Consider the following 131,558-nt stretch of genomic DNA (forward strand, 5'->3'; position numbering starts at 1 on the left):
TTCCAAAAAAAAAATTTAAAGCCTTGGTGAGAATGACAATGTTTTACATATTTGCAAATCTTTCTAAAATCTGGCTTAATAGAAGACAGCTGTTCTGCATTCATTGTTTTGCAGTATCACAAGTCACACAGCCTCTGGAAAATTTAACTGTGTGCAACTCGTGAGAAAAATGAGTGAAAAGTCAAACAATATCTTAGTATTACAAAAATAACTTCATCTTGCTGACCACTCTGCAACAACCACTGTTCTACTACATATTGGAGTAGAACATCCTCTTTTAAAAAGGAAAACAAACTTGAAATCAAGGAGATCGTGAATTAAATCTGAACCTTGCGCCAAACTAGAGTAAGAACTCATTGGCTAACAGTGAATTTAATGAACTGTGACTCTAAAAACTACACCTCAAGGGCGAACAGAAGCTGGTAACACTCTTCTGCCCTTGTCCCCATCTGATAAATTCTTAGTCGTTCTTCAAACCTGCCTTTCTCTAATAGCGATGCCTTCTCTATACAGCTCTTCACCATAAATACAACGATAGCAGTCACATTATTAACAACGGTAACTAATTTGTATTGATCACCAGGAGCCAGGCAATGCCAAAATACACGTGTTATCTCTTAATTCTCACAAAAACAATCTGATGAAGGTTCTGGCTTCAGGGGGTAGAAGGCTGAAAAACGAAAGGCCTCCTGTCTCTAGCTCTGTGCCATGCACGCCTGCCCTGCGGTAGAACTTGTTGCACCCAAAAGGTCACCGTCCACGTGCTCCAGCCCAGCGCAGGGCAGGCCCTTGGGGTCAGAGGTCAGGCTGGTTCACCTTCTGTCCCCCGCATCCCGCGCCGCGGGGCTATCAGTGCGGGAGCCACTAGAAGAGGTGGAGCCTTTTGGCTTCCTATCCTTTCGCGCCCAGGGCCCACACTCCCCAAACGGGCTCCGGGACCTCCCTGTGCCGTCGAGGCGGGACAGTTCTGCTGGGAGGAGAAAGGGGCGCCGCGGGAACCCGTCTCCTGTCTTCTCTTGCCGCGGTGGCCCCGCGGAGGCCGGAACCTTTCTTCTCGTGCCGCCGTTGGCGGGCGGAGGCGTGCACAGCCGGAACGGTCCTCCCGCGGCCGGCTTCGCGCAGTGGTCGCTGGCTGCTGACGTGGGCCGGCCGGGTTCGGGGCTGCAGGTGCGGGTCGTCATGGCGGTAGACATCACCCTGCTGTTCCGGGCCAGCGTCAAGACCGTGAAGACTCGGAACAAAGCGCTGGGAGTGGCGGTGGGCGGCGGGGTTGATGGCAGCCGCGACGAGCTGTTCCGCCGGAGCCCCCGGCCCAAGGGCGACTTCTCCAGCCGGGCGCGCGAAGTGGTGAGTGGTTGCTATGGAAACGGCGGGCTGGCGGTCGGGGCTGACCCGCGACGCAGACCCCAGACCCTAGACCCTAGACCCTAAAGCCTAGACCCCAAATCTCAAATCCCAAACCCGACCCTGTCCCGTGAGCAGTGTGTGAAAGAAGCTCCTGGAGAAAAGTGGTCTGAAAGGGGAGACGGGAGAGCTGGTCCCAGAGAGCCGACAGCTGTTTCGGGAAGAGAACAGCCTCACTTCGAGGAATGGGGACTTATAGTGAGAGCCATTGTAGGAAGCGGATTTCTCTTGGGGGTGGGGGAGGGCGCAGCTGGAGAGACGCTCGGAAACCTCAGTTCGCAAAGTTCGGGGACTGTCCTGTAAGATCATGAGTTCGCTGTCACTGCTGCCGGGAACGACAGGGAAGGGTCTCCGCAGTCCGTGGCTTTCCTGTCGCGGCACTGACCCCAGTGTATTACCTCTAATGTTTAACTGTCTCGTGCCTCTGTCCCTCCCTTCCCCACCCCCCTCATTGGGGTCAAAGATCGTGTTCAGCCGACCTCTCCCTTCCGCGGGCCCCCTGCAGTAGATTAGGGTGCATGCTAGGGATCAGTTCGTCTTGAGACGGGTTTAGGGTAATCTTTCACAAACACTCTATGTTACAGTTATGTAAGCTGCTTTCTGTTCCCGAGCACAGCAGGCTTTCCCTCAGGAGAGCGGGGACCTTCTGCTTGAGGGCGGGAACAGGGCTGGTTTGGCCTCAGAGTCGCAGGTGCTCGACTCAGCGTTGCTTAGTATGTGGTGGTTGAATGAAAAAAAGAAGAAGAAGAAGAAAAAGAACAAAAGGTTGTCTGTCTTCCCCACTAAACTCTCCACGGGGAGAGGTGATGTTTGCCTTGTTCATTTTTGTGTCCTTGGCACCAAGGGTGGATGTTGTTGCTGTGTAGCTTGATGCATAGACAGTTCTGTCTGTTCTCTTTAAGAAATAAAAATGCAAATTCACAAAAGAAGGTTCAGAGCTTTGGGAGGTGCAGGTGAGGGGCTCTGAGGCTTAAACTTCATTAATTTCCTGGTAAATCCACTTTGGCGCACAGTCCAACGCAGCTGGTACGTTGCAGACACCCAGATATTTTTTAATGAATACATGTATGCATGAGTTAATGAGCGCAGTTGGTGGGGAATATTCAAGCATCGGGAGACGGAGATTGACCAGGTGAATTCATTCAACTTGTCAATCACCATTCATCTGTGAAGCCCCTACCTTCTGACCAGCACTGTGCTAGAATAACACAATTCAAAAGGACTGGTGGCGGGAACAAACATTAACAAAGCAAGTGCCATAAAGCCTTGTAGATGTTGTATAGGGGACACAGGAAATGCATTCAGTTGTTCCCAAGTGCCAAGCACAGCTTTATAGCGGCGATGATTCCCGACACCAATCTTGAAAGAGGGATGGTTGGTTCCAGTGCAGACAGGGCAGAGAGGGGCAGCTCAGGCTAAGAGAAGGGTGTGCACAAAGGTGTGGAGATCGGTCACTCAAATGCTCGATTTAGATACTCAATGCATGTCTGCCCGTTAAATTACAAACAGATTAGATAGTAATGACAGTTCCAATTTTGGGGGAAGAAACTCATATCTGAACAACTCGAGATGATGAAGATGATACCGCTTTGCAGTGCGAGCTTGCTTAGGCAACTTCCTTGGACTGTGGGACCCGTGGGGACGTTGGGGGTGGAGAGAGAAAGAGGATTTGGATTTAGAAAACGCGTTCGAATCTGGGTTCTGCCACTTGGAAGTGGGGGATTGGGGCAAGTCCTGCTACCTGAGTCTCATTTTGCCTTTCTCTAAAACGGGCAGGATAGTACCCTACTTAACTGACGAGCAAGTTACTAGGATCTTAGGAAACTGTATCATAAAGAACCGTAGTGGCTATTATCGTTCCCCTTCGTCCCTGCCCCCCCCCCCCGATGTAGGCTCTTTAGACTGTTTTCATCACTGGTGACAAGGTGTCTTCTCTAAACCACTTCCTTTCTTACTTTGATTCCTTGCTCACAAAGGGGAACCAAGTGAGTGCGGGAGGAGTCATGCAGGTGCTGATGGCTTCAGTCATGGAGACTGCAGCTGTCCTCTGTCACGGTGAACTCCTCCTCACCGATGGCAGGTGTGTGGCCAGCGCGCAGCCCTTCCCCTCTCTCCGTCCCTGTGACCACGGAAGCCAGTGCTAACTTCCCTGCAGCTCCATGTAGCTTGGAGTCCTTTGCAGCATTGTGCCCAGACAGCCGTTAGCGATTGCTGGGCCTGACATTCAAGTTGAAATCTGCGTGACATCTTACCTGACATGTTCTGCAACCAGAACCCGTCTTCCTAAAGCTGACCCATGGGCTTCGTTCTCTGTGTACTTGAAAGGACCTTAAGTTCCTGTTGTAGAGGCGTCTCATGTTATAGGTGGGAAAACCAATACCCAGATATGTGGAACAACTTGCCCAGAGTCCTAATATCTGAGGTCATGGGACAGACCCAGAAGCAGAAGCCAGGTGTTTCAGTGCTATTTCTCATGCGCTCCCTGCCCATCCTCCTACCTTTAATTTCCACTATAGTTTGAAACCAAAATTCAGTTTGCTGGCTTTAGAATCGCAGTGAGTCATCTTCTTCTTAAGTTAATACTGAATTCATAACTGGAGACTCAGTGCTATTTGGAGCAGAGAGACCTGAATTGGAATGCCTCTTACTTAAACTGTATGAACTTGGGCAAGATATTTAACTTCAAATAGAATAATAACAACCTTATAAAGTTGTTATGCAGAGTAAAAACAACCTTGTGAAGTTGTCCGGCAGCGGAAATGAGAAAAGGTGCGCAGGTGCCCGCATGAGCGTGAATTCTTTGGTCGCAGGTGACAGTAACCTCATGCTGTGAATTACCCTGAGCAGAACAGGGATGCCTTGGCTCACGCAGCTGGGAAGCACAGGATGGGGCTTCTTTCTCTAGCTCTTATCCGTACAACCCCAGGCAAGGACTCTTGTTGGTTCGGCTTGGACCCCGGGCCTTCATGTGTGGCGTCAGCGGGGTAAGGTTTCTCGAATGGCCCAGGTTACATGTCCGCTCCAACACGTGGGTTGGCTGCTGTGAGAGCTGGCCTGCCAGAACCTCGGAAAAGGAGCCACTTCTAGGTGTACGGAGTCGGAGATGCCGGGCAGGCAAAACCCCCAAAACAGCCCTCCCAGTGCCTGGTGTGCCTTCCCTGTACCTGCCTGCTTGTCTGCAGCTCTGTGGGGAATGAAAACCTGGACCACGGGAGTTTGTAAATGACGGGTTTGGGGTGTGGGGATGTGTCTGGAGGTGCCTCGTAGTGGCAGCTGTTCATTTTCTCACTGACGTCAGAGGTCACCGAGGCCCGGAAAAGCACCCCACGGGACGTCAGGCCATCCCGGACAGCAGGGAGCTCAAGGCCGGCCACAAAGCGGGTGGCCACGGCACCGTCCTGGGCCCCAGCCTCCACGCTGGCAAAGCGGAGAGCGTAGGCTGGATAGCTGCCGTGACTTCTTGTTTAAGCAAGAGGTTCCGATTACACGTGAGATAACAGTGACCCGGAGTTGTTGGGAATTTTATCTCCAGAGTAGACATGCAGACGAGGTTCTCTTTATGATACGTAGCTTTTGTGACAGCTAAATGTCATTTATTTTTATTTTTTTAGGAGTTGGTTATCTTGAGTTCCTGGCTGAAATTCAGAGTTCTTGCTGGGACCTGAAGCCAGATGACCCGGTCCCTGCTTCCTCCTTCACCTCACCTCCTCCCATTCTCCTCTTCCTCTCGGCCTGCGGCTCGCCTCTTTGCCTGGCTTGCGCCAGCCGGCACTTGCCTGCCTCAGGGCCTTTGCATGTATCCTTCCCTCCGCCTAAACACTTTTCTCCCAGGCTCCATGTGGTCTGAGGCCTCTGCTCAGATGCTCCCTTAGCATGAGACCTTCCTCAGCTGCCCCATATAAAGCAGCGTCCTTTTTCTGTCCAGTGCTCTGCTTTATTCTTTTCATCATCTAACATATCAGGTATGCATTTATTTCTCATTTATCTACTAGAATATATGCTTCATGAAAACAAAGACTTTGTGCCGCTTCACACTGAATCTAGGTTCTAGGGACACAGGTATGCAATAAATATTTCTTTAATTAAGGACCATTAATCCACTGTATCATTTGCTTTCAGTTTTGGAGCTAGTGGATCTCTGCCCAGGGCTCCTTGCAGTTCTAGGATGTGTGATCCTGACATCGTTCCTTAATGTCACACAACATACATTTATACTTACTGCAGTACCTGGAGTGAACTTTAGATAAACAGTAGCTTTTATTTTATTAAATAAAACAAATGCATTTTATTGTTAACATTTGGCATCGATGCACAGTTGTGGGGAGCAAAGACAAGACTGGGTGGCCGGAGCCTTTTTCTGGAAGAGGCCTGCGCGAGGGCCAGAATGGCCAGAGACAAGGCCGTGCCGGGCTGGGTCAGAGCAGAGGTCAGCCAACTTCGGCCCACGCACCACATCTGCCCGCAGCCTACTTTTAAGTGAACTTTTATCGGAGTGCAGCTATATTCATTTGTTTGTGTACGGGCTGTGGATGCTTTTGTGCCACGGTGGCCAGGCTGTGGCCTGCAAAGGCCTGCAGAACCTGGCACATGCGCTGCCTGGCCCTGAAGAGAAGTTTCGCAGCCCTTAGGTGATCGCATTGTCAGCAGTGCTCGGAGGAGCGTGCGCTGTGCGCTCAGGGCTTTGTGGGCAGAGGCAGGAAAGGATCACGTTTGTGTTGTAAAGTCACGGGCAGCATTGAGGGTGAGTTTGGAGCGTGACCAGACTGGCGCAGGAGCGCTGACCAGGAGGCTGTCACTGTCCTCCAGGGGACAGCTGATGCGCCAGCGACAGTGGGATCGGGCAGGGGCGGACGCATGAAGTAGATGTTTGGGAGGTAGGCTCATCTGTGTGATTCATTTATGGGGTTAGGAGGAGTAAGAGGTAAAATGATGCCCAGAGTCCTGGTCGCAAAGCTAAATGGTAACAAGTGGCACAGTGACTCTGATATCTCAGAGTCAGGGTAGAATGCCAGTTACTCCTGACTCCTCCTTTTTCAGTTCTCATCAGTAGAGAATAGATCCAAGGGGACCCCGTGGCGTCGGGGTTTCACCAAGACAGCCCGAGGTGGGCGCCGCCCCAGCGGCGGCGCTTCCGGCAGCCTGGATCGGAGGGCCCGCGGAGCCCGGTGCGCTTCTCCCGCCGCGCCGCACTCAGGCCGTGGAGGCGGCTGAGTCCACGAGCAAGAGCCAGCCCAGGCGGCCCTTGACCAGCACCGGTCTCAGTTGCTTGGGTCCGCTTGTGCACTTACACACAGATTTTTTAAAATAAACTTGCAGCCAGCCTTCCACATCCCCGGTTTTGTACCCCCAGGTTTCAGTTAGAAAACGGTATTTTCGATTGGAGGTTAGGGGCCCTTGGATTGGGAGGGCTGACCTTAGGCACCGTTCCGCACCATTTCGTACAGGGCCCTTGAGCACCTGCAGATGCGGGTGTCTGTGCGGGGTCCTGGAACCGATCTCTTGGAGATACCGAAGGACGACTGCAGTGAGGTTTTGGGAGAGTCAGGAGTTCCACACAGATTTGTGAGCGCGTGGGGCTGGCGCCCTGGCCCCTGTGCTGCCGAAGGGTCAGCCAGCGGCACGGAGGCTGGAGGCCCGCCCCCTGCACCCAGCTACGGGCCGGGCCTCCCCCCACACGGTGAGAGCTGCAAGGCCAGTCAGCCTCGGCCGCTCGCCGGGGCCCTCGTGTGCGCAGGCCCCTCGCAGGGTCCACCGTCTGGGCGTGCTGTCTTTGTGCTCCACGAACTCGTCGCGGCGGCAACGGTTCTCTCTCATGCTGTGGGACCACGGTTCCCGGGGAGAGCCGGTCCGCTTTCTCCCTCATGCCAGGAAAAGCCGGGACTGGGTCGGAGTTCCCTTTCCTCAGGTTCTGCCTGGCAGGTTGTCAGGAGTTCATGGTGTCACGCGCTGGGACAGGGCTGCTGAAACGGGTCTGTTTGCGGGGCGAGGTTTTAGGTGGATTCTTCCTGTCCGGGGTCTGGTGCTGCCTCGAAAGCTCGAGAACCAGGTTTGTCAGCATAGCAAGGGCAGAACCATCTTTGAGGATAGATGCCAGCCATGCTCACATCAGCTTGTGTAAAAGTCAGAATATCAGTTTATTTATTTGAGCACTATAATACTCGATACAAATTTTGGAAAATCAATTTAATTTTGAGCTTCTGCTGTAAGTCAGAAACTCTGTTAAAGACTTTACATACGTGATATCTTTGAATTTTTCTCTTCTTGTGGGGATAGAAATATTAAGTGATTTTGCAATATTGATTGTATTATGAATAGTATTCTAGAATTCATATACACTTGATGTTTGAGGTTTCTTTTTATGTGAAAATCTGTGTGGGCTCCCTCTGGTGGGTGAAGTATCAGCGAAGTCCACAATGGTTAATTATGGCTTGTATTACGAAAAACTTAATGTGTTTAAAACATATTAGGTTTCAAGGCCCCTTCGGAACCTGAGAGTGAATGAACCAGAAGAATGAAAGTATGATGTGTTGAATGAACTCATGTAACTCAGATAGGAAAAGCTTGCAGCACAGTTGTAATTTTAAACTCAATAGCACTTTTTTCTTTTCAGCTTTCAGGATCTCGAAGTCTGTAAATACTAGAGTTTGCCAGCGCCCATTTGTCACAGTATAGCATTATGCCTATTTGTCAGAACTTTGTTACGAAGCTATGAACTATATTCAGCCACCGAGAGAGTCTTCATTTCACTGTATTGTACAAATTCTTGTTTACTTTTATTTTTTTTTAATGTTACTTATTCATTTATTTTTTCAGAGAGAGGGGAAGGGAGAAAGAGAGGGAGAGAAACATCCACTGGCTGCCTCTCCTAGGCACCCCAGCTGGGGGCTGAACCTGCAACTCAGGCATGTGCCCTGATCAGGAATCGAACCTGTGACCCTTTGCTTTGCAGGATGATGCCCACCCAACAGAGCCACACCAGTCAGGGCAATTTTGTTCACTTTTAGACAGACAATAAGAAACTCGTGGTAAAATGAATATTTGCCTTTTAATCTAAGTGGAAGTGATAGCATATCTTGACTCAGAGCAGTTGAGAAAATAATTAAAAAGCATAAATTTGAATTATAAATATTTTTGTACTTTGCCATTAATTAACCTGTGTGACTTTGGAGAACTTACCTAACCTCCTTTTAGTTTTTGGTTCATTTTTCCCCCTTCATTTTTCTTGTTTGCTTATTAATGAGGGGCTTTGGCTTGATGACCTTGAAGGGCCATTCATCGGGGCGCCATAGTGCAGTCTTCTCCTTTGTGAAAGTCCCAGAATATACTTCTCAGTGCTGTTTGCAATGGTGACTACCCAGCCGACGCCCTGTGTTGTCCGCCCTTCCCTGCCCTGAGTTCCTGTGTACTCAGTGTTTTACCTAGATGAAAAAATGCGTTTGGCTTTCAGAGTTGTCACTTGGCATGTTTCCACAAATGTATTTATAATGGACTTTTATCAGCCGGCCTGTAAACTGAAAAGTCACTGGTTTGATTCCCGGTCAGGGCACATGCCTGGGTTGTGGGTCAGGTCCTTGGTTGGAGGCATGCGAGAGGCAGCCAACTGATGTTTCTCTCTCACATCGATCTTTCTCTCCCCACCTTTCTCCCTCCTTTCCCCTCTCTCTGAAAATAAATGAATAAAATCTTCTTTTTAAAAATCATGTAATTTTCCTGAACTCCTATTCAAAGATATGTAGGCTGTTTTCAGTTTATCACTAATTTAAATAAACAGTACATTTTGACCAAATTTGTCTCAAATTTATAACTTTTTAAAAGGCGAAAAGATCTGTAAATTCACCGGACTCATTTTCTTTTTAACCTTTTCTCAAATATAAAAAACTGGGTGTCCTAATATCAATACAAGGAAAAAATCTCCAACTGAAGAAAATATCTCCACCTTTTTGTGAAATGCGTTAGAACTTGTTGGTGCTGCCGGGGTGTGGAAAGGAGGCGATCACCAGGCCGGGCTGGTCAGGAAAGCTCCTGTGTGCGGGCAGGGTGCTGCGGAGCAGGCAGAGTCGCAGGAGGTGAGCTCGCGCGGTGCGCGGCAGGGGCACAGGGAGACGCTGCTGGGCGCAGGGCTGCCTGGGCCGCGGGGTGAGCGCGCTCGGGTGGCGCTCTGTGGCCCGGAGAGCGCGGGGCCTCCAGGGCTTTCGTGCAAAGGAAAGGTGCACAAGTCAGGGGCCTTCCTGTGTCTGGTGAGTGAGCACCTGCAATCTAATGGAAGCACGTGCAGTAGTCATGAAGCATCTCTAGAAAAGACCTTAGTAAGAAATGTAAATATCCCTCTTAAAGAAACCTCACAATTTTATAGAGACTCAGAAGATGCTTAGGGGAACATATTGTGTACCTAGAAAGGAAGAAGAAGTGTTGTAAAGCCATCTGTTATTCCTAAACTAATTTGTAGATTTAGTGCTGTTGTAGTCAAAATTTCAGCAGAGCTTTTTTGAGAGGCGCCTCCGCAAGTAGTTCTGAAATTCATCTAGAAAAAAGATGTGTGAAAATAGCGAATCAGTTGATGAAGAAGAGTGAAAGAATGTGTGTGTTTGGGTGAGGGTACTCTCGTTACCAGATAGTAAAACATTTCAGAGCCAAAAATAGTATATGGATGTACGGATCAGTCGGGGAAGCCTGTCAGGTCCGTGGGGGGCGGGGTGTGATGTGTGTCTTGATAAGGGAGGCATTGTCACTAGAAAAATAAAGTTTATTTAGTGATGATGGGGGGGAGGGCGTTTTTTTTTTTCTTTTCAGGTCCTTATCTCTTACCATACACACAATAAAATACATTTTTAGATGAACTAAAGATTTCATTGTAAAAGCAAAACTGAAGAAAACAAACGTGACTATTGACCTATCTTCTAGAAGCAGGAGGTCTTTCTGGTTTAAAAATTAGCAGCTGTAGTTTAGTAGTGATAATGGTGATGGCTTTGATGATGGTAGTGATTGGCAGCTATCAGAAGTCCTTTACATAGAGGCATGATAGCATTATTTCAAGTACAGAGCAATTACTAGGTAAATACGGCATACTGAAGAGTATGTCGTAACATGAAAAGAATTGCTTATGTTACCACGTTAGGTTATAAAAACTACTACCCAAACCAGGTACAATTAAAACTACGTATACAAAATAAAAAATACTTTAAGTATGGAAATAACGATTAGAAGGAAATACCCTAAAAACTGTTAACCAGAGGTGATTTATTTTTCTGTTTCTACCCTGAATTTCTTTAATGAATACGTATTACTTTTGAAATGAAAAGCAGAACAGAACAAAATAACACTCCTGAAAGATGAGTTTTTATTGAGATGCTGTAATAGGAAATGGAGAATTAATATCTTTTGATTAGGAAAATGTCATGAGTAAGCAGTGTCTAATTATATATTAAATGCACAGCAGAGGGGGTCTCTATTTAAAGGAAGTCTGCGGTGAGACCGTTTGTGAAGGAGTAATTTTCCCGTAACTCGGCTGGATTTTCAGTGACTTCCTCAACCTGTGTAAGAAAATCATCCACAAATGCTGCATTGATGTCTTAGCTTTCTGGTTGTCATTCTAAAAAATAATAAACGATAATAATAGTTACCACTTGTTGAGCACCTACTCTGCTCGGCCCTGGCCAAAAGCTTTCTAATTGAGCTGACCATCCTTGCAAGTAAAAGAAGTTAGGTTCCTTTACAGAGGAAGAAACCGAGGGTCCCAAGGCCGCGTGGCCTGCCCGGAGTGATGGAGCGGAACGGGTGTGCCGCCCCGGGGCCTGTCTGCCGCGGCCGCAGGCCCTGGGAGTGCGTGCGTGTGCCCAGGGTCAGCGCTGCCCCAGGCCCTGGAGGCGCCCTCCGCCTGCAGTTCCGCAGGTCAGTCCTCCGGCCGCTTTCCCCTGGCACGTTGTCAGAGCACCTGCTCTCCCTGGGAGTGTATTTGGTCTGTAAGTCACACACATTTGAAAGTGCCTGACTAGCTGTTGGGGCAATACAGCCGCCTCCAGACAAAACTTAAAAAAAAAAGAATTAACAATTACCTTCTAATAATACAGGCTTATTTATGTTTCTGTATTTGAATAGTTAATGTATTTTAATGTATTTCTTACAAGTAGTGTTGAGATATGCTTTTGAGGAAAAGAGAAAAGATTTGTGGTTTCAGCAAAATCATGAGAAGGAAGAAGACTCAACTTGTACATTAGAGACATTCAAAAAAGTGGAATTCCTTGTTCTGTCTTTGGGACAGTGTTTTGTTATCTTTATTTGTTCATTCAACAGTCTTCCTACGGAGAACTTCAGTGCTGAGATGACTTTTCAGAATTGCCCAGTGAGGCAGGGGCCAGGCCTTAACGCCACTGCATTGGGCGGTCTTGGGCTGTGGGCTCCCCCACAGGGTGGGGCCGTTGGCTCGGAAGGGGTGGGGCAAGGCATCCGCTGTGAGCCAGCAGAAGGCAACCCTCCGGGAAGCTGAGGGAAAGGAGGGCCTCCCTGAGGGCACAGGCTGCCACGCGGCCTTTTAGGGTGGCTGTGGGGTTGAGGGAGACACTCTGTGATATGAGTGAGCCTTGCAGCTGGCCTTCATTCCAGTCCAGAGGGGGGCATTCATTCATTCCTGCGTTCATTCAATAGATAGATACTGAGCCTGGCTGTAGACTGTGTACTGTTTTTGCCCCTGGGGATAGAGCGGAGATAAGACAGAGAAAGCCTCTGCTTTCACGAAGTTTATATTCTAATGGGAAACTTACAGTAAACAAATAAACAGATACACAAAAATATTTATGCCTGATAGTGATAAGTAAACTCATGTAATTAGAGCAACCTTCAAAGGAAGAACTTGAAGAATTCAGAGGACAGAGATTGCTTCTGGGTGAGGTTGAGAGGAGACTTCACGGGCGAGGCGGCATTTCGGTGTTCCCACATGTGGGAACAGAGAGAGGAGAAACAGGACAGGCGGCAGCAGGGGTCCCAAGGGTGGGAGAGCATGGGACGGGACCCGCTGAGGAAGGCTCAGCGTAGCAGGGGAGTGAGCAGTGGCAGTGCCTAGTGGGGCGTAGTGTCCCTTGGCCCTTACTGATCTGCCCTCCACCCTTTCTTTTCTGCTCTTGCCCCAGTCAGCTGATCTCCCTGGAACGTGTGGCTGGGCTTCCTTGCTCTCTGACTTACGATTGGGTTCAGCCTGTGGCAAGCTCCAGCAGGTTGAAGGGCTGGAAGAGAGGTGTTGGTTTGGGACCTGGGTCCACGACGTGGGTGGGTGTCTGCCCATCAGCCCTCCAGCTTTTCCCCCGTGTACGTCAAGCCCCCGCGGGCTCGGATGGGTTGAACCCGGTAGGCCGGTGCCGACCAGCAGGGGACAGGACTGCGTTGCAGCCCCGGACCCGGAAGACAGGGCCACGGGAGTGCCTGTCTGTGGCAGATCTGTGGTCGTCGCACCTTTGCCTTTTTATTTAAGATGGTTTTATAGAAGAGCTATCTCTCTCTCTCTCTCTCACTTGCTCGCTCAACACCGCAACAGGAGAAAAGTCAAGACTTTGAGGCTCAAACAGGTTTTCTCTTTGTGATGTGGCAGTTCATACTTTTCTTCCCAATGTGACCTAAAAGGTTAGAGGTGGTAAATGGCTCTTGTGGCATTTTTGACTATAAATCTGAACTGGAATGGAATCTGTAACCCATTATCAGATTCTGAATCAAGCTGCCTTGTCTTTCCCTTGTTTTTGTTTCAGGGGAAATGTGTGTTTTTATTCTGTCAGTGGACAGTTTACATACCTAATATACCTAATATTAAGAGGGAATTATATAATGAATACTTGATGTGAAGGGACTAGTTAAATACTTCAACTCCAAGGGATTCCATTAAAGTAATAAGGAAATTACATTTAATTTTAAATGGTAGAAAGATTTTTTTAATGTTATTGCTATTAGGCATGTATCATACACACTCAACCCATTTTTTTGCAAATGAAGTCCCAAAGCACAACTCTTCTTTATACAGGTGGAAGGGAAGTGTTCTGGCAAAAATATGTAGTTTGATGTCTTCTTCTTAGCTGCGGAGAGAAGCATACTTCTCCAAAGAATAGAATGTGATGGTTGATTGGAAACTTTTGGAGTTACAGGCTTTTATTTCTACCTCTTGAAATAAGAAAATATATATAAATGGGTCCCCAGATGAAGGCGTGGTGGGGTACTTTATGGACCTAATTGACTCCAGACATAGAGGCCATGATTTGTAAGCAAGCAGTGACAAGAGGAAGTTAAATCAAAATTAAATTAAGGGAAAGAAATATAAAAAAAAGATATCAAGGAGAGGTGATGAATTTTCTGAAAACCCCTAAATACCTGTCTGTGGGCAAGTGAGAAATCTGTGAAGGTATCTATCTCAGCTACGTCAAAAGACGAAATCTGGAAACATTTCTGTCCTAAAAAAGGCTTTCTCTCTTTTTTGAAAGTCTTTTTTATATTTATTTCTTGGTACTGTTCAGTCAGTACAGGCATATTTGCTTCTATACTTTTCCATGACTCAACTGTCAGTAAAAATCAGTGTTTCCCGTGATACCCATGAGGTGATATTTTGGGAGGCTTGGTTTTTCTGTTTATATTTTGACATTCTGTTGTAGTTCCAGCTTATGTAAACAAAATGCTAGGAATCAGAGCCTACCAGACACTCATCCACACCAACCACCGTTTTTGCTGTCGTCTGTCTCCCTTTTCCGGACTCAGGAGGACAGGGACTGTCCCACACGGGCCTCAGCTCAGAGCACAGAAGTAACACGTATTTGTGAAATGCATTAAGTGAGTCAGCGCCCTCCGTTCCCCCCTTCTCAGCCATCCCGCTGTGACCTTGAGGGTTCAGACCCTCACCATCTTGAGCCCAACAACGCTGGATGCAGCCCCGGCTCCAGCCCAAACCAGGCCACTGGACAGAAAACGCGGCTGTCATTTTGCTCCAAAGCAAATGTGTTCAAAACTGCTTCTTCCCCACATGGCGACGTCTCGGTTGTTTGGCTGGCGTTCAGAGGCCTCTAACCAGCCCTGCCCACTTTGCCGGTTGTACGCCCCACACTTCCTGCTCATCCAGGCAGCTCTACTGGGCTTCCCTCTTCCAAGCCACCCCTGCTCCTTGGGGAGCTGGGGAGCTTGGGGGGCTGGCCGCCTTGTCCAGCTCCTGCTCTGCCTCTTGCTTGGATGCCTCGCTCTCCTTCCTTAGCCACATTCACCCCACCTTTAAAGGTGCAGTCGGTCCTGTACCGATCTCCTGAATTCAGGGCCTTTGCTGCCCGTGTTACTTGTTAAGCAGGGCTCTATGTGTGGCTGTGGCAGCCGTGGCATTGTGTTTCGTGTTATTTAATGATCTTCATTGTTGCCTAACTTTCAGAGTCCCCAGCTGCGCTGTTTACTTTCCAGGACAGAGGGTGGGAAAGGGGAGAGCGGGGCTCTGACGCCCTGCGGCTGCAGTTTTCCCCCGGGGTCCTCGCAGCGAGTGCGGCGGTTCAGGCGGGACCGTGGCTGCGTCGTAGCCGCTCTGCAGGGCCCGTGCCTAGTGCCTTGCGGGCCCACAGCGGGGACGCTGTACGGGACGCGTGACGGCGTGAATAAAAGACATTCTCAAATGTTTGTTTAGTAGTTTCACGGAAAGAATCAACATAGGTGATTTTATGTTTTCTTAAAGCCATAAAAACCCAGGTTTTCATTGGGCTTTATTTCATTATTAACAGTCTTCCCTAAAGCACTTCTTCCTTTTGCCTGCTTTCAGCTTCATACCAAAATGGAAATCAATTTCCTCTAATTCTTCTCCCTGTGAAATTGGAGAACAGCTTTTTAGTCACCTCCTTATAAATAACCCTTCAACAAGTTAAATTGCCTCTAGGACTTTCTTTCTCCAGATTAAATTATCCCAAAGCCCTTTTTTTTTTTCTCTCATAAAGACCTTTTCAAAAAGAAGCATTCGTTATTTTTTATTTCTTTTTCTAGCTCTTTATAAAACTTTACTTTTTTCGTGAATGTCCCACAGGATACCCCCGTGAGGTCCTGGTTAATGCTGTCTGGAGCGGAGGGCATCTTGGATCTCATTCTCGTACTTGTGTTTGCAGTATCCTGTTGACTCTTTTTTCATTGCCTATTAGATATAACGTAGGGTTCCTGCTCACCCTCCTTGTTTTATTCCCCCTTGTTTTGTGCATTCCTTTAGGTATGTAGCTTGATATTCTTCCCACAGATACGACTTGCTGTTTGCAGAGTCTCATGGTTACAAGTTGCAGGGAACTCAGTGTAAATTAACTTACATGACCAAGGGAATGCACTGTTTTACACGACCTAACCGTCCCGTGGTGCGACCTAACCGCTGACGCTCCCGGCCCGTGGACAAAGCGCCCTGACAGGGGCCCCCACAGTGCGGTCTCCCCCGGCGGCACCTCCACACTGTCGCTCCGTGGCGGCCGGGGAGCGCGCACTGTGGGCCTGCTTGCCTGCGCTGCCCTGCCCCGCCCGGAGGAGCGGAGGTGCTGTCGACCCTCCCTCCCCGCACCCACCAGAGTTGGAACCCAAACCCGGGGCTCAGTCACCCCCACGGGTTCACACAGAGTCCTGTGCGGGTCCTGACACCCACCCGTCTCTAGAGGGGACGGGCACGCTGTGCAGCTTGGGCCGCTGAGGGCCACGCTGTGACCGAGAGTAGGGAAGAGGGGCTCCCAGTGGAGGTTTGGGGAGCTGGTCCCTGAAGGAGGGCAGTGGGTGTGGGGGCCGGCGACAGATGTGCACCGCCTTCACAACTGTGTCCTTCACTCCGCCCCGGCGTGGTATGAATGCTTCGAACCGAGGGGTGTCTGCGGGTGAATTCTTCATTCTCGAAGTCGCCGCTTGTTGAGCATCTAAGACACGCCAGGCCTGCCACCAGGTGTCGGTGTGCGAGCGCCAGAGACAGTCCCCCAACAGGAGAAGCTCATGGCTCAGCCTAGAGGCAGACGGCAAGGTGGAGGTGGTGGCAGCAAGGGCTGTTTTCAGGGCGCGTGGGTGCCTGGCCACCGTGAGAAGCTCAGAGGAGGGGCGCACGGGGGGCGGGGTGGGGCCTCGGAAGAGGGGGTTTGAGTTGAGCCCTGGAGGGTGGAAGGCACTCCCTCACCTAGGCATGAAGGGTGTGCCGACAAAGGCCGCGGGAGCAGTGGGGCGCTCCTCGGGGCTCCCGGGGTCACGTGGGGGTTCAGCAGGGCCGGCAGAGGGGTTCGTGGAGTGGAGTCTACTACCTACCAGTGTGTGACTTATGGGCAAGTTTCTTAACCTCATTTCCCGGTCTTTGTAACGGGACTAACGTGGTTCCTACTTTTGGAGGTTTCAGTGGGTAAAGTACTCGATGGACAACCGCAGAAACCAGCAAACCAGCAAACGCACCCGGGGGCCCTGCCGCTGGGCCCTGCCTCTGTCGCCGGCTCGTTAACCTGAGGCCCAGAGTTAGCTCGTTTGGGCTTCATTCGATGACTTCTGAAAAGCCTGGTGGTTCCAGTGCCAACAGTGCCAGTCCGGACTCCTTGAAGGTTTTCCAGATTATTTATTGGATTATTTTTTCCTAACGACTATGACTTTTACCTCTGACATTGGTATACTTTTCTTTGTTTCTTCTGCACTTAATATATTTTTTAATTGTTCACTGTATGCCTCCTAGCATACAGCTTTCCCTTCTTACATCGTTGTTCTTTTCTTTTCAATTTCCTTCCCCGGAATCGCCACTGAAGTCCCGGAAGGCTGTGCTGGTCACCGCCCCCTCCCCACCCCACACACACACTTTGGCCCGTTTCTGGCCGGTTACTGTTAATCAGGCTACTTTTCTCATCCATCTGTAGGAACTGGCAGCATCTTCAGCTCCTCCCCGTTCTGGTCAGGAATATGAACTCGCTGGCCTTTCTCCTTCCTCTTCCATGTTCCCAAGTAAATGTCTTGAACCACTGATTAGATCTATTTGCCCACAATAACACAAGCAGGCATGAAGGTTGAATCTGTTTTAAAGGAGAATTGTAGCATCTGGTGCTCCATTACAGTTTTTTAAAGTCTAGATTAAAGTGTAACAGCAGCATGCAGGGCGTGAGTATGTTGCTGAATCTCTAACAGTGTTGAACCAGACATCGTGTGTGTTCATTTTTAAATAACTGGGTGGGTCACTTTTTTATTTATTATGAACACAAACACTGATGCTAACAACTGACATGTGAAAGGAAAACAGGCAATAGTGATGAAAACCATTTAATGATTAGTGAGGAAACAAATATTGTTTAATGAAAATAAAAACCATGTCTAAAGGGCCTAATGCTGACTTTTGGAAATATAACCATGTTGCGGTCTGTTGTGTACCCTCTGTCCTGTACAGTAGATATTGTTTAAAATTGCTTGGGAACTGGAGCTTGCAATTGTGAGCCTGGAATGTCCTGCAGATAATTAAGTTGTGGTCAGGCTTTGGAAAAATAAAAAGTTCTCGAACTATGATTTTATAAACATGCTACAATAACATTTCTTTATATTTAACAGTTTCTTATAGAAAGCTGATACTCTCATGAGGCATTGATTAAAGGTAAAACATCAAGAAAGAAAAAATATTAAATTAAAACTTCACTTAGGATGTTGACAGTTGGCTTGTAATATTAAACAGATGTGTATGTTCCTGGGGATATTCTTCTTTCTGAACCGAATTGCTAAGTTGTATTTTTTTTATGACAACTACAAATTTTTGATCAGTTAATAATTTTAAATGCCCTTTCTACAATCGTCTGTATTCTAACTTCATCTGTAGTTTGAACCCTTTCAATGGTATAATGATTGGCGAGACCTTTGCTGCCTCTCCTAACGTCTTTCACTTTCTTTTTTTCTGCTTTTCCCCCTCTCTGAAGGCCCTTCTGATTTCATGATGCATTCTTGGGGATTGATTCCTTGAAGTAATTTTAGGATCCTTGGGTAGAATTCTACCCTTTTAGATTTACGTCTCTCGTTCACCTCCACGCAGGTTTTGCTTTGGCATCTGAATGCTCGAGGCGACCAGCCCTGCAGTCCCTGTGTGTGTGGGGTCAGTCGCCCAGGCCTCCCGATGCGTCTGCGTCGCTGGCCACGCGGACGGGCCTGCACCCCTGTGCTCTGGGGCCACAGGAGGTCCGCCATGCGGCCTTAAGGGAGCCGGCCCGGGGCAAAAAGAGATGCAGTCACGCCTTCTCTTTGCTCCTGAGGATTTTGCCGTAAGAGGCAAATAACACAGAGCGCAGTCGAGGCGGTGGGTGGGGTGGAGGGGCGGTGAGTCGTGTGGGTGGGTCGACTGATACTCTCAGGAGGGGCCCGGCTGGGTTTTGCAGGCCGAGGTGACGATCATTTTGCATCTACAGAGACTCTTCAAATCTATTGGCAAGACTAGATAAATTGTTCATTATTGTGTTTGGGCTAAAGGAAATTCTTTTTAATTCTGAAGATCATTTTAATTGTAAATTGACATATGGACATCCTAAGTTTTCTGGAAGATATATTTTTACTAGGATGGAGTTTTTGATTAACCTGGAGGAACAGTTGAGTTGGTTTGGATAGATTTATTTATCTTGGAACTATGTATTGTTTGCACAGTCTCTTTTTGTGGGGGGATCAGTATTATTTTTCTCTGCAGATTCCACTTGGGAAGCTCTGATTTGGGGCCTAAGTACATGGGAGGCATTTCCAATAAACACAAACAAAGACCCCATAAACTGAACAAATAAAATGATATATTTTATCATTTAAAACTTTAATCTTGTAAATAATAAATTCATTTTTAATAGCACACTATATCTAATTGTGTAAATAGTTTTAAAATGTCCTGTTTCTTAAAGTTTGCTTTAGGAGCAAACATATTTTTTGATATAAAAGTGCATTTTTTTAAGAGGATTTTATGAGTATACATTTCAGGTGTTCAACTGTGTTCTCTAGCTCACTGTTTTAGAATTATTCTTATTTTATACTGTGTGTGTGAAAGAAAAGGGAGCAAATTTCTATGTATGATGTGTTAGTGGATTAATTGAATCACTGCCATATTCTCCTAGAAATTTGAGATGCTAATTAATGATACCCTTTTGGAAAGGCTTAAGAATTTTATATGCAAAAATACTATATAAGTTTAGCATAATTTGTTACTCTAGAAAGAGCCATTCATTTTAGCGTAAGAATCTGAAAAGCAGTAAAAATATCTCTGTTAATGTCAGTTAACTTGTCTGGGGGCTTTGTATTATTTCATTCCAGTTCTCTTCCAATGTTTTGCAATAAGGGAGCACTATAAATATTTTAAATAGTTCTCTCTAACCAGAATTAATAATAGCAGATTTAAGCAGAAAATGCAGTTTCATTTTATCATTATAACTGCATTCAAGATAACCCTCTGTAAATGATATTCTCTTATAGATATTTTGGCGTGGCTCACCGATCCTAATTTCAGTATTATGCCTGACTTAGCAATAAGCCGCAGCGATCCGCGGCACTGAACTGTATTAGGCAGGCTTTGTTTTCTCTGTTACTGTGGTATTGCAGTTTCTCCTGCCCCCGAGTGAGCGGGCCATGGTTTTCATATTGTTTTGAGTTTTAATGTTTAATAACTCTATCACAGGGAAGCGAACATTGGGAAGTTTTCCAGCATAGTGATGATTAAAGAATTATACCATTTGAACTACTTTCATCTTTTAAAAAATTTATTTGATCATCCTTTTTTTCTATGCATGTTGGGATTCTCTCAGCTGTTCACAGATAACAAATTTGTTTGTACTGGGGAGAAGGGAGGCCTTTGCTAGTGTTTGCCGCCTGTTAGTTCTATAAACTATTAAGTCACTGATTTGGGAATGGAAGACAGTCATTGGTCCCTAGTGGTCTGAAATGGGAAGTGCATCTCTCAAAAATGTCATTAGAACTTTTTCTAAAGGTAACATTTGATTAGAAGCAAAAAGTTTAACAAATTCAGGTAGGCTGATTGGTTTATTTAAAGTGTCCTTTGAGCAACAGTTGAAGTTACTTACTTTCTTAGACTTTTATTGAAAATAGATGAACTACATATAAAAACTTAGGTATAAGATTAGCACCTGGATTTCAAATCACTTAGTAAGTGGAGGAAAATTCTGTAAATGCTTGTGTGAGTACTTGGGAAAATCTATGAGAAGTTTCTTTTTTTTCTCATCTCTTTGTTAGCTTTATCATGCTTAATTTTCATGAAAATAATGTGTTTGTTACTGTGGTCACACCGTGATTTAGCTTTGGCTTATGTATGATATTTTATTGTCCCTGTCCTAGAAAATTATAGCAGTTTTTATGAGGAGTGGTTTGTGGGTTCACACAACCCACTCGGAGTGCCATTTACTATAATTCTCTTCTAAAAGGACCATAAAACATTAAGTAAATTGTTTAAAAAGGGAAAGGCCTTTTCTGAGAAAGGCTAAGAACTCTCCCCAGGCTTTCTTTTGTTTCTTATATTCATTTTCATGATTTTAGGCTCACAACTTATTTAAAGCATTAATGTTCAAAGATGAAGTGCACGTGTCTGTGAGTAAGACGGCTGTTAGCTGGAGCTAGGCTGCAGCCGGTGTTGATTCGGAATGATACAGATCAAATTCATTGTAGTGTAATCTTTTAAAGCGTGTTTTCTGTGACTTTGGAAACGAAATGAAGGGAGAAAGGAAGAGAGGGTGGAGGAAGGAGGGTCGGAATTAACTTACAGCATGTAAATCTTTTTTAAAAAACCTGTATGCTCTCTTAAGTTGTTGTGTCTATAATCAATATTAAGGTGAAATTTTTAGTAATAAGTCTTGAGAAACTCCTATTTAAATTCACCAATAGATTTACCTAAAGAAACCTCCCTCCTGGGCTATTTTACCATTTTGGTTGGCTTGTTGCACACAGTTTATATACACCCTTACGGGAAAAACATAAAACAGCACAGTAACAAGGCCTGAGTTCCGTCTTGGTTTACTGTACACGGTTTACTTCCTCTGACACTGTCTTGGTTTTGTGTGTGAGCTCTGAGGAGAGCAAGGACAAAATTGTTAATAACATTCTATAGCATTCACATGGCTATTCACTCTGAGCTTCTAGCTACTTAATACAGATCTACCTTATGTTTAATAAACTGTTACAAGAAAGTCCTCATATGTGTGAAATGTGAAATAGAAGCAGCTGTTCACTTTGCATAAAGATATAATAAATACATCATAGAGTTAATGTTAAGAATCACTTCCTTAGTAGATCATTATATTTGCAACATTTTACAGGAACACATAAATGAAATGATTGCTGTGTTCGTGTAAATGGTGATATAAACATTTGTTTACACAAAATTTTCTGTTCAAATTAGCATGTTTTTAAAAACATGGGTATCTGTTATTTAGAAGCTCCTTGGCTTTGCGACAAGAGGACGGTGGCAGCAGACCGCAGTTGTGCTGGAGCACCAGTGAAGCCGCCCGGGTTCTCGGCCATGGCTGTTTTTGTCTGAGCAGAAGCGCTTCCTGCTTGCATGCGTGATTGTATGAAGGATATCCACTTAGGTTTTCTGTGATTCTAAGTTCCCCTTTTCCGCGTGTGTTAAACCATACGCACCTAACCAACTTCCTAAAACATGTAAAAAACTTTTTTAATTATTCCTTATTCTACACTTTCTTTTTTATTTTTCTGGGATTGGGATGGTTGCTGTCCCTTCAGAGTCACAGAGTAGCCAGCCAGAGTGACTTTGGGGAATAGCAGCTGACGCTGTAACTGCAAAGGAGATGGGAAAAAAATCGCAGAGCCCAGTGCCACGCGGTGGTGTTCCGGGTGGCAGGCCACGCTGAGGGCCCGGGAGCCTGCGCGACGGCCCGGCCTCCCCCAGCTCTCCGCCAGGGGCCCTTCCACCAAGGCTTTCGCCTTGGAATCCACTTCCTGTGGTTAAGTGCACTAGGCAGGGAAGGCTTTTTCTGGCATTTAACCCAAGCTTGTTGAGTATGTCGCAAATTTTTATAATTAAAAATTTTGTGTCTAGCTCTATTGAATAAATTGTTTTAATAGAAGATGTTTGGAAATAGGATAGCTCTACACTGAAGGGACCAAATACCAAATTCTCCAAGTTAGATATCATCTTCCTCTATGAATTTATAATACGTTGCTATATAATGACATCATTATTATTGTAAGTGATACAGATTGCTTTGTTTAGGGATTTTCTTCTTTTAGATTAGTAAATACTTTTTTCGTGTTAGCACAGACAATACACTTCATAGTTATTTATAGTTATTAAATAAAAATGCATAGGATTTGAGTCATGCATGTTTTGTAACTTAGTTGCAAGAAATCTAAACTTACTTTGCTTACAACTTTTGTCCAAAATGTTGATGTTTTCCTATTTCTATTTTTCACTTGAGTTAGTTAAAAAATATTTTTCATGGACTTTGGAGGACATGAAATCACTTGTTATTAAATACCTAAGTTTAAATCTTCATCAGTATGACCAATTCCTGTCAGAAAAGGGGCACAGTTTTTCAGTTTTTTCCCCCAAAACTGCAACTTCAGAAAATATGTAAGAGATGTAGCAATTAACCTACATGCACATTTATAATACTAGAAAATGGGCAGCTAGTTACATTCAAAGACAGGATCTGATAGGCCCAAATTGCTTAAAACATCACAGTTATTGAAGATATACCCCAGGGAATCTGAGAAACCATTTAACAGATGAAAGTACATTTTGAAAAGTCTGACCTTACAGGCAATCATAAAATGAATCAAAACAGTGCTTTTTTCCCCCTGAAATGTACAGAGCCCATCTGTGTCTAATCCAGTAATTATAGACTGTGTTCAATTACCTTTTCAAACTTGGAGCAGACTGGAGACTAGGCAGTGAACAAACATAGGGTTTTGTCTAGACCTCAATTGACCACAGTCTAAAACTTGAATTTATATCTAATTTTGTTTTTTGTTTAGTTTGATAGTTCTTAAAGGATTCATTCTTGCTACTTGGTGTTTTTCCTTCTTAGATTTGAGATACTGCCCTTTCTCATCACAAAAGCTTTAGTATCAGCGATAGTTTATGCTGTAATCAGATGTTTGTTTTCTGAATACCTACTTTTGTCTGCAAATCAATAATTTGCACTGGAGAAACGACTGCATGGGGTGGGGGAGGGGATTATACTCGCGAGGAGTAGTTTTTAAAAGTTGCCTTTAAAATGTTCCTGTTGCTGCTGACTGTAACTCTTTTTTATGTGCTAGGAAAAAATAATTTATTTTCCTCTTAAGCTCAGAAATTTTCAGTTGCTTTGTGCACTTAATAAGATGTTTTTTAAAATACATGTAGACTGCTAAAACAAATCTTACTACATGTCTTACGGGTTTTTTTTTTTTCCTCTTTATACATTTTTATTGCATTTGCTCATCAGGCTGGTATCCATTAGATATAGTGGATAATATTCGTAATCCACTTCAAACCATTTCTTTTAAAGTTATTTTATGATTTGATGAGTCTTTGTGAGAATTACCATGAACGGCTGTGGCCAGTTCAAATATTTACATTTTATCTAGGAATCTTGGCAATTGAAGTTTTTCTTGAAACACAAAACAAACAAAAGATGACCGCAGTTTTTTAGAATGCTTATGCAATGGTCAGAGCTCTCCCCACCCCTCCCCCATTTTTTAGTATTCAAGTCATTCACATTCCAATTAGCATTGGAAACAAATGTTTTGAGGTATTTATTGGACGTAATCATTAAATATTAGACCATGAATTTTTCTAGAAATTTTACAACCACTGCCAGCGTGCTGCATTATTTTTTTAAATTTGTATTCGTTTAGATCTCACCTTCCTAGGGAGGTTTTAAGGGTTCTGTTATGGGGGGGACTAGTCGATTTATTCAGTGGCGTGAATGTAACTTTTTGGGAAGTTTTATGGGGAAAACGAGACTGAGAGAGGACTACCGACGCCGCACGCCTCACGTCGCCATGAGACACTTGTTCAGGAGCCCTGGGACAAGGCGAGGGCTTTGCCTGCCGCCTGCCCGCTTGCTTCCTAGGCTCTCCTCGGGGACGGCGGGCGGTCAGCCTTCCTGAGCGGGAGCTTGAGAGGCCCTTCGTGTCCTGCCTCCGCCTTCACTCCCTGATCTGATCCTCTTCACAGACCACACTCACTCCTGGTTTCTGCCTTCGTTACAAACTGGGCGGGCCACCGCCTCCCTCGTGGCACTGAGCAGGGCTTGGATTTCCGTGTTTGTTCATTACCCTGTTGATGCCACTCCACAGCACTGTAAGCGCCTTCGGATCAAAGGCTGGCTGCGTGTTGCGTGCTCCCGTTGTGTTGCAGATCAGACACAGTGCCTGGCTTGTGGCCCACGCTGACCTGAATGATGGATGCGCCACCTGCCTTACTCGCATCCCATTCTTCTGGCTCCGTCACCGCCGGGTCCACCCTCTTCCTCTCAGGTCCTCCAAGTCCCTCTTAACCCATGGCTAGTCTTCCTCTCCTCTTCCTTTTCTGCCACGTCATCAGATAGACTGCACTTCTGTCCGTGACTCTAGCCACGCTGGCGCCCTGCCCCGAATACGCTCCACCATTTTCCTTTGAGCCAGCCAATTGCTCTTAAAAAAACGGCCCATTCTCGGGAAACCGTACTGTTCCAAGCTGCACCTTCTTTTTTATATGCTTTTACTTGCCTGGTGTTTGCGCTTCATGGAACATAGCCTTGGAGAAGTGGTGTCTTTTATAGTTGAGGACGTTGTCTCCTGACCTCTCAATACTGACCGGCATGCTCTTTTAGGCTGTATTGCTGTAGGACTCACGTGAGGCTAAGCGTGTGAATAGTATCTCTTAGTTCTTTAAAGCATTCCAGTTTTTGCCACTTTCAGTGGGTTCTCACAACCCCCTTAGGAAGGCCGCCCTGTTAGAGAGAGGAGAGACTTGAGTTTCAGAAAACCCAAGTTGAATTCACTGAGTCATAAACCCGAGAGCATCTGGGAAAGAATCCAGATTAGAATTCACTGTAAACCCTATGTTCTTCTTGGTCCATCAAGAGTCTTTGCAAGTCTTTAAGTTCTATTTTTATATGCATTCGCGACACCTGGCAGACTGTGTCAGTTTGTTCGTTGGTCGATGTGGTTGTCCGTTCCGTCCCTTAGTGAGTGCTCCTGCCACTGCTGACTCTCTTAAGGGCGCCAGCCGTGCCCTGTTCGCTCATCAGCCTTCAGTGCGTGGTCCTAGCAGAAATGCAAAAAACATTTGTCAGGTGAGTATAACGAAGCAAGTGAAGAAGTAAAAGAGAGGCAATCAAAGTGGAAATTCTTCATTGGTGTAGATTATACACCCTTATTCAGAGCACTCTGCTAGACCTGAAGGAGCTGCGGGCATAGTCAGGGTGGCGAGCGCTGAGTGAGTCGGCGTGAGAAAGTGCGGTGCCGGAGGCGAGCCGGAGCGCCGCGTGCGGGAGAAGAGCGTTCCCACGGCCGGGCATGCCCGCATTCCCTGCCGTTCCCCGGGGGGCTCTGTAGCGGCTCCACCGGCCGGCTTCACAGGAGAGGGGCGCCTCTGAGCTGCACGCCTCAGCCTGGAGCCCCAGACAGCCCCCGGGGTGTGTGCCCTCCGAGCCCAGAGCCCAGCGCCGGGATTCCACGGGTCCCAGGGAAGGCAGAACGGAGATGCCATAATTGGTCGCGTATGGTGAGGCGGAGGCACGGCCAGGAGGCTTGCCCAGGTTAATCGGTCACCGTGTACGGGACAGTTTCAGTGAAGAGCGGGGAGAGAAGCCAAGTTGTAAGGTTTAGGGCTTAATAAATGGCGTGTTGACAAATGAGGACCAAGTGGATCATCCATTTCGTGTTCTTAGTATTGAAAAGCAGGAGAGAAGGGTCCTTGGTAGAAATTACACATGAGTAACATTTAAATTAAGCTCTTTCTTTCTGCCATATCCAAATAGTTGAACAGAACTTAATTTTTCTCACTCTAAATTTTTAAAAATGAGGTCAATGATAGAGTGAATTTTATTCATGAAGCAGTTTTCCATGGAAGCTGCACTATTGCTGTGCTTAACCAATGGATTGCTTAACTTAGGATAATGTCTATGCGACCGTCTTCTCCATCTGCAGTGAGAAGACAGAGAAACGTTCCTCCGATTTGTGCATTTGCACGCCTCCCTGATTCACAGGGAAACCTTGCAGAAATAACCGCTCAGCCAGCAGTTACCGAGCACTCCCCTGGAAGCGCTGCTTGTGCCGTGACGTCACGCCTTCCTGAGGCTGGATTCTCCCTCTGCGGACGGTGGACCCTCACTGCTCTCCCTCCAGTCCTCGCTCTGACGTATTCGCCTGGTGTCCTCCTGGGCCCTCAGGTTGAAATGGAAAGAAATCATGTCATTTATAAAAGCAGTGATTGAACATCAGTCTTTTCTAAGGAAAGACAGAAATGTGCGTTTGCCTCATGCGGCCGCCTAGCACGCTGTCGCTGCACGGCAGGGAGACGTGCCCAACCTCTGGCCCTGCGGTGAAGACGCCAATGCCGGGCCACTGTCACCCTTCGGAGGACTGGGAGTCTTGTTGGTTGTTCCTTTTTGTCAGGTGTCTGTTTAAAATGTGGGAATGTGATTTTTACTGACATTGAGATGTTAGAGATTGTTCAGGGTGCCACATGTACGTCATCCACTGATGGACTTTGAAAACATTGCTCGCTCTTTGTGTTGCTCATAGGGGAATGAAGCCACTCAACCCAAGTATAACCCAGTGAAACCCAAGAGCAGAGCAGAGGGGCTGTGACCGCTCTCGCCCCCGTTCCAGGGAGCTGCCTGAGCTGCCGCCACAGCATGGAGCCCTCACACTCCCCTCTGTTGCTTCAAACCTTTTTCTCTGTCCTTCCGCTATGATTGGCTCCTGCCCAGTAAAGGGGTGCTCTTCCTGGAATAAGGTTGTAATCAGGTGTTGGAGCCTACTTCTCTGGGAATCACAGTGAATGGCAAACCCCTGTGAGCCCCGCCTTGCCCAAGTCCAAGCCAAGGCGGGAGGCCTGGGCCAGAGCCCCCCCTTCTGCAGGCCCCCCCGCCTCGGTGCAGGTGCCTTTTTAATTAGCGCAGAACGTCCTTGCTGCGATTTGCCAACGAGAGAACCAGGGCGAGATTTCCCATCTCCTGTCTCCTTTTAGTCTTTGGGAAGGTCTTAAGAATTTTTAACTTAAGACTGCTTCCTTCTCTAAATTGTGAATTGAATGCATTCGTGTCCCGTTTGATGTGTGTATTATCATATTCCTGGATTTTATTCTCAGTTGGAAAGTTTCAAGGCAAACATTTGGTTTTCTGTTAGCCCACAAATTGGGCAATGGTTGTTCAATTATGGTCTTCCGTTGACTTAGGCAGGGTCGCATTTTAAAAGTATATTTTGTTAGTAGCCCACAAAGCATACCAACTGTCAGTTCTTTGTCATGTCTGCCTGTGGGCAGTAATATTACAGTGATAGTAATATTCCCAAATTTCATCTGTGGATTGCTTAAATGTTTCATCCAGAAATTCACTTGAAAAGACGTCAGTGACAAAACGGCCCAGCCTAGATACTACATCCTGTGCGTGCCCAGTCACCCAGACCTTAGGAGCGGCGCCCCAGGGACTCACGAGCTCCTCCCCAGGGACTCACGAGCTCCCCAGGAAACCGACTCACCAGCGCGCCTCCAGCGCAGCCACGCCGAGCCAAGCTGGGTCCTCTTCCGGCAGCTGTTGATGGGCTGTTTCTTGTCCAGCATTACATGGTTGTGGTGGACACCTACTATTTTTTTGTTCCCAAACTGTGCCGCGTCAACAGCAGCACCTGCCTGCTTTGAGGAATGTATCCTGCCTCGGCCTGGAACTTGTCATTTCGGCAGGAGCTGCTCTGTCCCCGCAGCACCCTCCCCCTCCAGGCCAAAGAACAGGGGCAGGTACCAGGCTCGAATCAGGCTGATCTGACTCCTTCCCTGGGACCTTTTTGTTTTTTTTTCTTTAACAAATTGGAATTAGAAAAAAGTCATTTTTTTGGTCTAGAGGCCTGGATTTTAACAAAACCCAGGAGCCATTGGTGGCCACGTTCCCGTTGCTGAGCTGCAATGAGAAAATTAAAGCTAAAATGCAGATGAGAAGGGGATTGGAAATCAAGGGAGTTGTGCAGCAGTTTTTAACATCTGCTTCCGGTGCTCGAGCGGCCGGCCGCATCCTTGCCCTTCCTGTGCTTCAGCCATGAAACCGGTGGTTCCTCACGGGGGCTGCGTTTGCCTCCGGGGAGCATCTGGCAGTGTCTGCGGACATTTTTGGTTGTCACAGCTAGAGGACCGCTACTGGTAGATGGAGGGTGGAGGCCAGGGTTCTGCTAAACACTTTGCCATGTGTAGGACAGCTCCCCTCCAAGATACTAATAATTCCCCTACAACAAGGAATTTCCTGGCTCAAAATGTCAATAGGGCTTAGGTTGATAAACCCAGAATTTTAACCTGTCTTTTAAATATGTTAGAGAACCTTAGTATCCATTTGGTACCCCCTTCTCTCCCCTACCCCTTTGTGAAAGCTAACTAGAGTTACCTTCTATTCAAGAGAACGTCAACTAACCGAGGGGCGTACATAGGCTAGCTGTGAGTGTTTGGTGGTCGGTACACATTTCAGTCCCATATTTAAGAATTTCCAGCACACAGCTGACCTGCTCATGGATTGGCCACTGCCCAGGTTGGGAGGGGCTGTGGATCTCCTACCACATGGGTTCAATTGGGCACGTATGGGCTTTCTTGGGTCCCTGACAGCATATATTCTGAGCTTTAAAACTTTTGAAGCAAGGCCCATGCATAAGTTGCCACTAGGATTGCCTCAAAAATATGCTGTCCTCAAGATTTCTTTTGAGATCTATATTAAACTCATAGGTCAGGGATAAAGTATCCATTTTTTTAAAAAAGGATTTTATTTATTTACTTTTAGAGAGAAGGGAAGGGAGGGAGAAAGGGAGAAAAACAGCAACATGCGCGAGAGAGATCCATCGGTTGCCTCTCACGTGCCCCCAACTGGGGATCCGGCCCACAACCCGGGCACCAACCTTGACCAGGAATCGAACTGGTGACCCCTCAGCTCGGAGGCCAGCGCTCAGTCCACTGAGCCACACCGGCCAAGGCTGAAATATCCATTTTTGGGAATAAGTATGATAAAAATCAAATGTTAACTGTGTGGCACAAAACACACTACTGTCTCACAAGGGCCTTGCGCAAGCCTGGCTGGGCCAGGAGCGGCTCGCCTCGGCCCGGTGAGCTGGGCAAGCGGCGCTCCCCTCTGAGAGGATCCGAAAGCGGTCCCGAGCCCAGCGTCCACCGCCACCACGGGCTCTCATCTCAGCGAGCTCGCTGTGGGAAGGAGGTGAGCGATGGCTTCGCGGTGAAGATCTGAGACACGGCCCAGTTCAGCCGCTCTCACCTACTTAAGAATCAGGTTTAATGTTACCTACATTTCACCCTACCTCATTTTTTTTCTTAACTTTCTTTGACTTTTTTTTTTTTCTCTAAAAGCCATGACTGGGGATTATGTCTCAGCTTCTTTCCCTGGTCTCCCCCATTGCTCTAGTTAAGCTACTAGAGAGCATTTGTGAGGACGAGTCAGGCGCGCGCTCTCTGTGCCCCCCCTTCTCTCTCTCTCTCTCCCTCTCCCCCCCCCCCCCCATGTTCCCTTCCTTGGCACACATTTGACAAACTGGCTCATTAAATACTTGTTCAAAGAATGATAAATGGTGATCTCATGCAGCCCCACAGCCCTACCTATTTTCTGAATTCCGGTATCTCCCAAATTATTATTTCCAGATCAGCCTTCTCTTTCAAACCCTGCATTTGACTACCGACCTGACGTCTCCGCCTGGAGCCCAACAGACACCCGGTCTCCTTGCTTTTCATCACATGCGCCAGGTATACTCTTGTCTTTGGGCCCTTGTACCTGGTCCTTCTCCCAGGTACCTCTGGCTGCCTCTTCCCTCTGCTCCTTCAACATGGGCTCACACGTCATCTCAGTGAGGGCGCCCTGACCCCGCTGCCTGAAACGATGGTTCACCCCTTCCTTCCCACTCGTGCCTACAGTGCCCGCCCTTGCTCTAGTCCTCCTTTTTTCCCCCAGCACTTAGCACCATCTAACATACTTTATTAACAGACTTATTATTTATTATAATGTCACTTTTTAACGTGTATTATATTTATTGTTTCCTATCTCTCTAGAATCTGGCTAGATTATAAGCAAAGCCATGGTCATTCAGATCGGGGTCTTTTGAGTTCACGTTCATTCTTTTGTTACCAACCAGCGCCTCGTTGACTTCAGAATGATCCTGACATGTTGGGATTTGCTCCCCCAGGGGCCCAGGAGTTCTGGGCTCAATCTTCGCCTCAAAGCAATAAACTCCCTATATATGATCTACATAATTAAACTGATGTTGCTTTGTGTTTCTGACTGCAACACCAAAAAACGCCTGGATTTTTGCCAAGTGTGGAAGTTCTGTCTGGGCCGCTCTCACGGATAAGATAGGCTGCCCGGCATAAACGAGAAAGAAGGGGTTCGGGAACGGCAGGCCGCTTTTCCCCGGAACCCTTTAGATGGGGCAACATGGAGACGCCCGTGTGACAGACTTAAGACACCTGCACAGACAAACCCAAAAAACAAAACAAAAGACCTCCACAACAGTGGTGTGGGACATGAGCCCCACGTTGAAAGTCCTAAAGCAGGTGCTCCTCACAAGGGCATTTCGGTGTCCTCTGCTCCGGGGGAGTGCCAGCTGCGACGCGGTTGTCCAGTGATGATAAAATTTAAAAGAACCCTTTATTTGGGCGCAGCGCCGCTGCCCGCGTACTTGCCAGCCCGCGCCGACACTGCCCGGTGGCCCAGGGCGGCTGGCTGGCTGGCACGCGTGGGCCGCGGCACGGGCGCCGGGAGCCGGAGCGCACCTTCCCTTGATGCGGCGGCTCTTTCTTAATTTTAATTTTATTTTAAAGTTAACACACAGCAGAATTGACCTTCCCCCTGTGCAGTTCTGTGAATTTTAGCATTTTGCTGGTATAACCCTTTTACAGTCTGGTCACCGGCGTGGCATGGCGCCCACAGTCCCCTGACGTCAGCCCTCCGTAGACACGCGGGCTGGCCCCGCCCCGCCCCGCCCCGCCGCACACAGCCTGGCCTGCCTTCCATAGCTTCAGGGGCCCCGTGCTCCCGAGAGTCTCGTGAGTGGACTCACAGAGTATGAAGCCCTCTGAAACCGACTTCCGTCTCTCCGCATCAGGCCTTTGAGACACACTCACGACGTGTGTGCAGCGGCTCTGTCCTCCTTCCCCGCCGAGCCCTGTTCCCTGTTACGGATGTGCTGTGGACCTTCACTGCCTGTTGAAGGGCGTGTGGGTTGTTTCCAGTTTGGAGGCAGTTACCAACAGAGCTGCTATAAATATTTGTACAGGTTTTTTTGTGTGAGCTTAAATTTTCATTTCTTTGGGGTGTATGTTTAATGTTATAAAAAGCTACCTGTGCGCAGATGTTCTCTGCAGCATTATTCACAATGACCAGAAAGTGAAAATCATCCAAATGTCCACTAGCTGATGGGGGACAAATAAAAGGTGCTATATCAATACAGTGAAGCTGTTTGGCAATAAAAAGGAATGAAGAGCTGAAACTACGACCAGGATGAACCTTGAAAACATGGGAAGTGAAAGAAGCCAGATACCAAAGGGCCGCGTGTTGTCCGACTCCATTTGTAAGAAGTGTGCAGAATAAGCAAACCCGCGGAGGCAGCGCGCCGTTGGCCATCGGGGCCGGGAGGCAGGGACACGGGCAGAGGCAGCTAATGGGTGCGCGGCCCCGGGGTGATGAAAATGTTCTGGATTGACTGGGTCGGTGGCGGCAGGGCGTGTGCATATACGAGAATCCACCGTGCGAGGAGCGCACTTCAAACGGGTGAAGCTGTGCTGTCTGAATTACATCTCAATAAGGCTGTTATTTTTCAAAACAAAAAAAAACAAAAAAACTGCTAACTTGTTTCCCAGAGGAGCTGCAGCATTTTGTGTCCTCACCAGTGATAGGCGAGAGTTTCGGGGGCTTCATGTCCTCACCAGCACCTGGCATTGTGGGTGTTTTCTATCTGAGGCGTTGTAATACCCGTGTAGTTCATTGGTGATTTGCGTCCCCCTGGTAGCTAATGGTGTGCTCTCTCATACGCCTTGTGCCCCGCTGGGTGCGGTGTCTGTGCAAGTCTTTTCTGTCCAGTTTAAAACTGGGTTGTTTTCTTAGTGTTAAGCTGGAGAGTTCTTTATATATCCAGGATACAAATCCACTGTCAGATACGTGTTTTGCGAGTACTTTCTCTTGGTCTCTAAATTAGCTTCTGTTTGAACTCTCTTAAAATAAATACCCCCAATAGATGGGTTGCCAGTTCTGTCAGGGCTTCATTGTCTGCTAACTCCTGTGCCCTCAGAGCCTGATACAGTATCTGGCACAAAACAGACACTCAGTTCATATTTGATGGATGAATGAATGAGTTCCACTTCTTACTGATTAGCAACAGATTTTTCCCCTGAGATATAATAAATATATAAAAAGGAGCCTGATTAGGTCACTTCCCTGATTAAAATATTGCTTTCCCGTTACCTCCTTGGGGGGAAAAAGAAAAAGATTTCTAATACAGATTGTCAAGCACGGCCCGATCCATCTTGAGTCCTTGAACATTTCACGCCCCTTTCTGCCTCCTAGCCTTTGCATATGCTGTTCCCTCTGTCTGAAATACTCTTCCCCCACTCTCTTTGCCGCCCCAACTCCTTATTCTTATTTTCTAGCTGAAACGCCATTTTTATTCATTCGCTCCACACCTTGGAAACATAAAGGGCGCACAGGACAGGCGGGACCCCTGTCCCCTTTGGGTTTACTTGCAGTGGCAGAGAGCCTCTTGGCCTGTCTGCTCCCCCCTGGACTAAGTTGGGCACTTCTATTTTATGCTCTTACAGTGCATCCTTGTTTTTGCTTCACAGAACTTTAATTATTTGTGATTATGTACATTCAGCATTTTTCACCCTACCAGAGCATAAGCTAGTGCCCTTTAAGTATTTTTGTTCATTTACCCTCTAAAAGAATTTTTTTAAAAACTGGGTAATCGCTCACATGTATTTCAAACTGACAACTATAATTTTTCAAATTTAAATAGTTACAAAGGATATAATTTCTAATGTACTACAAAACTTGGCATTTTAAAGTGAAACTTTTTATCACTTTTTAAAATGTATCATGAAATCAAAATACTTTGTTTGATACCATTATTTGTTGGGAAGAAAAAATCCCTGGAAAAACTCTATAGTCATAAATTTTACAAACTATTTTTTTCCTCCTCGAACTCATATTTCCACTTCACTTCCCCACATACTAGCATCCTTTTTCTGTTTGTGCTTGAAAATCCTGGATTGATCGTTCCATCATCCTTCTATGCAGCAAAACTAGGTACGCAAGGTACACAAGTTGAAATTTAATTTTTAAAAAATTTCCAGTGATGACCAAGAGGCTGTAATTCCTTCTCCGGTGAGTTATTGTGTTGAGTTGGTCTGTGTTGAGTTGCCTTTGCAGTTATTAATGGACATGGATTAAAACAAAAGAATACATTATTTTATTCAAAAAGCCTCTCAAGGCGATGGATGGGTTTGTTTTTCCAACTAGATCATGTGCAAGTGGGTGACTTACTTTTTTACGAGACTGTGACAGCGTCCAGTATCAACTGCGGTTGTGGTGTCCAGTTCTCACAGCATAAGAGCGAGGAAGCCCTGTTTTCTTACAAATCCATGGACTGGCAGGGAAGCTTTGTGTTAATGCTGCCACCCCCCTCAGTTCTTGGAACTTCCTTGGAGTTTTTGATGCCAAACTGTCATCTAAACTTTTTTAAAATGATCTGTCAGATGACAACTCGAGTAGATAAATCCTCCCTCATTTCGTTCAATGGAAAAAATTGGGGCCCCGCGCAGACCCATGAAAGGACGTGCTGTCCCGCGGCCAGAGCCCGCTGCTGCCGTGCTCGCCCGGGGTCTCTGTCCAGGATGGCGCCGGCAGAGGCAGGTTCGGGGGAGTTCTGGTGGCGCCGTGGGCTGAGCGGAGGGCGGCTGCACGGGGCTCAGGGACAGAAGTCAGGCAGCAGGCGGCGGGTGGCAGCAGACTCCCAGGCAGGCCCGGCTGGAGGGGTGTGTGTGGAGCACCCCCGCGTTGTGTGCACAGCGGCGCGTGGCCCCGAGGCTGAGAGGGGGCCCTGTCTTCCCACCGCAGCGCCCATCGCTCGGGGTCAGTGAGAACTCAGTAAATAGAGCTCCCCGGTGTGGCCTCCAAATCTATTAACCTTTCAGTTTCCTTTGAAAAGATAGGGAAGGGGTGATTTTAAAATTCCTGAGGAGTAGTGTATGCTTCTAGGAAGTTAATTTTTGATTTTCAAGAATAAAAATATCCTGTTACAAGTAAACTTTTTGACTCCGCAGCTCTCTCTCTGACTTAATAATTGCACTGCTTTCCCTGAATTCTTTTTTCTCTTGTTTTCCCAGTTACATTGTTTTAGGCGATTTTACTGTTTTTCAAATAATAAGGTTCTGCTTGAATTCTCCACCGAAATAATGTTTAGAATATTTTTGGTTCCTTTTATACTAATACAATTTTCAAAGATTAAAAAAAATGTATTGTCATTTGTTTTCCTTGCATCTACAGTGGTGTTGAGGAACCTGGCGGACGCTCCTCGGCACATCACACCTGCAGGGCAATGCAGGGCTGTGTGCACGGGTCAAATACATGTATTATATTGCTGTTGAGAAATATGAAGCAGATTGACAGCTTTATTTTTCTGTTAATGTGCAGCTTCTTAATGCTCAGTAGTATCCTGGAGGTTTCTGTGTTTCTGCAGAAAATCGAATACAGATTTTCGATTGCCTCTTAAAACGCTGCACTTCTCCAGGAAACCTTATCTTCGATAGAGCATCTGGTTTGCTGTGAAGTCATAATTTTGAATCAGAATTTCCAGCTGTGGCATCTAGTTTTATGGAGCCTGAATTGAGAATCAGAAACTTAGGTTATATATTTAAATACCAGAAGTGAATATTATCTTTCTTTTTATAAAACAACATGGTGACTGTATTTAAGTATTTACAATTTGCAGAATTATTGTTCATGATTTGCTCCGAGAGGGGCCAGATTGGATGACAGCTGAACAGCTCTCGGCGCACAGGCTGCATTTTATTCTCCTGCCAGTGTCCTGTGAAGCCGCACGCGTGGCGTGTCTGCCGGGGACAGATAAGAATCATAAAGCGTTAGACTTCAAAGAGCCTTCGCGGCCCTTTCAGCTGACCGTCCTCATTTCCCAGATGAGGAAACTGCCGCCTCATTTTGCCCTGTGTATGGAGAAGGATCACTAACCTGAGGCAAAGGGAATTGGATTCCCGGGCGCTGGGATAAACGCTGGCCGCTTTAAGACGCGGTCAGCCTGAACGGGCCGGGGACAGGGTCCTGGCGGCGCCGGCCCTGAACTGCCGCCCTGTGCCTGGACTGGGACCGCTGGCCCTTGCCTGTTTGGGACAGTGTTCACCGTCTCTGTCAAGATTTTAAAATGCGTGTAACTGTTAGGTCCTCTTTTAAGACTTTATCTTAAGGAATAACAAAATCAAATAAATGTTTAGTGTACAAAAACACTTGGTATGGTTTAATGAAAAGATGTTCATTACAGCATAATTTACCCTCATGAAAATGAGAAGAAACAATCTAGTTGTCCAGTAATAGAGAAATGGCCAAATCATGATAAACTTCAATAATGACATGTTATATAGACATTAAAGTAATTTTTAGAAGAATTTTAATTACATGCGGAAGTGCTTCTTATGGTGTTAATTAAAATAAGTAGAAAATAGAATTGTACATCTAATGTGGCTTCAATTATATAAGGAAAAAATGCATAAAATGGATAATAATACATCAAAGTAGTAAAAAGTTTATTTCTAGATGATGATACGGGTTTAATTTTTCTTTTTTATATTTTGCATATTTTACCAACTCTCCACTCTAAGCAGAAAATAAAGTTGTAAAAAGGAAACTGAAAATGTAGTCAAAGAGGCCAGTTATTTGGTAATACCAAGCGATGAAAAACCCTGTTTAAAATCCCTCCGAGGAGAGGATACAGCCTCTGCTGCGTGTGCTGCCGCAGCTGCACCCACCGCGCAGCTCGGGCGGGCTGGCCTGCGGGTGGTGCGCGGTGGGCGGTGGGCAGTGGGGCGGAATCCACAAGCGGCTGCTCTTCCCATCAGCAGCCACTTTACTGGGAAAAAGTAAACCTGAAAAGCCATTTCCCCCCATTGAACGAACGTTCCTTTATTCTCTCGTTTAGCAACTGTATTTGAGTTGAGCCTACAAGTCAGTTCTGATGTGAAGGCAATGTTCCGTGACCAGTGAATCTTTGTCCGGTGATGGTTGACATTTTCATAAATCTGCGTGCCTGAGTGTTCCGTTGTGTAGGTGACTTGGCACGGCTCCTGTTCTCACCTGGTTCAGGTTTAATAATTAAATGGGGCTAGCTATTAAATAATGAATGTTTGTGTAGAAGCCAGTCAGTGTAATACCTATGAACCCAAAAATACAACTCTAATCAGCGCAGGGCTTGGTGGGATCCGTGCTGCCGCTGCTTTGCAGTGTAACGTGGTCAGGCAGCTGTGCAAATTAAGCGCTGTTTTTCTAAAAGGTAAGCTTTTCCAGAGCAGCGTATGGTTTTCTTTGCTTTCAAAATTCTTTGAAAAATCTATGAATATTTTGAAGTCCTCAATTCCACTTTATAATTTCAAATTAATAACTTCTTACTACTGTAATTTCATACGTTTTATACTACCCCCTAGGAAAAAAAAAGTATTTGCTTACTTCAAATTTCTTATATTGATTTCAGTTGGTCTCATTCCACATTACAATTACGGCTTTCCATTCCACAAGGTATGGCTTAGAGTTGTGTTTCAAATTTGAAATGGGTTGTGCATTAATAAAGCTACTGTTTCTAATTTAAAAGAAAAGATCTTTTACGGAAAGTTTGTTAGGCACTGGGAAAGATTTTTGAAATGTTTGTTTTATGTAAATTCATGGGAGCCTCAAATTGTTATGCCTCTACTGAGAAGCGCCGCCTTCCCTGTCCGTCTGCCTCTTCGGCCTGGTTGTCTGTTTTGTTTCCGGTCCCAGAGCCGTCCGGGCGAGCCTCTGCCTTCTTGTGAAAATAACCGTGGGCCTCTGAAGTGGACGATGTCCGGGTTATTCTTCAGGCCTTCAGAGGAGGGCAGGCCGCAGTCCGCCCAGTGGTTAGCTTCTCTCGTTGTCCACATCTTCTTCCTCCTTTTCTTTCATTTGATATGAAACTTGGAGCTTTTTCTTGAAACTTTGACCGCTTTGCTGTTCGCCTAATACGTTGGGTAACTACTTTATGCCCGTACGGCTGTAAACGAACTGTCCTTACCGCGCTCCCTCCCTGCCCCGGCCGCCTCGGCTCTGGTGGCCAGGGGCTTTGTCCTGCCAGGCGCGGGAGCACTGCTGAGGCAGCCTCGCAGCTGGTTGTGTGGGGAGATCGCGAAGCCTTTGGTTTTGGTTGGACCAGTGACAGAAGTAGTGCGGACACACGTGCCTTCTTTTATTTAGCAATTCAGTAAATATTTATGGACTAACAGGAGCCGGTGCTGGTCGTTGTGCTGAGGACTGAGGCAGGCACACCAAAAAATCGTGAGATTAAGCATCTCAAAGTCCAGCAAGTGTAGGGGGGAGACCTTCCTGATGTATTTGCAGTAATAGTATTATTTGGGGTTTGTCATTGTGATTGAGCTTACTATGTTTTGCAAAGAATCACTTCAAATCTGCTTTTTCCCCCCACTGTGGTGGTTCCCTCCAGAGAAGAGTTATTCTAAAAAGGAGGAAAACATCTTCCAGAGCTAAGGAGGACACATATAAAGAGTTGTCAGTCTAGGGTGACAAAGAGCAGTGAGGTTCTGTGGAGTGAGAATTAAGTCTGATTGTCTTGGTTAATATTGTATTAAAGCTTGTGTGACTTTTCCAGTCAGTAGCAAGACACGACATCGGTTTACTTACAGCAGTTAACAGCCATTCCTCCCTTTGACATGCACCCTGTACCTTCAGATGTGAACACGTAGCAATCTACTCTCTCTGGACATGTAGCATGTTGTCTCCTGACGCTCTGGTGCTTTAGAAGGTGAAGTTAGTCTTCGTCTCACTCAGTAGGCACAAGGCATCGTGGATGGGCCTCAGCACGATATGACGAGGGGATCGTGAGGACCAGTGAACACATTTTTTATTGGCCTGACAGGCAGTATAGACAGTAGTTATGAGCAAAGACTCTAGAGCCAGATCAACTGGTTTTAGTCCAGTCACGCTGTGTATTAGCTGCGAGACATCGGACACAGCATTTAACCGTGCTGTGCCTCAATTTCCTTGTGTGTAAAATAGAGAAGATAAAGCCGCTTGCCTTGCGAGGTTGTTGCTGAGAGTTAACACTGGTAGGTCCATATAAAACTGTGCCTGCTGAGTGGGTGAATGGGTGTTTAGTTATCTGTTGACATTTTTGGTATTAATCGTAGAATTATAAAGAAATAATGTTTACATTGCCAGGGCTTGGTCAGTCAAAGCTGAGTAAGTTGAATGGTGACTTTTTTTTTCTAGTTTCTTTTTGACCCCACCCTCCAGTTTTTCTCCACCAATGGCACCTTATAAACATCTCAGAAACTGGAAGGAAGTCTCTGCTCTTTGTGGGCATGGTGTCCATGTAGCCCTGCCGCAATCCCATACCCGCGTGGAGAAGGGCTTCTGGGGCGGACACTGGGCGTGGCAGCAGGCGTCCTCACACAGCTCCCTGGGCTCTGTGGAGCCGGAGGGGAGTCTGGCAACTGTCCCCTCACGTGTCCATGATCGCCCTGCCCGCAGCTGGCCTAGGTCTGGGTGGGCCGGCCCACCGCCCCGCCCCGCTGCGCTGGGAGGCACTCGGGTCCTGTGGGGTTCCTTTCTGTGCAGAACACTAGGGGACCAGTCCTTCCATGGGCCAGGCGCCCCCGAGTCCTCTCGGGTGCAGGCTGATTTGTCCTGGCGGTGTGACGGAGCCTTCTCCTGCAGGGGACAGGAGGCGTTGCCTCCCATGCCTTCCTCCAGCTCTTCCCAGCATCTGGTCTCGTGCGCTCTAAGCACGTAGGGCTTGGAGAACGTGTGGCCTTTGCATGCCACTGTGGCTTAACGTGACGGGTGGCAGGTTATTTTTCCATACCCAGCCCACAGCACAGCGGCGATTGCGTGTGGAAGGGTGGAGATGCAGTGCTACGCCCTATGTCAGCAGAGGGCAGGGCGGCGGCCTCGGGCTGGGCGTGCAGGCCCGGGCGGATGACTGCGAACCTCCGAGCAGCCCGGCTCGGCGCCCTGCCCCGCGGGGACAGCAGCGAGGAATCTCCGAGCTTCGGGCCCGTGGGATGTGCAGAAGGGGCAGGATTCAGGATCCGCGTCAGAGGTGGCAGTGGTGGGGGGGCTTGCGGACAGACTGGCTGGCAGCACGCAGTAGGCAGCAGGGACCAGCAGTGGGGCCTGAGCCCGGAAGATGGGGGTGTTCGCACGGTCACAGCAGGCTCACCAGAGGGCTGCGGCCACAGGGTCCCCGGGGGCCGCTCTGAGGGGCAGGGGCATGGAGACGGGAGAGGCCACCGCCACTTGTGGACACTCGTTTTGCTGCCCCAGCCTCTGCTTTCCCCTGCCTTTCGCAGGGGGTTGCTGTCCCCGAAACCAGTGTTCCCCTCACTGACGGCCTTAGGTGGTCTTAGGTGGCCCTCGGACTCTGTTTCTTCATTCTTCATGGAAGAGCCTGTATTATTTGCTTTACCCCTCTCGGGAACGTAAAGAATAAATGGGGGGGAAAAGAGGGAAATCTTGTTTTTGAAAGAATCACTGGACAGACATCGTGGTGAAGGTATTTAGGGAAGTGCGACTCCACTGCGGGGCAGGAGGCGCCGCGGTCCCGGTGCCGCGGGGCCCTCCTGTGTGTCTCTGCGCTCCAGGCGCGCACGGGTTTTCGAGCCCACAGCGTGTGTGTTGACAGATACCACCATTGTGCCTTGTCATTTTATTTTGAACTCTCAGATCCATTATAACTTGTTCTATTTCTTTGCACTAGGAGACTGTGAGAACCTCCTTAAAAAAAAATCCTGCTACAGTTTGCTCCATGGATTATTTTACCTAAAAATGAATTTTATTGTTTTTCTTCCTGTTTAAAAATTTAGACACAGGCATGGGGGGGAGCTGGAGCTGGTCTTAGATTGGCATAAAGTCACCATTTATTTTTTGAATTTAAACGTACAACTCAACATGAAAGAGAAAAAAGGGAGAAAATCTGTCATCTGTCACCGCCATCTGTAAGGGGGTGCTTACTGCTGGTGGCTGACAGAGATTCCTCCCCCGGGCATGCAGGCCTCAGCCTTCGCTTAGCACTTGCACGCCAGGCGCGTCTCTGAGCCCCTGGCAGAAGATGACTCGGTTCATTCCCATGCACCGTACGAGGTGTGTGCACTGTTCGTTCTCCCATTTTGAAATGAAGACACAGAGGCAAAGATGGGTTCAGTGACTTGGGAGTGAACACCTAGCCAGCGGCTGTCAGGGCCTGCATCGCATCCGGGCAGGCGGCCCCTCCGCCTGCCTCCCGGGGCCCGGCCTCCAGGAGTCTCTGCCCCGCCCGCCCGTGCGAGGCGCATGGGGAGGGGCAGCAAGGCCGGAGGAGACAGGAGCGCCCCTCACCTGGCCCTGCCGCAGACCAGCCAGACCTCCCCTCTCCCGCTGCCCCTTCCGTGGTGGTTTTCCACCTCTCCGGAGGACATTTTTTCATGGCTTTCAGAGAGAGGGAGGGGCAGGGGGAGAGGGAGAGCGGAAGGGGGTGCTGGAGGGAGGGAGAGAAAAAGACAGACACTCAGACAGAGACAGACTCGAAACCTAGGTATGTGTCCTGACCGGGGCTCGAACCCACAGCCTTTCTGGTGTACGGGATGACGCTCCAACCCACTGAGCCCCCTACCTGGGCAGGGCCTCCACACTTTCTATCCCATTTTGCAGCTCATGACATAACGCCGAGATGTCTCGATTCTCTGGAACGCTTGGGAAGTGTTTCCTTTGTAGGACTGTAACATTAGCCATGGACAGTGTGGGGAGGAAATGCCTGTGTCTCTTCCAAAAAGTGGGGTCTCTTAGAGAAGACGGTGACAAATGTCAAGCGTTCTTAGCGACCCTCAACTCCTGTCGGGAGACACCTGCTTCTGGCCTCCTTAAAGACTTCGATTGTCTGACTTGGTGTTTACAATGCGCTGTGTGAGCACTTTACAAATATATTGTATTGTTTTTTGACATGATCGTTAATATCTTTGCTTCGATTCTACACTAAGCTCTTAACCTTCTTTGTTTTTATCTCATTTTTCAGAAAAGTTCAAATGTCTGGGTTTTAAAAAATATAATGGAAACAGAATGTGGCTTAACTTTTAAAATTATTCACTGTAGAGAAAAACCTGAAGCTATAAAAGTTAATCAAATTTGGTAGTACACAGATTTCATCAAAACCTGAATTTTATAAGCTTTGAAACGTTGACTTTTTAAAAAAACACTTGAGTTTGTCTTTACCATCCTTCAAGCGCACACATTCTTTCAGTGCGTGGGGTGGGGGTGGGGTGGCGCGGAAGGGCCTCGCGATCCCCCCAGGCCTGCCCGGCTGGCTGCCCCCGGGAAGGAAACTCCTGGGTCCCCGCGGGTCGCGGCGCGGACGTCTCTGTGTTACTGCTCGCGAAATGGAAAGTGAGAGCCGTCCCAGGGTGCCATCCGAGTTACGATGTGGTGACGGATCTGTGTGTTAGGGCACAGCGACTGATATTTTCGGTTTCCTAATGAAAACAAAGTGAGTTCCGCGTGCGTGAACTCTCCTCATTGTTACCAGGAGCTACTTTTCTTGCTCTTTCTTTTTCTGCTCACACTCAGATAATCTACAAATACGGTTTGGAACCTGTGTGTTTCACTTTCTTTTCTCACTGCAAATTTTCAGTCGATGTATTCCCTCAGCCAGTCCTTCCCAGCAAAATATTTAACTTTCTGTGCACACAAATTCTAGTCAATTAAACATGGGTTTGATTAATTTATCACAACAATTGCCACCTTGGGTTAAAACAATTCTACTCTGTGGAAAGTTCCTTCTGTTCAAAAGAGGGTCCTTATTTCTAAGAGCAGAGCTCTGATTTTAATTAAATAAAGAGCATTTTATGCACTTTTTTTCCTAAAGCTTAAGATTAATTTCTATGGTTACTAGGGATATAAATCTCCAGATTGCTTTAAAACAAAGATTTTTGTTCAGGAGAGAGTTGACAGCTCCCTTTAAGAGAAGCTATTACTTAATTTTACTTTCCTAAGTTTAAACACATAAAAATATTTGTAATGATACCCCAAAGGCATCATAAAAATGTAAAATAATTGTACTCTAAAATATCTAAAATTACAGGAAATAGACCTCATTTTGAAAAATGAACTGGGATTCGTGGCTGGGGAACAGGGGGGGACATACTTCAGAACCAGCATCTCTCGTCAGGAGACTTTGTTTTAAACGGTAAAAAAATCTTTTCTGTTGCCAATCATGCAGACTTTAAAATATGTTCATTCTGTTAGGAAAGATTTCTTTATAGCTTTATGAACTTCAGCGTGCAGCACTGTGTGGATGGCTTCGGCCCCCCTCGAGAGACACACGTCTGTCCCTGGGCTTCCGTGGTGGCCCTTGGCGTGCGGGTTGACTGGGTCACAGTTGCCCTTTAGGCTGTTTGTAGTCATTATTTTAGAAGTGTTTCGCCCAGCTTTCTAAGCAGCTTTGAACAAGGGTAGCATAAATAGTTCTAGTGTTTTACTTACAGAAGTGTACTTCCTCTTTTAGGAGATGTTAACTGGTGAATCGTTCCCAGGTTAAAGATTTGTCATATTTTAGTAAATGTGGTGTAAAGTCTATATTAGAGTCATTTGAGGGGGGGACCACTTTTTAAGTAAGTGAATTAATACTCATCCTCTTTCCCACTTTAGTTTTGTCATATCAATTCTTTTGCTATTTTCATTTACTAAAATTTCAATTGGGTCATATGTAGTAAAACACCTTCATTTTATTAGGAAAAGTGAAATTAGATTCATAAACTATTCAGACTGCAGTTTTGAAAGAAATGGCATTTCCTATGCAATCTGAATGCTGTTGAGAGTAGGTTTGCTTATAGTTTAAAACGTGCCTTCCCCAGGAATGCTCTGCATTAAATGAGTTTATATTTGGAGAGCAAAATGAGGGGAAAGAAAACTACTTTCCCTCCTTTTTTTTATGAGACAAGAAAATTCCGTTGAATGCAGATACTGGAAGTGCTGTAAGCTGAATGTTTGAGCATCGAAAGTAAACACTGATTATTGCAAATGTACATTTGGACCAATTTTACTTTTATCTTTCAAGCGAAACATTTCCCACAGTTTTTGTGGGTTTTTATTTAAGTTTGGAAAACTTTGGAAGTTTGTGTGAAAGTATAAATAAGTTTGGGGAAGTCATGATTAGAGTTTGATAATAAACATGCAAAAGCAAATTGGGAGACTCTATTAAAGTCAGATGTAACATTTAATAATGTTTTCTCCAAAACTCATTTTCAGAGGGAAGAAATGGTGATTTATGTGGATCTGAAACAAAGACTTTGGCTGTGCTTGAAAGTCAGGGCTACATGTGCCTTCCCCAGCGTGGAGGCCGGCGTTTTCAAAAGAGCCTCGGTGACTGTCATAGGGCCCCCCAGTGCCCCTTTCCAATTATGGGCACAGAAATTGTGTGTGTATTTATAGATTCCATTTGAGAAGCAAAATACATACTTAGTTGCCAGGAAAGTTAAAACTTTTTTTTTTTTTTTTTTTTTTTTTTATAAAATAAGCATTGCATTTTAGCATATAGGGGAATCCTTACTTTTGCATGGAGGAAAAAAATTTTAGTTGGTTTGAGTAGAGTATAAAGAAAGAAACTTTAAAAACCTTAACCTAAATTTTGTATTAAATCTCATTGTTAGAACATTAACCTCACAATTGCAAATTGGTGTTTTATTTTTTGTTGCTTATACCCCGGTTCTTGGGGAAATTTGTCCACTTCTTACTGCACTTATACTCTAAGTGTAGAAAGATATTTATCGGTTGTTACATACAGGCACTTTTGAATTAACAGTCATTTGGCCACATTTGGCAACGTACTGACAACATTTGGCCACGTACTGACCAAGTAATACTCTGGTTTTGAAGTTCTTGAACGTTGTCGGATTTGCATGTCCTTTCTTTGGTGTGCTGTTACATTGTCCCTTAAAAGGGTATGTACGTGTGTGTGTATTTGGGGGTGGTGGGACAGTCAGTGTTACATTTTGATGACACTTTTATTGCTTACAAATTGATAGGTGATCTTAACTGAAATTTGTTGCTGTGATAAGAATGGAAATTTTTATATGTGTCATGTTTTAAAAGGCTTTACCTAATGATCTGAAAAACTGTTAAAGGGATTTAAATCATATGTAATGGTGTAACTTTTAAAGCTTTAAATATGAGTTCTGAATAGAAAATTCAAATATAGGACTTAAAAATTTTTGTGTCTTTGTAAAACAGTAAATCTTAAAAGTAGTGTGGAAAGATATACTTTGATTCTCAAAAATCAGGATCTGTAACATACACCTCTGGGTCTAACCATTATTTTTCTGGTTATTTTTACACATATGTTTTTCTAACGTAACAAGTGTTACATTAGAGACTAATTATTTTGTACTATTTTGAACACGTAACCAAGATAAATTAGTATCAGACTAGTGTGCCCCCATTTTATAAAACTTATCAGTTAGCAGTTTGCTACAGTTTCTTTCAATCTTAGAAACGAAAAAAAATTTTTTTTTCAAGCAGAGAGAATGTTGAAATTTTTTGTAACTTATTTCTTTTTTCTTTTTTTTTTTTTTTTTTTGCACATGTACGAAGTATTTTAAGTTTCATGCCCTATTTACTCCCAAGAACACGGTAATGAGGAAGAGGGTCTGCAGTTTTGGAGGCCAGGCAGTGGTGAAGCGGGGCCCAGGACGCGTCCTGGGATTCGAGCGCCGGCCTCCTGGCCGAGGCGCATGCTCTGCACTGCGTTGCCCCTCACTCGGCCGGAAGGCAGCTTGGGAGGCTCTGCGTCGTGTTACCCAGCCCCCTTTGCCAGAGCTTCCTGATAAAATGCACATGGATTCCTTTGCTTTTGTTTTTACTAACAGAGAAAAAAATATGTTCTAATAGAGCAGAGCACTTAAACTTCGGGGGTTCAAATGTTATCAAGCAGAGTTTTCTGTTGAATGTAAACTATTGGCATCTCTCAAGAAGTATGAAAGTTGAATGTATGTTCTCCCTTTGTACCACCCGCAGTTGATTTCACTCTCCTCTTGCTGATGTGAAGCAGAAACTGGACGAGGTAACAGTTTTGATGATGAGATTAGAGGTAGCCAGGCTGACTGTCTCCTGGCTTTTAGGGAACCTTATAAGCTCAGGGCCACCCCCTCCCCTTGTTTAGATATTACTTGCTCTTTTGAGTTTCAGATTACAGGAGCAATTGATCTGCATGACCTATCTTAAGAACTTTAACTTTGCAGTGGAAACTTAAACCAAATGTATATCCTCAAGAGACAAATCATCTTAAAACCAGGCTGTTGTCATTTTGATGTACTGTACTGGTCCCCGAGGAACGTGGTGGCGGAGAGCACCACCTGGTGGACAGGAACTGCACCTGCGTGGTGGGTTGAGATTTCCGAGAGCTAGTCTGTGCTGATGGACTCTGGCTGCTTGGCTTGCAAATAGGGAGGCTTTCTGTTGTCCCCAGCTGGCAGTTTCTGCCCGGGGCTCAGACCCCAGCCAAAGGAGGCTGCGAGCCATTGTGATGTGCCTGCTTCACGTGTGGTTTTCTCGCATCTGTCGGGCTGGGTGCTCATCCTCACCAGCTTCACAAATGTTTTCTCCTTATAGTTGATCTTAGGACTCACGTAAAAAGCATTTTTTTTTAAATGCCCATAGGGCAGCCTTCAGTCTTTGGGGATTTCATGTTTTTGAGTGTATGTGTGTAACCTCAGTGAAAAGAGACTACCTTTGGGTGGAGCCTGTTTGCCGCTACAGACCCCATCCTCTTGCGAAGCTGTCCGCCTTGTGCGAGGAGGGGCCGCTGCTGCTGGTTGTCAGCTGTGGATCATAACCCGCTGGCCGCTCGCTATAGAGAGTTGTCTTGTGTGTGTACTGGAACATTTGCAGAAATGGTGCAAGAAAATTCCATATTTAAAAAGTATCTTTCATACACCATAATCACCAGTTGTAGGTGTAGCTGTTTCTTAACGTTTGTTTTATAATGACAAATTACTGACAAAATGTATCCTTCATTCACCAGACGATTGTTGAGCTAGGAAGCTTGCCGGGCTTTGGGAATCCAATCTGAACGTGATGGGGTTCTTTTTGGACATACAACTTTTAAGTCTTTTAATGCCTCACCACGGAGGAGGGTGAACATGTTCCTGCGATGTGGCTCATACTGCAATGGAGTGTAAGTGTGCTTATTTGCTTAGTATTTTCGACCACGGATTGGAAGAATTGAGAAGACATTTGGCAGAAGCTTTTGGAGAAGCTGATGAATAAAATTGATGGCTTTGTTTTTGCGTTTGGTGTGTGGGAAGTTGAGGAAGGCTGCGTGATAACTCTTCTTGGGTTAGGTTTTCAGCTCAACTTTTGTCCTCAAAGAGCCCGAGCTTGGAGGCATAGAGCAAAGAACTTCGGGGCGCAGGCTCTGGAGTCTGTCTTGGAGTCCAGACTCCAAGAACAGAGTTTGCTTTTCAGCTTGCCAGCTGTAAGGCCTTGGGCAAGTTACCCAACGGTCCTGTGCCTCAGTTCCTCACTGTTTTCTCGTCTGGTAGGAGAACAACGAGATGACCTATCCAACGGGCTTCATGCAGTGCACTGAGTCCCGATGGCGAGGACGGTGGTCACCGCCCATCTCTCCCCTTTTCTGCGTGCTGTGAGGCAGGCATGTGAGTGAGTGTCACAGTGCGCTCAGTCTTCCCCTCCACCTGCAGGCCCCTCCACCCATCCCTTGGTGGGACTGGTTAGTGTCACCTGTCACTGCGTAGATAGACTCCACAGACAGATAGCCAGCAGCTGTCCGACGCTGAGCTGGAAGTGCTTCCTCACACACAAGAAGTCTGGGTATGTGCTCATTGAACCATGTCTGTGGTCAGGGGCCCTGGGCCCGAGTGCCAGAGAGCGCAGCGCCTCTGCAGCTCATGATGTGGACGGGGGTCGGGGGGGGGTTCGTATCTGCGGGAGGGCTCATTTTCTCAGGAAGAGGGCAGCCACGCAGCTCTCGTCAGGGTCTCGGGGGCCTCTGTGCTGCCGAGAGGTCACGTAGCCTTCAGAAACTCGTGATTCTTTCTGGGAGACTGCGCCAGAGGTTAGAAACAAAACTCCTCCTAGAAATGAAACTCAAATTTGAATTTTATACTATTGATTTTACATGATACAGAAATAATTTTTTTTAAGATTTTATTTAATTTTTAGAGAGAGGGAGGGAGAGAGAGAGAGAGGGAGGGAAACATCAATGTGTGGTTGCCTCTTGCAAGCCCCCAGCTGGGGACCTGGCCTGCAACCCAGGCATGTGCCCTGACTGGGAATCGAACCGGCGACCCTTTGCTTTGCAGGCCAGTGCTCAATCCACTGAGCCACATGAGCCAGGGCTGATACAGAAATAATTTTGAGGACACAGTTAAGATTTTAACTCGAGGGACTCAAATATAAATGCAATGTTTTTTCCTCTCCCTCCTCTTGTAAACGTTCTGAAGAATCGTAAGAGCAAGGAAAGCCAGGCTGCGGGCTCCGGGGCGGGCCTCCTGGCTCCTCTTCAGCTCCGCTGTGCACACTAACGAGACTGGGAGCAAGTGAGTGGCATCCCCCACCTGTAAGGGGGGACAACAATGGCACCTACCTCATAGGTCCCAGTGACAGACACTGAGCGACCTGCACAAAGCCCAGATAGTTCTCCTTGGCACGCATTCGGTGCTGCGTCAGTGCGCCGGCGTCCTTTTGGTTGTATGCTTACCCAGCGGCGTTTATAATGAGTACAAGCGAGCTGCCTGTTATAACTTGGCTCTTACTTTCTAGTTTATCTGCACCTTATTGGTGTGTGAAAGATGTAAATCTAATTCCTTATGATCAGACTTACCGAGCGAGGTTCTACTCCTTAACTGTCCTGTCAGAAAACCTTAATGAATGAGGATCCCAAGTACACAGGCCCTTCAACCCATGCTGGGAACTTAAGAAAGCGTAAAAGGAGCGAGCAGGAACCACACGGCTTGGTCAGAGGGAACTTTTAAGTTGCTGGTACGCCAGCAAGTGACCTTGCAATTTCTGAGTCAGAAGACCCTCTTGTCCAGCCTTTGCAGAGCAGGGGCTGGGGCTGGGGCAGGGCTGGGGCGGGGCCGGGGGCAGGGTGGTGGCGCCCAGCTCAGGGTGGGAACGCTGAGGCCCTGAGGCCGGCTGGGATTCCCTGGGCCTCTTCTGCCTGTGATTCCAGCACCTAAGAATCAGCCTTCACTCTCCCCGTGGCTCCCAAGTGCAGACCAGCCTCTTCTCCTGGTTGGCACAGGAGAGACAGCCGGGGGTCCCACCTCTGGGGGAAACCAGCTGCTTTGAAGTGGGCGCGCATCGGAACCCAGAGCAGCCTTTGTGCGTGTCTTGTGGACTGTGTGTGCTTTTGCCGCACGTTTGATGTGCAGTGCAGCCTTGCTGGTCCCCAAGTCGCTTTTGAGAAAGGCCTTCCCAACACCCTGCCACCACGGCCTGGAGCCTGCCTCTGTCTGCCGCTCCTCACTCTGCTCTGTGCCCGCAGCCTGCCCAGGCCCCGGGCCTGCGCGCCTGTGGGGGCCGCCTATTCCCATGGAGGCCGCCCATTCCCGTGGAGGCCGTTGAAGGGGGCTCTGCCGCCAGACGCGCCGGGGCCACATCGTGCTACCTCACTAGCTGGCTGTGGGACCTCAGGCAGCGTGTCTCGCCGCTCTCTGGCCCCCCGTTTTCTTCTCTTTCATAAGGGGTAATAACAGCGCCACCTCATAGGGCTGCTGCGAGGGTTAAATCAGTTAAGAGTGTGTAAAGCTCCTAGAATGGCGTCTGGCATATAGTAAGCACTCAATAAATGTTAGCTACTGGTGTTACCACCACCTGGCTTCCGTCACGCTGGACATGTGCCAGGCCCAGTTTTCCTTCTCTGGCTCAGCAGCTGCCCCGCTCTCGTCCTCAGAGCTGCGGCTCTGCGAGTGGCCGTCTGGGCCCAGAGCCCCACACCTCGCTCCCGCTCTGCTGTCCCGTGCAGTCCGCAGCCCAGGCGGAGCTTGCCTCGTGGGTGAGACCCAGTGAGGAAGAGGAAGCAGGAGGAAACCTAGACTGATTGAGCGCCTACTGTGTGCCAGCCATTGTTCTTGTGGACAACTTGTAACCACCCTCAGAGTTACTGTCTCAAATTTATACATCAAAGGTTTAGACTCAAAGAAGTTAAATAACTTGCACAAGGCCACAGGACCAGTAAGTGGCAGGGCTGGGATCTGAACCCCAGGCTGCGTGACTCTGCAGCCCGTGCTTAAGTTACCAAGACTGGGAAGATGGCCACCCACACGCACACTCTGCACACACGCTCCGCATGCAGCCCTCAGGCCAGGCCGGGTCTGGGCTGGGCTGAGAGCAGCACGAAGCCCTGCAGATCCTCGGGCGGGAACCGCCCGCTCATTTGCCCCTCCATTTCCCTTTCTCTTTATTGCCTTCTTTCTTAATGCGCCTGGCCCGTACTGGGTCTTACCTATTTGTCTAGGGAACAAATAAAAGAAAGGTTGCCCAGTGCACAGGAAGTAGTGATTAGCCAGTGTGGGTTCGGGGAGCACAGCCTGCCCCGGCCTCAGCGTGCACTTCCAGGTCGGGTTGCTAGGCAGATGGGCCAAGAGAAGATCTGATTTAAGAAGGCAGTCAGCAAAGTCTCTCCATGACACTTTTGTGGAAGAAACGTTTTTTAAAATGGACTGAATATTTGGGCTCATAGGGCCTCTGTGAGTCGTTGAACTGGTTGTCCGCAGGGCGGCTTCTGCAACTCCCGGCGTCTTTTTCAGCCCTATTTTCAGCCCATTCTTTTAATTGGTGATTTTTAATTTCAGATGCTTTTAATGGCAGAATGATCAGAATGGCAAGTGACAAGAAGCCCAGGAAAAAAGTAAATGTAGAAAAACAGTTTATCGGTGGCAATTAAAGTTGTAATTTTCATTGATGTTAAGTCACCTTGACTCAGTGACCCGCAAGCGCGCATGCTCGCTGGTGACGTTGCTGGAAGCCAGGGGCTGGAGCCCAGGAGGCGACAGTTAGCTGTCCTCCTGTCTCCTGCCGGCGCACAGGGCGAGGAGCCCATCTCAGCCCGGATTGGCTGCTGGAGGCCCAGGGGCTGCTGTGGTCAGCGGGGAGCACGCAGTTCTCGAGGGGACGGAGGAGGGTCAGGGTGGAGCTGGGTGAGGTCAGACGCGGGAGCAGGGGCTGGTGTCGAGGCCGAGGGAACTGCGCCGTGCGAGTGGGAGGCGGCCCTGGAGGGGCAGGGGCTCCCTCCGCGCGGACAGGGCAGGGCTGTGTTCCCAGGGCCCTCGCCGCCCGTCAGACTACGGTGGGGAGACACCTGCTGCGTGCTCTGGCTGTCGCCCGGTGGGTGCCCGGCCGAGCTTTGGAAATTCCCAGCACAGGCCGTTTGTGGGGCTCTAAGGATGGAGCGAGGGTGTTTGATTGAGTAAAGTGCACGCGTGCTGCACGGGGGTGCAAAGGGCAGCGGGCAGCGGGCAGCGGGCAACAGGAGGGGCCCGAGAGTGCGACAGGCTCCTGCTGCCTCGGGCTGAAGGGCCCTAGACCCCTTTTCAAGTCGAAGTTGCCTTGAGCTTCATGGGTCATTAAGCGCCATGGGGTGCAAATCAACTTTAAAAAATCAAATCAATGAGCTCTTTCATTATGTCATCAACACTAAGAATGTAAGATTTACTTTTTAAAAAAATTTCTGAATTTCTTAAAAGGGGGTGGGGCTTAAGAGTAGGAAGGAGCAAACTTCAGGTTGTTAGAAAGTTAGTGGCTCATATCGAAAATTAAACCGCCACATTCTTCCCAACTAGCGTTCATCACCCTTGTCCCCTGCTGAACCATCCTCGCCTGTAGTCAGGACTCGGAAGCTAGTGGCATCCAGTCTCCCTCTCTCGGGCACACGTTTCTCTCTCTCTCTAAAAAAAACAGGAGCCCTGGCTGGTGCGGCTCAGCTGGTCGGGCAGCGTCCTGTGCACTGAAGGGCCCCCAGTGCAGCTCCCGCTCAGGGCGCAGGCCTGTGCCCTTCGCGCCCCGGTTGGGGTGCACACGGGAGGCAGCTCATCGATGTCCCTCTCTCTCCCTCTGTATATCCCTTTTCTCCTCCTTCCCCTCTCTCTAAAAATAATTTTTAAAAAAGACACACTTGCTGAATTCTGGAAACTACAGTCCAGGAAGGTTGACAGTGACTCTCAAGAGGTTATATAACTACTAAACACAGTTTTCCTTAGATCAGGATTTCCTTATGTCTTTTTTCTAATGAGATTTCCAGACTGATGGGCTAGAGCACTTTATATATTCAACTAGCGTATATATTATAGGACTACTTAGATACTTGTATAATGTATTTAACACATACATTCCATGAGCAGATACAGCATGCTTTCAGCAACGCTTTCTGCAGAGAGCGTGGGGAGTCAGCCCGGAAGGGCAGACTTTGAGGCCCCCTTGGGCCCAGCACACCCGAGTGGCAGTGGGGCCCCCGGGAAGGAGACCTTCCAGGCCAGGCGGGGTGGTGGCTGAAGGGCAGCGGTCGGGGGGGAGCCACGGCCGGCAGGCCAGCCCCTCGGGCACAGGGTTAACGAGGTGAGTGGCCAGGCCCCGCTGACCTGTGTACTTTGAGGGGTGACAAAGAGGGAAGGAAGAGTCTAACATGAGAGCCTTTCTACCTTGGGGAGCTGAGAGGGTACCTTCTCTCTATGGGGGCTGGGACAGGAGGGACTGACGGGCAGGGGGTTCCGTGGGAGAGCTTGGGGACCTGTTGCTTTGGGGGCCCCAGTGGGACCTGAAGGGGACAGTGGGGTCCGAAGTGTGGACCGCGGGGGCGGGGCCGGGCGGACCTTTGCAGGAGATAGTGCTGCTGTGGGTGGGGGTGAGTGGGGTAAGAAGGGGTGTGAGGGCTGCACCTAAGGGTCAGAGCTTAGGGAAGGCCGAGGAGGCAGTGAATGGGGGCGGAGAAGAGCTGTCGGGGCTTTGAGAAAAGAACCTGGAGGGAGACTGGTCCTGGGCACCAAGAGAGGGCAGCGCCCGGGGGCCGGGGGACAGCGCTGGGGCTGGCGGGAGGGCTGGGGGCCCGTGGCCGGGGCTCCCACTGCGACTGCCGCCCTGCAGTCCCACGGTCACGGGAGGGCGGCGTCACGTGGTGGGAGCTCCGGGGGCAGGACAGGAGAGGCCCACGCGTGGTGCCGCCCCCCGCACGGTGGCCGGAGTGAAGGAGGCGTGAGCGGGACAGCAGCAGTTCGCCCGCGACCCCTGAGCAGCTGAGCAGGCGCTGGGCTCGCAGCCGCGACCGAAGCGCCAGCGACATGTCCGGCTGAGCCAGGCTCTTTCATGGGTGACTCGTCACTGGGGAGTGTCTCCACCTCGGGGACAGGACAGCGCCCACCGTGACGCCAGCAGGTCGCCACGCTCCAGGGGTGCGCTGGTCCCGAGCTCCGAGCTGCGATCGGTACTGGTGCATTCTTCAGTTATGACTGAAGGGCGTGCATTCGGGGTTAGCGAGAGGGCCTCCCAATTACAGCTGGGAACACGATCCTTGTGAAAAATCATTTCAGCTCATCAGCACTTGGCAGGCATTTATACGGCAGTGGAGGCTCTGGCCGCGCTGCTGGCTGCACGCTAGCCTGAACAGCAAGCTGTGTCGCCGACGAGGGCATGAAAAAAGTACCGATTTTGTGTTACAGGGAACTTTCTACAATATGCCAGAGGGACCTACTGGAGTCTCTTTAATCTTGAACAATGGTTGTTTCTTACAGAGGCAAATTATGCAAATCGGTCCTTAGTGTTTCATAATCAATCACGCCTTTGTTAGAAGCACTGGGAGTGCCAGCGGAACAGAATTCCTGTCGTCCTGGGGGGCGGGGGCCAGCGGCCGGCGAGCCAGGCCCCACTGTGACCTGTGAAGGACATTCCTGCCGGCTGCGAGCTCTCCCCGCAGCCGTGGGGCCACTTGGCCTCTCCGAGGAGTCCGCCGCTTTGCTTCTCGCTGACCTTCCCGTGGGTCATTCACACGCACCCACCAAGGCACAGCTGTGCAGGACCGAGGGCAGGGGACTCACCTGAGCAGCGCTGGGCGCCCGCCCGCGATGGCAGATGGCCGCCGGGCCGCCCCAGCCCCTCTGTGCCCACCCTGCTTGGGCTCGTCCCGGGCACGTGTGCGTTTTAAAACAGTGCTGTCTCAGCTTGCCCTGCACACAACAAGTAACCTTTAACAGTCCTTTGATTCTAAATCAAAGACAGAACCAGAGAGCTTTAAAAGCCCTTGGGAAAAAACAGTGCTGTTTTTGAGGGTTCCTGTCACTGCGACAGCCGCGGTGCCGGTGCCGCCCCCTAGTGGACTGTGTGAAGCAGGTGACTGGCTTCCTGTCTGAGGGGCGGCTGTCCTGCCCGCTGTTACTTCTGAAGGGGAGAGGGGAGCCGTCGATGAGAGCCTTAAACCGTAGCGGGGAGCCGCTCTGGGTTGGGCCTGTGAGCAGCTTCCATCACACTATCACACTTCAGAACCAGGTGGTGACATGCAAGAGGGGCCTGCAGGTGGCTGAGAAGACCCCCGGGCGTGCAGCCCCCAGGCAGAGTCCAACAAGGCAGAATCAGTCAGAGGACTCGCACAGGGGGGTGGGGGAGGGCTCGGCGGGGACAGGGACACAGGGCGCCTGCGGCTTAAGGAACCGGACTTGACCCTGTGGGTCCGGGTACACTTTGGGGGAGTATGGGGGAAGATGGACCTTTTTGTTTAAGAAAAGTGTTCTGACTGCAAAGGCTGTACACACCAATCATAGACTTTTTGAAGTACAGAAAGGTATTAACCGTAGAGCAGTCTCTAAATCTTGCCACCCAGACAGCCATCAGCACATGGGTGAGCAGCCTTTCAGATTCCTCTCTACGCGCATAAGCAGCTTTAGGGGCGCATTTCATGTATTTTATGCACGTGGATCGCCCGTGTGTGCTCTGGGCCACCGTGGCTTCCGCCCCCAGAATACGCCCATGGGAAACCTACCCTGTGTTGGACATTGTCTTTCAATGGTTTCGGGAATTAGCTTTATTAATGTACAGCCACTAAGTAGTGAGCTTGATTTACCTTCAGAGAAAGAAAGAGGTGAGTCAGACGGATACCTGTAGTTTCAGAACGGAGTTTAAGTAAACGGTTGGTGTAATAGCGGCCTCTGAAGGAGCCTGGTGCCGGCTGAGCCGGGTGTGGCTGGGAACTTTGTGCTGTCCCGGAGCTGTGACCGCGCCTTCAGCCCGAGCAGACCACCCTGTGTGGGCTCGCGCTCTGTCTCAGAGGGTGCCGCCTACCCCCCTGGTAAAAGCAGCTCTCGGCGAACGGCGTGCCCCCGTGGGGCAGCAGGGGCTTCTCTGTGGGTAGACGTGTCTCCTGTCCGTTCTGAACCATTTACTCAAAGCATGTTTCCGCAGTGTCTTCTCACCTGTAAGATGCAATCGTAATAGACTCTGTCTCATACGACTGTTTCCAGCAGTAAATGAGCTAATGGATATGGAGCATTTAGCTTGGTGCCTGCTGCATAGTATGCACTCAGTAAAAGTTGGCTCTTAGCTCGTGCTACTACTGTTTTGTAAAAATAATTTTTATGGCCCTTTCTTTGTAGTAAAGCCCGGGGATATTGGGCAACTTGCTCGAAATTTCAGTTGGCAAAGCCTAAGAGTTTAGAGGAGCTTATAAAAGCACCCCTTTCTTCCCAGCCCAATCTTAGATCCACCTGAAAGAGAAATGCAGGAATCATAACGTCAAAAGCCAAACAGACAACCTGGCTTTAGATTTGGGGCCAGATGTGGGTGGAGCGCAGAGCAGGAGAGAGCCCCCTGCAGGCAGGCGGCCGCGCATGCTCCCCTCCTCCCACCCGTGAACAGGCACACTTCTCTGCCTCTGAGAAGCGTGGGTGCAGGGTCGGGAGAGGCCAGGAACGTTCGTCCCGCTGAAGTCCCTCCACACGAAGCCTGAGGACGGGGAATCGGCATCCCCTTCAGCAGTAGGTGGCAAAACGGAGATTAGAGCCAAAGAATCTGGGCCAGCACCCCAGGTTTGTTACCAACTCCCTCGCGTCTGCCCTGCTCCACGCAAACCCCACACAGAGCCCTTTGCCCAGAACCTGCCCCTCTGCCCCGCCCCAGCCTGGGCTTAGGGACAGACAGAGGTGAGCGCGAGTGTGGGGAGGGGTCCGTCCTGTAAGCTGCCTCCGTGGAACTTTTAAACCCTGTTTTGTGGTCGGCAGTTTGCTGATGGATACCCAGGGTGAACTGGTCACGTTGGCCCATCTGTCCAGCCATCCTGTTTCCTCACTCGTTCATGGGCCTTCTCTCGGCCTCCCTGTGGCCCCGGTCCAAGCCTCCTGTGTCGCAAAACAAGGAGCAGCCGCTGCCCAGGAGGCGTTGCCTGCAGCCAAGGAAACCGCTCCCTCTAGATAGATGCACGCTTTCCTACTTGTCGCTAAGGGCCTTTGAAAGGAGCCCCGTGGGTGGGAATGCTCCCGAAGCCCCCCTGCAGGTCTGGCTATATCCACGGTCGTTAAAAACATGTTTACAGTCAGTGCACACCAATATGCTCACCTGAAGTCCTGCTTATATTTCTCTGAAGAAAACCCTCAAACGTAAGCTAAATTTTAGTAGTTTTATTAGCTTCTTGATGGTATAATAACAAGATCTGTCCAGAAAAATTCCAGCCATCGTTAATATAATGGGAACAGTTTGCACAATGTCGATGTAACCTGGCATCCAAGCAGAGTGGCCTGGAATGCACATGCATGAACAATGAGGACTTCACTGTACTAGTCAGTGGGGGGTGGTAGATGTCGTTGAGTGAGCATGTGTGGCCGTCACATTCAAAATGAGCAAGTAGAGCAGTGAATCTGCATCATATTTTGCGTTAAGCTTGAACATTCCTCTTCAGATACTATTCGGATGATTCAGAAGGTGCATCTATGGGCAACTGGTGATGGGCAGCTTCATCATGACAGTGCACCCACTCAAGCATCACGTCTTGAGCTTTTTTTTTTTTTTTTTTTTTTTTGTGAAACATCAAATCCAGGTGACGCAGCCCCACTCTAGCCCAGATTTGGCTCCCTGTGAGTTCTGGCTTTTCCCAAAACTAAAATCATCTTTGAAAGGGAAGTGATTTCAGACCGTCGATAAGATTCAGGAAAGTATTGATGGGGCAGCCGATGGCCACCGGGAGAGCTGTGTGAGGTCCCAGGGTGCCCACATCGAAAGGGACTGAGGTGTCATTGTCGCATGCACAATCTTGTCTCGTCTTCAGTAAGTGTCCGTTTTTCATATTACATGGCTGGATGCCTTCGGGCCAGACCTCACAGGTAATGAATAACTTAGCCTTTGAGGCATAGGCCTGCTGTCCGCCCCAGCCCTGCCAACTGCCAGCCTGGTGACCTTGCGTGGGCCTCAGCTTCCGTGTTCACTGAACGGAAATGAGGCAGCGGGTGGCCCCGACTCCTGCGTGCTGTGGCGGTAGCTGGTGGAGAATGCCGAGGGCCTGCGCCGGGCTCCCCCGTGGCTGGCGCTCAGCGTGTGGCGGCCACTGGCGGGAAACCCAGCGCCGGGGCCTTGTTGAGTGCAGATCAGTGAAGGGAAGCACCGCTGGCTTTGCTGGCGCGGACACTTTTCCCAGGTCCCAGTCCTGCCCTCGTAACGGCTGGGCTGGAACACTGACCTGCCAGGGACCTGTGCCTGAGCTGGTACCTGGCACTTAGACGGCCTGGGTTCCGTCCAGGCCCCCCGCCCGTGTCCCTGAGCACACGGCTGACCCTGGCGCTGACGCGCGTTTCTCACTGTGCAGTGGGCGCGGTCCTGGGGCCGCTCTCACGGGGCCGCTCGGCGGGTCGGAGCGCAGACGCACGCGGAGCCGTGGGGGGCTGCCCGGTGCGTGGTGAGCGCTCGCTCGGAGGAGGCGCGGTCGGCTTACCTGGGGTGGCTTTGAGTCTGTTCCGTGGAGCTTCAGACAAAGAATCCAGGTGCTCAGGACCAGAGTAGCTAGGGACTGGAGGTGGCTTTAGTTGTTGCCTCAGGTGTGGGTGACTGCTTTTTTGGCAGCAGAAAATCTTTACTTCAAAATGACTAAAAATGGTAAGAGAAGAAACTGCTTAGGTGGGAGATTTTTTAAAATGACATCCTATTAAGGGAAATTTTAAAAATAGGCCACAGGAGAGAGAATGGCCCAGGGACCGCACGGGCATGTGTGCCGCCTCTGGCGCTCCTGAACTCCTGGTCCATCAGCGCTGCCCTCTCTGCACTATTTTGAAGCAAACTCCAGAGATAAATTTTAGTTGTAAGTTTTTCAGTATATATCCTTAAAAGATAAGGATTTTAAAAACAAAAAGATTAAAAACACAGTCATAATACATAATCCTGTGATTGTACCTAAATAAAAATGTATTATAATTTCTCAGTATCATTGAATGTTAAGTGGGAGGTTTTCAAACCGGGTGAATAATAATACACAGCAGGCGTTAAAATGACCTCAGTGCCAAGTGACACTGGACATGCCGATGTTTTCATCAGTGTGACACTGATGTTTTCATCAGAGGCCCACGCAAGCTGAGGGAGCGAGCAGCTCGGTGTCGGTAGAGGTTCTGGTCGCAGCTCCGTCGGCAAGTCCACCTCGAGTGGCTTTGGGTTCTTGGCACTGAGAAAAAGGCCCATTTCCACAGGTTTTAAGTGAAGTAGCAGAATTAAAGGGAGCAGCCCACTTAAAGCGAGGCGTGGAGGAGATAGCATATTAAACATTACTGCTTTCCCTCGCTTTCTCTTTTAGCTACAGTTCTTCCTTTAAGCCGTGGTTCATGTGAGAAATGAAGGACTCGCTCTTCTTCACCCACTTCTGTCCTCTGACAGGGGCACCCGTGCCAGGACGCGGCAGAGTGGTCAGAGGCGCTCCCGGACAGCCGATGGTCTTCCCGGCCGATGCCGAGCCTTCCGAAGGCGCCTCCCCGTCTCCCTAGGAGGGTTATTTGCACAAATAGCCAGGGTGTTCTTCTTCCTGTGTTTGTCCACACAGTCATCTAGGTACAACCTTGTGATAGCTTTGATACCTTTTGGTTCCACCTTGTTGTCAGGAGTTAACAGATCTTAAAGCCTTTTTTTGTCCCCCCTCCCCCTCTTCCCCCCCCCTTTCCCTTTTTTAACATGTAGGTGCTACCAGAGATACAGCAGTGAGCAGGACATAGATTCTGACCTCAAGGAACTTAATCAAAGCCTAGTGCAGGTTGTAGATAAATACTTCTGATACAGTATGGGAAGTGCAGGCAGGTATTTATAAACTACTAAGGGCCTGTTAGGGAAGGCCTGGTGGAGGAGGAGACATTTAAGCGGAACCTGGCAGGCTGTGCAGAGCTTCTTTGGGTGGCACGGGGTTGGCGTAAAAGAAGAAGGCTGTCCCGGGCAGCAAGAGAGCAGTCGCCGAGGCCCAGGGCCGTGAGAGCGGTGGACCCACCGCCTGCCCAGCCTGCGGCATGCGCCCCGCAGCTCGGCCCCCAGAGCACTCCCTGGCTTTAGCCCTGACTTACACTGGTCCGGCCCCCAGACCCTTTCCCAGTGACCCTTCCTTCCTCCAGGACCCTTCTCCCACCCTGACTCCCCGTGCCCTTCAATGATCACGAGACTAAGAAGCGGCCGATGGCTTTAGATCTTTATAAGGCAAGTGTACTTTCATTTTGCTCCGACTTTTTGTCACGCTTGACGCTGGAATGATGGCCTTTCTCCTCTTAAGAGTAAGAGGCATTCTCTGTGGAAGCAGACGTGGAAGGACTTCTGCAGCGATAGCCCTGCGGGGGGAAGTATGCAAAGCCCAAAGCACGCGTCCCTCCTGCTCGGGCTCGGGCTCGGACGTCGTCGCGCATCAGAACTGCATGAAATGCGCTGCCTGTGGCAGTTTAGTCTCAGAAACAAGACGAGGCACAACAGCGAACAGGCCAGAGATTGGCCACGAATTTCCACAGAGATGGTGGCGGTCACGCGAGTCGGCGGCCCCGTCCGTCGTGCGGGAGGAGGGACCCGATCCTGGGACGCGCTGGAGGGCTTACGCTGCCTGTGTAGGTAAGGCAAAGCCTGATGAAATTTTTTTATTATTGACTGGTGGAGATTTTTGTGTGTGTTTAATTTAGGAAGCCGATAAAATCTCAGGGCTGTCAAATACCTATAGAAATCTTAATGCTCACATTTCTTTCCATTCTTGGCATTAGAAGTATTGCTTTATGCATTGTGCTCACGTTAAGCATTGAATTATTATACTAATCATATTGTTAAGGCAGTAATTGCTTAACACCTCTTAACTTGCCAAGAATTCCATTTAATCCTGAATAACCTTAACTCCATTTTAATAAATTGATTTTATAGACATTTGCCATTACAGAGCATAAGAAATTAGGATCACACTTGTTGTACTTTAAGTGAAAGCTCCTGTGATGATGTTTTTTCAGATGCCCGGAGGTGCCCCCTCCTTCCCAGCACCGGCCCCCCGTCCCCCGCCCCGTGCCTGCCCCCCAGTAGACTAGAACTCGCTGAGGCGAGGGCGGGGCGGGGAGGGGGAAGCTGCTGGGTATAGCCTATGTATCAGATTCCTTCTAAGACTTTCCTTGGACCTTTTAAAACTTCTTTATGGAAAACTTGTTGCCTCCTAAAAACCCTGTTTTGGACATTAAGGTCCTAAGTAGGCGTGCCATAGACTGGATGTCTGTGTCCCCCAGAACTGACATGCCACAACCCTGATCCCCAGTGTGACGGGATTTGGGGGTGGGCCCTTTAGGAGGCAACTGGGGCGTGAGGGCAGAATCCCGCAAACAGGATTAGCGCCCTTCAGGAAGTGACGTGAGGGTTCAGCGTGAAGGCAGAGGCTGCGGACTGGGAGGGGGCCCTCACCAGACACCAAATCTGCCAGCACCTTGATCGTGGGCTTCCAGCCTCAAAAGCTGTGAGAAGCAAATGTCAGCTGTTCACACCACCCAGCCTCTGATATGTGGCTACAGCAGCCGGAACTGATGAAGACAAGGTGTATCAGCTTCTGGTTGCTGCTGTAACGTTGCCACTAACTCGGTGGCTTAAAATGACACGCATGTATTATCTTACAGCTCTGTGGGCCGGAAGTCCAAAGCAGGCATCCCAGGTCGAAAGCAGGGCACGGGCAGAGCTGTGCTCTCTCCAGCGGGCCTCTGAGGAGAGCCCGCTCCCTGGCCTGGCCCCGTCGGGGAGGCCGCCCCTGCCTAGGCCCCTTCCTGTGCCCTCTCTGCAGCCGTGTGGGACCCAGCCCTCCTCCCAGGCCCCACTGGGACGCTCCCTCCGCCACAGGGAGGGACCCTCGTGGCGACAGAGGGCCCACCCGCCTGCCCACCTGCCGAGCCCAGGGTCCTCTCCTGCTCTGAGGTCAGCTGACGAGCAGCCTGATGGCCTCAGCCGCGCGATTCCCCTTCACGTGTAACACCATGTGCGCACGGGTCGCGGGGGCATGACTCGGACGCCTCTGGGGAAGGAGGTGGCGTTCCCGGCCTGTCCTCGTCGGGGTGCTCCTTCGGGTCGTGCAGCGCCCACTGCTGGTGCGACACCCGGGGCCCTGCTCTGCAGCAGGAAGGGCGCCTGACACGCTCTGAGGACAGAGACGGTCCTTGGCCTCTAGGAGCTGGCAGTCTGTGAGGGGAAGCCGGCCCGTTCCTAGTCACACCTCCACGAAGGGGCAGGCGCTAATGCGGGTGCACGTGTGGGAGTGGGTGTAGGAGGTGAAGGGGCTCAGGAGGGAGGAGGCCTTTGCAGTGGAGAAGAATTGGACGGGGCACCCCCGCGAAAGGGGAACCACGTGGGTGAGCGTGTGGGGAAGCCCGGGACTCGCAGTCTGGGGGGGCATGGTGGGGTCTGAGGCCACCTGGGCTTTGGCAGCTGAACTGTCAGGGGCCTTGCGTGCTGTTCGGAGTCTGAGCTGGACCCCGTTGGTTAGGCCAAGATGTTACACGCCGGCTGCCTTTTGGCAAACCCGCCGGCAGAACTGCCTGCCTGGCTGCGGTGTCCTGTAAATCCAGAGAGCAGCACCGCCGGGCCTGTGCCCAGCCGCCTCCCTTGCTTCGCCCGTTTACGTTGTTTACCTGGCCCCTCGTGGGCAGGGGTTAGGCAAGGGGATGGAAGCCACCGAAAGTTTTAAAATAAGGGAGTAGTTTGGTCAAATTTGTATGTGTTGCAGTAAACACCGTGTTTGCACATCTCTTAGATTTTTTTCCCCAACAGACTTAAAAGTCAGGTTCTACGCTGCAGTTTCGGTGGAAAGCAGGACGGGCGTGAGGGGGCAGGTGTGGCCGGTGGGCTGGGACGGTGCCGGGCGTGGGCTCGGGCCGCCTGGGGTGCAGGCCCCAGCCCGGCATGGCAGCCACGCCCCCTGGGACAAGCCGGGGCTCCTGTGGGGTCCTCCTCCCAGAGCCGTGAGGTCGGGCCCACCCAGGGCCACTCGGACGTGGGCGCGGGCGGGGGCGCAGGCCCCCGGCCGACAGGATGTGGGACAGACTCAGCCGTCGTTATCTGGTAAATAAATGAGGGCTGTGGCAACCCTTAGCTTTTGCTTTGATTCCTGCTCTTAAAAGGCCTGAGGGCGCTCCTGTGAACTGCATTTATGATTGGTCTAGACTCTGTAGGAAATTTAACTGAACCCCTACCGCCCTACCGCCCCCCCCACAGCCGCTGAGTGTTTCTTTTGTGGCGAGACTTTCTGTATTCAGACATGTGCTTACTCCACAAATACTCGCAGACCCCTCCCGTGGCTCGCATCACGTGTGGAACCCTCCTGCGTGGCTCCTGGCCCCCTGAGGAGCACGCAGGAGTTAAGGCCGAGGATGAGCCGGGTGTGACGGGGCCGGCGGGTGGTGTGCGGGAGCGCTTTCGGGTCCAAGCAAGGAGAGAGTGAGCCGCAGCTGGCCCGCGCAAACCCTGCGTGGAAGGCATGAGCGCCGAGCAGACGCTTTCGGGCGACGCCGCCACATGCTAGGAATGGGGCCAGGAGGCACCGGGGAGCCAGCCGGGCAAGGTCGAAGGGCAGAGCAGGCTGCGGCCCAGCCAGCTGCTCCCTCCTTTAGGAGGCCCTCTGTCCCTGCCGCCCTGAGCCTGGCTTTCTTCCCGCCTCTTCCTGCTCTGTCCAGTCTCTTCGTTCCTAACTCCATGTTCAGTGCCAACACGGGCAGGCGCTTTAGAGCAGGTTTCTATGGTGCTAGGAATCAGCCCCCAGAAACAGATGCCTTGGTATGTCTGGGTCCTTTTCGCTCACCCGTAGGGGCGATGGGGGCTTGCCGTGCGAGGATAACAGTGGCCCCCGGCCGGCCGCCCTGCCGCCCTGCACGGCCCTTCCTGTGAAGGGGAAGGCTCAGCCCTCGCGCCCGCCCCTCGACCCTCGCCTGCTGCCTGTGACGTTCTAGATAAAGGCACACGCAAAGGAATTAGCCTTCACTGGGTGCCTGCTCTGTCGATGCTAGATGTGCATTGTTTCATGTGATCTTGCAGTTCCTAGGGATCATTTCTCCAAAATATCATAGGTCACATCAATTATAGGGAGAAAGAACCATTAAAAAAAGACCAAGGCCCAGGGATGTGGGTGACTTTGGTGAAGTCACCCAACAAGTGAGTGTTGTATGAGAGCCCAAAACCAAAGTTGTCCAGTTTATAGTTTCAGAATCTTTCTATACCCAGCATTCCATCCTTTTATTAACTTAAAGTTTATTGCATGTGATTGTAACGTCTATCTATATAAACTTTTTTTCTTTTAATTTTAGATTTCGCACATTGGCAAACTGAGAGATTTTCTTCTGGAACACAGAAAAGATTATATTAATGCTTATAGGTACGTACATATTTACCATGACTTTGCTGGCTTCTTTTCCATACCTTTATTGTTTAAAAAAATATATTTTATCTATTTATTTTTAGAGAGGGGGAAGGGAGGGAGAAAGAGAGGGAGAGGAACATCCATGTGAGAAACACTGACTGGTTGCCTCTCTTACGCACCCCAGCTGGGGCCTGAACCCACAACCCAGGCTGTGCCCTGACTGGGCATCGAACCAGCGACCTTTCACTGGGACGATGCCCAGCCAGCGGAGCCACGCCGGGCAGGGCCATACCTACAGTCCTACCTTTCGTTTAATAACTCAGAGTTGAAACGGGAAAGATCAGTTCGTCGATGGCACCCGCAGGGCATGGGGGCTCCCGTGCCGGGGCGGGGGCTCGGCCAGGCCCGTCTCAGAGTCACGAGAGCCCCGCGGCCACGTCCCCTGCTCCGAGGCTCCCACGCGGCGGCAGCTCTGGATGTTCCATCACGTCGTGCGCGGCAGAGGCGAGTGAGGCACGCCGCAGCGCCGACCTCCTGTCTCCTGCTCTGCCTGGGCTCCGACTGCACCATGGGACACAGTCGTGTGTCACGTAGATTCATGGGGAAGGGGCATTTGGACCTGCAACGTGGCGTCATCAGGAACAGCTGAAGGACTTCCCTTCGTGAGACAAGGAGGTCGGCACGTCAGGGCCCTCCTCTCACGAAGCTGGAAAATAGGAAGGAAACCTCGGGTGTTTTTTAAAAACCTTGTCAATGTGCACAAAATGAAACTATTTTGTATACTCTTTACCAGAGGAAATTACCTCAGGTGAATTTTAAATAACCCCTGCCACTTTGTCTACTGAAACAAGTAGGCAACTTTATACACTTAAGTGTATTTCATTTGTATAATTTAAAAATATACTAAAATTATTACTCCTCTAATGCATAGTACCCAAAACCATCCTAACACACAGTACCAAGAAGACCTTATGTTTTAGTTCCTGGTTCAAATCGTTGGTCAACACTAGATGGCAGTGTAAATTTTATTTCTAAAGGTGCGTTTGTACATCAGGTACTAATTTCATAGCGCATAAGCATGGGAGCTACAGTTATTTTGGAAAACTCACGCACACCGATGTCAGCTCCCGTCCCCAGCCCGTTTGGCACCCGACAGCGCAGCTTGCAGGTGGGCCGTGAGCTCTTTCATGGGATGCATTGCGGGTGTCCCTTTGCCTTGAAGAGCCATCCGCTGGGCGGAGGCTTCACCGTCGTCGCTTCGGTTGGAGCCGCCCGCCTCATGGACCGTGCAGCCCAGTGGCCTCGGCTAAGCCGGGCTCCGCACGCTGCAGCCGCAGGCCAGGCCCCGCCTGCCGCCTGTGCGTACGGCCGGTGCAACAAGGACAGTTTTTACATTTTTAAGTGGCTGGGGAAAATAATAATACTTCACCACATATGAAAATTATATGAAACTCAGATTTCAGTGTTAGTTAACAAAGCTCACTGGAACAGCACTGTGTCCCTGTGCTGGAGAATCTCGGTGGCTGCTCCGGCACGACAGCAGCAGAGCTGAGTGGCTGCAACAGGCCATGGGGCCCACAGTGGCACGCACACGCTGCCTGACCCGTGCAGAGCACGTTCGCGGAGCCCCGCCTGAAGTAATTGGGGTGGTAATTGCTCGCCAGCTGGTGGGGAGATCCAGAGAGGGCGATAGGTGTTGAACGGCGGTGCAAAAAGAAAACAGCGGATTTATCGAGAGGCTGCTGTGTCAGGGCGTTACTCTGACTTTTGGTGGCAACAGTCACCAAGGCGGCTCTCGAACGGCACAGCTCAGCGCCCACACGGTGCCAGGGTTCACAGACCGCCTCAGCCCGCCTCACTCTGGGCCTTTGCTTAGGCCAAGGCGGGCCGCTGGCCTTAAGCCTTTCCCTCTGCCAGCATCGAGGGCAGCAAACGCCGGGGCTGAGGGCCAGGGCCCCTGGGGCCAGGCCCACGCTGCCATTTACTGGCCGTGTGGCTGGAGTGTCAGGTGGAGCTGTAGCTCCTGAGGCTTTCCTAGTCTTGCCCAATCTGTCATCCCCTCCCCTGCCGCAGCCGGTCATTGCCAGCCAACGTCCCCTGAGTTCCATTCCTGGCCCTGCTTGGGTCCCTCTTAAAGAGCAAGGACTTTGGGGCGGGTCACACCTGAGAGCCAGCCATGCAGCCCACTCCAAGACCTCGGGCTTCTTTGTTTGCTGGTAAAATGTGGACCAGGCTCTTACGAGGGTTAAATATGAGAGTTCTTGGCAGAATAAGTCCCTTAGGGGATGGTGATTGAATTGGAACGCCCTTTGACCCATTAGGATGCAGTTGGGGTGGTCATTTAAAAAAGAAAGTAACTCTCTTTCCTGCCAGAGAGAGGTGGGAGGGAGAGCAGGAGAGAGAGGTGGGATAAGGAGGCAGGTCGCTGTGATGGGGGTGGAGGTGTTATCGGCCCCCCCTCCCCCGCCCGGTAAAATCTCAGGAGCAGGCAGTGCTAGGTCTGTGGGCGCTGGCCTTGGTGAGGGAGGGCTCCTGAACTGCACGGGCTCGCTCGGCCGTCGGCCGTCGGCGCCACTGCCCCTGAGCAGTCCCAGCTCCTGGGGCGCAGACGGCAGGTGCGGGTCCCCTTAGAGCCGATGGGAGAGAGGCGCAGGACAGAACCTCTGCTGCCCAGCAGGCCGGTCCCAAAGAGCGAGGAGCGAGAGAAAGGAGCCGTGGCCAGACGGGACCACGTTGGCACCCAGGTCGTCTGCCAGGCTGTCGGTCAGGGAAGCCGCTCCCCTCCCGGGGACAGACAGGGGAGGCTGGGGGAGGAGGCTGGGCATCACCCGAGGGGAGGTGTTTGGGCAGAAGCTCGGGGACTAGGGAAGAAGTGTTGCCCTCAATGCCCACAGTCTCTTCAGGGAAAGGCCGCCCCTCTCCTCTCCCAGCACGTCCTCCTGCCCAACGCCCTGGCGTGTGCGAAGCCTCCCTCGTCCGCCCCGCCTGCGGCAGCACTGGCCCACTGCGGCCTGCGCCCCGTGGCAGTGAGGGTGGGACTGCAGGGGTGTATTTAGAAATACTGCCTTCAGACCGTCAGGCTGTGTGAGTTTGACATAATTAGGAAGCTGTGGTTTTTTTCCATAATGTAGAGCTCAGACTTTATTGACCCATTTAACATTTCTTAACAATGATGTTTTACTGGAGCGGAGCAGCATGCCACCCAGGTAGCCTCTGGCTGCGTCTCCTGAATGATTTTATTGAAAAACAGTTTCTCCCCTTCCGGTAGATGTGCCTTTTCTGCAACATCCTGGCAACAGAACACTACCACTTGTGGGGAGGACTTTCTTGGTTTCTGTTGTTGTTACTAATAGAATAACCTACCATTAATTTCCAATTTAAAAGGTTAAAGCATAATGTGTCCTAAAGGAGCATCACCTTTTCATTGTGTAAGCAGCTTTCTCAAGTGAACCCTTAGGCCTTTTCCATTTCACAGAGCGGAGGTTCCATCACAGCAAAATACAGCAGAGGAGGATGTCCCTCTAATGTTCTTGGAGTTAGTCATCTATGGGCACCTTTTTTTTTATTTGCCCCTGGCCCTGTCAGCCTCCTCATCTGACGGAGTGGTTTCCATTCGGGACCAGCGCAGGTTCCCGGCCCTTCTGCTCGCCCGCCCCCGCCCCCACACAGCGATCCAACGGGGCGGGGGCGGGGTGGGGGGACTGAGCATGCCTGCCCCGCCCACACAGCCGGTCAGGGTTACCATGCGAGACCAGACCAGCTAAGAAAACAAGGTGCTGGGGTGTCGGGGTCGGGAAGCACCTCTCCCTTCCTCCTCAAGGCTTCCTGAGGGGAGGACCGCCCACTCCACGGGGGCCGGGCGCTCTTCTCCCCTGCTGTCCCCCGGAGCCGGCTGCGCAGGGGTCGGGGCCTCGGCGCAGGGGGAGGCTCAGCGGATGGCGGGGCCTGAGAAGGGCCACCTGCTCCGCCCTCCCTTTTCTCTTTGGGAGGGGCCTGGCATCAGGATGGACGTATCCCCTGCCCTGTTGTGCCTTACGGTTTCCAGGCAAGGCTCGAGAAGGGGGAGGCCTGCAAGTCTCGGGGTGGGGTCGGCGCAGTTCGGGAGCCACCTGTGTCAGAGCACACCCGTAGCTGAACGTCCCGCCTGTTCTCCAGGTCAGCCTCCTGCGTTGAGTTGGATCATTCAAAAAGTGTTTGATTATTGGCTTATTTATCAGCCTGATAAATGCTAGCAGTGCTCTTGATGGCAGGGATACAGCAGTGGGCAAACAGGCAAAAGTCCTTGCTTTTGTGGAGCTCAAATTTTGCAGGGAAAATGAACAAGAAGGAAAATGTAGAGAATGCTAGAGCAGGGCAACTGCTTCTGGGGGGCGGACAAGGGACGGGAGTAGAAAGTAGCAAGAAGGGTACAGTTTTAGGGAAGGAGGCTGAGGAAGACCTCGGTAGGAGGGGGACAGTGGGTGTCCTGCTGCCGCCTGGGGAAAGAGCGTTCCACTGGACGGGGACAGCCTGCCGGTGTACAGCCCTGAGCTGGGGGTGTGCCCAGGCGCCCAGGCGGCAGCACTGCGGCGAGTGTGGCTGTCGCAGAGGGGGTGGGGTCTTGGAAGACGAGCTCCGAGAGCCAGCAGGAGCCAGTCACAGGGCCCTGTCAGGGCTCGGCCTTCACGCGGGGGAAGGCCCTGGAAGGACCGCAGGCGGTCGCCCGGCGCGGGTGCGACAGCAGCCGGAGGAGGGCGCGGCAGCAGGTAGGAAGCTGCTGTCACAGGGCAGTTGAGAGGCCGTTGGGTGGACTGGGCGGTGGCGGGGGATGTGCTACCAAGAGGTCAGGTTCTGGAAGTGCTTTGAAGGTAGAGCCAGCAAGATCTGTTGGGGGCTTAGGTGAGAGCTGAGGGAGGAGAGGAGTCGGCGATGCCGACCTCAGGCTCGGGGCCTGAGCCACGGAGGGAAGGGTGCGCCCTCCGGCACAGGTGGGGCGGCTGCAGCGGGGCCCAGGAAGGCAAGCAGGCAGGAGCTCCGTCTGGGCACATGTGAAGCGCAGATTAAATATCTGAACGGAGCTGGTGAACAGGCAGTGAGAAACATGTGCCTCAAGTTCAAGGAGAGGTCCAGGCTAACTGTAAAATTGGGACTTGCCAGCCTGCAGCTGGTATTTAAAGCCAGGAGACTAGACGAACGCACCAGGGGAGCCGAGCAGATAGCGAAGAGGCCCGGGGACTGAGCCATCAGCTGTCCATCACCGAACGCTCGGAGAGCTGAAAGTGTCAGCAGAGCAGAGCAGAGCAGGCCAATGAGTCGCACCTGCGAGGTGGGAGGGAGGGACGTAGGGGGTGCGGGCTCACCGCGCAGCGCCCCCGCCCTCCCGCAGCCAGCCACACCGACCTGCATGAGGCGCTGGGTGAGGGCCCCGCCCACATAGGGGGCCTTGGGGAGGGAGGCCAGCGGCGATGAGGATACACCCCTGATTGGATTGGATTCAGGGGACAATGGTCAAGAATGGCTTGAGTCTGTGCGTTGGGTGAGTTCTCTTCTGCTTGATACTGGGTGGTCATAGTTTCCGCTGTAATGTCCAGAGTGCTTAATTAGGCAAATAATGTCATAAATAATAAAATCACCACACCTGCCCAAAACTTAGGAAGATGAGCAAGGTAATAAAACTTGTGTTTGGAGCTTCATGTGCTCATTACAGGAAGTGAGCACCTTTACTGGCCCACTGACTGTAGGGATTTTAATTGAACATCAGGGGAGGCGAACTGCGTTTCTAAAAGCTCTCTTACAGTGAGTTCTGGAGGCTCATTGTGAATTTTACAGACTGCTTGTCAGCATGGCAAAGAATGTCAGCCTGAAACAGCTTCCCTCGCACCTGGAGGGCCTCTAAGCCACGTCCACCCCACTCTCCACGCAGTGCCCGGCGCGTCCTGCTGCGGGCCCGCTTCTGCCGCCGCGCCGTGTGAGAGCGTGCCCTGGCTGCCCGTGGTCCTCAGTCCAGGCCCGCGGTCCCACTGTGGCCTCGTGGGCCCCGCCTCACCCTCCTGCTCCGGCTGCTCCACCCTGGGCTCTGCAGGAGCCCCTTCTGCCTGACAGCCATCGGAGCACAGGTCCCGCCGTCCAGACCCTCCTCGCCCCTCCCAGCCCGGCCAGTCGCTCCGCAGCCTGCAAGGCTCGGCCGGGTCCCTCCAGCGGGGACGCTTTCCTGCCCTTCGCACCTGCTCAGGCTGCGCGGTGTGCTCATCCACCGCTGCCCTTCCGTTTTCCCTCAGCCCCTCCTGTGTCTCTTTTTCAGCCATATCATGTCTGAACATGGGAGGATGACGGACTCAGAACGAGATCAGATAGACCAGGACGCTCAGACATTCATGAGGACCTGCTCAGAAGCAATTCAGCAGCTAAGGAATCAAGGTGAGGTGTCGGAGAGGCGCGGCCAGGCAGCCGTGACACCCGTCTGTTCCTAGCGTCCCGAAGGCACAGCCAGCTCGGACTCCCTCCTGCGTGCCTGTTGACACTCGGGTTTCAAAGCTTTCAAATCCTTCTTCTCCTGACCAGTGTTTTTACCGAAGCTGCTAAAAGTAATGAAAAGGCCATAATTCAAGTTAACGGCATGGGAGACGAGAGGGAGGTGGAAAAGACCCCTCCAAGCAGAACCAAAAATTGGCTGAGGGGCCAGGGTCAGAGAAGACACGTGCGCGCCTTTGTGCGTGTGCGCCTTTGTGCGTGTGCGTGCACGCGCGCGCGCCGGTGCTCTGCAGGCACTGACTCGGTCCGTGTGGGCACGGGTCGGGTGAAAGGCGGCGGCGCAGGCTCTCTGGTCGTGCTGTGAGCTGAACTCCGCGCTCGGACTCTCGTGGTCCAGAGGCAGGCTCTGGGGCCTCCCCGCTCCGCCGGGTCCTGGCCGCGTGGCCTCGGGCCAGTCACCTGCCGTCACTAGGCCTCGGCTTGTCCCCTACAACGTGGGGACAGTCCCAGGTACATCTCTTAGGGCTGCTGTGAAAATTTAGCTCTTACAGCCCAGCCCCTCGGGACCGTGGCTGACCCTCGGGGGGCTGCTTCCTCTCACTGTGGCCGGTGTTGGAGTCTGACCGAGGCACTGAGACATCTGCCCAGGGCACCTGTCTTCCGTGATGGTCTTTTCACTTGCTGAGGCAGGTACAGGATGCATTAGACAGTGTAGGGTTGAGAGTGACCGCGTGCTGCTGTGTCCTGACACAGGCTTTCGTTTGGGAAGCTTCATTAGAACCCTGGAAGGGCTCCTTGGAGCGCCTGCTGAGAGCACAGCCTCATGGGCCCGCCGAGTCCCCGACCTGGCCCGCAGGTGAAGCGCCCCGTAGTACAGTAATAACACAAGCCACGCCCCTGCCCTCACGGGTCCGGACCGACAGGACCTAGAATATACTCACGGACATTCACAGGCCCAGGAATTAAGTACCAAGCCCTGCAGCCTGGCTCTGAACCTTCGTTTCCTCCTGTGTGAAGCAAGCATAATCATAATAGCCTTTTGATTGTTTGGGTTACTAGCAGTGACATGTGTCAAGTATTGTACTAGCAGGTGCCTGCATGCACATAGTAGGCGCTCAGCCTCTCCGTAAGTGGGAGCTGTCCCACCAAAGTAAATGGCGCAGACTTTTAAAAGATGTGACAGATTGCAGAAGAAAGGCATCCTTGTGGGTGGGAGTTGAGGGAGGTTGGACTCGACCCTTCCGGACCCGTGTGGGCGTGGCCAAGGGGAGAGGTCAGAGCCTTCCAGGCTGGGCAGCAGCACCGCTCAGGCGGCAGGAGCACACGGCTCGAGTGTGATTTTAACGTGTTACTTGGAGGTCGGCCGGAGCGTTGGGTGCTGTTAATACAGTCGCTCTCAAGAAGAGAGGCGCTATAAAAAAATGTAAATTCCATGATTGTAGTTTTTCTGCAGGTTTAGCCTCTACTCCTGTAAAGCCTGATAACACTTACTCTTTAAAAAATGTAATATCACTTGACCCCACACTTGTTTTATAGTTGTATTTTAAAAACACTGTGAGCAGAAGCCGTTCTGCGGAAGCCGACGACTGGCTCTTCAGCTCCGCGAGCGCAGACCTGAGCGTTGTCTTTTCTCTTGCAGCCTGCAAGGAGCTCCATTCCCAGCAAGTGAAGGAGCACCGCGGCGCCGTCGTCGACTTCATCGAGGACTACTTGAAAAGTATTTCCTTTTAGCTTAACAGTCAAGTGGGGCCCTGCACGCTAGATGAGATGCGCGGCTTGGCTTTGCTGGCTGAGTACCGTAGTGTCTCGTATTTTATGATCCCTTTGCCTGAGAAGCAGTTCTAAATGGTCTGTGTTCTGGTGTTTTCCCTGCAACAGGAGTATGTAAACTTTACTCAGAACAAAGAGCCATCCGAGTTAAACGAGTGGTGGACAAGAAAAGATTGTAAGTATCGTCTCTGTTGGGATTCCTTAATTAATTGTAATGATAATAACAATAATATTAATAATGATAGTAACAATGGTAGTAACAACGACAGCAATAATGTAGATGGCTTAGTGCTGTGCTGGAACTTCCGCACAGACGCTGTAGCCGATGCTCGCTGGGCACCTGCACGTGTCAGACGCGTGCTGGACTTTGTTCACTCACAGCCATGCCCTGGGTGGTCAGTTATCACCCTCATTTTACAGATGGGGGGATGCAGCTCAGAAGTTAGGTAACTCGCCCCAAGGTCCCACCACCAAGCGATAGCAGGGAGGGGATTTGGCCCCAGGCTCTTGGTCCAAAATTCCTGCCCTTTCCCATTTTGTTGCCTTAGTAACCCTTGAGGCTGGTGCGGTTTTAGCTGTTTTGCCAGGGCCTCTTTGACCCCCACGGCCCTCCTGCTGTTTCTGAAAGTGTGTTCCTGAGGGGAGGGCGGAGCACCGCGGGCAGTGTCCCCTGCCAGGCCCTCCCCGGCATCCGCGCCCATCCTTCTCCCTCCCAGGACCACACGCCCACCCATTAGAGACTCACCGCTCGGGGATTTCACTGGAGGCTGGTCCGGCAGGACCCTCTACCGGGTGAACGTCAAAACGCCAGACTCCCAGAAGGAAAGCGACGCTGTCCGCACCCCAGTCCAGCACAGTGGGCCACTCTCATCAGCTGGGGTGGTGGGCACCACGGGCTCCCAGACACCAGCTAAGGGCTGAGCTCGCAGGCGGGCCTTTCTAAGGGGAGCAGCCGCAGGCCACTGTGTTCACCGTGCTCCCTGCGCTGTGAAACAGCAGGAACTGCAGGTGCCCGCCAGCAGGGGCATCTGCGGGAGGGAGTGAGGAGAGGAGCCCGGTCACGCGTCGGCAGGGCCGCTGACGGCGCGAGGCCCTGGGGGCACAGGCAGGAAGCACGATACCAGCTCTGCCCGCGGAGCTCAGGGCCGGCCTGGCGGCTCGGAGAGGGGAAGGTCAGCTGGCTCAGTCAGGGTGAGCGGGGCCGGCGCCGAGGGCAGAGCAGAGACGGATACGCTCAAATCCTGGCTCTGCCCCGCGTAAGCTGTGTGACTTGGGGAAGGTCGCTTATCTGCTCTGTGCCTTAGTTTCCCCACTGTGTGAAATGGAACAATCTTGTTGTGAGAACAAAGCGAGTTGATACAGGTGAAAACACGTGTGTGAGCAGTTACTGAACGTTAATGTGGGCTGTGATCTATTAAGCACTTACCACGTGTCAGGCAGTATGTTCACTCATTTAATCCTCACAACCACTCTATTCATAAATACTAGCATGTTTTGCTGTGTATAATGTATACCCACGTTTTGGGCCCAGACTTTCAGGAAAAAAATCTTTCATTTTAATTTTTTAATTCAATTTTTTATTTATTTATATTTAGAAATAAAACCGATTACTGTATTCCAGGGTATTATTTTGCAGTATATCATTATTACCACAGATGTCATTATTGCTTTCTAGAGTTATGCTTTTAACACATACACATAAATAAAAGAATTTAAAACATTTATATAGATACCGAGTTAGTACTACCCCTGTATTATGCACATCCATATTTTTTGCCTCAAAAATTTTGGCCAAAAACTGCACATTATACACAGCAAAATACGGGTTTCCCAAGGAAATCGAAGCTCAGGCCGCCTGGGTTGCTGGCCCAGCACCGCACAGCCGGACCAAGATGTGATCCTCGGGGCCACCGGAGCAGATTCTCGAACAGCAGGCCTGGCGGCGGGCCTGAAAGAACGGCCCCAGGGGAAGCGGCTGGAGAGGAGGCCAGGCCGCCGCCGGCGGCGGCGGCGCCAGCGGAGGGCGCGGGGATGGCTGGAAGGAGAGGGCAGGCCTCTGATGGTGTGCGATTTACTGTCCAGATGATTGGCCGCTGGGTCTCGCCCCCACCCCACCCCACCCCCGAGGGAGAGAGGCCTCTCTGCTTCCTTGTCCCAGGCGGACCCAATGCTGGAGACGTAACAAGTAGCCCAAGCAAAGCAGAGGCTTTGCCGCTGCCTGCTCAGCCCCGGGCCTCAGCAGAGGTTTTCACAAATTAAAACCGGTCAGGTGGGAATTGTCCTCATTTAGACCGCGAGGTACAGCTCCTGCCGGAGAGCCACCCTGTGCCAATTACTGTGAGCACGAGACCCCGAGAGAACAGTGTGACCCTTCGCAATATAGTCCGCCCTCCCTCCCTGTCCTCTCCTCACCTCACCTCGCTCCAGAGAGCATCTGCCAGACACGCGTGCGGCGTTAGCACCCCTCTCCTTCCACGTCCCACAAAGTGTAACTCCACAGCCTGGCGTTCGAGGCCCGCAGCGACTGGACTTGTTTTTAAGCTGGTCCCCTTAGACTTACGCTGTGTCCATCCTCGAGTACGTGGCGCTCTGAAGAGGCCTTGTTCTCTGAAGCCCGTGTGCGGCCGTCCTTGCTGATGTTCTACCCCGAATGCCCGTCACCACACTTGGAGTCCCCGCCCCTCTCCCCCGTGCATCTGGCAGACAAACCCCGTGCCTCCTCCCAGCCCCGGGCGCGGTGTCGCCGGCCCCTGGGGCCCTGTCCGGGGCTCCTTTCTCTGGGGGCCCCTGCACGTTGTTGTCATGGTCGGGGCGGCGCACTCTCAGAGAGCTGCCCTTGCTCCGCCTCAGCCCCTTGCGGTGCCCGCCTGGGGCGGGGCCACCTCTCCTGAAGGACACTGACTGCAAGTGGAGTTTGTCTGCTGTCACGTTGGTTTCGTGGGTTAGTTTTGTTGTTGTTTTGTTTTGATTGGTGATGATTGTTGCTAGAAATCATTCTTTCAGATCTGAGAAACCCAAGTGCTCACGGCGTATGGCCCTGGTGCTGTTGTACTATCGTATTTGCTATGTTCCTGGTGAAAGAGAAGGATATTTGTTCGTGAAGGAGCAGTCAGGTTGTTGAAGGCTTTTCACAGCAGAGGAAGAAAGGCGTCCCATGCTGGTGTCTATTTTCAGAGAAGGGCACGGCCACACTCATCCGTCACGTTACAGGGTTCTCATTCCACATTAGGTGCAGATGTTTTGCTTCTTAGTACGAAGTAGTCTCAGCTGCTCTTTGTGCGTTTTTCCATCCCGTACGTTCTTAGAAGGGCAGTGCCTGAAGCCGGGCCTGAGGGATGTGCTGTTGTTGGGGTCTCGTCTCTGTTCTTCCTCCTGCTACATGACAGGGAGTCCTCTGAAGGCAGCGACCACTGTGTCTTCCAGCTCCGTGCTCCCAGTGCCTTGGTGAGAGCCTGCCGCAGAGCAGGCGCTCCACTCGTGGATCTGGAAGGGAGGGAGGAAGGAAGGAAGGAATGGGGCGCAGGCCCCCGTCGCTGGCCCCGCAGGCCTTCCCAGTGGGAGCTTGCGCACTGGGAAGGCCGTGGGCCTGTGCCGGGCGCCGCAGCGGCCCGGGCGGCCCTGCCGTCCCGCAGGGTTTGGAACGGGCCCTTTGTCTCCCGGACCGCCTCAGAGCACGGGTGTTCCGGCGGTGACCTAAGTTGAAATAGCCATCAGATGCCCTCCTGGGTATATATTCTAGTTAAAAACCATCTGAATTCATCAGAAACATTTCTCCTCTCCAGAAAGTAATGGGGTTCGTATTGCTGGCTTTCTTTTTCTTGGGGGAAAAAGTCTGAGGTCGCAATCTAGGAACCAGAGTTAACCTGATCTCCTGTCCTACTTCGGAGGACTCTCCTCGTGAAGGCGGAACACCTTAGGCAGAGGCCCAGGGGCAGACCCAGACGGAAGGGCGGGCCTTTCTCCCCGCACGGCCGCCTCTGTCGCAGCGGGCGCGGGGCCTCTGATGCCGAGCGCCCAGGGCCAGCCGCGCTCGAGCGCGTGGGTCTTCAGGGCCCCGCTCAGCACACCGCTTTCACTGCCACAGTGACGTCCTCAGGGTGGGAGCTTCGGGCGAGTCCTCTGTCTCAAGAGAGTGAGAAGGATGGAACACACTCGTCTGAGAGACGATGGTTTCCCCGAACATCGGGAAGGCTGTGAAGCAGCAGACGGGGAGACTAGACACCTTCCCACTTGGTCAGCGTGGCTTGAATTAATGACCAGACATTAGCGCGTCCTGCTGTGGACTCCACAGGGTGGCAGCAGGGAGACTCTCCTGTGTTCTGAGGCAGCGCCGCGCTGCGTCCGGTCCCTGTGGCCCAGCAAGGCGAGGGCGAGGGCGCAGCGCTCTTTCTCCCAGGCCTTGCAGCGCCTGGCTGCACCTTCCTCCCAGGGCACGCTGCTCGCTGTGGGGCCCTCCACTCTGGGGGCGCTTGGCAGACCCGCTCCAGAAAGTACAGCCTGATCCCATGGCCAGCTGTGTGGCCTCGAGGTATGGATGGCTCCCCTAGTCAGTACGAAAGACCAAAATTTGGCTGTGTTCCATTTTCCTCCTTTAAAAAACCCGTGGCGCTCCTACAGCGGGCGCTCTCGCCGCCCTTGCGTGGTCCTGGAAGGGTTGGCCCCGTGCCCCCATCGACGGCGCAGCCCGCCTGCCCACCGCAGGGCCGGGAGGGCGCCCCCCCCCCCCCCAGCCCAGGGTCCGGGAGGGTAAGAGTTCAGTCGCTACATGTCATCCATGGCGGGGGTGGCGGTGATGACTGAGATGAACAGCGAGAAATGAGGCCATGCTCACGGCCCTGACTCTTTTTGTCATTTTAGCTTCACGGAGGTGTCATCAACATCCAAATTGCAGGCTACTTACAGGGCGCATCACGGGGGTCGGGTGCATGTACCCCCTGGAGGGGTGCTCGCCCATCATGCTAGTTAACGCAGCCGTTCCCTCACATACTTATCTTTCCTAAAAATATTGTGCTGAGAATATGTGAGTTCCATTCTCTTAGCGAATTTCAGTTCTGGAACACAGCGCTAGCAGCTGCACTCCCCATGTTTTACGTTAGGTCCTTAGAACTCGGTCATCTTCCAGCTGGAAGCGTGTGCCCTCTTACCGCCCTCCCCTGCTCCTCGCCCTGGGTTTTGTGTTTTCACTGCCCACGGCAGGGCCTTACTGTGGCCCATGAGCCACCGCTAGCGCTCTGCCTGTTTTTGTACAGCCCTCAAGCTAAGCATGGTTTTTATATTTTTAAAGTTTTTTAAACAATAACAACAAAAAAAGAATACGATGTAGAGATCACATGTGGTTTACAAAGCCTAAAGCACGTGCCGTCTGCCTGTTCACAGCAGAAGCACGGCGACCCCTGGCTTGGGGCAGGCCGCCTGAGGTGACGGGCCGCTCCTGCTGCTTGTTTGCAGCCCTCGGGGACTGAAGTGTGTTCCGGTGCACAGGACACGTCCCCAGCTTATGCGGTAGGCGACCCGCTGCAGTAGTGTGATGCCGCCTGGACCGATCTTTTCCCTGTTCCGGACACAGGTCCACTGGTTAACTGCCCATGTCCCGTTGCTGGACACGTTTCTAAATGCCCACTCTTCGTTTCTGTACACATCGCGTGGCGGACCGGGAGCGGACAGCTCCTTGGCCTGGCTCCGGCTCACGCACCGTGCTGTGAGCGGCGCTGGCCTGAAAGCTCCTAATAAGTAATCAACGCCTGTGCAGCGAGTGAGTGGCAGGCGGTGCAGGTGGCTCAGTCACAGTAGCGTGAGACTGTCCCTGCTCCATGGGAATGCATGGTCCCTGTGCCTGAGCAGGTACTTTGGTGTGAAAGCCACTTTCGAAATGGTTGTGCCATCATGCCACATGTCAGCTAGGTCTTCGTTCTACCTGGAGCCTCTGGGCGGGCATAAAAGAAGTGTGGGACCTGGGATGTGAATACTTCTCTCTAATATTTGTATAGGGCTTTATTTAAGGCTTGCAAAGAACTTCTCTCACATGTTTTCTCATTTCAAAACTGAAAAATCTGGGCCTTACCCTCTTTTCTACTTCCTTTTGTTCTTCTACCATTTTACCTAAAATCCCAAAGTTTTTCAAATAAGGGATCTGGAAACAGATGTTGGCCAGGTGCAAACTCTGTTGATTGCAGTTATGAAATGCTCTTCCAGTTAGAGAAATTAATTTAAATAAATCATGGGGCAGAAACTGGTCTTTCTGACAACTTTATAAAAACGGCTTTTTTTCAAATTCCATTCAACTAGATAATTTGTAATTTCTCTGAGGGATTTCAGTAGACATTCTGTGTATAATTAGATCTGTTTTTATCACTTAAAAATAAAAAGGCACTGAACTTTGCTTCAGTCTGCCGCATTGCGGACTTCTGTTCATTTTAAGTGGAAAACCAGCACGTTAGCCACCCTGGACACAAGAGGTGGCAGCTGTTCAAGGAGCCCTTTATTTAAAAGTCAATTAAGGGAGATTTCCAGTCAAGATGGCCGCGTAGGCAGACATGACTCGCCTCTTTGCACAACCACATGAAAGTTACCACTAACATATAAAACAACTGTCACTCAGAACCATCAGAAATCAAGTTGACTGGAAGTCTGACAACGATGAAATTAAAGAAACCACATCCATCCAGACCGGTAGGAGGGGTGCAGATGTGGAAAGGGCTGGTCCCACGCCCACGTATGGTAGATAAAAATCCAGGAGGGACAGCTCGGGAGCGCGGAGTCCCAGCCTCGCACCAGGCCTCCCAGCCCAGCATTCCAGGGCCAGGAAGGTACGTCCCCACAACTTCTGGCTGCAAAAACCAGCAGGGATTGAGTCGGTGGAGAAGGCCACTGGAGCCCCCCTCTTAAGAGCAGTTCCGCCTAAAGAACCCGCACACAGACTCACCTTCTCGGACTCGCTCCCTCTGAGCTCCAGTGCTGGCGCGGCAGCGTGAAGGGCACCAGTGGCGCACAGGGAGAGGCTGACGCGTCTGGCATCGGGGCGAGCGGAGGCCATTGTTCCTTTTCTGAGCCCTCCCCCTACAGAGCCTCAGAGCCAGCAGGCTGGTGCCATACCTGAGATGCCATCAGCCTGGCTGACACTGACATGCCTTGGAGACCCCCAGAGACTCCATCCCACTCCATTCATGGGCCCACCCAAGCTGCTTTTCCATATGAACGGCTGGTCTTGGTTCATGCTTCACAACTTCCTAAATCTTCTCAAACAAGCAACAGCTGGCCTCAGTGAGCCCCAGGCCCCGCATTAGCAGCAGCCAGGTTAGCGTCACAGCTTGGCTTCACCTGGAAATCTCCAAGCCCAGCCAAAGTAGCAGCCATCTTAGATTGCTTTACAGCTCAGGCAGGGTGGCCCGGAGCAAATGCAGGTGGAGGCTGACCTTGGCCTGCACCACCCAGGAAACTCCGTGGCCAGTGCACCCAGGGAACAGCTACAGACCATGTCAGAGCACCACCACCCCGCCCCCACACAGCTGGTCCTCCGCAGAGGACAGGGGTTGGAGGTCAGTGGTCACAGCCAGTCCTTGCAGCTGACTGGCCTGGGTAAATCCTTCCCATTGATCTGCTAACAGCAACCAAGGCTCAACTACAAGAAGAGGGTGTACTGAGCCCACACAAAGGGTGCACCTCAGGTACCCAGCTTGGGTAATAGGGGCAGCTGTGCCACTGGACCCCACAGGACACCTAGATAATAGGCACACTACCAAGACATGGAGTCAAAGCAGCCCTATCTAATACACAGAAACAAACACAGGGAGGCTGGTAAATTGAGGAGACAAAGAAAAATGGCTCAAATAAAAGAACAGAGCCCCAAAAGAAGAATTAAGCAAAATGGAGGTAGCCAACCTATCAGATGCAGAGTTCAAAACACTGGTTACAAGGATACTCAAGGAACTTAGGGAGAATCTCAGCAGCATAAAAAAGATCCAGTCAGAAATGAAGGATACACTAATTGAAATAAAGAACAATTTACAGGGAAACAACAGTAGAGTGGATGAAGCTGAGAATCAAGTCAATGATTTAGAAAATAAGGAAGCAAAAAAACAAAAACCCAATCAAAACAAGAAGAAAAAAGAATCCAAAGAAAAACGGGAGTATAAGCAACCTCTTGGAAAACTTCAAAAGGTCCAACGTTTGCACCATAGGGACACCAGAAGAAGAGAAAGAATAAGAAATTGGAAATCTATTTGAAAAAATAATGGAAGAAAACTTCCCTAATTTGGTAATGGAAGTAGACATGCAAGTCCAGGAAGCATAGAGAGTCCCAAACAAGATGGATGTAAAGAGGCCCACGCCAAGACACATAATTAAAATGCCAAAGGTTAAAGATAAAGAGAGGATCTTAAAAGCAACAAGAGAAAAGCAGTTAGTTTCCAACTGGGGAGTTCCCATAAAGCTGTCCACTGATTTCTCAGAAATAACCTTGCAGGCCAAGGGATTGGCAAGAAATATTCAAGTCATAAAAAGCAGGGACCTACAGCCAAGATTGCTCTACCCAGCAAAGCTGTCATTTAGAATTGAAGGGCAGATAAAGAGCTTCCCAGACAAGAAAAAACTAAAGGAGTTCATCATCACCAAACCATCATTACACGATATGTTAAAGGGACTTATTAAGAAAAAGAAGATCAAAACTATGAACAATAAAATCGAAAAATACTTATCTATCAACAGTTTAATCTAAAAAACAAACCAAGCAAACAAGAAGAACAGGGACAGTATCATGGATATGGAGTGTTTTGATGGTCGCCAGATGACAGGGGCCGGGCAGGGGGGAGCGGGCGAAGAGGTGAGGGGATTAAGAAATACAAATAGGTAGTTACAGAGTAGCCACAGGGACGTAAAGTGTGTATGGGAAATGGAGTAGCCAAAGGACTTACATGCATGACCCATGGACATGACGATGGTGGGGGGATGGCCTGAGGGGAGTGGGGGATGCTGGGTGGAGGGGGGCAAAGGGGGAAAAACCACGACAAGTGTAATAGCATCATCAATAAAATGTAATTTTTTAAAAAGTCAGTGAAGCCCATCTCTTTTGGGACCAATCAGTGTGCAGCCCTGGAGAGAGGCAGGGTGCGTGCAGTGACGGGGCGCGAGTTTCCCCCAGCCGGTCCGATTCCGTGCAGACCGCGGAGCCCCAGCGCGGAGAGGGGGGTCCCCAGGGGGAGGGCTGGCGGTGGAGATGGCGGGTTGGCTACACACAGAGGGATGGGTCAAATAGTAAACACTGTGTAAGGGTCATGGAAGCCAGTTTTCTCACTGCTGGAGAAGTGAAAGGGAAGAATCCAGAACAAACCTGTGATGTTGGATTGGAGTGGAAGATAGTGGTGTGAACTCACGGCTGGCAGTTTCCGTAGATGTAAATGTGGTTGTAAGTGTGTGTGCAGGTACAGGTGTGCAGGTGCGTACGTATGTTTTCTGGCACTGTCCAGAGGGCCTGGAACCCGTGACACCCCAGTGTCAAGCACACACAGCACTCAGATCTTGGCTTCTAAGTACCAGTTTCAGCTTCCAGGAACTAGAGCCCCTTGGAGAAATGGCTGATTCCGGGGCAGGGTGAGTATAAAATGAGCCTGGAACATTTTGTACCAGAAAGCAAGGAAGTTCCCAGAGAATGATGGGAACATGTGATAAGCCGTTTTGAAGGGGCTTCTACTGGCCGAACTGGAGACAATTGGAGCTTCAAAGTCAATGGTCGTAGCAGATTATAACCCACTGAATAAAACTGGACAACCATGCATCCAACTGGCTAGAAATAAATAAGTGAACAAATTGAAAGTTTGAAATTGATAATTACATAGCATCAAAGAGTCCCCTCCCCCGTCCTTATTGATTACAAAGCAGGACGGAGCGGCCTGGGTGGGCACCGCCCTCATCAGGCGGTCCCAGTGAGCTCGGCGTAGCCTGGTTGGAGGCGAGGGGAAGAGGGCGGAGAGAGCCCCCCTTTCCCATGCCAGAGACGCAGAACCTGAGTCTGACCGCAAGGGAAGGCCAGACGGACTCACACTGAGGGTGCTTCGCTGGGTGACTGGCACATCGCCAAGTGCCAAGGTCCTGGGACACCAGAGACTGAAGAGCTGTTCAAGCCGAAGGAGACCAAGAGCAGCGACAGGCGCAGCATGAATCTGGGCTGGGCCCTTTTGTTTTAAAGGACATTATTGAGATGACTGGCCGAAATAGAACGGGGTGTAGGGAAGGCAGGGGAGAGCTGCTGGGAGTGGACTTCCTGGCTGCGATGCTTGTGTCCCGGCCGCGCACCGGAGAACGCTCAGGTGCTGAGGAAACGCTGAGGCGCGCAGAGGCGAAGGGGCGTCGGGTCGGCAACTGTGTGCCGCTGCCCGGAGGAAGGGTTCCCTGTGCCCTTCTGTGTGACCAGTTCACAGCAAAATCAACGTTAGAAAGCACAGCATGCCATCCCACACGTGGTGGAGTGGTTAAAATAAAAATTTTATTCCCCCTGCCCAGCTCCTGTAATCTGGCGACACGTTGGGGAGGATGTGGAGCAGCTGGAACTCTCGTCCATGGCTGGTGGGAGTATGAAATAATTCTGTGTAAACAGCCAAATAGTTCTCCAAAGTTAATGGCCGTCCTCTGACCCAGAGGTTTCACTCCCGGGTTCCCCCTGCGTACAGTGCACTCCTGCCCTGTCTGTCTGGTGAAATCTTGCTCCTCTTTCAAGATCTTGCCTACAGGACACCTACCTGTGAAGCCCCCAGGAATTTCTACACTCTGATTATTTGTGAAGTCCTTATACTTTACACGCTTCTTTCTTTGGCCTACCATTTTATGTAGTCTTTGCAACAACTCTCGGAGTAGTAGCTGTTCCTGGGAGGATACTGGAAGCTGGGTTTTCCATCATCAAAGAAGCGGGAAGGGGAAAGCCAGAACGAGTCCGCGAAGGCCGCACCTGCACGGCTCGCTCTTCATGGCTGTGGCTCTGATGTGCTTGGCGTTCAGCTTGGCACACGGCAGAAGGAAGGAGACCTTGCTGTCCTTTTCCCCTGGAACCGCCTGTTTGTCCTGGCCCCAGTCATCCTATACAAATATATAACACCAAGTCTTCTGGAATGTTCTCTTCTGTTTCATTAGTCCATCAATCTTTTTGTGCCCTAATATTACACTCTTTTTTAGGGCGTTCCTGGCTATTTTTTAACACCACCCCCCCCCATCACCATCACATTTTCTAAACAATTTTAAACATACAGCCAAGTCAGTGGATACTCATATACCGACTACCCAAGTGTTATCATTTACATTGTACCATCGTTGCTCTTTCACCTGCCTGTCCTATAAATTTAGTTGCGCAAGTATGAGTACGTTTCCCCTTCAATACTTAAATGTGCAAGTCATTAACTAGAGGTCAGTATTCGTTTACAGTTTTTTGACCATTCTTGCGTGTTTCCAAATGAATTTCCTAATTGCTTTCTACTGCAGGATGGGATCACATTACATTTAGAATGTAAGAAGTGCTAACATCTTTATGATATTTCTTTTTTCCTCTTTTAGAATACAATGTATTTTCTTGTCTGGTACACTGTTTTTTTTGTATCTTTTAAGAGCTTCCAGTGAAGCCATTACAGGGCCCGGTGGTTCCTAACCCAAGTTTTTCCTCTCTCACTGCCTTTTACTGGAAGTTACAACACGTCCATTCATTCAACAAACAGTCGTTACTCGCTGAATGCCAGGCACTCAGCTAGGGTCGAGGCACCCACCAGCAGGACTTACAGAGCCCAGGGCCCTGCCCCAAGCATGTGCTGTAGTGAGGCGAGAGACAAGCAGCAAGTGAGCAGGGAACAGGGTTGTTCCAGGCCACGGTGGCCGTGCGGAGGAGGACAGGCAGGTGCTACGAGACAGACGCGCGGGCGGAGGCGGAGAAGACCTCTCTGCGCAGGTGCAGGGAGCCCAGCTGTGACTTAGCTGTGGGGGGACCTGGAGGCATCGCCGCGTGCGATTCCTGAGACAAGTTGGTTCCATCCAGGGGATATTTAAAGTCTTGAACTTTTATATATAAACCACTTTAAGACATTGCTAATCCATGTGGTATGTAAAGGGCATGTGTGTGTGTTCAGCAACACTCTGTTGGTGAGAAACAGCTGGCCGCGTGGATCTGTTGAACGCGGGAGATGCGGCCTGCGCCGCCCGCGGGCTGAGTCTGTGCGGTGTCAGCGTGTGGGGTGGGCTCCTGCGTCCCTTCCTTCGGCACACGCTGGCCGCAGTCCCCTGCGCCATGGCCAGGGATGCGCAGCCCTCACCCTGCAGGCCGCGGCACCAGGAGCTGGTCACAAGTGTCCCGCTAGAGGCGCGTCGGGACGGTCACTGGGCCCAGAAGCGGTAGCTCTGCTCTCGGTAGGGGCACAGAACAAGCATGCCGGGGTCACGGGGACTCCCTCTGTTGTCAAAATGGAATTCTGGCGCTTAAGTAAATTATATGATTGCTGATTATTTTTAGATCCAAGCTGGAACCAGAAGCAAATCCAAAGACCAGAGAATCCATGTCCTCTGAGAAAGTTTCAGAAGATCCTTCAAAAGACTCTGAAGAAAAACCTGCCACTGAAGACTATCCAGGTGTGAATTAAAATCAAAATCTTGCCTTGCATCTCTTCCTCATGACCTGTTAGCAGAAACACAAAGCAGACAGAGAAGGCACACGATTCCACACACAGTGTGGTGATTAGTCACCGGACACAAAAGAAACTTAGTAGCAGCCTCTCTTCTGTCACCATGGATCTGAATGGCTGCTGCTGGGACAGGGTAGGAGGACCCCCCTCCCCGTCACCTGGGACCTGGCAGAGCCCAGGAAAAAAAGGGCCTGGTGTTGCCAAGCACCGTTGCGGGGGAGGGGCGGGGGGGGCGGGGAGGGGCGGAGGCTTGGCAGGAAACGTCAGAGATCTCCGTTCAAGGATTCTCACGTGTCGGTCTCAGGAAGGGCAGGCACCGCCTCCCTGTCCCCAGTTTCCTGGAGCCACCCCATGTCCTAGGGCAGAGGGAACACATGGGCACCGCTCAGCAGCCAGGAGGCGTGGCACGAGCTGTGGGTACAGTCAGCAGAGAAGGTGCTGTGGCTGAAGCACACAAGGGGCGGAGGGCGGGCACCGAGGCCGGAAGGGCGGGTGCGGCCAGGCTGCACGGAGGGCCCTGGGTGCCAGGCCAGGGCCTGCGGAGTGTCTGCGGGTGTTGCCGTGCTGGGGTCCGGGCAGGGGCTTGCGCGGGGAGCACTGGCTGATCCTCGCACAGGTGCCGCGTGGCCCCACGGGGCGGGGGGGGGAGGGCGAGCCCATCAGAGCACCAGTTCCTTAGCGAGCCCCTGCTGCTCCTGCTCAGAGCTGAGGTCCACTCGCTTCAGGGGCCAACGATGTTTGTGTTCCTCGTTTTGTGTCCTTAAAAACTGCAAAAGCAAGAGCTTGGCATGGCTGCCATCATGAAGTTAGTTCGGGGGCAGGGGCTCTGGGGGCGGGGTTGGATGAGTACCGACACTCCCCCGGCGGACAGTCGTCTCAGAAGACTCCGCGTCCGCTTCCAGAGATGCTTCCAGCCTGTCTTCTGCGAATACGTCTGTTGTATATAAATTGCATGGATATTTTACTTGTGTGTATAGTATATAAAATTATATGTAAATATGTCCTATAAACATGATAACAGTTCTGGCTAAAACAGCCATACAGCTATTTTAAAACACTTGACAAAGTCACAGGTGACATGGAGTGTTTTTGGTGACGATGGAACCCAGATAAGCGTGCCCTGCGCCAGGGTCTGACCGATCTGCTCTCTCTAATTGGTGTTATCGTTGTGTTCCTTTCCCTTATCGGTCTCAGAACAAAAACTCTGGACTTTGTCCATCCCCAGGTGCTAGGACCAGCTTTGGGAAATTCACTGAGACTGAGGAAGAAAGCGCAGCAGTGCCTGCCTTTGGGTGCTTCACAGCCCACTGGCCAGCCCAGAGGCGCCGCTGAGGCGCCAGACACAGTCCGCTTTCAAAGCAGACCCGTCGCCGCCTCCCCCGAGGAGGAGTGCTCCCCGGCCCCGCCCACACCCACCCCCGCGAACCACGCAGGGCTCCCCAACGCAGCCCTGGCAGGCGGCACAGGCCTTCCCGGGGGGCTGTGCTCCGTGCGCTTCGCGGAGCACCCGTGGCTCTGGGATCACAACCAGACAGTCCTGGCATTAAGATGTCCAGCCAGCGGTGCCCGCCAGGCATCTGCGCTGGAGCCTGCCAACACGTGCACAGCGCGGCCCGGCACCATGATTCCAGCGCAAACAAGACAGCCGCCGGCTCTCGGCAGAGTTGTGGTTGCTTAAAGGGCAGCAGGTCCTCCCGCGGAACGTTGTGCAGCGATTGAAAAGAATGGCATAGATCTCTGTGGACCTGCACAGGGTGACCTCCAAGATACATGTTAGGTCGTGGAAAGCACGTTTTAGAACAGTCTGTGTGTGTGCGTGCTTAAAGTCCCTGAGGCTATGTCCACGCGTGGCAGGTTACTTCTGGGAGAGGAATAGGATTAGGGGCAGTTTGTTCCTGTGTTCTTTACGTGATTTTTTTACAATGAAAATGCCCAGACATTTTGCATTCTTCAAAAACTAGAGGGAGGGGTGCGTGTTGACATAAAACACCTGGGAAGACCAGGCGGGAAGAACGTTTACAGCTGGGGCTGGAGTGAGTGCCGCACTGACACTTGGCACAGCCCCCTCAGACCACCCCCGACGCGAGCACATGTATGCACACACCAGCCAGACACGCACCCACCCACAGCCAGCCATGCACGCACACGCACGCGTGTGCCAGCTCACAGGCCTGAACGCCGGAGGAGAGCCACGCTGCCGTGCCTGAGTCCCGGCCGAGGGGCTGGCGGCAAGGTTCTCTTCCTTCCTGTGCTCTTCATGTCTCTGCCTGGTCTACAATGAACATTTTGCCTTCTATTTATTTTTAATATTTTTTTTTTAACAGAAAAGATTCCGATGGAGCCACAGCCCGAGTTGGGAACCTGGGGAGATAGCAAAGGCGAAGATGAATTATCCCCAGAAGAAATACAAATGGTAAGGCTAGTGTCTGCCTAACCGTTCATTTCTAACCAGTTCTGGTAAGAATGTTCATTGAGTGGGAGGTCATCCTGATTTTTATACTGAGTTTTAAAAATTACAAACAACTATTTTAGATACAATTTGTCCACTAGGTTTTCTAATTCTCAGTATGCTTTTCATTTATTTTAAATTTACAGTAACATAATTAAAGAAGAAATTGCGCTGGAATAATTTAGTAACATTAGTGTCTTTTCAGCAGCAGTAAAATGTCTTCAGGACTCGATGGTCTTTTGTAATTGCCACTCTGGCGCCTGTCAGTATTCGAGTCGCTGGTGTTCAGAAACGGGAAGAAAGCCTATGTGGTGACTGGAAGGTGCGCCTTTGCTGCGTCCCCCGCCTCCTCTCAGCTGCTGTCCTCTAGCTGCCAGGCGTCGTTGTCTGCCAGCTCAGGGCGAGTCTCCACAGGAGACCGACGGGTGGCACGGGGCGCCCACCCGCTCACAGGCGGCCCGCGAACTGCTCCTCGGGGGCGTGGGCGTGGGCATGACGCAGCCGAGGGGGCCCAGCACCTGGGGCTGGGGCCGGGGCCGGCCTCCGGAAACTCTGCCCTGCGCCTGTGGGCCGCGAAAGTGGCTCCCACTCAGCAGCTCCCCAGGGGCTGCGCCGGACAGAGGATGACACTTTAATTTGTGCAGCAGTTCACAAGGGACGGAACTTTGCAGTCTCACTTTCTCCACGGCATTCTTAACGTTGACAGTAAGAGGCGGCGGGGCATGGCCTCTCCTCCTAACCCTGGCAGAGAGCAGTGAGCTTGCTGCCCACGGTCCCCCGTGGGCCGGGCGCAGCAGTTCCGATGACTCAGCGGGGGATTTCCACCCCAGGCCGCTGATCAGGAGGGCGGGTAGCGCGTCGTAGCCAAGCTCGCGGCTGAAGACGGGGTCCAGTCTTCTCCCAGCGCCGGCCTCTTCAACGAAGGTGCTCGTGCGGCTGAGCTCTTGCTCTTCAGTGTCGTCCTCACGCCGTTTGGGACTCATGTGCCCTCTTGTCAGAGAGGCCCTCCCTGGCCACCCCACCGTGACTTCCCTGGGACTTGCTCTGGGGGGGCTCCCTCAGGGCCTGAGGTGCCTCCTTTGAAGTAATAAGCAGGGCTCGCGTTGGCCTCTGTCAGCTCAGGGGGATAAGTGTCTGCCGGGCGGTGGGAGGCACCTTACTGCTCACTGTTGAAACGGCGTGTACAGGGGAGGGGAGAGAGGGACCGAGGACATGACCCCGGGGACCCCCCTCTGCCGGTTACGGCAGAGAAGCCACAGAGGAAAGGAAGAACCGTTAGACCCCGCTCCTTTCTTACGCACAGAGGGTGGCTGAAGTTCCTTAACATCTCAGTGTTTCTTCAGTTTATACAAAATGATTTTATTAATGAAAACAATGGGTCATGTTCCCCCAAATAATGGAACGTGGCCACATCTTTGCTGGAGATGAAAATGTTTATAGCACAGCCTCCTCATTAGGAAAGCACACGTTGGTGTTTAAGCAGAACTGACCTGCTGTTCGGGACTTTGGAGCGCACAGCACTGCGCTCCGTGAAGGTGGCACCCAGGGCGGCGGCAGCCGGGCGGGCGGGTGCCCGCGGCCCGGCCCGCCTCCTGCAGGCAGTGGCCAGCAGCAGAGGTTCGTTAGCCTTCGCGGGTGCGTGTCTTTGAAGCCTCTGGGTGGGCGCATGGAGGGTGGGCCACCTGGAGAAGGCGTCTGGGACCCTGGTGCTCGGTCCCATGCGGGATGACGAAGGAACTCGGGCTTTGGAAGACAGAGTTGATGGTGAGTCTTCTTCATGTCACTGATTTGGGACCAGAAAACAAGCCTCACTGAACTCGAATTAGGGAGGAATCCACAGCCTCGCGGACTTGCCAGGACGCAGCAGTGCATGTGTGAGCACCCAGCCGAGCGCAGGGCGCCCCACCCCCCCGCTCCCACGGGAATGCCACGGTGGCAGCCGCGCTCTGCCACGGTCACTGTAGCCGTGCGGATGGGGCTCCGCTGACGCCTGTGGCAAAGGCCTGTCTCCTCAGGCTCTTCTCTCCACGGTGGTGCCCACTGGCACAGCCTCTCATTGTCCTGCCCCGACTGAGCCAACGTGTGGACACGCCTCCGCCCACCCCTGGGAAGGCCGGCGCCTGGGCCCTGCCGGGCGAGGACCAGCACGATCAGAGCCCGCCAGACGCCCCGCCTGTGCCGTCACTGCAGGTGGGCTGGGTGGGGGCGGGCAGGTCGGTGCTTCTCTGACAGGCTATGCGGTGTCCCAGTAACTTCCGTCTTAATTGGGGAAAATGGCTGAGTACCCCGTCTTAGAGACTGGCCACCCTAGTCTTATTTCAAAAGGCTTAACTCCAAAAATGAAGAGAAGGAACCACTACAGTATTGGTTCTGAGTTGGAAAGTGTTGCAGCAGATTGCGGTCATAATTCATAATGACTGTTTTGGAAGTTTCCCTTGGGGTAAAGTAACGCCGAAGCCTGTGATGGCAATTGAATTCCGTAGTTGACCCATCAGAGCACTTGCCCCGCGCTCTGAAGGGGCTGCAGAGTGCTGCATTATTGCCACAATAAATCCCCACTTCTAGCTCGTGGTGCAGGAACAGTAATGCCTTTGAATCGATACGAGCAGGTGCTTTGTGGCCAGGCCGAGTACAACCCAACTCTGATGTCACGTTAAGGAAACACCTCCCTCCTGAGTCCACGGCCACCTCACTCGCCTCAGATGAAACCAGCTGCATTTACTGATGTACTTCTTGGGATAATTTTTAAGGACATGAATGTGACTTCTGTTCTTAAATCTGCATGAAAGGTGTCCCTGGACCCTGTCCCCTCAGTTGGCCCAGCAAGCACCAGGGGACCAGCCAGCAGGGTTTGTGCTCTGGGGCCAAGTTCAGCTCACGCGTTCAGAACACAGGAGTTGGTAGAAGTGGGCGCCGCATGGGAAAGAGCAAGGGCCAAGGTCCCAGGCTCCCAGGGGCCCTGGCGGGCTCAAGCCTAGGGTTGCAGAGCTGCAGGTGTGAATGTGCTGGCACAGGGAGGCCCCCGTGGGTCCCCAGCCTTCCATTCAGTAGCTGGTCTTGGCTCTTGGCAATGCAAATACTTCTCCTGGCCTCACTTTATATTCAAAGGTCTTTGTAAGGTGATTTTCTTTTTAAAACTATAGTAAAGAGGATGACGTTAGAAAAGGATCTCTGTAACTGTCTTAACAGCATGAATTTGTATCTTTTACGTAAGGGTGTAAACCCTTCTGCGGGGCCCCATGTGAAAGTCTGGCTGACCTCTACTGCCTAACGCTAGCGGGACACGCCGCGGGCCAGTGCCGCTCTGGGCTCCGCAGCGCTTGTTCGCTGATGCCGCCCCACGTGCTGCGGCTGATGGCGGTCCCATCACAGAGAACGCTCCCTAGTGCTGGACACTTAGGCGTGATGCCTGCCGCTCGCGCTGGGCACCCGTCCGCAGCAAGGGAAAGCCTTGCGCTGTGCTGTGAGCCCTAGATAGTGTGCAGGGGGCCGCCGCAGGGACCCCGCCACCACAGGCGGGCTGGTAGGGCCCCACCCTCTCGTCAGTGACTCGCACCCCGCCTGGGTGGAGGTTGGGGAGACTGGGGTGAGTCTGTCCTCCCAGTGTCTGCAGGCGCCCCTGTCCCCGGTGCTGACCACGGAGCCTGACCCCTCACTCGCCTTGCACCCTGGAAAGCCCTGTCTGTGGGGAGCAACACCTGCTGCGTGGGCTGCCTGTGGGCCCTGGAAGATGAGGCTGAGTGCATGTCCTGTGCCTGAGAGGGGGGACTACCTGGAGTCCCCCCTGCCCTCTAGAATCTGGAACCAGAGAAGTGGAAGGGGCCTATGGAGTGTTCAGGGGCTCACTCCGTGAATCTGGGGCTGAGTCCCAGAGGGAGCAAGTGGTAAAGGCGCAGCGAGGGCCCGTGCCGTCCCCCCAGCAGCTCCAGTCATTACCCTGCCTCAGCGTGGAAGGCAAGGGTGCAGACCGGTCAAGTCCTCTGCCCAGAGTCACCCAAGGTCCGGTGGGAAAGGCTAAGGGTCAGCATCTGCTCACAAAAAGAAACCGACAGGCCTCCGGGAAGGCCCGGAGCTCCCAGGCCCAGCCTCTGGCTGCAGCCGCTTCCTCCACAGGTGAAGGGGGAGGCATGCAGCGTTGCCACCGAGACATCGGGCACCGTCCTGAGACCTGGGGCTGGTGGGTTTCCGAGCTGCCTGAGCCTGCGCTTGGCCGTGGGAAACACTTGTTTTTAAAGCCGCAGAGTCATTGCAGCCCCGGAACAGAGGCTGCTGGCCCCTGGCAAGCCTCTCTGCGGCCCCTGCCACGGTTCCCTCCCCCGGGCGCTTGTCTCTTCCAGGACCTCAGGGACTCCTGCTTCCCAGGCGGGGTCAAGGGAGACAATAACAGAACCGGCCCACACCAGAGCTGGCAAACAGGGGCCCTGGGGTGGGGTCCCCAGTCCACGGTCACCGTCACCCAGAGGCCGGAAGGAAGCGGGGCGGGGCCCCGGGCCTCAAGCCCGGAGGAAACAGAAAGGCTTTGTTCCCCGGGAGCACGCCAGCCATCAGTCGCCCCAAAGCCTGGGTCAGTTTTGTTTAGGAATAGTTTAAAAGAATGAAAGTGCTGTGGATTTAAAAGGGCAGGGCCATATTTTGTCGTTTGAAAAATTCAAAGAAAATGCTTCCTGCCAAAAAAACCAAACCCCTGAGTAGTACCTGAGAGGGTTGGCCAAAGTAAATTAGCACCTGCATGCTGAAATAATTAATTTTTCCTCAGGTACTAGACTCTTAAGTAACTATTGACAATTAACAGAGCTGATCCTTTCAAACTCAAAAGTGCAATTTTTCTTCTCTTAAATGGCCTTTGTGGGATGTGTCATTAGCGGCCCCGGCAGCCTGGACAGCAGCCGCCCGGCCCGGGGTGGGGCGGCCCCACAGGGAGCTGCCCCGCGCTGCAGCGCGTCCCGAAGCCTTGCCAGCCCACCCGTGCCCGCGCTCAGGGTCCGGAGAAGGAGGGTCGCGGGCCCCAGGGGGAAGGCAGGTCCCTGGCAGGGTGAGTTGCGTGCCGGAGAGCCTGAGAGAGAGGATGAGAGAGCGGTTCTTTCTGCCCTGACGTGTCCAGTCGCCCAGAAGGTGCCCCCCGAGGGCCCCGCCAGGGGGCGAGCCGTGCCAGGCCCACAGCCAGCCGCGCACACGCGAGGTGAGGCGCGCAGGGGGCGCCACAAGAGGCGGCCGGGGGCCGCATTGGGGGCAGCACGGCACCTCAGACGCCGCCGCCGGGCGAAGGGCAGGGCAGCACGGAGCAGCGTGGCGTGACGGGCACTGTCGGTCACGTTGGCCAAGGAGTGGTGGACAGGTGGAAGGAGAGAGATGAAGGGTGGAACTGAGACCGCCGGGAAGGCGTGAATACAGCCGGTGCAGCAGGCAAAACGCAGGGAGGAAGGGAAGGCCCCTCGAGGAAAGGGGCCGGGAGGCGAGCGGGGTGGGGGGAGAGGGGCGGAGGTGGCACGGGGCTGGTGGTCGTCGTGAGTTTCGGAGCCGTGCTCTTCTTCCACTGGCGCTTTGCTGAGCCAGTGGTGACCAGACCTGGAGACGGATTGCAAAGCCACCAGAGCGCAGGACTTGCTTCTGTGTCCCCCGCGCCGTGCCAGGCCCAGAGAATGCCCGGGAAGTCTGTGGGTGTGGCTGCGGCTTTAGCCGACGTGAACGAGAGACCAAGTGTGAGTCTCCAGAGTCGGGAGGCACGCCTCCTGCTGTGAGGCGGACAGTGGTTCCCTCCTGAGAGGTTTTCCCTCCTGAGAGGTTTCCAGAGACGCCAGGGCCAGGTTGGGGGCATGAGAAACAGCCTCATGCGTGGGGGCCCAGGGTGGTGTCGTGGAGAGGGTGGTGTTCAAGCCAGGCCTGCAGGACGCGGGAGCGGAGACCAGCGCGCCTCGGGCTGCCCGCGTGCAGGGAGGTGAGCGGGCACACGGGGCAGGGTTGTGGGGGCCCGCCCCACGGGGCGCTTCGGGAGCGCTGTCTGCCTGCCCAGTGACTCGGCGCTGACGGGCTGCCTGGGAGGTGTGTGCAGGTGGCTGTCCTTACCCAGACTGAGCTCTGAAGCCTGGTCGCCAGGCTGAGCACCCAGCGTGCAGCCTCTCTGACTCCTGGGCTGCTCCGTCCCAGCCGCGGGGGCTTGGCCAAGGGCAGCTCTGAGGTCAGACGCGCCCCTGTGCCACTCTGCCACATCCTTGCTCTCGGCAAAGCAAAGCCGCTCACTGCTCCACTTGCCAAGAACGGTCCAGAGGCAGAAAGCAAGGAGGGGCCCCCAGGAGCCCACAGCGGCGTGTGGGCAGGACAGAGGGCCCGCCCCCCTCCTCTGTGGCGTCCCTGCCAGCCGCCGAGTCATCTCGCGCTTGAACTCAGGTGCGCAGGGTGGAGAGGTCAAGCCATGGGCCGGCTGCCCAGCTGCTCGGTGCATTTTTATTTTCTGGCTGAAGCGGGGGTGTTCACGCTAACGCCTGGGGGCTTCCGGCGAGCCAGGAATGACCCCGGGCGATTCTGGAGGCGGCGCTGGCGGCCCCTGGGCAGGCGCGGTGCTGGGCCCGCGCAGTCGGCTGCATCGCTTTTGAGCCTTCAGTTCAGTATGATGTTGTTTTTAATGTGTGCGTTTTCTTGCAGTTTGAACAAGAAAACCAGCGCCTCATCGGTGAAATGAACAGCCTGTGTGACGAAGTGAGGTGCGTGTGCTGTGCCTTCATGGGCTCACGGCCCCGTTTAGGGCTCCCCCAGGGCTAGGGCCTTCCTTAGCTCACGTGGCTGCCCAGGCATCCCCATGTGGCTCCCAGGCGACATGCAGCCCCCGAGCCTTGTGGGGTCACAGGATTCACTGACTCCCTCAGCGGTGGGTCTGCTGCCTCTAAGATGAAATGGGGGCCTTGGGGGGATAGCTGCGGGCTGCCACCGGCAGCTGCTCCGCTGGAGCCAGCCTCCCCGCCCCCAGTGAGCCTCACCACAGACCAAGGGGTGTCTGCAGACATGCTGGTGCCCCATTGCCCCGGGGTGGAGAGCCTTCTGGAAGGGGGGCCCAAAACCTTGCTGTGGCAAGAGCAGGTCCCCAGGCTGCGCCCGCATCGCCCCGGGAATGGAGCACAGGGCCCCCAGCTCCACCCAGCTTCCCCGGCCCGCCCCTCCGAGGCGGCCTCTCCCCTCCCCTCGCTCTCCTGCCCCACAGCTGCTCCGCCCGGGCTGGGGGCTCAGCCCGCTGCCCGCAGCCTCGCCTCCCGCCGCCTGTCACTGCTCAAGCCAGGACAGCAACTACCCCCAACACCCCTTCTAGACACCCACCACCCACCCCTGCCACCCCCAACACGGGAGAAGCGCTGACCTCAGACACGATGCCTACAAACAGGATCAGAGGCGCTTTCTCGTTCCCCAGAGTTGGCTTCGGTGGTAAATACACCCCTTCCGTTGACCCACTAGCAGGAACAGAGCTGGGGTGCCAGCGTTTCCTGATGTTTCCTCCGTCCGACTCCGCCATGTGGCCTGGCGGTTACAGTCCAGGCACAGGCCTCCAAGGCACTGCGTTTCGTCACAGGGGCGTGGCCACGTGCTCCTGGCCCCGCACGGACCAGAGGCAGGGGCTGTGGGTCAGCTGACACGGGAGGGCGGCTGTCCAGACAGTCCGGTGCCCCCCACTAGGCTGGGAGACGTTTGCGGGGAGCTGCCTGTCTCCCCCCGGGCCTGACGTCGTGTCCCCTCCCTCTCTCACACACCTTCGCTTAGGTTTCTTTAGAAATGTGTACCTCTCCTTTTAAGATGACCAAGTACTAATAGTTAATATGCAATCTGTTTTTTTATGAAGGCAAATTGAAGGGAAAATGGTTGAAATTTCCAGACTCCAAGAGATATTTACAGAAAAAGTTTTACAACAGGTAAGAAAAACAACAGCTGTTGTAAATTTTAGCTTAAAAGAGGACTCTACAAAGAACTCAGGCTGCTCCGGAAGCTGTCCGACGTCAGCAGCTGCGGCCCGGGGCCAGGAGCTGGTGGCCAGTGCTCATGTGCCGAGCTCCGCGGGCAGGGCGTCCGGGGCGGCCTGTGCACGGACCCAGGGCTGGCCCGGCCCATGGGCTGGGGACCCAGAGGGGCAGGCGCCTGGATCTCGGCTCCATGTGCCCTCGGCCTCTGGGGCGGCCTCTCTGAGCTACGGTTTCCCATCTAGAAAACTAAGCGGCCCTTGCCGAGTTCTGTGAGAGCACATGGAGCTTGTCTGGCCAGCACCGCGCCTGATGGGCAGCGGCTTATTATTATTTTTCATCCTCACCTAAGGATGTTTTTATTGATCTCGAGAGAGAGAGAGAGAGAGGGGAAGGAAAAAGAGAAACTATCGGTATAAGAGAGAAACATCGATTGGTTGCCTCCCACACGTACCCCGACTGGGAATGGAACCCTCAGCCTTTTGGTATACGGGACGATGCTCCAACCAGCCGAGCCACCTGACCAGGGTGGGTGGCAGCTTTTTACTCAGTAGCGATACAGGAGCCCAGGCTCGGCCCTCCTGAGGTGCGGGCCCACGCCACCCCAGGGGTGCTGTCCCCCAGGAATGGTGATCGTTCCCGTGGGTTTCCGTGGCACGTCTACCTGCCGTGCTGAAACTCTTCCCGCGAGTAACCAGCAAGGCCATCACAGACCTGACACATTCGCCCCTTTGTTCTTAGTTCCCAGGCTGTGGGAGGCTTTGAAAGACAAAATCCACCGTTTTTCTCCACCGTTCGCCGGGCTAGTGGACTTAAGATGCCTCACCCACAGACCCTCCCCTAAACCACGCGGCCAGAGTCAGACCGTAAATGAGGCACCCAAAGTCTAACAGCGGCCGCCCTCCTCCCCAGCATGCGGAGGGGGCCGCTCCAGCAGGTGCGGCCAAGCCTGGGCCTGGAAGCCTAACCGTCCCCGATTTGCCACCTGGCACCCAAACAGTGACGTGCGATGCCTCCCTCTCGGAGCTCGCGACTGGTTTCCCACCTGAGCTCGCAGTCGGGTCGCGGGACCCGGGGCTCTTCTGAGCCGTCCGGCCTGCAAGGTGGGGCTGTCGTCCGCCTCACGGAGCTGGTGGAGAGGAAGTGCCCGACGCGTCCCCGGCACACTGCGGGTCGCGTACGTGGGCGCAGTGGGGACCGCTACCCTCAGGCATGGCTGTGGCAGCCCCGGGCCGCGTCCTGCTCTTCCGGCGCAGCAGGCGGCTGCTGGCAAAGGGCACTCCGCCCAGTGTGTCTCGGGTGGTGGCCGCCACAGCCCCAGCCATCTCACTTCCTCCACCACGGCTTCTGCCCCAACACCCCGCCCAGCCACCACGGAGCACGGGCGCCAGGGACAGTGGGCCCTTGGTCTGGATGCTGACTCCCCGTTCACGGGCAGCTGCCCCAGCTCTGCGCCTTGCCCTGCTTCCCACCCCTGGCTCCTCGGGCGTGTCTAGGCCTGAGGGAAGCCTGCTGTGTCTTGGTGTTTTCAGGCTGTTGCAAGGCCTCCCGGGACTGTGGTCGGTCAGCGCCCCCTGCGAGCCCCTCCTAGAGGGTGAGCGCAGAGCCCTGGCCCGCGGGCCCCCGGCCGCGAGACCCCCTGGGCTAGAGGCTGCCCTGCTCTGCAGCACCAGTCGCTCGGGTTTCCCCCAGGGCCCCCACTGTGCACTCCCCTCCCCCCCACACACTGCCCCCCTGCCCGGAAGGGCGCGGCTGCTGCTGCCCGGGCTGGCGTGGTTACCGCCTGTGCAGCGCTGTGCTCTGCGGCCAGGGGCGCCGTGGCGAGATGGGGCTCCCTCTTCTGAAGCTTCCCGTGTTTGGGAAGCTTCCCAAGAGTAAATGTTTTGCAAACATCCTGCATCCCATTTTGATTTTTAAATTTCACCCTTTTTCAGAGATCACTGGTGAGACAGCACTTGTCTGAAGGTAACAAGTGTGTTTGAAAGCACACACGTCTGAGCTAACGGCTCTGGACTCGACAAAAAGCAGAGGAGACTGGAAGGGACGCCCCTGGGGTGGGGCGGCCACTCTGTCATTGGCAGCTCCCGGGTGTCCACCTGGCAGGTGGCCCAGGAGGGGTGGCAGGTCGGAGCGGGGAGGGCCCAGGCGCTGGGGGCCGATCCCAGGCCTGCCACCTGGTGGCTGTGACTGGGCCACTCATTAAATCCCTCTGAGCCTTAAGTCCCCCTTTTGTAAAATGCGGGTGCTGTGAGGGTTCACAAGCTCCGGAGTGTCAACCCAGGCCCTTAGCGAGGGGCAGCTGCTGTTTGTACCAGCGTGCGCGGGGTAGGGGGCGGTGCTCATGTACCCTGTCCTTCCGCAGGAAGCCGAGATTGACAGCATCCACCAGCTGGTCGTGGGCGCCACGGAGAACATCAAGGAGGGCAACGAGGACATCAGAGAGGTGAGCACCCTGTGGGCCCCGTCTGACCTGCGTGACCCCAAGTCCGGCAGGAGCACAAACCTCGCTGGCAGGGCTGCCCGAGGGCCTGAGGGGGCCGAGCCCGCCGCTGTGTGCTGGACGGTCACGGTCCGTCCCTGCCCAGCCTGGGGCTCTGCGGGCACCAAGGGGCAGTGACTCGTCCCCTTGCAAAGGAGCGCGGGTGCTTGCGGCCCGGGTCTGACCAGCTCCCTAAATCCAGGGGTGGACCCCCCGCCAAGGGCCAGAGCTCTGGGCACTGTGTGGCCATCGCATTGCCAGGGACACCGGCCGGGGCATCTGCCGGGCTCAAGGTCTGCGCCTGTGGTTTCCACTCTGACACAGAGAGCGCCATCGCTGGGGCGTGGGGGTTCCCGGGAGAACATGCAGGGGCTCCAAGTAGGGGCTGGTCGGGGAGGGCAAGGCCACCCCTTTATCTTCTCATGGGTTTTAAACCAACGTTTGGTTTTGTTTAATAAATAGGCGTCTGCTGGGGGGCAGCATAGGGCACAGGGACACAAAGTCACAGCTGGGGGAGGGGGGAGGGGGAGGGGGCGGGGGGGGCTCCCCAGTGGGGCCTCCCAGGGCACGCCCAGGCCCCGCGTAAACCCTGCGTAAACCCTGCGCTCTCTCCGCAGGCCATTAAAAACAACGCGGGCTTCCGAGTGTGGGTGCTCTTCTTCCTGGTGATGTGCTCCTTCTCCCTGCTCTTCCTCGACTGGTACGACAGCTAGGCGTCAGCGCGTGGCCGTGACCAGGTTCTACCAGAGGCATTGGGGGGAGGGGGGCTGAGACAGGCGGGTGCACATTCACACAAGGGACACCCAAACCCGCTGCTAGCTGGAAAAACCAACGCACACAGACTTGGCGTGGCAGGCACGAGGCCAAGTGGACAGACGGCAGGGGCCGTTCCTGTGTCTGACCGGGGGCTGCTGTGCAGGGTTTGCCCGGGCAGGGCCCAGGGGGTCTCCCTCTCCACCAGCCAGCTGCGGGGGTTGGCGCAGAGGCGACATGACCTCCCTCCTGAGGCCTGACTTCCTGCCTTCGGGCCAACGAGCTTCTGTCCAGAGAAGGATGGGGCCCCCGCCCCTCGAGGAAGGCCTGACCACAGGGGAATCACGGGGCAGCCGGAGCCCTGTCCGTTCACAGCCTGCTGGGGCCACGGGCCACCTCAGCCCCCACTGAGCGGTGCGGACAGCCCCGCGCTGCTCCTTGCAAATGCACGCTGTTCAGACGGCCCCTCGGGCAGCCATGGGGACCCTTGTGTTCTTTCTGTGCACAGAGGAAAATGTCAGGAGTCACGTGTGAATGAACTACCAATAAAGGACCTGTCTACCAGAAAACACGCATGGGGCTCGCCTTGACACCGTGGCCTCAGCTCTGGGTAGACAGGTGCGGGAGACCTTTCTCGTGGGCGCTCCTGCGCATGCTCTCCCCAGGGTTCACGGCCACGCAGCACATGCACACGCACGCCGCCTGCAGTGGTCTGGCGGTCGCGCTCCACGCCCCACGCCGCTGGCAAGGAAACACGGTCTGTGTCTGAGAAGCACGTCTTGGGAGGCGGAAATGGAGTTGGCCACGGTGACCACGCTTGTTCGCAACAGGTCTCGCACTATGTCGTTTATTTTTGATCTACTTAAAAACAGGGAAATTTTTGACATGTCCACCAAAAACAACACATTCAAATAACATGGAAGAAAATGTCTGAATATCTGTTCTATTTAATTGTCTTACACACTTAGTTTATCTAACTGGCAAGTTTGTAAACATATACTTTAATGTCAAGGTTCAGGTTGAAACAATTTTTTACAAAGATTGTGAGTTGAAATGTTGTAACTGGACTTGCGGGGAGCCGGGGGCAGCCCCTGCACCGGCCTTTCCCGCCTGCTGCGCACATCAAAGGAGTTACATTGGCTTCACAAAATTAAAGTGGCCTTGGCTTACCGGCAGTTACATTTCCACTTGTCCCACCCAGCTAATTTTTAAAAAAACTAACTCGCTAATAGGGCCATTGGTGCAAATGTAGTCATAACAGAAGTGAACGGAAGGGCCAGTGGGGTTGAGTCCCTGTTCAACCCCACGTCCGAGCGGGCAGACTACCTACAGGGAGCGCGTTCCGCATCCCGGGCCCAGGGTTCTCTCTCTCCAGGGTCCCCGCGTCCCACATGCTTTGACACAGTCAACATGCACTCAAGCAAAACACAGCCTGGCAAGGACCCCACAACAGCACCTGTCCTCCCACCTCTGCCCGGCTCACCGGGCGAGTCCGGCCGGCGGTGCTGGCGCCCCCTACCGGGGGCAGGCGGTACAGCTCGCTCTGAGCAAAGCGGGGCGCTAGAGGTGGGTAGGGTGTTAGGTCTGCAAACAGCAAGGTGGTTTAAAAAATCAGTTCCACAAATGCATTATGTATCTGACATCCAAACCCCTTGCACATCCAGTGTCAATTTATCTTTTGACATCAAATAAACCCCAGCAGAGCAACGGAGCTAAGATTCGGATGCGTGAGCGGTGGTGTCCGTGCCCTCCCGGCGCCGCCGCCGCCGCCGCGCACTCGATGTTATGCCCATGGAAGGTCTGCAGCAAGTTTCATTTGCAAAGCAGCATTAGCAAACAGAAGCAGCTGCACCATAAATGAGTAACCTCTAAATTATTGGTAATTATATTTAATGAAATGTCCCTCAGAGTCCCTTTGTTACCTTCAGGTGACACACTGTAAGGAACCTGCCCACCTCGCTAAGCTGACTTCTCAGCCGCCTCCGTCTCCTGCTCCGACAGCTTCTCCTCCGACAGCACAGACATCCACGGGGACACGGAGCGGGTGATGCTCTGCTTAGCCAGGTTGTAGTGGTTCACGACGGCGTAGAACTTATCTGGGGAGTGGGGGTCCTGCTCCGCGTAGTAGGCCGCCAAGCCGTTGGGAATGCACTGAGCGTTCTGAAAGACAGAGGCCAGGGCACGTGGGCGACGCCGGAGGGGCGCCTGCCCGGGGCTCGGCGGAGGCGGGTCTGTGTCACAGGGCCTTCCCGCCTCAGGAAAGATCTTGCGCTAGTGATCACATTAGGCCTAGAAAACAGCGAAACTTTTGACGTGTCCACCCGAAATAACGAAGGAAGGGAAGACAGGCTTCCTGTGAGCTGGGTCCCTGGCCGGCCTCCCCGGGTCAGGGAGGGAGCGCATCCGCAAAGGAGACCGGGCGGGGGCGGGGGCCATGGGTTGGGCGGTGCCACCTGCGGGGACGCTGGCGGCGTGGCCTTCGGTCGGAGCACGCCAGGGAGGCACTGAGGCCCTCAGGAGGGCACGCCGAGTGTGGTGGGATGGTCCCCAGCAAGGGAGAAGCTCTGTCCCTACAGGCCAGAGTCCAGGGCAGGCGGGAAGGGGAGGCTTCGGATGGCGGGAAACCCCTCGGGCTGCATGTGAAATGCTGTCTTCCGGGCATTGTGCGAGGACGCCAGTCTGCAGCTCTCCTGAGCATGCGGGGTCCGGGGCCCAGGGCTGCCTTCCCGTGTCCGTCCAGCCGAGAGGTGCCCAGCCTGGCCCACCACCTAGGTTTTGTTGCCTCCGGGTCTGGAGGCGGGTGAAGGATGGGTCACGTTTCTGGGGAGAAGGGGGTCACAGGCACGGCGCCTGGCAGAGGGTTAGAAGCCAGTCGGTGCGGCAGCCCTACGTCTCTGTCCCCCCGGGGGCCCGGTGCTGGGTGGCTGTCCCTGCTTGGTGCGGTAGAGCTGCTGCGTCTCCTGCCGTCAGTGCAGTGGAGGCGCACCCGCTGCTTACACCGCGGCGAGCCAGTCCTCCCCACCAGCTCGCCGCACCCCGGGACGCCAGGGTGAGGGGCCTGCCCGCCCCCCAGGAGCACACAGCCGCTTCCAGAAAGAACCGGCAAGGCATGCAGGGTGTCCGCCTAACAGTCACGGGGGGCTGGGACCTGTTGTCCGGTGCGTGCTGTGTGCCACACGCCAGCACTGTGGAACGAGACACCACACCAGCCAAGTGTGCGTCCGCAAGTGTGGACCATGACCAACGCGGCAGGCGGACAGGGGACGCACAGTCAGGAGGGCGGTCCAAGTGCCACCCCTGCCCCCAGACCCCCGCGTGGCCCTAGACAGCCCGCCCGCCCGCCCTGCCTCCCTGCAGGCCCAGCTGCCCCGGCAGGCGGCCCTCCCCTTTCTGCGGGGCCGCCACACCTGCAGGCCCTCCCCAGGCGTTTCCTTCCACGGGAACCTTTCCCAAGGACCCGCGCCTCAGATGCTTTGAAGTGAGACGGTGCAACCTCATCCCTGGACTGGGCAAGGGGAGAGGATGGAGCTTTACCTTGAGGACAAATCCCTCCGGGCAGAGGCGCTCGTACTTGTACACCTTGTAGACGACCAGGAAGACGACGCAGGTGAGGAAGGCCAGGGCGATGAAGACCAGCACCGAGACCTGCGGGCAGAGGGGCGTCAGGGCGGCCGGGGGCCGTGGGCCCGGGCAGGCTTGGCGGGGGCTGACCCTGGAAGGAGGCCCGGAAACAAGGCGCCGGGAGCCGCGGGAGGCAAGGTGCCAGCCCAGTCACTGTTCCCTGCACGGCTTTTCGTGCCGCTTTCATTCTCACTGCGTCCGTCTGTCACCCTTGACCTCATAAACCAGCTATTTTTAGATTTCCAGGCCCTTCGCTGAGGGCTCCAGGTACAAATGAGATCAGACTCATGGTCACTGGGACGCATGACCGATGGTGCCCATCTGACTGCCGCCAGCCCCCAAGGTGGCGCAGCCACCGCCGGCTCATCGACCGTCCCACGGTGTCTCCTGAGACCTGGCCGCCGGCCCGGCCCTTGAGCTGGGACCAGCGGGGCAGGAACGGCAGGCCCCTGGGCCCCATCGCCCCCGCCCCCTGCCCCGGCGCCCTGCCAGCTCAGCCAGCAAGCTCTTCGCTGCGCGAGGCCGAGCAGCAGCAGCAGGGCCGGCGCCAACGGCCCACAGCAGGGGCCCAGCTGCCGGCGGGTAAATGCAGGTAACCGCGGGACGGGCACCGGGGTGGGAGGCCCCGCCACAGCTGGAGGACGAGGGGCACGGGCGACAAAAGGATGCCAGATCGGGGCCTCGAAGCGGCTCCCTGGGAGGGCTCTCGCCCTCTCTCCGGGCCAGAGGCGCTCCAGTCTGCGGACGATGAACACAGCCTGCGGATCCCACGCCTGGCCCCGGAAGACAGGATGGAGCCGCAGCGGCCACGGGGTCGAACATGCGCACGGGGAAGGTGCCGTCGGTGCTGGCGGCAGGGACACAACCACCCGGCCCCAGGCATCCGAGGGGGACGCTGGGTGGCAGAGGAGGTCAGATTGTCCAGGGTGGGGAGGGGGCAGCGGCCCCACCGGCACGTGGCATCAGAGGGAGCAGCTGAGCAGGTTCAGGGCTTCCCAGTGAGAGCAGGAACCCTGTTGGCCCAGCGCTGGGGGCGGGGGCGGGGGCGGGGGCAGCAAGGTCGCAGCGCAGCCTGCGCAGCCAGGCTCTAAGCCACCAGCTCCTCCAGGCCTGGGCTGCTGCCTGCTGATGGCGGCAGCAGGGCCCAGGGCCCAGGGCCCAGTGCGGTGCTCCAGGACAGCAGCCGGGCATGGCGGGTGCTGCGGTAGGAAGCATTTGCCCTCGGTGCTGCCGCTGTCCCCACGGCCGCTCCCTCCTCGCTCAGGTGGCACAGCTGGGAGATGCAGAGCCTCCCACAGGCCTGTCCCCCTGCCCCCGCCCCACACTTACGGGTGACTACTGCTCCCCCAAACCTACCCTGCCCGGGCCCAGCCCCCTGCTGGCAGCCCCTTGGGCCATGAGGGCAGCTTCAGGAGCTCTGCACAGGCTAGAGCCAAAGGGCCGCCTCGCCCCGGGCTCTGTCGGGAGAGCTGTATCAGCACCTCCTTCTAGCCCCTGATGTTTCACTTCGAGCATTGGGAAACACTATTACAAGAAGAGCTCCACGGCACGCAACAGGTTAAGCCCTATTAGACTGTGATCTTGACAAAATCTAGCAAAGGAAATTCAACAACACATTAAAGGATCGCACACTGTGATCGAGTAGGATTCATCCCAGGGATGCAAGGATGGTTCAACACCCAACAATCGATCAATGCAATACATCACAATTAATAAAATGTAGGATAAAAATTAAATGATAATCTCAAAGGATGTGGGGGGAAATATTGATAAAAGTCAACATCCATTTATGATAAAAACTCAGCCAAGTGGGTACAGAGGGAACATACCTCAACACAACAAAGGCCACATGTGACAAGCCCAGAGCTAATGTCACAAGTGGGAAAAGCTGGAAGCCCTTCCTCTAAGACCAGGAGCAAGACCAGGGTGCCCGCTCTCTCCACTCGCGTTCCATGCAGCACTGAAGCCCTAGCCAGAGCAGTCGGGCAAAAGGAAGGAAGGACGGGCATCCAAATTGGAAAGGAGGAGGGAAAATTACCACTATTTGCAGATGACCTATTATTATCTATAGAAAACCCTAAGGACGCCACCAAAAAATTGTTAGGGTTAATCCACCATTCAGTCCAGTTGCAGGACACAACTGGTTGAGGTAAGTGGGGACCAAAGGTGCCCACTCCGGCCCCAGGTACTCGCTGCTTTACAAAAGTTCGCTTGATGCCACTGTGCCTTTACCAAAGACCTACATTAGTGCCTGCCTCCACGCACTGAAAGAAAGCCGAAGGGGATTTTTCCTCTTATGGAGAAAAGGTGAAAAGCCCCCAGAGCACTCAGCGCGGGCTAGGCAGCGAGACACGGCCCGGGCAGCGGCCCCCGAGCACCGCCCCGGGCCCCGCGGCGCCTCGGCTCCCCGCCGCGGGGTTCAAGTCTGGGGGCATCCAGGCCTGGTTTCGATTTACTTTGTGCACCAATAGCAAGAGGTGTCTAAGGTCCCAGAGCAGCCTACGAGCTCGGAAGGGCGTCGTGTCTGGCACCAAACAATGTAATTAAGCATTTCAGTCGTGATGAATGAGACAGAGGCGATGTGCGTACACTGACCATGGGGCCTGGGGACGGTCCCAGATGTCCAACAAGGGAAGTACTGGCTGCTTCGCCTACGCCATGTGTCAGCTCACAGACGGCCTCAGAGGGGCCTCTGCTTCCAGACGGGGGGACCTGGTCCACGTCCTGGGAGCGCGATGTGCACCATGGTTACCACGGTAACAACGCTGTGCTGTGTATTTGCAAGTTGCTAAGAGATCTTAAAAGTTCTCATCACAAGGGAGAAAAATGTAACTGTGAAGTGCTGGGGGTTAACTAACGTACCCTGGTGGTCGTTTTACAAAATACACAAACACTGAGTCAGTGCGTTTCACACCTGAACCTGGTATCAGTGCATGTCAGTAGCATCGCAGTAAAAGAATCTGCCATGCAGTCCTAGAGGGGGGGCATCCTGAAACCTGTCCCTTGAGTTTGGAAGCCTTGTCAGGGGCCGGCTCAGAGCACCCCATCTGTTTAGGTTTAAAAATAACCCCCCCCCCCCTGGGCTCCGCTGGGCTGCGGGGAACCCCGGCCCCGGCCTCTCCCCGGCTCCGGCCTGGGCCCTCCACCCAGGGTTCCCGGGCCTCGCCACCGGGCAGTCCACAGAGCCCACAGAGGAGAGCATGACACTCCCCAGAGTAGTCAGGGGAGAAGGGCAAAGAAACAAACCCCCGGAGAGTCAGCAGGAGGCGCTGTCCTGCTGCCTGTCCCCTCGCCTGCTCCGACGCTGCCGACCCGACCCCTCTGGGCCTCCGCGTCTGCTCAGACTGGGAGACGCCCTGGTGGGGAGAGGTGGGTGTGCAGCTCGCCACAGGGCACGGTGTCCCCTCTATCATGGCCTGAGAGCCACAGGCCTTTCCAGAAAGACCCCCCGCAGCGAGCTCAGAACTACATCCCGGCTCTGCCACCTGCCACCTGAGGGACTGAGCAGGTCACCTGCATATTTCTTCTTTGAGGAGGGATACATGTGTATCAGGACAATGACAAGGGACCAGGAGCATGTTGTCGCCTCATGTGCTGGGCTCGCTATGGGTTGAATTGTGTCCCCGCAAAATACAGCTGCCCTAACCACCCCCACCCCGACCCCGCCCGGTTCCTGTGCCGGCGACCTTACTTGGAAATGGGATCTTTGCAGATGAGGTTAAATTAGGCTGAGGTCATGGGGGCGGGCGGGCCCTAACCTGCAGCTTTGTGTGAGCCGCCTCCCACGGGGCGGGGCACGTGTACCCCAAGCTGCTGGAGCCCCGGTAGGAGCGGCAGTTTGGCGCGAGCATGCAAAGTCTGCGGTGGGCTCGGTACCCCGCGCCCTGCTCCCGGAATTAATTCCACACAGAAGTGGGTCCTCGGATGATCCCCACGGTTCTAGGCTTAGGCTGTGCACAGGAAGCGCCTGGGGAGCTTTCAATGGTACTGATGCCCGGGGAGGCCCTGACATTAGGGCGTCGCTGCTCTGGGCGGGGCACGGGCAGTTCCAGGGGCACCTTCGTCTGGGTTTCATCAGGCAAACGCTCACCCACGGGCAGGGGAGGAGGCGGAGGACCCGGCGCGGCTCTGCCCTCCACCGGCCCCCAGGGGCCGCAGAGCCGGGCTGCAGGGGCAGCGTCCGACCCCGCGCCTGCGCTGTCCCGGAGCGGGGCTACGGGAGGAGAGCCTTTTCTCAGGGCCGACGTCCTGGTCACAGACACGAGGCCGAGTGCTGGGGCCCACGGCGCTTTGGGTGACCCGAGGAAATGGTTTTTAACTTTGTTTAAAAACCAGAAGGAAGAAACATCATAATAATGAATATCTGTACCGAGTCCATCCTGGGTTGCTTTCATCTTCAGACCAAGGCGCTCAGGAGATACTGTTTGTCCGTTGGTTTGTTTAAGAGGAAGGGCCCACAAAGGCTAGAGGACGTTCTCAGAGGTGACAGCGGCCGCCCTGGGGCGCCTCTGGCGCCACATGCCCACCGTTGCCTCTGCCAGGGGCCTGAGCCCTTCACAGCGCAGGGCAGGCTCCTAAAGGAGAGGCAGGGCCGCGGGGGTCGGAGGCTTCCCGGAAGGGGCACCGGGAGGCAGGGAGAGGGCAGTTTCAGAGGAAGAAAGGGCTGTGCCAAAGCCCTCAGGCATCGAAGGACACAAGGCGTCCTGAAGCGTCAGGGTCCTACAGGAGAGGACACGACCGGGGTGGCAAAGGTCCCTATGTGCCACACCAGCGAGCGGGAACCCAGACGGTTCCTGGGCACTGAAGGACCCAGGAGGCAGCTGCCCCTTTGTGACACATCAGCGTTCCTCGCAGGCCTGGGAGGTGTCACCAGCCGGCTGAAGGGCAGCTGTGTGCCCCCGGCGAGGGGTGGCAGAGCAGATGCCGCATTCTCTCTCAGTCGCTCCACTTCTGTGCAGCTGTCAGTGAAAACCCAAGGCAGGGAACAAGGGGAAGAGGTGACAGTCCCACCAGGGGGTGTGACCTCACTGCCCGTGTCCCCTGGCGTGTGGCCTTCCGCGGCCCAGGAGGCTCTGCTGTGGGCAGGGGGCTTCCGGGGCAGCCGAGGCGGGGGGGGTTCCCCCGCACTGGTGACACTGACCCCCGTGCCAGCCAGGCAAAGGCGACCCGTCCTTCTCAGCATCCGCTCCAAATGCACGGAACGCGACACACAGTGCTGCAAAGACAGCCCGTAACACTGCAACACCGCTCTCCAAACACTGCAAAGCTGCACACGTGTGATATACAGCTGCTCCTTTATTAACACACCAAACAAGATCTCATAAATGCTGCGACTTCAGAGCAACGATGAGAGTGAACACATCCCCAGGCCTTGGCAAGCACTGCAGGGTGACGGAACACCACCTGTGATCTGGCGACCGTCACAGGCGTGACTAGCGCTCCCCGAGCCCACTGCCTCCGGGGAAAGTGGAGGAATTCCTGCACCACAAACTATGAAACGCCGCTACGGAAGCTAAAGATGGGATTACTTCCCAGCTAGATCCGCGTTCAGGATTCGATGCAGCCAAAATCCCAGCGGCTTCCCCCACCCCCTGCAGAAGTGGAAATTGCAAGGGATCCTGCACAGCCAAAGCAATCTTGCAGACAGAACGGTTGGAGGACTCACCCTTCCCAGTTTGGAACTTACTACAAAACTACGGTAATGAAAACAGTGTGGCGCTGGTGTAAAAATAGCCACAGAAAGCAATGACATAGAACAGAGTCCAGAAACAAAACCACGCGTCCCTGGTCAAACGATTTTCAGTATGGGTGCCAAGGCCGTCCGATGGGGCAGGGACAGTCTCCTCAACAAACGGCGCCTGGACAGCTGGACAGCTGCATGCAAAGCGGTGAAACGACCCGTTCCTCACACCACGTGCCGAAATTAACTCAAAATGGGATAAAGACCTACTAAATGTAAAAGCTAAAGCCATAAAACTCTTCGGGGGGGGAAAAAACACAGCAATTAAATCTTCATGACCTTGGATTTGGCAACGGCAACTTGGACACCAAAAGCACAAGCAACAAAAAAAGCAAATTGTACTTCAGCAAAAGTAAACAATGTTACACATTAAAGACCACGAACAAGAAAGTGCAGGACAACCCAGAAATGGGAGAAAACCCCGGCCATGGGACAAGGGCCAGTTCCCAGGAAGGACGAGGAGCCCCGACACCTCAGCCACACAGAGGCCAACGGCCCAGCGAGAAATGGGAGAAGGTGTGACGCACACGTTTCTACACACACACACACACACACACACACACACACACACACACACACACGGCCGGCGCCACAGAAGCGACGCCCACCACCGTCAGCTGCGAGGGACGAGCACACCAGCGGCACAGTGCGCTGGCACCGGCATGGCCGTGAGAGAACAGGCAGGCAAGGCACCCGCGCGCAAGGACGTGGAGAAACGAAGCCGTCCGCCGTGCAGCGGCCCGGGAGAGCAAGTTCCCCCCTGCGTTAAACAGGACGTCCCCGCGTGAAGGGCCAACCCCACTCCCAGGGACATTCCCGGAACCACAGCCCACTGGTGTTCCAAGAACTTGTCGTGAGCGCTTACGCCAGCCTGGAGCAGGAGAAGCTGCCACCGAAGGCCACATGTTGCACGACGCCATTCCTATGACAGGGCCTAGACAGGGACCTCCAGAGGCAGAGAGCGAATCAGCGGCTGCTCGGGGCTGGGGGGTGCGGGGTGCGGGCAGGGGAGAGCACCAACGGGGCGGGCTCTCGTCTGGGGCGATGCTCTGGGACTAGATCGTGGTGACGGCTGGACACCATCGCAAATGTGCTAAATGTCACTGACTTGAACACTGTTCAACGGTACATTGTATGTTATGTATATTTTACCAGTTTTAAAGAACGAGTGGGAGGCAGGCAGCCAAGGGGCCCAGGCTGAGGCAGGGTGAGCCCACGCCAGAGCAGCCCTGCCCGGGGGGCGGGGGGGGGGTCTTGGGCGTTTTCTGGAAAGAACTGCCAGGCATGGAGTGCAAATGGGATATGGGCCTTGGGGTGGGTTTACAAGGGGTGTGTAAGGAAGGGGCCATGGGTCCTAGGTGCTTGGGCAGGTCCTGGCTGACAGTCCCTGCCCAGGCATCCCAAATGCACCGTGTCCACTCTCACCCAGGAGTGGCCCTGTGTGGGCCACTCAACTTACAGGGAAGGCCCTGCCTGGACCACGGGCCCGCTCTCCAAACGTTCACCGTGAGCTGGGAGCCAGGAAGCGCCCACTGTAGAGATGAGGGATGCGCGTGGCGCTGGAACTTGCTGTGTTCCCGCCTGCTCTTCCTGGCCTGGAGTCTCCTCTCCTACTGGGGGCCTCCGGGGGTGACTGCCCCGCTGGGTGGGGCCTCCGGTGTCTGCAGCAGGGGACAGTCGCCCCACAGAGCCCACGCAGCTGCAGGTGCGGGAGACAGGGCCTGGCGGGCTCGGTGTCCCAGGGACATGCGTCCGAGCCTACTTCCCCCCTTGGCTGGCTGGGTGACCTTAAGCCTGCTCCTTAACCTCTGTGACCTCCATTCCCCCCACAACACCAGGACGGCCAGATGAACCCTCAAGGCTGACAGCAACGGTCCCCATGAAGCTGGGGGCCCACGGCACTGCGTGGGCGGCAACTGGGTGGTCCTGATTCCAGTCATCACCCTCCTGCCCTTGGGGGGGCGGAGAAACGTGTACTTCCACTGAGTGATGCAGTAAAATAACCCTAGGAGAGTAAGATGGGTCCTGACATCGTCCAATGTTCACAGCACTCGAGAGTTTAGGTCCCACCCAAAAGTGAGCACACAGACACCCCCCACCCCGCAAGATGACAACCCGCTCATCACCCGATGCCCGGCGAAGCCCCCACTCGCTGGCTGGGCCAGGCGACGTGGGCCCTGCACGCTCAGACCCGGCAGCCGAGCCCCACAGGTGCTCAGCAGAGGGTGGGGGGTGTCCAGAGGCGGCACTTCCAGGAGCTGCGGCCCACCCCGTGAGGACCCCCCACTGAATGCCACGGGGACGCTGTGGCTGTTCATAAGTATTTAACAAATGCCTCCTGAAACACCCGGGGACCACTGGAGAGTGCACTCAAGGTCACGAAGGACATGAGAGAAAGATGCAAGCCACCCGCAAACCCACGTGTGACAGGTGCAGAGGGATGCGCCTGCAGCGCCACGAGCTAGTGACAGGGCCACTCCCGCAGCCGTGGCCTCTCCTCCTAGGACGCTCCAGCTCTGTGCTGACCCTGGCAGACACTCACGCAAGGCCGACCTTGGCGCCTCGCAAAGGACCGAAGGCAGCGCAGCAGGGGAAGGGGCTGCGGTGCGCTCCCCCAGACCCTTCGCCCCGGAACACGGGTGGAGCGCGGGCCTGCCAGCGGCTCTGTCAGGGCGGCCGCACAGCCCCGCCCCGCTGGCCGCCCTCCCTGTTGGGCGAGGGTGGGGAGCAGCAGCCCCACAGCCCCGGACGCCGCTCCGCGTGGGTGAGCCCGGACATGCAACTAAAAAATGTTTCTTTTTGGCATAACTATGCCTCCAATTAATAAAATAACGGCTTTTCTCATTGACATGAATGTCTTTGGAAACCCAGGTGTTGGGCCGCCACTGGCGGATGCGTCTGGCGATGTCCAAGTGGCCGGGTCTTAGAAAACCCTGGCCTCAGTCAGCAGTTACCTAGCAACCAGCCTAGCAACCTCGTGGCCAAGAGACTAGTCCCTGAGTGATCACCATAAAGCAACGTCCAAAGAGACTTCTCATCTCAAGGACGCCACCCAAAGGTACACAAAGGCGGGGCGCAGAGTGGCGGCGCCTCACTCCTGCACTGCACGATTTAGAGACAAAGGAGACATTCTTTACTTGTTGCTCCCACAGCTGAAAGGCCCAGTCTCATTCCCGAGAGTTGCACAGTGGGGACAATGGAAGGACTGAGGAGCTGGCAGGGGACAGACACGAGAGCGTCACGCCGCCAGGACGATGTGGAAGACCGTCTGCCCCAGTATTCAGAGAGAGGGTCCCCTACCCCAATCTGCCGACACCTCCCACGGGTGCCTTCATGGGTGCCAGAAACAAAACGGCAATGGAAGGCCGAGAGAACATTCCAGAAGATGAGCCCTCAGCACTTCCAGAAGGCACTGGCCCTCCTGAGCCTGCCGCGTCCTGGGACTAGAACGCATCCCCATCCACAAGGGGTCCGCGGGGGAGCTGGCTGCAGCGCACCCCCCAGGGCCGGCCCCTCCGTGACAGGCAGCCCACGGCAGGAGGGCGGCGAGCGGCCAGGCGGACCTCCTCCCCCACCCCCGTCAGCGGGGCCTGCTCGTCTGGGGCGAAGGCAGGTGGTTCTCCGGGGCAAGCCCAGCCCAGGGGCCTCCTGGTCCACCCAGCCGGGCTGCTCAGGCTCAGAGCCCCCTGCCACTCGCTGACCGAGTGCCCCCAGGCAGGGCGGCTGCCCTCGGGTGAAAAGAAAGAAACGAGGCCCAGAGAGAGGGCTCTGTCAGAGCCGCCGCGGGACCCAGACGCGAGGGCCGCAGGCAGGCCTGGGCGCCTCGCCAAGCGCCCGCTCTCTGGGGCCGCGGCCCATCTGTGGCCCATCTGTCGCCCACCCCGCCGCCCACCCTGCTGCCGGGCTGGGAGTGTGCGCGCACTCAGCATGGGGGGTCGGGGGAAGGGCCTGGGAACTCCCGCCCTGCCTGGCACTGGGGGTGATGACGGTCCGCTCCAGGAGTCCCCGGGCCTTCCTTTCTGGCTGATGTGGTCTCAGGGCCGGCAGGCCCTGACCGCCCTCCCAGTCACTAACTCAGGGCGAGAGGCCTTTGCTTCCAAGGGCCACCCCCCGACCACACAGGAATGCCCGGTCACAGGCCTCAGACCAGAAGAGAGGCGCGGGCCGAGAACAGGGAGCCGGGGGTGGGGGTGCGGCCAGGACACCGCGCTGTCCGAGGAAGAGGCGAGAGGGACAGGGCGCTGACACTGGAGGACGCGGGGTGCGGGGCTGGCCCCTCCGTCGGCCGCTGAGGGGGGTGACGGGGTTCCGTGAGGTCAAGGTCGGAAGGGTTCCTAGAAGCATAACAGTCAGCCCACCAGTGGCCTGGGGTTACAAGGCCAGGAGGGGCCACATGACCTCAGGTGTCACAGCCAAGGGCAGGCTGCCTGGGCTGGCACTCTCTGCCTCAGTTTCCTCTCAACGGTACAACGGAGACAATCACGGTCACAAGCTGGACCCAGAGTGTGGCTCGTGGGAGCACGCCACAGCGTTGGATGCTGTCACCGCCCCTTACAGAGGGCAAGGGAAACACCTGAAGGGGGAGGCAAATCCCCGGGGGCTTCCTGGGGGAGGTGATGCCTGAGTTGGCACGGGAGGCGGGTGGGCAGAGGGGTGCAGGAGCTGAAGGCGAGGCCCGTGGGCAGGTGTGTACGGCCGGAAGTGGGTGGAAAGGGACCCAGCTCTGAGGGCAGGGGGTCAGCCCCCACCGCTGACCACCTGGGACACAACTGCTTCATCTGTAAAAGGGGCTAGTGACGTCCCCCCCCGCCCCCGGGGTGGCTGTGAGTCACAGGGGCCACAGAGGCTGAGCGCCCGAGCGCGCCTGGCCTGCCTACGCGCAGTGCAGGGGCCCTGGGGACCACGGTGCAGTGAGGCACTGCACACCGGCTGCACATCCCCTTAGGCCTCCCCAGGGGTGGGGGCAGAGATGAGGCGCGGTTCTGCCACCGCAGTCGGTCCCCTGGGACGGGCACAGGTCCTCTGGGCAACGGGCGCCAGGCAACTACCCAGAGGCCCGGCTGTGGCTGCCGAGAGCCCTGGTCGCCAGGGGCGTCACCCATGCCCTAAGCAAGGGACTTGGGGACCCGCACCCAGGGAGTGTGCGGCAGAAGCACAAACGACGGACAGCGGGGGTGGGGGCCAGCGCCGGGCACCCGGTGGACGCTCGACAGGGGAAGGGGCTGCCATTCAAGTGCCACCCCGCGTCTGTGGACCCGCCGCACCGGGGCTGGGAGAGGCACAGGTCAAAGCGGGATGGGCAGGGGTCACCGCGGTGCCCACCATGGGAATGATGCCACCGTGGCCTCCGGATCTAGGTCACTTCCGCCTCAGCCAGGGGACGATCCCAGGGCGCGGGGGGCGGGGGGGGGCGGACAGTGAGAGCGGAGGCAGATGAGGCTCAGCCAGAGTGAAAGAAGGGAGGCGCCGGCCTCGGCCCCGTGTGGCCAGTCCCACAAACCCACAGCCCGGCCGCAATGTGAGAAGGGCATCGGCCACCACACCCCCCCTCAGACCGCCGGCAGGACCCGCCGCCGCAGACCTCTCTGGGCCCCAACTGCTCCATCTGTAGAATGGGCTGTACAAACAGCACTCACCTCTGGGGAGGGGGCGCGGGGCGGGACTAGATGAGCTAATAGCAGGAAACACCCCGTCCCCTGCCACTCGGGTGGGATCCGAGGGCCAGGCGGGCCTCTGCGGGGGTTTCCTCCAGCCCCATGACGCAGCAGGAGCCACAGGGAGGAGGATGGACTTAGGACCACGCCCCGGCTTCCCCAGCCACCCCACAAAGCCCCCTCACCGCCTGGGCTCCTGTGTGCAAAGAGTGCGGGCACCGCAGGGGGCGCTGTGCAAGCACCTCCACACCCTGGCGTGAGCAAAGTGCCCCCACGCCCACAGAGCGCCAGCCAGGCCACTCTTCAAGGCCTGGCAACCCGGTGACGTCCCCCACATCACCCGGTTCGGTCTGGGGGAGGGCCACCTGCCACCTCTCTCATGTTTCCCCAAGAGCACTTCTGGAAGATCAATACCCTACCTTGTTCCTCAACGGGCACAGCTATTTGCACTCCTGAGCCCCCCAAGGCGTGGTGAGGACCCACCCCATTCAGCGGCTGCATCTCCCCAGAAAACAATCCAGAGCGAGGCTTCCGGCCCTGGCAGGAGTGCGTCCAGCAGCCGTGTCCAGACGGCTTGGGCCTCGCCCCCCACGCCGCGTCGGGGTGTCATGGAGCGGCTGAATGCAGGGCCCTGGGCCCTGCCCCACGGAGCTTCGTCCGCTCTGTGCCTCCACTCCCTGCTCGGCAAAACGGGCCCCCCGACCGGCCCTCCCTGGCAGGAGGGTTGCCGAGGGTTGCGCAGATGAGCTGGCACACGGAAGGGCGCAGCGCTGTGTCTTGCAGGTGATGAGCCTGACAATTACCCTTCCGTTACTGCCTCTCCCTGCAGCTGTCGATGGAGATTTTCACATTCGCTGAGTGGCTTTGCATATGTGTATGACCTTTGTCTAAAAGGAAGTTTAGGGGTGGGTCCCCCTGTTATTAAAACTAAGTAACACGTGATCACTTGGGAAGACAGAGAAACGAAGAGCTTTTCTAAGCCGCAAGGTGGTTTGGCACGGCTGGGGTGTGCCCAGGGGAGCGGTGCCTCGTCCTGTCCCGGTCCCCTCCTGAGGTCCAGCGGCACCTCCCCGCCCCCCGGGGTCGCTCACCTTAAACCTCTCCGACATGCCCTCGGTGATGCTGACGGTGAACTCGGCGATCTTGTGCACGCGCCCTTTGCCTTTCTTGCGGTCGGGTTCATACTCAGTCTTGGTTTTCACGACCACCTTGTCCGGGAAACAGAAGCAAACATTTGGTCAGTGGGGGGCGGGCAGCCAGGCGCCTTCCAAAGGGCACGCATGTGAGAGTGTGTGAATTCCAAGCCGCTGTTTCGCCAGGAAATAGTTCACCAAAAAGAACCAGGACAGTCACTGTGGATGGTGGTCTCCCCTGTGCCAGGACTTTCAGAGAAATTACCCACGAATGACCCCCGACAGCAGCCCCGGGAGGGGACAGATGGTGATAGCTGAGGGGTAGAAAGGGTCCGCTCAGGGCCCAGGCCACACCGCTAGCAGGTGGCCAGCACAACACCCGCTTCCTCCGCCCACTGTCCGGCGCCCTCCCCTGACCCGGGCGGCATGGGGTGCCTTCGGTTCCCCGGGGGTCCTCAGAAGGAGCCGTGGGTAGGAGAGACGGTCTGAGGGTGCAGCTTCCCTCCAGGACTAGGCCGGAGCCGGCACTGGCCTCCAAGGCAAGTTAGTTCAGCCCATCCGCCCTCCTCTCTCTCTGTGAGGTGCGGGTATCTCCACCCAGGAAGCCGGCCCCGCCTCGTCCCATGCAAACCCTTCCCCACATCCACGCCAGCCTCAGGGGAAGCCCAACATGCCCCTTCCTGCCTCCTCCCCATCCCTGCCCTCCGCACACCCTGGGACCAGGGCCTGTTTACTTCTGTCCGCACCGGACAAGGAGGCGTCCAGGAGCAGCCGGGGCTACGCATCTCCAATCCCCAGGCCCCGCTCCCAGAGCAAGAAGTTCGTGCGGGACTGGGGAGCCCCGCCCCCCCCCATGACAATGCCCCTTCGCTTGCGTGGCCCAAGGTCCGGGGCAGATGCCCGCTCTCCGTGATGGGGGGACCCAGGGCAGAAGAAGAAACACCCCTCAGGTCAGGACGGTCACCCCCAGGCGGGCAGCTGGAGGGGCTCCCACCCTGAGCTTGTCCCGTTACCTGTCTCGGGGAGAACGTGGCCCATGCCACATTCCCTGAAAACGTGGGCCATCCCTGAAAAATGACCCCCGGGGCCACTCCCTGCAACCACGCTCTCGTCGGCCCTTCGCCCCCTCCCGCCAACACAGAGGACGGGCGTGCCCAGCGCGATGGCAGCCTGCGCCCCGTCCCACCTGGGAAGGCGCCCGTCTGGGGGCAGTGCCTGGGCCCCCCCTGCCGTCCATCCCAACCCCAACTGAGCCGGACTGGCTGTGTGACCTTGAGCATGCACTCGCCGCTCAGGACCTCCACATCCTCGCCTGGGAAACGGGACAAGGTCCACCTCCACGGGCCGGTGTGAGGCGAGGGAGTCCGCGGCTCCTCAGCCCGGGAGGTGGCGCTCGGTGTTCCTTCCATCAGCCACTAACAGGCCTGGTGACCTTGGGCAAGTCCCTTAAACCCTCTGTGTCTCCACTCCCACCCTGTTGCGTGGCATAATGACAGGGGTCACCCACCATGGCCGGTAGAGCAGAGGAATTGAAGCCCGTGAGGCCCGCAGCCCAGTGCCTGGTGCCCGAGACATGCACGGAGCCTCAGGGGCCACGGCCCAGCCCCCGCTGCCAGCTCTGTGGCTGCCGGCACCGCCGCACCCCCAGAACCTCGGCACTCGGCACGCGCTCTCAGGACAGATTCCGCTGACAACCCTCACGGCATCGTCCCTCAGCCCTCGGACACTGGGTCGTGGGGGACAGGTGGCATTGCCTCCCTGAACGCTGGCTGTAAGCAACACGCAGTCGCTGCTGTTTGGGTTCAGAGGGGTCTTGTCAGAGACGCCTGGCCCTGCCGGGGGGCGGGCGGAGCAGAAGGCCCCGCCGTGAGCCGCTGCCTTCCGGGAACAGCGGCCTTTAGTCCAGTGACCTTGGGCACATCCCGGACGTAACTCTCGTGACTCGTTTCCTCACCTGTGACCTCAGAAACCTCGGACACCAACCATCAGTCCCTGCCAGTCGCTCCCTGTGTTTGAACACGCCCAGAGACGGGGGGCGCCTCACCTTCCGGGGCGGCCGCGGCTACCCCGAGGGAGCCCCGCTGGCCGGCCAGGACTCCCTGCCTGAACGCCTCTCGGACACAAGCCTGTGCACCAGCCAGTCCTGGAATGGAACAGACTGAGGGCGAAAGAGGAGGGTCAGGACGGAGGGAGGGAGTCACTGACGGGCACTGCTCGGACGTGGCATTCCTGGCTCAGGCCACTACCACTCCGCGGGCAAGGCGGGAGGGGGCGCTGGGGGCGTGGGGCCAGGCTGTGCTACCTGGGCCGGTGCGATGCCCAGCCTGCCCAGCCCCTTCCACGCAGCCTCTTTTGGACCATCAGAGCCCCGAACGGCCCCAGCCACGGCCCAGTTGCACAGGTGACCAGCGGACCCCCCTTGCCTGATCTGAAACACCTGTGCCCGCCTCGCTCCTGCCCTGCCACCACCCAACACAGACAATGCAGCGGGGGAGGGGCCCCCTCGGGAGGGCAGAGTGGACCTCTCAAGGGGCGCGCCCTGGCAGTAAAGGAATCATCTAGAAGGGAAGGACCCACCACAGGAATATCCCGCCATCCCTACAGCCAGCCGTCACCAACAAGGCCAAATAAACAACCAAGCCTGAGTCAGAACCTCCTCACCAGGGACCAGATGACACGATTAATGCGAATGCGCTTCATTCCAGGACTGAAGGTGCTCAGGCTGGTTTTTAAGCAGCAGTAAGGTAGTGAGAAAGGATACTGGTTTCTTGTTTTAGGTTTCTCTTTTACAAAGCAATCGTGTAGGCTTTTAAACATCGTATTTACCATTTTAAGTGTTAACTCCTGAAAAATATCATCCCTAATCAGGACCAACTACTTGACTGGATGCTGTGTAACAAAAGGCAGGGGTCTTTAAATTCAGAAAAAAATAAAAACCCTCCACCACTTGGAGGGTGTCCCCAGCTACACCAGCACGGAGGGGCAGGCGCGCGCATTTGGAGGTTTCACAAAAGGAACAAAGGAGAAGGAGACTGGAGGGAGCGCACGCAGCCTGCAGCACCCTGGCCGGCCTGGGAGGGGCGGGCGCGGCGGCTGAAGAGGGGAGTCGGTCCTAGGAGGGGCCCTCGGCCGAGGAGAAGGGCCTCCCCACCGCATTGGGGCAAATCAGGATGGAACAGAACCACCTGGGAAGGCACGAGGGGCGGCGGGTCCTGCGCTCACCCCAGACCCAGGGCTCCCTGGTGCCACGGGGCAGGGATGGGGAGGAGCAGCGCCAGGGAGCAGCTGGGGGCGGGGGCATCTCTCCGACAAGACTCCCACGAAAATCAAGAAGGGGCCTTTCCCGCCGTGCGCCTTCCGTTGTCCGCACGAAGCTGTCATCTCAGGCCCCCGGATCATCCGACCCTCAATGACGCGCGGGGACGCTGTCCCAGAGAGGGGGTGTCCCCCCGCACGCCCCGGCCCGCCCCACTTCGCGTCCCCAGCGCACGCGACGGATTTCTTTTGTTGCGGCCGCCGCCCGGGATTTGGGGGTGCGCACCCACCAGCGCGCGGTGCGGAGCCTCTCACCTTATCCGGGGGCGGGAACTGCAGCTGATTGACATCGAGGGGCGTCATCAAGGGGATGGTATCGAAGCCATCCTCCAGCAGCGCCTGCTTGGTGCCCTTCTCCGCGAAATTGCTCCCCAACTTCACCATGGTTCCGGGAGACCCGAGGCTGCCGCCTGCGTGGGGAGAGCCGGGCGAGAGTCACCGCCAGCAGGACCCGCCCGCTGCCCCCAACTCTCCAGCCGCCTCGTCTCTGGGGAGGGGTAGTGTGGATACGGCGCTCACACCGCTCGGGGTGGGGGTGCTGTGTCTTTACAGGCTCTGGCCCCGATGGACGAAAGCGCAGGGGCGCTCCGCGGGCGGGCGAGGGGGCGCTGACCCTGCCCGGCGGGTCGACCCCCGTCCCTCTCGTCTGGAGAATCTAGCGGCCCCGGAGCCCGCTCCCGGCGGGCAGGGCCCAGCCCCGGCGCCGCGGCCGCCCGCACTCACCGCGCCCGGCTCCGGCAGGTCTGGGCTCCGACGCGCTCCGCGCCTCCGCGCCCCAGCTCTGCTCGCAGCAATGGCGAAGGCGGCGCCGCGCGGCCGGGCGGGAGCGAGCGATTGGGCTCGCCGGCGGCCCCCTCCCCCTTCCTTCTCCTCCCCTCCCGCCTCCCTTCCTGCCGCTCCCGGGGGCTAATTGTGCGCCGGTGCGTGTGCGCGTGTGGCCGCCGCGCCTCCGCCTTGACGCAGCGCGCGCGCGGTGCACAAAGGAGCTCGGGGCGGGCGAGAGAGGGGCGCTCCCCGGGGACCTTGCACCGCAAACCGAGGGGGAGGGGCGAGGAGGGGGACAGGAGCGCGCCCCGGAGGGGGATCGCGGCAGCGGAAGGCACCCCGGGGCCGGAGGCCGGGGATGCGGGAAGCGGAAAGAGGACTGCGCGACACTGGGGCGGCGGCCGGGGCGCAAGGCGAGTCGTAGGGAAAAAGCGGAATGTCCTAGGGATGGAGTGCCCCCGAAAGTGGGGGAGGGCGCCCGGTCTGCAGCCGCTCGGACCTGGGGGTCTTGAATTATGGTGAAGGGCTTGGGGAGGGGGATTACAGGAGATAGGGACGGTGGCAGGGACGGAGCGTTCCCCCTGCGCGCAGCGGGGTTGGGGAGGGAGCAACAAAAAGAGGGCGCGTCCCTGTGTAAAGGGGGCACAGATGGAAGAGGAGGCGGGCGATGTCAGGTGATGCGGAATGGAGCGGGGCGTGCTCTCCAGAGCTGGGGTCTTGGCCGGTGAGGGGCCGCCCCGGGGTCCTGGGAGGGAGGGTGTTCAAGTCAAAGAGAGAGTCTCAGGCGCCGCGTTGGAGGGAGAGGGAAAGGTTTCCTGGTCTGGCCGGAGGTGGAAGCAGAGGTCGCCTTTCCGCAGCCGCAGCCTCCAGCGTCCTGGGCGCCCCTAGAGGAGGCAGAGCCTGAAATGAAGGAGGGGGTTCCACCCCCAGCGGGCCCCTGTCGCAGCTGCCCGCAGTAAGGCCCCATTTTGCAGACCCCCAACCCGTCCAGGCTGCAGGCCCCTGGGGTGCGAAGCGGCGGGGCTGTGGGAGCCCCACGAGGAGCTGGGGAGGAACCCTGCGGCCGCCTTCCCGGGCACCTGTGTCCCGCTCTGGGCGCGCGCACAGTGGGTGTTCCCCGAAGGCTGACGTTCACAGCCCGGCCCCGGGTGCCCCCTTTGCCTGGCCGATGGCCCCAGGCCCCGCGTTTTCCACCAGGCAACCGAGAGCATGAGAGAAATCCCCCCCCACACAGTAAACGGAGACAGAGGGCACCGAGCCGCGGCCCAGAGCCGCCCCTTTTACGGAGGTGGTAACTGGATTCCTCTTCCCTCCCCTAGGGCCCCAGGCAGCAGACAGGCCCAGGCCCACCCAGGAGGGGCAGGTGTCCCAGCAGCTGACCTCTGCCACCTGCCCCCGGGGCGGCCTCCGCATCCTCTTGTCAAGGCCCCTTGAAGGCAGGACTGGCGCAGTGACCAGGCCTCCCCTGCGTGGAACCCCAGGGGCAGGTGAGGAGAGCAGTCAGAGTCGCTCAGGTGCTGCCCTGGGCTGATGTCCTAATGTGTGAAGGTCAGGGGTCAGGAAGAACCCTGTGGGCTCCGGGGAGGAAGTGGTTTGGTCCTTGTCTCAGTTGCCAGCAGCAGTTTAAAGGCCATCAGCGCAAAAGGTCACCAGCGCATGCACACTGCTCGGGATCCCACGCAGGTTGCCGCAGGGCGGGCTGTCCCAGCCCCTCGCGGACCCCTCTTCCCCTCAAAGTCCCTGTCACCTGAGGACCACAGAGACAAGAAGGACTTGTGATTGTACAGAGAGAGCTACAGACAGTCACCGTGCAGTCCTGGGTTTTGACCGGTGCTGGTCGTCGGGACTTCGCAGCTTCGTCCTGCAGGAGCTGTTCTGTGGGCGTCCAAAGTGCCCCAGGCCCTGTGACGGTCACCCATGGGCGACGCCAAAGCCGGTGCACAACCCACCCACCAGGAGCTCAGAGGAGGGAAACGAACCACCAGCCTTGGAGGGAAGCAGCGCGCCCGGCGCAGGGTTGGCGGGGGGGAGCGGGGAGGGCAGGGGTCACCTCCACTGCCAGGAGGCGGCGGACAAGGGATGAAGGCTCTGAGGAAGGCCCGAGGGACAGCCGACTGGACCCGGTGTGCAGGGAAGGCACTCCAGGCAGGGGACAGGACGTGCGAGGCCAGCCACGCACTTGGTGGCTTAAAACAGAAGTGTGTTGTCTCACAGTTGAGTTTGGGAGGCCAGACACCCAAACTCAAGGAGCCAGCAGGCCGCGCTCCCTGCAGAGGCTGGTGCGGGGTCCCGGGCTCCTGGCCGCACCCCTCCAGCCCCTGCCCCTGCGGCCGCCACGTCTCTGGGTCTCCTGTAAAGGCACTTGGATTGGGGCCCCGCCCAGATCGCCCGGGATGAGGCTCTCCTCAGAATCCTTAGTTTGATCCTGCCTTTTGCCCGAAGAGCATGGTCACAGGCCCCGGGGATCAGGTATGGACATGGGGGGCGGGCACCGAGCCTGCAGGGCGCAGTGGCCGGGGGGCCTCGGGGCTGCAGGTGGTTCTGAGAAGGGCAGGGTCTCGAAGATACTAGGCTGAAGGGGCCCCGGTGGCAGAGGCGGGGACGATGGCAGCTGCGACCATGGCTGAGGGACGCACAGTAAAGTCAGCAGGACTTGGCCGCCCCCTGGACCCCAGGTTTGCCCAGGCACCGGTCTGGGACCCCAAGCGCCTCGCAGGATTTTTAATGTATATTTGGTTTTTCTAAATGACTCTTAGGGGCACTTCTAGGGTTCCTGATCCCAGGGCCAGACTCACCGCTGCTGGGGCAATGGCGACACGCCCCCCCACCCCCGCACCCCGCATCAGGCAGCCCGCTGCCGCTCCCCAGCACCCGAGACCCTGCCTTTTCCCAGCCCAGGCCTGTCGCCGACTTCCATCATCCCCATCCCGTGGTCGGAGTCCCACCTCTGCGGCCGGAGACAGTGTGTCACAGCCTGATTTCTAATCCTGCCGCCCACTTCCTAGCTGTGTGACTGCAGACAAGGTGCCTAACTTCTCTGTGCCTCGGTTTCCCCACAGAGAAAATGGAGATGGTGCCGATGCCTCCATCACAGTGGCGTAATGAGAATCAGATGAGCTACTATTATATCTTTAAAAACAGTCAGTGCCTGCTTTGGCTCTGATTATGGCTTTGACCGCTAACTCGGTCCACCTGTGCTTTCTGTCCTCGGTAGCTCAGGCCGGAGCCAGCACGAGGTGGTAGACGCTGGTCGTGGGGAGGATCAGTGCTCAGAGTGACTGAGGGGACTCTGTCCCCAGGTCCTGATGAGTCTCTCTGTGCTCAGAGCAGTAAGTGTGGAGGCCCAGGCGCCAGAGAGGCAGGCCCCGGCTCACCCAGCAGCCTTCCCTGTAGCCAGGCACCCCCCACGCCCCCGCACACACACATGGGTGTGTGGGGCGGCCGTGCCTGGCAGGGGGGCAGCCGGGCTGGCCACACGGGAAGGCTGCGGTGGCCCAGGAGGTTCTGCTCCCCTCTCCACAGCCTGTCCCGGGGCTGCTTCACCCACTTGCTTCTGTTTTTTAAAAATGAGATATAATTCACAGACCACCCGTTTCTCCATTTAAAACACACGCTTCGCGCAGGTTTTTAGTTTGTTCACTAGGTCATGCAGCCAGCAGCGCTAACTCTACAGCACGTTCATCACCGCGAACAGCGGCCCCGGCCGTTCACAGCCCCTTGAAACTGCTACTTTATTCTGTCATTGCCGAGACAGTATTTTAAAACTTGTTTGGCTCTATTGAGATAGAATTGACGTGGCATTGTGTAAGCTCCAGGTTTACAATGGGTTGATGTGCGCGGCATTGTGAAGTGATGGCCACAACAAGGCCGCTTAAATCCAGCCGCCCGGGGGTGTGCAACGAGCCATTCAGCCCCACCTCGCCTGCCCCGCGGCTTTGTGTCTTCCGCACGTGCCCTCCTTTGCCAGGGGGCTCCGTTCTCCGCCCCAGTCCTCCGTCCTCAGAATCCCTCAGTGCCCTTGACAAGGACGAGTGAAAAACACGGGGACTCCGGGCTCCCTACACATGGGAAGAATCAGCCCCCGCTCTCCCACCTCCCCTCGAACCCCGCACTCCAGCCGCACGCACCTCTGGTCCCCAAAGTGCCTGCATCCAGGCCTCGTCAAAGCCCCTTCCTCCGCCTGCCAGGCAAACTCATACACAGCCTTGCAAGCCCAGGTCCAATGCCACCTCCTCCCTGAAGACTTAAGTGGCCTCCTTTATGCTTCTTTACCCCCGAGTTCGGGTAGTTGCACCTTTGTCTAGATCATGATGGAATCCTGGCAGAACGAGGTCTTTCATTTCTACATTCCCTGGGCCTAGAACAGGCCGGGCTTGGGGCCTGTATGAAGTGAACAGGCGTCTGCTCATTTTACATTCACAGTGGATTCAGACACTTAAGCGTCGGCTTTGTAAAGCCGAGTTCAAGTGTGTCGTGAGAAAAGTCGCGGTCTAGCCCACGCTGAAGGCAGGGCTGCCCACGACGTCACTGTGATGTTGTCCTTCCTAGACTTAATGCTGCAGTAAGGCATTCATTTCCGGAAAACTCTGAGCCTTATCCAAGAATAACACATAGGTCACTAATCATCAGAGAGATGCAAGTTAGAACCGCAGTGAGGTATCGCCTCACACCTGTCAGAAGGGCTCTCGTCAATAAATCAACAAACAGGTGCTGGCCAGGCTGCGGGGACAGGGGGCCCTCGTGGGCCGCTGGCGGGAGGGCAGGCGCGCGCAGCCACGGCGGGAAGCAGTGTGGAGACACCTCAGAAAGTTAGAAACGGACCTGCCTTATGACCCAATGGCTCCACTTCTGGGAATGTATCCTAAGGAACCGAAAACACTAATTCAAAAGAATGTAAAAACCCATATGTTCATTGCAGCATTATTTACAATCACCATGATAAGGAAGCAGCCCAAGTGTCCATCTGTAGATGAGTGGATAGAACAACTATGGGACATTTACACAGTGGAATACCACTTGGCTGTAAAAAAAAAAAAAAAGAAAAAGAAAAAATTTAACCCTTTGCAACAGTATGGAAGGACCTGGAGAACATTATGCTAAGTGAAATTAGCCCGTCAGAGAAAGACAAATACCATATGATTTCACTCCTATGTGGAATCTAATGAACAAACTGAATTCACAAGCAAAATAGCGTCAGACTCAGAGAGAGCGGATAACAGCTAGTCGAGGGGTGAACAGAGGGTGGAGAGACTGAGCCAAGAGGAAAGAGGACTCACGGACATGGGCAACGGTGTGGTGATTGGGGGGCGGGGGGCTAAGGGGACTGAATGGTAATGGAAAAATAAAGATTAAACCAAAAAGAAGGAAAAGCACACAGACAAAATCATAAATGCGGTCCCGAGTGCTCTTCAGTGTCTTATTTGCTTGTATGTTCCTCAGCACCTGGCACATATTTGGTCCTTAGTAAGTGGCTGAGAAATGAACGATACTTTTCTTTGTGCCTGGCGATGCTGTGTGGACCCTGTTAGGGGACCCTAGGCCTTTCGGTGACCTGTTATTTAAACAGAACATGTGTGTTTGCTTGGGGTTTGGGTTTCTTTGCTGGCGGGGGGGGGGGGCTGTGTTTGTTGTTTCCTGGGCAGCCCTAAGGAACCCCTCGGCAACCCTCCTGCTCCCCCGCTGGCTCTGAGGCCCTGGGCCTCGGAGGGAAGGGGCCGCTGAGCAAGAAAGGGAGGCCGCAGGCCGCGTCAGCCGCGGTCCGCGCGCCTCAGTGTCCGTATTTGCAAATAGCTTCGAGTGATGGCAGGCGTATTCTCTTTTGCAGCTCCAGGATCTGGGCTTTAAGAAATGATGGTTTTTAGGATGCCCCCTTCTGAGCTCCGCTTTGAGACGTGCAGGCAGAGCATTGCAGTTCGGGTGGTGGACGGCGCGCAAGGGCCGCTGCGGCGGCCTGGCCGGAAGGGCACCCAGTGACTGGGCAGCGCGGGAGGGGAGACGCAGCGCCCCCGACTGGAGGCTAGTCAGGGTCTCCTGAGGAGCGGTGCCCCTTTCTTGGGGGCGGGGTCAAATCCAGGAGATAAGCTCCGGCTCCGCCTGGGGCGGAGGCACAAATGGAGTGAAGATTTATCTGAGGATCCAGGGTCTCTCAGAGGTTGATAGTCTCCTCGTTCCGCACCCCCACTTCGCAGCCGGGGAGGCCGAGGCCAGCGAGAGGGGGGTGCCTGACCTTAGTCACGCAGCAGCGCAGCAGAACCTGGCCCTCGGGCTTTGGGGTTGTCCCTTCACCCCCAGCAGGAGCAATGGCAGGGGCGCGCAGACCGAGCTGGGCTGCCTCCCCAAGTGCCCCGCCAGGCCCCTCACTCAACCCCTCGCCCTCCAGGCCCCGCCTACCGGGCCGGCCCCGCCTACCGGGCCGGCCCCGCCCGCGGCCCGTGGAGGCCAGGGCTCCCCGCGGCACTCCGCGCCCGCGGGCCCGTGGGGGCGCTCCCGGGGCCTCGCCGGCCGGGCCCGCCCCTCCCTGCGCTACCCCGGCGGCTGGCCCAGGCCCGGCCCCGCGCCTGCCGCACCTTTGCAAACCGTCCCCCGGACCTAAAGCCTCCTCAAGTGCCCCCGTGTCAGCTGCCACCTGAGACCCCTTGGTGTCTCGAAGGAGCAAGAAAACCAGACACTGTAAGAACTAGTCACAGGTCAGCGTCCCAACCAAAAACGTAAGGGCAGCTCCCCGGCTCCGAGGCCACCTCCGCCCCCACGCTGGCCCCCTCTGTTGGAGAACCCAGCCGGGCCTCCCACTTCCCGTCGGGGCTCCCGGTCGGCTGTTGGCCCCAAATGTGCGAGGGGGCGATACCCTCACCTTGACTGTGACCACCGCCCCCGTGCTGAGTTCAGGCGGGCCTTTCTCATCAGCTAGTGAGTCATTCGCACTGTGGCCTGGGGCAAAGCCCAGGCCCTCCTGGGCCTCAGTTTCCCTTCCAGTAAATGAGGGATTGGGCTGCAGTAACTTAATGCCTCCCCTGCTGACAACCCCCACTCTGATTTGGTTCACTGTCACCGTGGCAAAAACGGCCTAGGGGGAATGGGGCCCCGGAGGCCAAGGGCGTGTGGAAGTCAGCACGGTGCGGCGGCCTGGGGGAAGAAGTGCCGCGGGCCTGTGTGTTGTAATTCACTCAGCTCCTCCCCCGCTTTGTCCACAGCTTTCCAATACCGCCGGCGCCAACGAAACGCCAGGTTTCCAGCGTGTAGCAATAACTGAAATTATTTAGCTGGTAAATGATTATAAAATCACTTTGCCAAAGAAAAGAACCACAGAAAGGCCAAATTCTAATAACAGTAATACCACTGTACGCTTGAATTAATTATTGAATTTTTTTAAAAGCCCACAGACGGATGAGTGCAATTCATTGTGCGCTCCGCGGAACCAGGGACCCCGGGAGAGTGGCTACCATTCACAGTGTCCCGGGCCTGTGTCGGAGGCCGCTCCGTGCAATGGGGGCTGTGCAGCAGGCAGCTTGGCGCTGACTTCGTGGAACTGTTCTCTTCCTAACGACTCTGTGCCTGCACCGGGGCTGGGGCTTTGGGAGGCACAGCGGCATGAAATCGACCCGCGGCAGATCCGCAGGCTCTGAGCTACTTGGTCTTCGGTGGTGGCTTGATTGCTGTTCAAACGTCCACCATGGTGAACCTTTTTTCCACCGGGGGTCCTCTTGTTTCCCTGATCCAGCTGGGAAACAGGGTGGGTTTCTCGTGAGCGGATTTTCTAAAGATTGAATTTTTACCCTTCAAGGTCTCATTTTCCTAATTTTAGACCCGAGTCACTCTAAAATGCAAGCTGCCTTGCCCTCCCCGCTTTCCGAACCAGGGGATGTTGGAAAGAATCGGTTTTAAACACAGAGCCGGCCCAGGGGCAAAGGGCTGCAGACCCTCAGAAGCTGAGTGTCCCCAGAACCCCAGGCTTGGTTAGAGCTCCCGGTTAGAGCTCCTTGTGTTGGTAGCTCTGTGACCTCCGTGCCGGTCAGGGTTGCTGCCGGGGACCACCCGCACCAGGCACCCCATCAGCTCTTCCCAATTTGCTGTGAGCAGAGAACCCAAATTGCCAAATTTACTAGAATGACATCAAAAAGAAGATGGAGGAGGAGGAGGAGAAGAAGAGGAAGAAGGAAGAGGAAGAGGAGAAAGAGAAGTAGCAGTAGCAGTGAGGAGGCCGTAGTGAGTTGAACAGCGCCCCCTACAAATTCACATCCGCCTTGAACCTCAGAATGTAGCTTTGGAAATAGGGCCTTCGAGGATATAATTGGTGGAGGATCTTGGGATATGAAATCACCCTGGATTTAGGATGAGCCCCAAATCCAATGACTGGTGTCCCCATGAGATGAAGAGAGGACACAGGGAGACCCAGAGAAGGTGGCCAGCTGAGGACAGGAGTCAAGTGATGCTGCTACAGGACAAGGGACGCCAGGATGGCCACCAGCCTCGGAAACCAGCAGAGTCAGGCAACAGACCCCCACCCCCCCAGGAGCCTTCAGAGGGACCGGGCCCGGCTGACAGCTCGACCTGAGCTCCTGGCCTCTGGAACTGGGCGGGAACGAGTGCTTTTCCCTTGTCTTAAGCCTCCCATTTTGTGGTCATTTGTTACAAAAGCCCTAGGAAACCATGGCAGAAATTCCACAGCCCATACGGCTTTTTTGTGCTTTTAGACTTTACACCTTAACCAGCTACATAGTCCTACATTACATGCATTATTTAATAGATCTGAGAGTTTTCAAAGCACTTCACCCGCATGAGTTTCCACGGTGAAAGCTCAGCTGAGTGAAGCTGCGTGGTAGCTGCTCGGAGCTGCCGTCCTCGCCGGAGGCCGTCGCTGGGGCGCACGGGGAACCTTGTCCAGAGCCACACTCGGGACGGGCTCTCCCTCCTCTCAAGGGGAGCGCCTGCACGTTGGGCCCCAGAACCATGAACTTGCCTTTCGGAGCTGGGATGGGACTCGGAGCATTAGTCCAGGGCAGCAGTTCTCAAAGTGGGGTCCTGGGACCAGGGGCATCAGCAGCCTCAGCTGGGGACCGAGATGTGCGAGTGCTCGGGCCCCTCCCGGGGCCTGCGGGGTCGGTCGGAAAACCCCCGGCGTTCCGCACACCCCTGATCGGGGTGCAGGATCGTCCGTTCCCGGTTTGCGAACTACAGTTCTGCAGACCGGCTGGGCTATGCTAGATGCACGGATGTTCTGTTTCTTTGCACATTTTAATTGCTTTTAGTTATTGGAAATGTTCAAACATCTCCAATAGATGTTTGTTCAAATCTCCAGGAGAGTTCACAGAACATCCAGATTTCCTGCTTTCTTTTGAAAAATTGAGTTATCTAGCTCTGACCGGTGTGGCTTGGTGGGTTGGTGGGTTCACCGTCCTGCCAGGCAAAAGGTCACCAGTCTGAGTCCCAGTGCGGGCACGCGCCTGGGTTGTGGGTTTGTTTCCCCACTGGGGCGCCTACCGAGAGGCAGCCGATCGATGCTTCTCTCTCGCGTCGATGTTTCTCTCCCTCCCGCCCTCCTCGTTAAAAATAAATAACTAAAATCTATTTTTTAAAAAACTTAAACAATGATTTATATCCCAACAAAAGGATAAAGGCTGACCACCCCTTACCTACCTTACCCCAGGGGCCTTGGAGGGGTTTGTGGGTCTCCCACCTGGGATACCTAACCTGCCCGGCCCCTGTAGGCACTTGAGTGTGGGACCCTAATGTCATCTAATACCTCGTTTGACAGGTGGGGACACTGAGGGACAAACAAGGGAATGAGCATGTTCCCGAGCCACAGAGGATATCAGCGTTTGCCGCCCCCGCACCCTGGGCTGCTCAGAAGCCTCTGCAGGCGCTTGAGGCAAATGGAAGCAGGTCCCTGGGGTGGGGGTGGGGCACCTGGGACAACGTCAGTGCTGAGGACCTGGGCCCTGAAATCAGGAGCCTCGCTGGCCTGGGCCACGCAGGAGGAGGTGAGTGTGGCAGGCCGGCTGCGAAGCAGGAGGGGGCGGCGTGACAGAGGGAGGGGCAGGGTGGCTGGAGCGAAGGCGGCAGGGCCAGTGCCACCTCCTGGCGAGGGTGGGATGGGGTTGGAGCCCCCGCACGTTGCCGAGGGGAATTAAGGTGGTGCGGACACTGGGGAAAACAGCAAAACACCGCGTTACCATCTGTCCCAGAGACTTCACTCCTACGTGTTCAACCAAGAGGATTACAGCACAGGTTCACACAAAAATGGGTGCGTGCATGGGTAGCGAGCAGCAATGGGAAAAGCCGAAAAGCGAAAACAACCCAAATGTCCATCAGCTGACGATGGAATAAACAGATGTAGGGGACAGGCAACTGCTGTCACCCGCTCCGACTGCTGAGTGAAAGAGCCGGTCACAGAAGACCACTTATACTGTGTGACTCCATTTACGGGAAAGACCCAGAACTGGCAAATGCGCTCGGACAGGAAGTGTCTAGACCAGTGGCCCCAGACCAGCGGCCCCTAGACGAGAGGTGACTGCCCAACCGTGGGGTTTCCTTGCCGTGATGAAAATGTTCTAGAATCAGGTAGTGATGAACGTCGCGCTACCCTGTGAATGTAATAAAAGCCAGCTAACGGCGTGCTTTACAACAGTGAGTATTACGGTGTGTGAAACTCCTCTATCTCACCAAAAAGGGGAAGCAGTCAGGTCGCTCAATGGTTGGCCCATCGGCAGCCGGGTGGCGGTGGGGAGAGGGACAGAGTGTGCCTTAGGCTTAGGCGTAGTGGTGCTCGTTGCTGGCACGTTTATGGCACTGGCCTGGTGGGCTCTGTGTTAAGACTTTACGTGTGTGAACTTACTCGAATGCTGGGCTCGTAATGGGTGTGCGAGGCCCACCCGCCCAGCACGGGCTCTTGATGGGCGTTCCGAGGAGCGGCAGGCCTGGGACCCCAGCCCAGGGAGTCCCCTGCTCCACCTCCATGTTAGCCAGCCTGTGCGGCATGGCCAGGTGCCTGGCATGCATGGGTGTGCACACATGTTTATTGTGTGTGCACGCCCATGGGAGTTTGCATTGTGCATATGTTGTGTCTGCACGTCTATGTGTGCACATTTTGTGTGGGGGCGCGCGCGTCTTGCACACCCACGAGAGGAGCCTGAGGGCCTGTCGGGGAGGCACCCCGTCTCCTGCCTGGGCTGGGTGGTCTTGCAGGTGGGCGGAGCCGGCCTGAGAGTGGGGAAGGTCCAGAGGAAGCCAGCCTGCGCCTGCCGGCGGGCGACGTGAGCAGACGCAGGTGGGCAGGAGCTGGGGCCAGAAGCAGCCCTCCCGGGGTCGGTCCCCCCGGGGGGCTCCAGGATCGGCCTGGGCCCAGCTCCTCTCGGGAATCGCACCCTCCCAGGTCGAGAGTCGTCGCTCCCTTTCCGGGCGCCCCCTGTGCCCCTCCGATCGCCCGCTGTAGCAAAGGGCCGCAGACCGCAGGCTTAACCCAGCAGAGCCAGGCTCTGAGATCCAGCCGCGGGCGGGCCGGCCCCCGCTGAGGCCTCCCTCGCGGGCGCTGGGACCGCCGTCTCCTCCCCGTGTCCTCACACGCTCGTCCCTCTGTGAGTCTCTGTCCTAATCTCTTCGTATAAAGACACCAGGCCCGTTGGAACAGGGCCACCCGTATGACCTCATTTTAACTTAATTAACTCTTATCGCCAAATGCAGTCCCATTCTGAAGTCCTGGGGGTTAGGGCTTCAACAGAGGAGGCCTGGGGGCGGTGGGGGCAGGGGCACAACTCAGCCCATGATACTCCCATAGGATAACGCTTCAGAAAACAGCTTGGGCTTCCGCGCCAGGCAGGCCCGGGTTCAAACCCGGAGTTGGTCCCTTTCCAGCTGCAGTTCCTTTTGCCTTTCAGACCAGCTTCCTCCTCTGAACAAGGAGAGTCAGAAGGAGAGCCCGTTAAGACGCCCTCACGTTTTCTGCCTCTGACAGCACCCGCTGCCTAGTGTGTGCTGCATCAATGACACGCCCCACCGTGGGTGTCACCCAGCCCCCAGTCCTCGAGGTTGCCGTGGGCCAGTCCAGTGCAAGGGGCTCTTCAGATTTCTCTCTAAGCTCCACACCCTTGCCCAGCCGCGGGCGTGTGGGAAGCAACATTATTAGCTGCGCACTACCTGCAAGGAAACAGCCATACCAAGGTGAAGTCTTTGCTCAAGGTCAAACAGCCGGGAGGTGGGGGCGGGCAGTTGGGTTTGGGTGGGCGGCTCAGCCCAACTGCCCACTCCTCTGTGACGCCCTGTGGCCTGTGAACTCTGGGAGGACAGAAACAGGGTCTCCATCGTTGGCCCCCAGCCCTAGCAAGGGGCTTCTGTGAAATAGATTCTCCATAAACGGTGCTTCAGTTGCACTGATGTGACTTGAAATAGGCAAGAAATGGGGGTGGGGGATGGGCAGCCATGACATCTAGATTGTTCTCTCTGTCATCCCGGCTTCCACAGATTGTTTCTAAGCTTCTAAAAATGACTCTTGAATGTGAAATGAAAATGTTTTCCCAGCAAAAGATGCATCCGCTCGTGGGAAATGGGGGACCGGGCTGTGCGTGGCCGCTCCCTGCTTCACCCCAGGGGGAAGGCGATGAGATTTATAAATGAGACCGCTGATTGTGTTTTTCTACAAGACTAATTTTATTGTCCCATTATCTGCTCCTTCTGAAGCCATTCGGGGATGGATTACTTCTTAGCTCTCATCTCTGGAGCTTTCCTGAATAATTAAATCACCTTTCAGCCGGGTGCCTGGGAGCGCCCAGGCCAGGGAGACTGCTGGCTGGGAAGGAAACCCTCAGCATGCCACAGTGTCCTCGATGCCACCATCAGCACGCCTCCGCGGCAGGAAGGGGTGCTTCCTCCGACCCCTGACGCCAGGAGGGGAACCAGCCTCCAATGGGGGTTTCCTGGGTTGCAGACACTGCCCCGGGGGGCGGGGCACTTCTTCCTGGGAAACCTCGGGACAGCCTAGGAGGTCAGCACGGTTGCCCCATCCCCCAGGAGAGGGGCTGATGCCACCTCTGCAAGGTGGTAGAGCAGGATGTCATTGAACACAGAGTCTTGAAAGAGATGAGTAAGGTAAAATGAGATCACTGGTGTCCTTGTAAGAAGAAATTAGGACACAGGCACGCACAGAGGGACGACCACATGAGGACACAGGGAGAAGACAGCCATCTATACAGCAAGACAGAGAGGAATCTGGCTTATATAGAGAGAAAAGTTCTGGCCCTAGGTCCCTGATGG

At 54.2% G+C, this 131,558-nt stretch overlaps 2 protein-coding genes across 3 annotated transcripts; one reads left to right on the forward strand and one right to left on the reverse strand.

The window, feature by feature from the left end:
* The first annotated feature begins 1,090 nt into the window (after window positions 1-1,090).
* On the forward strand, window positions 1,091-98,657 carry STX18 (syntaxin 18). Of its 2 annotated transcripts, none has more exons than XM_054581927.1 (11): window positions 1,091-1,347; window positions 63,551-63,618; window positions 69,884-69,999; window positions 71,693-71,770; window positions 71,932-71,998; window positions 84,302-84,417; window positions 86,795-86,883; window positions 93,559-93,617; window positions 94,742-94,811; window positions 97,219-97,299; window positions 97,953-98,657. In XM_054581927.1, the coding sequence occupies exons 1-11, from the start codon at window positions 1,180-1,182 to the stop codon at window positions 98,046-98,048; spliced, it is 1,008 nt and encodes a 335-aa protein (XP_054437902.1). In that variant the 5' UTR covers window positions 1,091-1,179; the 3' UTR covers window positions 98,049-98,657. The 2 variants fall into 2 exon arrangements, with proteins under 2 accessions (XP_054437902.1, XP_054437903.1); XM_054581928.1 differs by lacking the exon at window positions 1,091-1,347 and adding an exon at window positions 30,200-30,277.
* Window positions 98,658-99,899: 1,242 nt separating this feature from the next.
* Window positions 99,900-118,333, reverse strand: NSG1 (neuronal vesicle trafficking associated 1). Its single transcript, XM_054581930.1, has 5 exons — window positions 118,275-118,333; window positions 117,807-117,961; window positions 114,195-114,311; window positions 101,623-101,733; window positions 99,900-100,248 (listed from the first exon to the last, which is right to left on the reverse strand). The coding sequence occupies exons 2-5, from the start codon at window positions 117,933-117,935 to the stop codon at window positions 100,048-100,050; spliced, it is 558 nt and encodes a 185-aa protein (XP_054437905.1). The 5' UTR covers window positions 117,936-117,961; window positions 118,275-118,333; the 3' UTR covers window positions 99,900-100,047.
* Between the last annotated feature and the right edge of the window lie 13,225 nt (window positions 118,334-131,558).

Source organism: Pteronotus mesoamericanus, unplaced genomic scaffold (assembly GCF_021234165.1).
Source record: "Pteronotus mesoamericanus isolate MK-2021 breed Mesoamerican mustached bat unplaced genomic scaffold, CSHL_Meso_final contig_68, whole genome shotgun sequence".
Classification (NCBI taxonomy): domain Eukaryota; kingdom Metazoa; phylum Chordata; class Mammalia; order Chiroptera; family Mormoopidae; genus Pteronotus; species Pteronotus mesoamericanus.

Coding starts and splice junctions, on each gene's coding strand:
- STX18 (XM_054581927.1), top strand. CDS start 1,180: ATGGCGGTAGACATCACCCTGCTGTTCCGGGCCAGCGTCAAGACCGTG. Junction 93,618..94,741: donor AGCCTGTGTGACGAAGTGAG/GTGCGTGTGCTG, acceptor TTTTTTATGAAG/GCAAATTGAAGGGAAAATGG. Junction 97,300..97,952: donor GCAACGAGGACATCAGAGAG/GTGAGCACCCTG, acceptor CTCTCTCCGCAG/GCCATTAAAAACAACGCGGG.
- NSG1 (XM_054581930.1), bottom strand. CDS start 117,935: ATGGTGAAGTTGGGGAGCAATTTCGCGGAGAAGGGCACCAAGCAGGCG. Junction 114,312..117,806: donor AGTTCCCGCCCCCGGATAAG/GTGAGAGGCTCC, acceptor TTCCCGGACAAG/GTGGTCGTGAAAACCAAGAC. Junction 101,734..114,194: donor GCATGTCGGAGAGGTTTAAG/GTGAGCGACCCC, acceptor CTCTGCCCGCAG/GTCTCGGTGCTGGTCTTCAT.